Source organism: Papilio machaon, chromosome 15, assembly GCF_912999745.1.
Source record: "Papilio machaon chromosome 15, ilPapMach1.1, whole genome shotgun sequence".
NCBI classification, from domain to species: domain Eukaryota; kingdom Metazoa; phylum Arthropoda; class Insecta; order Lepidoptera; family Papilionidae; genus Papilio; species Papilio machaon.
Genome location: NC_060000.1, coordinates 3317078 through 3461256, shown reverse-complemented (window position 1 = coordinate 3461256; position 144179 = coordinate 3317078). Strand labels below are relative to the sequence as shown.

At 32.8% G+C, this 144179-nt stretch overlaps 2 protein-coding genes and 3 long non-coding RNA genes across 5 annotated transcripts; 3 read left to right on the top strand and 2 right to left on the bottom strand.

The window, feature by feature from the left end:
* The first annotated feature begins 1756 nt into the window (after positions 1-1756).
* Positions 1757-2697, top strand: LOC123721724. Its single transcript, XR_006756297.1, has 3 exons — positions 1757-1774; positions 2174-2248; positions 2655-2697. It is a non-coding gene; the product is annotated as an uncharacterized LOC123721724 (long non-coding RNA).
* Positions 2698-25998: 23301 nt separating this feature from the next.
* Positions 25999-94669, bottom strand: LOC106720971 (transcription factor hamlet). Its single transcript, XM_014515779.2, has 3 exons — positions 94632-94669; positions 68236-68308; positions 25999-28111 (listed from the first exon to the last, which is right to left on the bottom strand). Exon 3 carries the CDS (start codon positions 28089-28091, stop codon positions 27306-27308), a length of 786 nt encoding a protein of 261 aa, XP_014371265.2. The 5' UTR covers positions 28092-28111; positions 68236-68308; positions 94632-94669; the 3' UTR covers positions 25999-27305.
* Positions 94670-112827: 18158 nt separating this feature from the next.
* On the bottom strand, positions 112828-113298 carry LOC123721735 (histone-lysine N-methyltransferase SETMAR-like). The gene has a single exon (XM_045681366.1). The coding sequence runs from the start codon at positions 113296-113298 to the stop codon at positions 112828-112830; it is 471 nt and encodes a 156-aa protein (XP_045537322.1).
* Positions 113299-117731: 4433 nt separating this feature from the next.
* LOC106715373 lies at positions 117732-118164 on the top strand. Its single transcript, XR_001357207.2, has 3 exons — positions 117732-117774; positions 117855-117929; positions 118060-118164. It is a non-coding gene; the product is annotated as an uncharacterized LOC106715373 (long non-coding RNA).
* A 164-nt stretch (positions 118165-118328) lies between these two features.
* On the top strand, positions 118329-119227 carry LOC123721708. The gene is made up of 4 exons (XR_006756288.1): positions 118329-118357; positions 118460-118540; positions 119019-119069; positions 119156-119227. It is a non-coding gene; the product is annotated as an uncharacterized LOC123721708 (long non-coding RNA).
* Positions 119228-144179: the final 24952 nt, after the last annotated feature.

Sequence of the window (144179 nt, the reverse complement as noted above, 5' to 3'; positions counted from 1 at the left end):
CTCCGCGCAAAAACTCAATGTTCTATTCCGTAGAGCAAATGAGTACCTCTCTTGTCTCTGTTTCGGATAAATCATACAATTTTATTACGGCAATAGTCTATAAACCTTTTTGTCCGCTTTTACAGATTCACATTCTCCGTACCTCGAGAATATGCGGCTTTAAATCAATTGAATATTTTCATTGTCATCATTCTTGCTTTCTAAAAACCAACCTTATGGTTGTCTGTTTTTAAGGCATAAATGGTTTACAACAATAGCTAACTGATCGTGTTTGTCGATAGTTCTAAGTACTATAATAGAAAACTATTCTTAGTTTATTAAAATGATTTCAAATGATCAACAAATATTATTTCTAAAGTACTAAAGAAGCAACTATTGATTTTTCGTAACATTGCAAGAGATTTAAAATTAGAAAGCGAAGATATCTGAATAGAGTTACGATGTGTTAAATAAATATTCGTTTTAATTTAAGGTGTACAACTGTTATTAACTGCACAAACATGGATATTGTAATTAAGTTCTTGGCTCCAGTAGCATTGGATATGTGGTGTGGCGTGTGTGAGTTGGTATAAAGCATCGTGACTGCTCGATGCCGGGCGCCGTGACCCGCCAGACAAATCGAGATGAATTGGCGCACAATTCTTTCCTACCTCACTCCCGGCTTCATCGTTGTGTCGCGATGTGACGGCAAAGGCATGACAATATTTCATAGCTGCACGGTGCACGCCCCACGGCAAATGCATCCATTTCAGTTATAAGCTTTGGCATACGTTAATACACTGACTTTAGTTTAGAATTCCATTTTTCTTGTTTTGCAGTTAAGCCAGGGTTCGCCAACTTCGAACGAAAAACAAGAAACTTCACACAGAGACAATTTTGTTGTTGTGTTAACTGGGTTCCATAATATGAACGAGATAGAGCATATATCTATGCCGTTTTCGCTCGCGATAGTCCAAGCTATACTTGCCATATAAAAAAAATATTTCATCCTTTTATTATTATAATAAAGTATTTATAATTAAAAATAAGAAAACATGATTTAAAAAAAATCCTATTATTAATTGTCTTATTTCTTACATTTGTATTTATAAATCAAGATATACGATCACTTGTTATCTTATATCTACATCGCAAAAAAATGTAGTAATGGCAATTTTAAATCATAACCGTTAAAAAAATAAGTTTTCAAATTTGTTTCAAAACGTGTTCTCGTATGGTTCCGAAATCTTTGATATTGCATTGTATTTTTGAACTAATAACGCGAGTGTTTAAGTTTTGAGATATTGACTCTGATAAGTGAAATATTGACCTCATTATTATTTTAAGTTTTAACATGTCTGATCAGTACAGAAAATGTGTCAAGTGTGGAGTGACCTTAGCAAAAGATCATACTTTAACTTTTCACCGATTTCCTAAGATTGGGAATGGAAACCCTGAAACAGTTTTAAGGTAAATATTTTTAAAAAATCCATCCACATTTTGCTTCGAAGTAATAATCTGATATAACAAGATTTCTTTTATTCGGTCTCTGATAATCTGTTATTATTACAGATCCCGCATTTGGGCCGAATTCTGTTTCCCTGAAGAAAACTGTACTGATGTAGATTTTTAAAAAAAATTACATACCAGCCACAAAATGCTATGCAGTAAACATTTTACAGAAGAATCTTTTATTAACATATCTAAAACACGTTTAAACAAGTTTTCCATACCTATTGGTTCTGAGCCCATATTGGAAAAACTGAGAAACATGAAACCAGGTTCTTCTAGTCAGGTATGTTGATCAGTCAGGTATGATTGTGAATAATATTTATGTATTTTTAATTATTGTATTTAAATGCTCACCTTAAATGTTTTGAAGGATTGAGTATGTTTAAAAATTTTTCTAGCTGACTGCCAAAGAAGGGTTGTGTTTCTCAAGTTTATGTCTAACTTTTCGGCACATTTCTTCAGTTGTGGGAGTGACCTAAGATATAATATGTAATTAGGTTTTATTTGTTTCATAGAATAAATAATTGATAATAAAAAAAATAGCCAGATCTTCCACTTATTCAATGTACTGTGATTAGGAGAAGAGGTCAGAATCATAAAAAAATACATTATGTCATATAAATCAAGCCATCTTATAAAAGTTTACTATACTATATATTTTAACACATTAACAAAATTTCAGGTTTCACCTACACCAGGACCTTCACATGAGCATATACAGAAGAAACAACAAGTGGAAATGGACCAAAATGCCTTTGTATGTATTTCACTTCTTTTAATAGTATTATTGTTGTTATTATTTTACTATATTTAATTACTTGCAAGAACAGTTTTTCAATAACTGACTAAACATCTTAAAATTCAGATTGCCATAATGTTTTAATATTTAATATAATAATTGTAATAATTTAATTTTGTTCATTTTTTAAAGTTGAGCGACTGACAAATGCTTATAACTTCAATATAATTTTTTTAAAGATTTGTATGTCTTAACTAAAATCTAGGAATCCCTGTATTCCTAAACTTTAAGTTTACTGAATTACTAGTGTGGCATAAAATAATGTTTTTAAATAAACTAATATAATGTATACAAATTGAAATATACCTTTACTGGGTTAATTAAATACTTTTGTAAATGGAGTTATAATAAATATGTTTTCCAGGTTACTTCACCATCAAATTTGCCTCACAATAATGAGCTGCATTATAATGAAAATTGTGATTTCATAATAAAATCAATAATTTTTATATATTTAAAGCGATTCTTAATTAAAAAAAATCGGGAACTAAATTTAATTAAATAAATGATGTTAAATTACTCTGTTTCATTTCATTATTCCTTTAACTAATTTAAGTTAATAACTTTTACTAACACAATATATTGGAAATAATGATTATTTCATTTTAAAATTATTCTTTCTTTAAAAAAATCTTACATTTGCCAAATTATCAAAATAATCATAATTTCCAATATAAATTTTTAACTATAAATAAATTAAAATACTAAACGTATATTCAAAATTCCCGCGTTTTATTTTTTCATATGGGCGACCATTATGGCGCTAGTAGTATAAACGTATAGACCAAAGTTATAATACTATAGTATGTAACATGTCATTCTTCTCTCTATAGAGAGTATTATATTCTTTGAGTTAAGCATTATTCGATTTATGAATAAGCCTGTCAAATGTTAGCCAAAACGACGTAAATTGTGTTTCTAGACTGACTGACAGGTAATGCGAATGTTTAAAAGCTGTGTAATCTTTTCGGCGAAGAAAAGAAAAAACCTTCGGTTGTTAATCCTGCTGTTCATTTAATACCAATATTAAGTTTTATTATAAAGCTGGTTTTCACGTGCACAAAAAATTAATATCACGTCTGTCCAGTTATCGCAAACATGATCGTGCGTATTCCCGCCGTTCATGCTTGTCGGCCTTAATCCTCCCGCGCTCCGAATTTGAGATATTGACAGAGATGGCTTCCTACGTCGAGATTAAAGCGAGTGGAAAGCGAATTAAACAAGTGTAACGTTTCACCAGTATCAATCAAAATCGCATTCGATCTTATATATGAATGCCGATGGACGTTTTGCCTTAATTAAGGACGTTGGCGTTCGAGAGTTGTTTAACATTGCATGTGAGCAGATTTAATGCAGCATTAACGGTTGCGCAAGCGCTGACCCGTGCTGCGCTCCTTTTTTAATTTTATTATCGTCACATGCTCACATCCATTTGACGGGTTAAGTGACGAATTTAGAAGGTGATCGAGTTATCACAACTGTTTCACGTGTGACGACAAATTATCATCATAAATCACATTCCAATTATGTTATTTACCAAATTCGAAATGGAAAAAAATAATAAATTTGAATTAATGTATTGTTTGTTATTTCTTTCAATATAAAAAACATTGCAGGTGATGAGATAGAACTGCGGGATAAGTATTTCTTTTTCAGACGTTAGTTATCAAATGACTGAAGTCATGATTTCTTAGTTGTCGCTTAGTGGTGTGAAAACTGTTTCCTACGACACTATTTTTTTATTTTATGGATACTTTTTTCCTTGCATGTAATAAAGGTAATAAAATTGAGTTTTCAAGCTACATAAATGAAATCAGGATGGTGGACATTGGTAGTTTTATGTCCATCCGGGTAATGACCAGTAAAAATTGTTTTATTATTTTACATAACCCAGCCCCAGTTTAGTTCCGTCGTGTTTACAAGAGCTGTAACATGCACTCGACAGTTAAATTATCGATGTTTAATTTTCGTAAAATTTCGGCTATTTTGCGCAACGGTTTGCGAACTGGTTATATTGCATTTTAAAGAGTTGTATATCACGTCTAAAGCTGTGAAATTTATTCGTGCTTCAGAGAACTTTATTATCCACGCTGACGTGGTTATTAATGAGCGATGCTTAGCGGCGATAAGATGACATATTTTGTGTGAGTAAAAATGATGTTGTAAGGTGTCACTTAATATTAAGTTTCAAGGGCGTTGTGTGGTCAAACTGGTTAATCAATAGGCCTCATGAACAATCACGCTGCATTATTACATGCTGTACAATATGAATATATGATAAGACTAGCTGTAGCCCGCGATTCCATCCGCGTGGAATAAAAAAAATATTAAGTAGCCTTTTCTACATCTGTACCAAATTTCATCACGATCCGTTGTGTCGTTACGGAGATACCTTCAAACAATCATCATTACATCCATACATCCATTTAAACATTCGCATTTATAAAACATATTAGTAAGATAGAGCTTTAAACAATTTAAATAAAGCCTTCTTAACAACAGCTGTCTAGAACTATGCCTGGTTTGGATAACCTTATGTAGCAATAATAGTTAAAAGCTAAACATTGTTGCTGTATTTTGTGACCTGTATTTTCCAAAGAGAGTGGGAGCGATAACATTATGTTTTGTACATGATTTTCGGCAGTGAAAACTCACAGTAATGCACTTATCAAATGCTTGATATTATCAACCACAACTACTAATGTCATCCTTTTTGGAATCCGTTAGTCGAAATTCTTATCTCAATGTTTAAATTCTTATTACGCTCGTACTGTTAAATAATGTTCATGTGTTATTCAGAGTTTTCTTACTATGGCATTGTATTAACATTGTATATTTTATTTTGGTGGTGTTATAAGTGCAGTGACAGTGCAGTCGAGGCTACAAGGAGCAGCTAATTAGGTGAAACATGAGTCCGAGGAAGGCCCGTAACGTGGGAGCTTGAAAAGGATGCATGTTATCATAAAATGGATATGTTATTGCATTATTTTGTATCGCTATAAAAATATAATAACATCTTTAAATTTTAATACTTTAGTATACTATTAAATGGTAAATTAAAAATTAATATTACGTACCTAATAACATGCAATTGTCATATTTAAATAAAAAGGCAGATTTTGAACGTGTTCATATTTTTACTTCCTAAAATGTGTTCTTTTTCATATACTATTTGAAAAGTATTTTATATAAAATAATAGGTCGTTCGGAAAGTCATTTCGTTTTTGCTCGACTTAGGATTCGTGTATTTTCGACGAAGATGCACAACGTCCTGGAAGGTCAGTTGAAACTGATAAAGGCATTATTAAACATAGAATTAAAAACGAAATGACTTTCCGAAGAACCCGATAGTACTCGTATTCAAAATATTATATTTGTGCTTATTCTACACTACTAATTATATTGTATAAATTCAGTTCGTCCAAAATATTATGTTTTATCAAAGGATTCACCTTTGTGCGTCAATAAAATAAAAAATACAAGTGCCATTTGTCCTTTGTCATGACGGTTGTAGTCCAGATTGTTTTCCTCAAGTGTGAATGTCATATCTGCTGTGTATATCAGTTATTTTATGAGGTTAACCTTATAAAATAGGTTATATCTGAAAGTCAAACAGATGAGTTAACAAATTGTAGGGCAAAATGCAAAAATAATATCTTATACTTACATAAGGAATGAAATGAGTTGGATATATCGGACATTTTTCATTTTAAACATGCTCTGTGGTACTGTCTCTAAAAAACTGAGTTAATTCCGTGTATTTTATATTTAATATCAAAATAACCGAATTAAAAGATAAGAAGGAAGTTAAATAATTTCATTTCCGGGTAACGCGGCATAAAATTTGCGAACACTAGATATAAAAAATACACCTTTATCATGATATAACCATGATAAAGTAAAGAGTAAATTATAGGTACATAAAGTAAATAAAATATAGTAAATTAACATTGATCCTAATTAAATAAGAATCAAATAAAAATATAATTTGATGTATTTATTGTACCTATTCCATATTATTCTTTCGTAAAGTAACAATGATTTATACTGTACCTCTGTATATTGTCGAGTTCTTTTGAATTAAACAAATAAAAGAATTTGGTCGTCCGTTTGTCCGGGACACCGGTGTACGCCCTATTTGTTGAACGAGTACGTGTTATTCAACTTCGTGTCAATTATACATTTAAAGGTACATACAAACATTTCCGCCGTTCCTTTGAACATTTTATCGATCCTTATTTCAATCGTTTATTATCGATTATCGTTACCTGATCTCGATATGTTGTAAATAAATTTTAATTGATGAAATTTGTATGCAATTAAAATTTTGTGTTAATAAAAAACAAGCTTTCGCGATGTTATCAATGTGTTATTTATGGTTTGAAATCAGTAATTATTGATTGGTAACCCCTGCTGAGAAGCCGTTTAGTTAGGTACTGCGGTACATGCTCTATTTCAACGTTATGTTTTGAAGGACAGTGGTAGAGCTTGCCAATATTTGTCGGGTGTACGGCTCGGCTCGCCTGGGCAATACCACGAACACACAGAAGACAAACGTGAAGTGGAAGCAATTCCACGTTTCGACTGAAAATTGTACGTGCCGGAGGCCTGGTCACCCTTTTCTTATAAGGACATGATGGGAAGAGGAAGTGAAATTGGTAGAGGATTGGTACAAAGGAAGAGGAAAAATCCTCTTTCCGTGTGTCTCCTACGTCTACGTACGTGTCTACCTACATTGATTGGTAGGCAACGCATATACGGTTGCACATGTCTATGGGAATCGATCTCCCTTTGATAAATATAATCTTTAGAAAAGTGGGAAATCGTAAAAAAATGACATAAAATGGATAAGAAATTCTTTTTTCAATGCGCTCACAAATAAATAAAACGAAGGTTTTTTTAACACCGCCTAAAAGAAGGGCGTCGACGCAAAACCTTGGAGAAAGGTGGACTCTTTTAATAAAGCCGATCGATCGGACTTATTTAAAGTCGCAATAAAAGGAATTTCTTAATGATACTGGACGCCGATATTAATATTGGCCAGAGCGGTTCGACTCTTCGCTTAAATGTAGTTATAAATTACATTTTTGGTGGTGGTTTGAACTTTGTGAGCGCGTTCTCGCCGCGACTGACCATTCCGGTCGTACGGAGTCCTTGCCTTACCCGCTGGTAATGTACATTTCAATCAAAGAATGCATAACATGTTAATAATTTTTGATTAATACCCTTCAAGTATTGTGTAAAGATTCATTAAAATTCTGTTGTAATTAGCACAATGTTGATAAAAATGTGCATAAATGTTTATATAGTGTATCGATAAAAACTTCAGTCGCATTTTACAATTGGTATGTAGGTTAAAAATCTTAGAGATTAATTTTCAATCAATGAAGATTGAGCATTGCTCTGGTTCAGAATCACTTTAGTAGCAAAGTTTTATGTACAGAATACGTCCTACATATTCAGAAATCATTGATTCTACGTAAGATGATATAAATATTTACATTTGTTCCACTGATAAGAGTGTAATGTCTTGATTGAAGAATAAGAGTGTGATGTTTTGAGTGTGAATGTGTGATGAGTCATCAATTTGTTTTACCGTCAATTTGTCATTTTCTATTAATTATGTATATCTTGAATAAGTTCTTTAGCATTATGTCTGTCTGTACGACCTTGATGTATATTAACTTCGATGCTAACGGTTACAATCTAACCTCACATTGTGTTTGATATCTAAGGTTAATCGCTAATTGTACAGGAGTACAGTCTATTTGATTGGAAAAAGGCGAGAGGAAAGGAAGTGCCCGGTCGACCTTACACACTTGTTACCAATACCATATCAATTTAATGTAAGGAACAGGTTCGTTTCCTGTCATTATTGCATTGCGAGTGAATCGAGCATCTAGTCTCATTCGAGTTGCTGTATACTAAAACGATAAATATAATAACGAACTAAATTTTGTTACTACATACTTAGAAATATTTTTTTTTCCATTTAAATGTAATTGCAATTTACCACTAAATTTGTTAAATTAGTACAATTACCGTATGTGATATTGTAAATAACTTGAAGAAATTCTCCGCAGTCCGGATTGCCATTTATCATATAGAGGTATAAACAGGATAACATTATGCTGTTGTGGATTGTTATGGTTTAAAAATGTTAATAAAAATGTTTTGCATCGGAAAATTGCACTTGACTTAATTGTGTTTTAACTTACGTAATATTTTAATATTCTGATTGCATTACGACAATGATTAGAAATTGTTTCGAGACGATCAAGATAAGGTTTGATATTGTTTAGTGAGTTGCGCATTGGACACTATCAGTAGCCTCAGAATGGCACACCCAGGTCATTAAAGCACCATTCAATGTTTAAAATGTACTCCGTGTAACAATAGATCGGGCTTAATAGCCGAAGGGTACGACTCGAGAATAGGCTTCGTTCATTTTGCAATACTGAGTGGCGGCGGTAATTAGAACTGCGTCCGGGCTCTTACAGCATCCTGATTCTAACGCCAACTTACTGCGGATACTTAAAACGTAATATGAAACATATTTTGTTAAACTAATTTAGACCTAAAAGCTCATTCTTAATAGTATAATTTGAAAAAATCTTAAGTTGCCACTTGATTCGTTTGGATATTATAATCTTTGTTATAAGTATCAGAGACTGAATGGCGAATATGTAATTGGAGTACATGGTATACTATTCTTAAAATTGTTGTGTTTAAGGATTATTATTGTTTGCGCTGTATTTTTTATGTGTCGTTTTGTATAGTGTTAGAGATTGATATGGTCCCTAAGAAGCTGGACGAGTTTCGTAAGGGACCGCCGCGCTATCGTATCGAATTGATATCTTCTAATTATAAGGTACGATAGTAAAGCAAGCCGCGTGTATCGGAATCAATTGCTAGCCTACGTTTATGTATTCCTTTTTTAAATAAAATTTTAATAATGTCATTAGCAGATTTATTTACTTAACAAAACAGTTAGTAATCTATAAACTTATAAAATATTCATTGTAGCGTTTGCCCGCGACTTCATCCTATGAGTTCTTTCAGATAATGTTCAACATCTAAGCCAAATTTCAGCGAGATCCGTTGGGCCATTCTGGAAATACATACGAACACACATCCATCCATCCATCCAAACTTTCGCATTTATGATTCCAAAATTACTTTGAAATGCTCTAAAATGATTCAATCAATAGCGTGTCTATATAGGGGGCAAAAGTAATTTCGTCTGTAGCTCTGACTGTAGGTCATCGCGAGGCCGTCCCTCTCGTTCGATCCTCAACATTCGAGAGTAATAAAAAATATATATTTTTATGAACACGTGAGGACGTTGTGAATTATGAATAAGACTCCTTTATGGAGCTTTTATTGTAACGTCATTATTTTTATAATGCCAAAGAAACTTTGAGTGGAATAATATGGTGAGTCGTTTATGTCTTATGTTCTGCGCTGCAAACAAGCGACATTATTTTTGGGTTTCGACTATCGAAGTACATGTGTAAAATAACACTTTCATCTTTGTCATTCTCTTAGTAAAATAAGAGACAACAATATCAGTCAATACAAGTGTCACTTCAGTGGTATGTCATGGTTACATCGTGTCGAATTTTTATATTTTAACGAGAGACTACATTTTATTCAGTCGTCGAGGTGATGTTAATGCGTTGGGGTGTAGGCAGTGAGATGTCAGGTTGTGAGACGACAGTAACGAACCGAGAGCTCCGTGTAAGGATGTTATTCTGCCTTTTGACATCATTAAGGTAGACGTTGAGCCGCGTAGGGCGATCCTTGACGTTACGGAAGCAAACTGGTCGTTTGGACCAATGACGAGAAAAAAATGTAACCGAAATTAATTCTTGGAACACAAGACGGAGAGAATTGTTGTCATATACTTGAAATTATTATACAAGTTAAAAAAAAATACTTTAAAAATGAAAAATGAAAAATTATTTATTGACATCCAAAAATACAGTGAATTATCCAGGATCCTCGCACTAGGCGCAGCCTGTATCGCGAGGACCCAGCTCAGTGATTTAACAAGAAACATCGTTAGATGGCAACACATGGACATTAAACAATATTAGAATAGTTAGGAGTTAAGTAAACTACAAAAGAAAACAAAAACATACTCATTACAACTCAATCCATTAATAATCACTTAATTGTTCTTATTTATTGTACTATTTTAATGATTTTCTCAGTTTCCGCATATGATAGTTTCCATAACCACGACTTCAATTTTAATTTAGCTTTGTAAAGTGAGTCTTGTTTAATGTCGCATTTAGTTAAAATATTATTATACATATATGGCCCTAAGAAATGTGAGAATCTTTGTGCAAATGTGGAGCTAACTGTTGGAAGTGGGATTTTAAAAAGTCTTTTACCTTGAGAGTTCTTATAAATATTGTTTTTCATGACGGCTTTGTGCTGTATTAGAACCGTTTTTTATATATAAATTTGTCTCACAGTCAGGACCCCAGACTGTGAGTATAATGTTTGTGTCGAGAATCTTTTCTTTTTGCCGAATAGCACCTTAAGAACAGTTCTCTAAGCACGTTCTAATTCAAGCATGTTGGTTACGGAAGATCTTACTTTGTTTTAATAGTTTGCCAACACTTAAGAGAAATCTAAGATAACATACATTGTAGCTTTTTAATTTAAGATTGATGAGATGAAATTGCCGCTTGACAGGTGTATGGTAATCGTGTCTACGATATTATACTATGATGATACATCTTTTAAAGATTTACATAGTAATCATGAGTAATACTGCTCTCTGTCAACAAAAAAGTTATATTTACTTAGAAGTTGTTGATGCGCTTCTATTTGTTTTAATACTGATGATAGAAAATGCTTTCTAACAACAAGTATTTTTAGTTTTTCAAATATGTATTCTCGAAAGAGTACGTTTTACGAACAGCGTGACAAATTTTTCGTAAATTATTAATACGGACTCAAAGACTAAGATTGCATTTCCAATAATGATTGATTGTAATTATCGTGCAAGTCAATAAACGGTGAAATTATATAAGAGAAATATTATTAAAACAGATTAAAGTTAGTTTAGTTTTATCTGAGCTTAGATTAAATGCATCACGAGTTAATTAAAACAACTGCCGGATAAATTGTTTATTGAATAATTGTTAAGCGAAACTAACAAACTTTATAGCGATCATCTCGAGTAGATAGTGTGGGCGTGTGCAAATTATCTGTCTCGGAATTTAGGTTAATTAAAGATTTAAGAGACGTTTACTTATTAGAATGTACAAAGTGTATTAATCACCACATATTATAAGAGGTGACCTTTAAAACTTAATCGGATTTTTATAAGTTTTCACACAAAGCCACTGTTATAAATAACATTTGCTCTGCCAGCTGTTCAAAGCTCGGACTGTCTACTTACGTCTTTAAAAATACGATGTCTTTTTACTTCTAAATTAATGTTCACATAACCACATTATTCAGAAAATTCGGAATGTACCTTTATTAAAAAATAAAGCAAAAAAGCAGTTTACATAGTGTAAAACTGCAAATAATTGAATTATTTACCATAAGAAAATGTTACATTTTTTTGTGTGCTAATAGATATTTAAACATGATTTCATTCAGTTAACAAACAACAAAGAACTAAATTAAATTTAAATTGATTAAGTATTTGAAAATATTTTTTTTGTAAGATATTAGCTATATAACCAGGAACTGAATTTGCATTATTTTTTACTTAAAGAAGAAGAAAAAAAAAAAAACTATATTTACAATCATAATTTAAAAAATAAAACTGTTATTACTAAAAACAACTGTTTGTCTGTTTGTCTTAAGCTGCATATCATAAAATATTTTAGCATTGTTTTTGATTTACGTGCGACAAAAATAACGTTTTTCATACGCACTTGTTTATTGTTTCTTAAATAGACTAACGCTTCAATTTAAGCGGACTGATGTTAACATTTCTATTGGGACGAAGATAGGGCTTGATTAATTAATAAAAATTGTAAATACAAATTATCTAATAACTGACCTACAATGTGATTAATCTTGTTTATGCAATTATTCGCTTGTAAGAGCCTTAAAAATCAATTTATCATGCAATTGAATATCAATTAATAACTAGATGACTGTGTTACCTCCAATGTCAGTGTACTGCGACTTTACTGACTCATTTTATAATGCAATTTTATTTTATTGCGGAATTTTTCTAACAAAACAATTGTTGTTTTGTGTAACTTTGATTTTCAAGGTTACAATAAATTATCTCACTTCACTACCAGTGCAAAATACTTTATCAGCTGGACGGACAATCCTTTGTCATTTTGAGAATCTTTATTCTAAATCGGACAACGAGTAATAAAGCCAGACGGTAGACGTAGATTTCTGTCCAATATTGGGCACATAGTTAGGTTGTTAATAACTTCTCTCCAAGGATACGCACATAGTTTAGTTGGGTCCTTGGGTCGTTTACAATGTTGTATAAATTATTATCAATTATACAAGTATAAATGTACAATTTTTTATTTAAATTATTAAGCTCAACTTCCTTCTTACTATCCACGAGTTCTCATATACATGGGCGTCGCCAGGAGGGTAGAGTCAACCCTTCTCCCCTAAACCTAGCCTAGATCATCAGCTGGCGACGCCCATGGCCATACACGTGCTTGTAAAAAACTGGGCAGTTAATATTTCAAATATGAGCTTAAATACGACGCACAATAATTATCAATTTAGTTGATACTAATGCTGCGAGCACGCAAAGCTAATTGCTGTAGAAAAATGAGAATCTCGCGTTGTTCGTATCGCAGCTTGTCCCCGCCCGAGGGCGCTGTTGACGCGATGATTGCGTTTAATTGAAACTTGACGTTCGCTACAAAGCTAGACCTGTATTTCATTTGTGGTACAATAATTATACTGTTGACCGCTTACTAATACAACAAACATTCTTAAACAAATTGTCGTATATTCACTTCTAATGGCGTTGAATTAATACTGTTACTTATAATACCTATGATAATGAAAATGGGAGCCATTTTGTGATATAGTTTATAAGTCTTTCATACATAAAATAAATAGATGAGAAAAGTGAAAAATAAAAGACGTTTCTGGTGAATAAAGTAATATTAATAGACCTGGTGATTTGCCCATTTAATCTTTAATCTTATCTTATTTATTTCCATCAATGCTTTCATAGTAATTATCACTGATATTGTTGAATATCTGTTCTGTGTCTATCTCCGTTAAGGATTCCTTTAAAGTGATATGTTCAATATATGCAGAAAGGTATTTAATTACCGCATAAGATAAGGCTCGTTTTCTATAGCGAGTGTGTAAAGTTATGTCGTTGTGGAATGTGGACCGAACGCGTGCTCCGCTCGTGCCAATTTGTGAATAGCGCCGGACGTTCTGCTTTCTTTCCTCTATTGCTAAACAAGTTAGGTGAATATCACTGTTTTGTTTTATAGAAACAACTTTATCGACATCGATAACGAAATAAAAAACTGTTTTAAGCGTCTTGTTGCGGACACGTCGGCGATATAGAAATTATTATAGGTATTTTACAATTTGTAGCACAGATTACCACAAAATTACAATTAGGTTTTTATGTTATAGATGTTCATAAATATATGTGATGCAATGTTTTTTTCGTAAGAATCTTCGTATGGAACGTAATCTTCCAATTTATAAAGCAAACGTAATCGATTGAGCATCGATATAGATGAACTGCATTTCGTGTACATCACTAAAACGTCATATGAGGAGATCACGCCGGCGGCGGCCGGTACTCCCGTCCCAGCCTACCGGCGTTGTTCATTAGAATGATTGATGCCGTGTTTGAATACATAAATATGTGCCTACCGAGCACATTACTCCAGTCACGAGCCCGAGCCGCGCGTGTAATGCAATATCACGTATGACTACCATCCGCCACGGGTCATGAGCTTTGATTAATCAAAAATGTGTACTGTTAGGATTTTACATAGTTATTAAAAATTTTGAAGTCATTAAAGATATTGCATGTTCGAGGTTAACATTAAGGTTCGTGGAAGAAATTTTATAAGTGGGTTAGAACTGTATTTTTTCTCTCATAGGTAGAGGCTCTAATGTTTTTTACCTATGATCATGTTATTTTTATTAGCTTTAACTACCTCTTCAACTGGTCTTGTCGACAAAAAGTATTACTTATGTACGTATAACGTAAGATGCGGTATAAAAAAATCTGAAAATGTGTCGTTATTTGTCGTAAACACTTTACGCAATTACTGTAGATTGTTTACGATAACAAATAAATTAAAATGCGACTTTCACGTGGCCTCGCGAATTTACCTCACCATGTGACATGAACTGTCTCTTTTTCCTCGTCAATCTATGTTGATTACTCTCTGAAATAACCTTTTTACATGAATAACATACTATAATTTATATCGCCTCGTATCAACTGAAGATATTATGTCTATATATTTATTATTTCGTTTGTTATTTACATAACTCTTCATATCATCTCACTAGCCTTATCTCACACATGAGGGGTCGGCGCACAAGTTTTTATGAACTGTAAAGTTTTAGCTTAATTTTCGTAAACAGTGATTACCAATTTTGTTAATCAGTATTTACTGATTCAGCAATGAAATATTGAAAGATGCTATATATAAGATTTTGTTATATTAGTACGAATATAGTTATGGTAGTATACATTTTTATGACACTTACTGCTACGAATAAGTGAGCAGGGAGCAGCCAACAGGCTCGGCTTGCGACATCAAACCGTAACTGGTTGAATGAATAAAACATTCTTATGATTTAGTATCGGTTTTCTGTTGCACAAAGCACAACTAGAGTTGAGCTACTAGTTACTGGATAGAAAACAAAATCTGATTTATTCCTAAATTGTATGTATTGGGATGTATTTCATTTGTACATAATACAGTACTTTGTATAGTTATTGAAGTCCAATTTCGAAGTGAGCTAAACTAGAGTATTTTAAATAAATTACAGACTTTTGTCGTGTCTTTAAAAGACTTTCTTACAAAGTTGTCGTGAATTGCTTCTAAAGTTAGATATTATAGGTAGAGCTAAGTATTCTGATAAGATTAACGATAAACTTTATCTATGCTCTGATTAAATGTGGTCGGGTTATAGGCCTTTTAGGAATCACTTTCCCATTTCACGACACAGCAGAGCGGAGTGGTAGGCGATGGTATTGCGCGTCCAATCGATGCGGTTGCACGGATCGCTTCCCTTGTAACCGCAACTCGGTCACAAATCACGCCGCCCCTGCTTCTTGTGTGTTTAGAAGTTTCACCTAAGTCTGCACGCGGTTAGGGAGAAATTGAATGAATATGAACGCTTGCACTGAGAGAGATGTGTACTTATCACCGATGGGCTTGAGTCTACCTTACCAACTACAACATGACCATTTATTTGAAAAATTGTCTACACATTATTAATTTTTAGTACTTATCTTTTTGGTGGTAAAACCGTCGGTGGCTCAGGGGATAAGCACTTGACATGTATCTGTAGGTCTTGGATTCGAATCTCGCCATTACCAATGTTTTTGAGTTTCGATTTACATATGTACGTTTCGACGTTCTTACAGTGAAGGAAAACATCGTGATTCTAACGTCACATATCTGCAAAGAAATTCAAAGATATATGTGAAGTCAACAAACCTGCACTGGGCCAGCGTGGTTGACTGTGGCCTAGCCACCCCTAACAGGGTAGACTTCAAACCCGAGTACGTATAGTGAGCTGATGATGATGATCTTGTGGTGAATGAATAACAATTTCAATAACTGCAGTTCCCATAAGATTATAGAAGTATATGAATATGTTTCTCAAGTAACAATTTATTGGTATAAACGGAATTAACGACACGTCATGCGGCCTATTTATTAAGAAAACAGCTGACTGTAATGTTGTTTAAGTTTCATCATTTAAATTAACATAAGAAACTTTAAGACATGAGCGCACTACGTGCTAGACGTTTGAATATTCTGTTTATTTATTCTAACAGCTTAAACAGCTTAAGAATGCTTTCCACGTTTGTAATACAGATTACGGAGCGCATTCTTGTCCGAGAAGCGTTCGCTGAGATATAACAAATTTTCTCTATCCGAGCTCTTGTTCAATCAGGAAGCGAATAAAGTAATTTATTGCAATGAATCCTGGATTCACCTCTATTACTGACTGTAATTATTCTGTTATATTTTGTAGATCATACTTTTTAAATCTGCAATATACACTTTGATTTTATTGGTAAGTAAGTAAACTACATCCTAATGCTCATCTAGAATCTAAGATAAAATAAATTATGAAAGATTATACGTAATGATAAAGATTGATGGGTCAAATGAATCTGTCTGCCGTCATCTCTATTGTCACCCCCTTCTTGATCATGTCATCTTTCACGCAATCCATCCACCTCTTCCTAGGCCTACCTCTACCGGTGTACCTCTCCACACTCATACTTAACGTTCTCTTTGCCACATGCGATTCTTCCCTCCCCCATAACATGCCCCTACAATGGGACTATATGTTTTTGGAAAAAGTAATATAAATATATGAAGTGGTAAGAATGTGTCAACTTTCAAAACGTCACACATAAGTATAAATTGTAAGAAAAAGTTAATAGTACCGACATTAGTAAGATTTGTGCTACAGAATTCCATTATTGATATTTCAAAATCAGTTTCTAAAGTCCGATGCAATTACAGGCGTATAATGTAAACAGTCCCCGCGGGACTTGAATATCTTCCACGTCGGACTGAAAATTATATAGCGAAGAGATTTAATGTAATACCGATGGAAATAAATGTAATACATTGAAAACCAGATATTTATATAACATGGACACAATATGTTTAAAAAATTGAAACCGAAAAATGGGTAATTAAATTCGTGTAAAATTCCACATTATATACATAAATACAGTGGAAACTCTAAAAACAGAACCCTGTTAATATGAAATTCTCAGTAAGTAGAAACAAATGCCATTCCCTTCAGCTGATCCCTTAAACAATGGGTTTTCCCTGCGTAGACATTTTAGTAGGTACACATTTATTCTTAGTAACACGTATTTCAAAAATCAGACTATTTACATAAGTCAGTTAGAAAAATTTTATGACATCTTACGAATTCCCCGTCAAATACTTCTTATCTTGAACTTCTTGTAAGTCGAAGACTCAATAAGTTTCATTTTTGTATTATCTTTGAAATTCAAGGTATCGAGATTCTACTGTATATAATATATATTTTATAAAATAAGGGGGCAAACGAGCGACGTGAACAACGAGCCCATGTATATCCGCAAATGCAGATGCATTACAACCTTTTATACATTTCAAATACTACATCTAAACAAATTTTACAGCAAGATTTTCCAACAATTTAGTGTTGCATATTATTAGCAAAATTAACTACAGTATCATAAAATCCTATAAAATCTTTATTGAACTTGAAGATTTCTAATTTTGACCACGATAAGTGAAATCAGACGCTTTGCGATGCTTCGGTCAAAAGAAAAACTGTATCAGTGTAGAAAATCAACGCTAGATAGCATAGAGAGTGAAAACGAAATGCCATCGGCGTTACAAGAGCCAATTTAGTTTGACTCGCTGTTGTAGTGAATGTGAAACAACATTAGAAGTTTATTACGGTTCTTGTTAGCTGGTTTGTTCTCGCCTATGATTACACGGAATAAAACAACATAGTTTAATCTATTATTGAGATATGCACAACAGCGAGAGTGTGCCCGGAGCTATAGAAGACTGCCGCTTGGGTCTCGGGGCCGCGGTTTTATTTCTTAAATTGGGACGCTTGATACACAATCGCTTTAGTTTCGTTAGAGTATAATAATGGACAGGTTTCATTACGCATACCAAATTACATCTTGTTATGCTGTATTTGATAGGTTGCGACTAATGTATGTCCATACATAAAGCAATACAACTTGTTATAAAGTTACCTACGAGTAAGTGGTGCATGCTTAATTGATTTGTTACATTTAACTTAAAATATTCATATTTATGAATAAATATAAAATAACATGTATATATTATGCATCAATGTACGTATAAATACAATATATGCACATAATAATTACAATTAAAGAAATATATCGTCTTTTATCATCATATTTCTTCTATTGTAAGACCCAAATGTTCTTAGTTACATAAAAAAATTAAGTGTATTGGGTTACATAATATTTTTGAGAGATAAATGTCCTCGGAATTCTTGTTTTGGCCAGCGAATAATATTCAATTTTCATTAATATTGTGTTAAAAAATAGACAACAGGTAAAATAGGAAAAAAATATATAAATATAGTTATAAAATACATTGAAGTATACAGTACTTACAACTTAGTTATCATTAATTAAACAATTATTGTATACATTAAGATATTTTTGGTAATCATTTGTCAGGTGCATCGTTATTTGTTACTTCCATTTACGGGAACTGTTTTTGTTTTTTTTTTAATGAGTAAGGCCAAAGTCCGCAAGTGCGCATTACGGGCATAAGTTTCGTGGCTAATTAGCGCAATCTCGCCGGCAGGGCCTCGCCGGACCTTACCAAATATTCGTGTCTTCCGCGCGGCTTGTTATTTGGGAATTCGCTCTTATTTTACTGAATATATTTTAGGGTTCCACTTACAAAGTGAACCAATATAATTGCATTATTTATAACTTACAACTACTAATATGTATGTATGAAAAACTTTTAATTAAAGTCAGCGAAAGATAACATTTCGAATTGCTTTTAATGTAAGGTTCTGGACTGAGAAATTATAGATTTTACTATTATCTTCATGAAGAAAATATCATAAATGTATAGAAAGATACTATACGTTACATGTCTATGAAAAACATTACAATCAACTGGTTGACATTACTGTAAATCGGGAAAATCGAGAAAACTTTTATTATTACGGAACACTGCTCGTTAAGAAAATGTCGATGTGAGATTCTTTAATTTCTTCTTTTTTGCAACGTGTCACGGAGGAGACGCAGTGGCAGACTTTTTTGTATGGACCACTTATTTTGGCGTACACAAGTGTATCAATTATTTAGCTAACTGTATCGTGAAACGGAAATAGTATTCACTCAACGAAATTATTACTTACATAAAAACGGAAAATTAACTTGAAGCAGAGTAAAGCGTTATTAACCACATAATGTGTTATTACAAAAAACTCCATTAAAGTTTAAGTTAAGTGGATTCCACTAGAAACCATTAAGTGTTATATTTTTGCCCTTTTTTACGAAATGTTGGAAAAACATTCCAAAGTATCTCGTAGGTAGATTACGAAAAAAAGTAAACAAGAAAATCTTTAAAATCCTTAAAGTTATAAGTTAAAACGCACATATAATACTTAACAGACAAATTTAAAAGTTTTAAAGATTCTTTTTAAGGGAAACGAAGAACTAAAAAACGTTCAATGAGTAAATAAAATTTAAAACTATTTATTGAAATGTAACAACGTATATTAAACAAATTGAAATATTAATAAATACATAATTTAAGAATTAATAAATCTTGATTTTAAAAGTAAATCGAGATGCGTTCCATTAAGCTTTATAACTTTGTACAACCGAAGCTCGCGGAACAAAACGGAAGAAACCTGTCGCCCGCGCTGAATTTATAATATGACTGGTGACGACTCGACCTGTCAGAGAATCTAGATTGTACCACGAGGGTTCTGTACGATTAACGAGTACCTACATATACATTCTGAATATATTAAATTCAATACATGTTCCATTTTGTTAGTTCTTGATTTATAACAGGCGTAATTTAACTATGACCAAATACAGTATTTTTGACTGTCAGAAATTTAAGAAATAAATTTTACTTTGTCTTTTCAACATATGTAGACAGAGATGTTCTTCGTAGGTTAGGAAGTCAGAGATGGTAAGTTAATCGTTGACATTTACACAACAACAATAAAATCAGATAATAAAAAGTTCAACGTTTTGACTGGTTTATTTATAAAACAAGAAGATGTTATCTATATTAATTATAACCTTAACATTCTTTTACTTTAAGAAAATTGAAGTGCAGCACTCATATATTAGACAAAACAATAATGCTTAAATACTCTATCCAGCTCGTGTTCTGTAAACTCCGGACAAGTAAATCCATTCAACCAATATTTGTTGCTGATGATTTGTAGCTTTCGTTGTAAATTAGTACGCCGTTCTAGGTAGTATAAGCCTTATATATCATTTAACGTTAAAATTGATTCGATATTAGAACGTGACGTTAATGTTTAAATTGGTTTTAACCTAATTGAGAGGAACTCCGGGCGGGACCGGTCGCCGCGTTGGCCGGCGTTCTGCAGTTGCATCGAGCGCTATATAATTTAGTAATACTGGACGACATTATGCACAATAGTGTCGACGCTTATCGTCACAGCTACCGTGTAATTATTGATGGCCGGTACACTTATTATCGATGCACGGCCAATTTATCGAGCGCTATCGCAAGTTTCTCGATTTGTAGTAACTGCATTAAAATGAGGCATAACCACATCCATCGCTGTCCAAAGTGAGGTGATAATCGAATTTGTTCAATTTTACGTCTATAATTATAGTGGCTGTGGCCTCCTGAGTTATAATTTGTTATTTACTTGGTGCAATATATTCGTGTACTTTTAAGCGACGTACATTCGTGGTCCGTTTATTATATGTAATATTGCTTCGAGATCATTGAATAAATCAGCTTTCAAAGTTTTCATATTGCAAACATGAAATAAGTTTAATATTAGCATTGACACCTTATTTCTTCATTGACTAATATTACATTTTGAAGTGCCAATAGCTATGAGTTTTTTAACCATAATTTAGTGCACATTTAAAGTTAAATTGGATTAGTTAAATTTAGAACATTATAGTTACAGGTTTGAAATAAAGAGTGTTGTAATAAGTTATTCTGATTTTAATCGCTATGAAATTGTATATAAAAAATGTAACACGTACAACCAGGTTATCTCAAAATCGTTTAAATTGTTTTTTCTGTAATTAAGTTCAACTTGAATCCATAAAGCAGTAATTAAAGGTGCAGAAGCGAAAAGACACGTGACTTAAAGCGTCATTACCCAAGCTCTATCTAGAGGTCGATATCGATAAGCGAGTTTGCCAGTTTATTAGCGTTCACTCGGACCACTATATAATTAATTTATCTGCTCCTCATCAAAATATCTCGGCAAGGCATGACCAAACCAGGGCCCGACCTCATCTGGATTCGACACTTGACTTCGCCCGCTATGATATGGAGTTGCGGATATGTTATATATAAATCCGGTGCGCATTTTTCTTTAATTGTATCTCGTACACTTTATTTCACGGCAATTTTCAAATATTTGTTATATGTTGTGCTACAAAAGTGTGTTTAGATAAACAAAATATTATATTTAATATGGGTGTTGGTAAGAGATAGATTTTTTGCGTTAGAAAAGTTTGCGTAAGACACTGGGTTTGTGAGACACCAGAGTTGCTGTAGGCCCATTTCGTCAGCCGACCTTGCTTTCCATTAATTAAACACGTCACTGAGCACAGGTGATGGATCGGTCACCTGTTCGAGGACACCGAATAAAATGTTACTGGAATAGGCTTGTTTTTTTGTTTTCATTTAGAGAACTTCGGAACCGAGAACTATTTTTATTGTCTTAGGACATACAAATTACTTCATTTTCAATAATCCATACATGTTTTAAATTTTAATCCATAAAAAAACTAATCTGAAGAAAAAAGCCAAAGAACTGATACCGACTCAATAATAAAATATTTCGTGACAAGTTGTTTGTATCATAAGAAATAATTGAATTGGAATAGCTTTGTTTTTTTTTTTTTTCAGAAAATGGCCGTTTTATAACTTATATCGCTTGCTGTCTTTATTTTCCAAGATAAAGAAAATCATTTAGTAATACAGTGAAAGTGACACTTCTAGAGTTCTTTACATCGTCGACTCTTGTCACCACAAGTGCGCTCCCAAAATCATGCAACTGACCACAGGCTTGCTTGTCTCGTTGGATATATTTCACGTCTAAGCACCTTGCTTAAGATTTTATTAATAATAAGCTCTTAAATTTGCGTAGTAGTTGTTTTTATATTATTCGCAACTAAGCTTTTTTTAAATTCTAAAACGAAAGTTCACATCTTTCATAATAATACCAAAAGAATAAATAATCAAAATTATGTCATACTAAAAGCAAATTTTCATAATAACGAAAGATTTGTTTTAACATTCTAACTTTTTTTCCGTACACAAACTGTCTCTGGCTTAGAATTAATGGAAACGTTAAGGAATTAGGTTTATCAGACTAAGAAGTAATCTAAACTTTTCTGCACTGTACATTGATTGTAACAACGGTTTATGTATCCATGCGGTCGGTTACCTTTCGATTCCATGAATCTGTGAAAGCCCTAAGGCCTCAGGCTATCAGCAATAAAAATACCAATAGATATACTGCAATATTACTTGGTAATATGAAGAGAATATAATTTTCTACCCTCGTATTTGTGGTGTATATTTGATGGCTGTTAGCCAAGGACAAGATCCATCTCGATATTATATAAATTCTATATTACAAAAAGGAAATCATCTTTTAAATTGAGAAGTAAATAGATGTCGCACAGAAAGGATCTCGTTATTGTGGCCGATATGCATTAAATGTATTCACTAATTTGTCTGTGTTCAAACTACCGAGGGTATACCTTAATTTTTTTATCAATTTAGGTTAAAATATTAAGCTCATTTATCATTTTCATCTAAATGTGTTTTTCGTGAGAAAAAACCTGCTACAACGATTATTTCAACAGCCACTTTCATTTTTTTGTTTCCATCTCCCATTTCTTATCAGGATATAGACATATTGCATTTATGTTTTGTGTAACAATAATTTGCCATTAGATTGCCACATAACTTTTACGACGTTGCAAAAATTGGTACTTAAAAAAAGTTAGCAACAGTGCAGACCACAAAAGTTCTAATTTTGCGCGGGCGACCGTCAGTTTTTCAATAAGCAATAAATAATGTAACGCAACGCGGCGGCTGCGCACGCGCCGCTAACAAGGTGCCCGCGCCCCTCCCGCGCACGGCCCGCGCCTGCGCCGTGTCATCGTTGTGCAACCGGCCCCACCCTGCTGCTACTTCTGACGTCGCAAGCTATAAGCTTTTCGTGCCTAACATTAACTTTCGCTTTGAGGATTGCGGTGATACAGATACTGAACACGACGTATTGCAGTTATGTAATATTTGCATTTTGAACAGTATACGGGGATACACCAGTCTTATGACAATGTAATGAATGAATTTGAAGATTAATACCGATTTAATCTTTGTTCGATACCCAAATATTACATCCATACATTTCCTTACAGATTATAAACCCATTTTTAGAGGTTTAAAAGTGTTAATCATATTTTAACCTTGTGTAAGTCCATTGTCCATGGATTTAATTAATTGAAACTATATTTGGATCATCGTAGTAAAAGATACCCTGACAGCAGTTAGATTTTCCTTTTTATTATACACGTCATATAATGGATTCAAAAGTCCGGAAAAAAAACTTAATTATCTTATATTTTTTCGTTAAATAATGTATTGAATGATCGGTAATGCTCAGCGCTTGTGACTTGGCCCACTCCGCAAACAGTGATTCCGTTAAAGTCGCATTCGGAATGATAGCCATAGTTACATTGCGCTGGACCTAGATCTATACTAGATTATTTGCGTAGGAATTTATTGACTCGAAGTTTTTATTGCTACTGTTATCGAGAAATAATTCATATATAGATATTATTCTTCTGTGTAATGGTCGCAGGAGCTTTTTCTAGTCGTTAACAGAATCTTATTGTAAACCAAATGTGGATAGATAGAGATAGATATCGCAGTTCTTGAAACTTATCGTCTCATTTGTCTCAATGTAGTTAGCATCATAATCTGAAATCACAGCACCTCTTTTACCAAGCTTTTTGGATATTAAATTTAATGTTGTGTAAAAAGCCGTAATCGTAACCGAATAAACTGACAGTAATGTCAGCTGTAATGTCATAGTAATAGGATGATCACAATAGGTAATTTATTTCATTCTTACTGGTTTTGGTCTATTGTTAAATTAAAAAAAAAGTTACAAATTAAGTGGCGAATTACATAGTTCCTAGTTTTTACTAGGTACAACGGTCAATTAGTTTAATAATTTTGTGTTTCTCCAATATGGCCGTCTCGATGTTTCTGGGCGGTTTCGTTTGTCGCAAATTAATGGCAATAAAGTATAATCGTATCGTAAACGTTCACGAGGCTGCGCAACAACGCACGTCCCCGCCCCCGCCCCGGCCTGTCCCCGGCGCCCTTCGATTCCAAAATGGCGTACCATTTGAATACCATTTGAATTAGACCTCATTCGTGTTTATATCAATAAGCGTTGCGTTTATGGTATCGTGAGTTGTTACATATTGTGTTTTATCTTTTATCTATCTTATTATCGTTGTTATGCCTTTGAATTTATGTGCAGCTAACCATTCTATGTATTATGGTTCCAACACCTGTGTTATGAATGACAAGATGGCGTATAGTTTATGTGTTTTGTAATACACCTGGTGCGAACAAAAAATGTTTGATTTATATTGACAATTCAATCCACTTTTTAATGCCTGTTTTATGACCTCTGTTGTGTGTAAACATTTTTGCTTCTATCTTTTCGATTGAGGAAAAAGAGATATGAAAATAATAAACGAGTAAACATTTTATTGCTCAAGGAAAACGTTATTTATTGGTCTTAATATAGTAAAACTGGTTAAATTTTCGTGTGACTTTATTATGACTAGATAAAAAAGACTTCAAGTCCATCGGGGGCTCCACTTCAGGATGTACTCACTACTGTACCAGTGAGAGTAGGGCCTCATAGGCGGAATAACTCATTACCATTCACCCTGAGGAAGAGCCCCCGATGGGTTCGAAACTAGTCGGTACCGTCACCGGTTAAAGTATACGTGAGCGCAGGCGTTTTTATCTAGTTGTTATTGTAGTTATTCATATTAATGCTAAAGAAAACGGGCAAAAGAAAGACATAAGAAATTTCATAATATTTAATTTATTTTGACAAGGTAATCGGTGACCTTTGAACAACTAATAGGTATCAAAAGTACAAAACGACAAGGTAATAATAATCTCTATCTTCATTTAAATCTAGTGATAAGTTAAATAGCATCTCTTAATCATTTCATAGTATTATTTGGTACGAGTATATAACAGATAAAGTCATGGACAAGTCATTGCTAGTTTTATTCTTTTTATGTTCCTTATTTTACTTGATTACTTTTAGTAGGTTTTATATATAAAAGCGGATAAGATAGTGTGATATCAAATGATTAATGAATAATTTATGTAAATTGACTTTATTGAAACACAAATATAAAATATGTTATAGTGTAAATTAAATTATTTATTAGATTATCTTTTTCTCAGTAGTACCAAATAAGGTGATCCGTGGTTAAGATGATTTGAGTCCATAATTTACTATTATACTCGTAGCAACAGTACCAGAGATCTATCTATTCCTAAAGGAACGTTTAGAATAGTTCTTTGTAAGATTTTTAGGCTTAATAGATTGTTATGGATTTATATTGCAGCCAAGTAATAAATAAAATCACAGATATTATGTAACTTAATTTAGAGCTTCAATTTTAACATCTTTTTTTCGAACTTGCTGTTCATACATTTTCATATAAAATCTAATTTAAAATCTCAAACTTGTATATACATATTTGTTTTGCGTAATATTTGGAAACTTAACAATTGCGAGTTAGACAGAGTCCCTCGCATTCTCTTCTGCGTAATGAAGCAATAAAACTAAATAATTTACGAAACACACTCTATAATAATCTTTAAAGATATCCAATCATTTTTAAACAAATTGTCTAACATTTCATTAAAATATATTCATAATATCATCAATAAGCAACAAATTAAAAATATTTATTGGTAACCGGCGATTCCTTTCAGACTACATTACTAAATATTTTACATCGAAAAAGCAAATTTTATACAAAAAATAGTACAAGAAGTCAACTTACATTCATACAATACATAAAAAATTGTAAATCTAAAGTAGCGAACACTCTCGGAACACTAAAGGCCCTTTATACACAAGGTTATGCAAATATCCGATACTCGGCAATTTTAGTCTCTAAGCGACTTACGCAATACAATCTCATAGAGGTCCGTACTAAGGCACGCGTCGCTAACATTTTGCTCTTTCGTCGCCGAAGCCAGAAGCTCGCTAACTGCAGGCTTATCACGAATATTCGTGAGAACGTTTTCGTAACGTCATCGACAAAATTTGTAATTTGAATTTGTGCAGCGCCCCTATCGGACATAAAGTATACCAACTAATCTCATACAAATATTTCGAACCGAACTAGGTTCGACGATTCAATGTTGTGTAAAAGGACAGCGCGTTATGAGATATTGCGACGAAAGGATCGAACAACAGTATCCGAAATTTGCGTAGCCTTGTGTTAAATTGGCCTTAGCATGGTTTGACACGCATGTCAACGATGCATAAGGAATATATTATCCGTTATTCTAATATAACTTATATCGGTAGAGGAAAATTCGGTACGGAACTAAACTATTTTGCACAATCTTATATTTACATTACGTACGCGACACGTTATCACTTCGTTAATACATCAATCAAGCTACCGTACGACACGGTGGCGAGTAGCCCCTATAACTAGATTTCGCCAAGAACTAGAGGTAAATCTAGTGGACTCGGTAACAATAAAGACGTATGTATATACATATGTTTTTATTAAAATACAGAACAGGTTCATTCATTTAATAATAGTAAGGTAGAGGTATAACTAGATAGCATAATAGTTTCATTGGCGCTTCATACCGATCGAAAATGTCATACATAGTACAAGGTACAGTTATATTTATACATGAAAGTCATTTGGATGCTTCGACCAGATAATTGCAACGGCGAATTAGCTTAACGTCGGCCACTATCAGGTGTGGTCGAGACCGGTGGCAGCTGCCGCTGCTGCGCGGCGCGCCGGGGCCACGCGCCCCATGAACGATCTAATTTCCTCGAAGTACGTCTCCTCCGGCGATCTTCGACGGCCGTCATCTCCATTTTCCGCCTCGTGTTTCTTCAGGTGCCTATCTAGGTTAGTCTGCTGCCCGAAGCAACGGTCGCAGTGACGACATCTGAACGGTCGCTCTTTATTATGAATATTTCTCACGTGTCTCTGGAGATTCGACGAAATGGAGAAGGAACGTTCACAGTATTTACAGCGGTAGGGCTGTTCGCCCGTGTGCGTCCGTAAATGTCTGGTTAGGTTTGCACTGCGCGGGAACGCTTTGCCACAGTATGAGCACGTGTACCGATCACGAGCTCTGTTGACTCCGGGGTTCGGCGGTACTGGCGGAGGCCGCGGTGCTCCGGGGGCCAGGAGGGTTGCCGCGGCGGCCGGGAGGAAAGGATAGCGGCCGAAGGAGGCCGGTAAAGCTAGCGGCAGTCGTCGACAGAACTGTAGCAGTGCCGGGTGCGCGGGGTGGGCCGGATGCGTCGGGTGCGTCGGGTGCGGCGGCGGCGAGGGCACTATTAGGTTGCAGTTCTCATCCTCGAGCCGTTGCGGCCGCTTGTGGGTGACTCTCAGGTCGAGCGGCTCGTCGGCGCGCGGGGAGCCGAGGGGGCTGGGGTGCGTGTCGTGCGGCGAAGAGGGCGGGGATGCGAGGCGGCGCGGCGCCGCGTGTTTTTCGCGCATGGCGGCCGCCGCGCACGCGCTCATCGGGCTCGTGCGCCACCGACCTGCAACAAAAAAAAGATTACATGATCGATATTTTATTTTTCACACATAATGAAATTGCATACATAATTAATGAAATTGCTTACATCTATGTACATTGAATAATAAAGACAGCCAATTAGTTTTATTAAGAAATTCGAGCTGTCATCTGTTTTGGGTTATTCGATATCGATCGTCGGTACGCTAAAAGTTATACAGTAATTGCGAAATAAGGCGAGCAGTGGCAGGGTGACCATCGTGATCGATGCCAGCTCCTACGCGCCGCACACGCCCACTGGCTTGCGACATCGCAATCTGGACCGCTTGGTACCGAATCCACGACGTTTTTTCAATTAATTATTGACATAATTTTATTGGCTGCTTTATTATTCCGTAAATACATATTACGCGTGAACAAGTTTCCTTACAGACGCTGTGCATTATCTGTAGTGACAGCTTTAATCTCTTGTAGAGCGGTCCCGTACTTAATTCGAAGTCGATTTTGTCATGTTTCAAAATTATCGACACGAAATTCTTTCATATGATCATATTAAGTTCAAATCAAAAGTTCTCTTTACTGACTAGTTCAAGATAGCTCATGTTTAAGAAGACTTTCTTGTCAAGTTACTTATAAACGTAACAAAAATTCGGTAATAGGTACTAATGTTTTATTTTATAAAGTCATACAATTAAAAATTTCTTTGAAGATCGAAATACAAATTATAGCTTCTCTTTCACGTTATCAGGTTACGACACTTGAGGGTATTACAAAAAATATTAAGAAGAGGTACGATAGTACGGTTGCTACGCTCGATTGGACAACTCCATTTGGTATGATTGATCGCTGCGTGCATCACCCACGTATCTCCACGCACATTTCGGCCGCCAGTGCTGTCTGTCCATTCAAGATTTCGTCGACGATAACGCCAAGTATGAATTTGTATTGTCTTACAATATCATTATAGCACAATAATTTTGACAGATCGATACGACTACGTCTCGTGATTAATACTGGTAGCAAATAATGTTTGTTCAGAAAAGAAAGAAATGTTTTTTTGTTGTTTTTTTCATCTATAGACGAGTTAAATCAAATATTGTAAGTAATATGTGATACCATGAACCGGATACAATGGATAATTGACGACATTTTGGTGCCTTAAATCATACGAAAAGAGTGTGAAATTAATTCTAACGTTTTTTACATTTCATAATTTCCAATTTATATACAAGTAGAAGTTAAAAAGAAAAACATTGGTATAGGAGTGCTGTTACAAATTAGTTTGGTCACGCCTACAACTTGACACTCGGTTAATTTGCGCCAAAAGCAGCCGACATAAATCCTTTGTAAAACCGAACATCGACATCCTAAGTACCTTATTTGGTGAGCTCGTGAGCCCCGAGCAGTTTGTTTATGATTTGTTACTAAAGCCAGACGCCAGTATCCGGCACTGCTAGAAATTCGTGCTTAGTAATGATACATTACTAAGAACTAATTTGTGATTGCTGTGAATAAATGGATTGATGAAGGGCGAGCCTGTTATTGGAAAACAGTCGACAACTTGTTCTACCTTTCCTTAGTAAGTCAAGTTTTTATGTAATAAAGTAATACGTTTGAAAATCTAAATATTCTATAAACATTCTATGGCTATCTGGAGATTTTAGACAATTTGGCTTATTTTACGAAAAATTTAAAAAATCCGAAATCTGTAGCAAGTTCAAAGGTTAACTGTGTAAATGTAAATGATGTAATATCAACATAAAATCTTATGGAATCATAAAACAAAATTGAAGATTTTTCTGTGATGTAAAAATTTCTTTTAACTACACATCAATCTTTTTGCAATTAATGTTTTGAGTTTTATATCTATTTAGACTTTCTATGTGCGTTGAGGTGTAATTTATATCGATTCTTAAGTGGTTATCGATTTGAATTCTTGTGTTATCGATGCAGTTAATTGAATCCATAGAGCGTACACATAAGGTTGCGTTATGTTCATCGAGTGGTTATTGCATATTTGTGAGTCCATCACGACTCGAGTCACGATCCGCTAATTACTGGTAATTAACGTTCGGAAGCGGCGTGACGTGCAGTGGTGGGCGGGGCGACCAATGTTATGTATGTTAATGGAATAGCGTAGCCAATGAGCGGCATCACGCCACGCCGCCTTGTGATATATTAGCATTTGAATCGCTTATTCGTTCACAGCCCCTACCACGGACACCACTCGAATCGTATGTCTTGTAAACTTTTGTCGACTTTTATGCATTTCGAATAAGCGCTTCGACTCGTTCTGCAGGTTTGTTATGTAAACTCGATGGTAATAAATTACCGTAATTCACCGTAGCGGACATAGCTTATCGTTATAAGTCAATGCATGATAAAGTGTTGGAGATTCGTTGTCGTATTTGACATCAAATAATGTGCAATATATATGATATTAGCGGTGAGGTGTTTAAAGCCAGCGATATTGTAAGGTAATTTGTCTTTGAAGAATATATATTTCAATAACTTTACGACTTATGTTAAATAATAGATAGGTTAACAAGTATTGTTGGTTTCTGAGACCGAAATCCCTGTATAAAACATATTATTATCACTGTTTTGTTAAAATAATAAGAGGGATGAGATATTTTATATGAGGATTTTGGTCTCAGAAACCTACGATTTGTAATGTATATATAGGTATATAAAGATAGCATTGTTTACGCTCGTGGGCCACACTAATTCAGCATGCGGCCAATGCAGTGTGTGCCGCTTGGTTACCAATGCGTAACATATGGGAGGTGCTTTGCGCTGCAATTTGCAACGCTACCAAAGGTACACAACAACCATTACAGTGACTTTCCATTACCGGGACACAAGTACAAGAATATTGCTTTCGGCGACTAGTTAAGCCATGTACTAAACCTACATATCGTAAATCTCGTTTAATAAACGCACTCAGTAGACCTACAAATAAGAAAGAATAATAATACATTAAGAGTGAATTTGGAAAAAAATTGTCGAAAATTTTTTTGTGTTTAAATAAATATTTAATGTTGTTAATGAACGATCTTGACGATATAAAAAGCTTAAAGTGTGATGGTCGATACTTGATCGATAACAGTTAATTACAGCAAAATAATATAGCTGTTAACGGCACCAAGTTATATTAAATTAATAGCGCTCATAAATTATTTATGAATTTTCAAATTGTTAACATTCATGAAAAAGTTATATGGAAAGTTAGTTATCAAGGTAAAAGAAACAATCACGAATCTGTGTTAATACGAGTACCTACTTAGTAAACGTCGTCTGGTATTCGTCTGAGGATTATTAAATGAAAAGCTACCGATAATCACACCACTACCGTAACTTTAATAATATTGGGATAAGAGTTTCTATATTTTTAAAATTATGTTACTACAAGTGAGTGGCAGTCGTCAGTTATGAAGGCATTACAGAAGCCTAACTAAATATCAGCCGGGCCTCATATGTCATATGTGTAAATAACTGACATACCGTATATTCTCTCATAAGATCACAACCGGAGCAGATTCACACGCGCCATTTTTTTTAAACCGCAGCATATCGACATCGACGATCTTTGATTTATTTCACAACACTATTTTAGGTAACATGTCGCGCCGATCGCCTTATGACGAGATATGAAATTACTCTACGATGTATGAACTCTAGATATATGGAGTTGTGCTTTAGATATATCGATGACGTTATTCGATGTTTTATGCCGACTCCAACGATCGATTGCCGTAAAAAAGAACCTCGATAAAAGGCTCTAAACGATCTCACGATCAATGCTAAATTATTACGGTAAAGTAAGTAATGTAATTATATAAAAACTACATTGATAAATCCTTCAAAACATGGTCGAAGTTTTTACTTAAATAGCATGTTATAGTTAAGATGTAATAAAGAGAAAATTGTATGACGCAAAAAAGGCAATACTAAATACGAAAAGTTAATTTCAAATCTTACTAATATTACAAATGCAAAGGTTTTGATATATGGATGGATGTTGGTTAGATGGTATCTCCAGAGCGGCTCAACGGATCTTGATAAAATTTGTCTTGGATATAGAACAAAATCTGAAAGAACACAGGCTACTAATAAATATACAAATAAATATATACATTTTTTAATTCGGCACGGATGAAGTCGCGACAGATAATACAAAATATGTTTATCCATATATGTATCTAAAATATATCGAAGATATGTTGTATAGTGAAGGAACTTCAAGTTGTGTGATGTGAGTACATATTACTCTGGAATCTGTGCCACATATGAACGTGACAGTAATACAGAGCGGCCGAGATCTGTCGAGCGTTAAGAGGAATCTTTAATCTCACGTGATCGTGCCTTGATTTTACTTTATAATAATTAAAAAATTATCGCAGTTTAATATTTGCAACAGATGGATTAATTGGTCGATCAGATTCCCTACAATTAATTGTAAATTAATTTTTTTATTCCATATTATCGACCTTTATTTTACAAGCTAGAAGTTTAAATGTTGTAATATTTTCTTAGTGTAAGCTGAGTTTTAATACCATCAAATACGGTCCAAAGAGTGCAGTTTTGTAATTGCCGTGCAGGAAAACTAATTAATTTAATTTTTAATTTATTAATAATGATAACATAGACCACATATCCAAACCACATATTTAAGATCTGTTTTAAGAATTGTAACTTTTTAAAGGATATTGCAGTACATTTAAAAATATTTATTTAGATAATAGAAAAATATATATAATCTTAACGTTATGAGAGAGTTCCTTTATGGGCTAATATCTACAGAATCCGAAGTATTCAAGTATGAACATTTTAAGATACATTGCGATAGATTCCAACCAATCGCTGTCAGATTTGCGACGCATGCGCGCCGACTGCGACAAAGTTGAAAATAAAAAGTAATCGTATGTGGGAACCGGGGCGACGCCTTGTGGGAAACGCCGGAAATTTGCGCTTTTTTTATTAAACCAGATCATTTTGCAATACGTTAAGTGTACCAAGTGATTTAATTGAACGGTTATTGGTACATTTGGTTACGTATGAGTCGCGTATCTTTGATGTTGACCCAATTTTTTGATAACGAGATCGTTTTAGCGTAATTATTGTCTTATATCCAGCTCTTTGAATGTCGTAAACAAAATAATTATGTTAAACTTATCGAATCCTTTAAACATAAGTTTCCATAAATCGTTTAATGGCCGTTAAAAAGCAGTAGGTAACTTCCCTTGAGATTAAAAGCATGACTAAATACTTTAGGTATTGTCTTTTCACCCGGTTTATTCAAAAAATCTATATCAAATTATTATACTGTCCTTAGCATGCGTCACATATGTATTTCATATCGAATTTATTGGCCAAATATAATCTTTTACGAAACTATAGTTATTTTTATCACACGCACCATATTAGGACCGAACCAATCTGATGTTATTATTAAAATCTTAATTATATTGTCCCTGTAATAAAGATTAACGATTCAAATTATTACAAAACCAATATAATGCTATTCGATTATGCATACAGCATATAATCTCCACGAAATTGTGTATCGTAGCGCAGGTAGATAACAAAATTCTACGTCTTATAATTTATAGTTCGCCATTAGAGCGAACTCTGCAAACTCGCTTCGTTTCATTTGCATTGGTGATTCGGATTTGCGGTGACATGGCCAGTATTAAAATGATGCATGGGGCTCTGATTGCGGCGGACGTTGCGGGACAAGCCGCGCAGGGTGACGACCGTAGCTGCATTGAGATATGATAGCCTAGTACAAATAGCTAGAAGTAGAGCGCCTGATAAGTGACCAAATTTTTTGGAAAATTTAACGTATTCCTTTTATGAATCTTAATCAAACAAATTTGACGAAAAGTGTCACTAAAGTTAATTATATTGCATAAAATTTGTTAATTCATAATTTTGTGAGAATTATTTCGCAGTGTTAAAGTTACGCATTTGTGAAAAATTAACTAAATTTCGATGGCAAAGTTTACTTCTATCAACCTTTTATTTTATCTAGTCTACCTATATTATTTTACGCGCAGTGCATTGTAAAATGAGTATTAAGCACCTTACTAACATTTCGATAGTATTTTACGTAGGGACAGGTTGTTTGTAAGGCGATATCCTAGCTGCGGCGGCATACCAGCGCCATAATAATCTTGACTAGTGAAATCCCGACACGATTCCCGCCAACGCACGAGCCTTACGTAGGTGGCCATGCCTTTATCACAGCCACAATACCACAAGCGAACGCCCTCTCGGGTTTTATTTGACATTCCCTTAATAAATAATGGATATGTCGCGGACAACGTTAGTTTTGCAAAGACATCATCCGTTGCAAATGTTATGCTACAAAAGCCAGCGACTTGAAGGCTTTCTGAAGGTATGTTATGTAAGATATTAAACGTTAAGCTTTAACAGATGGCTCATAAGATATGTTTTGAATTTAAATATTGAAGCTTATAAACTAGTAAAAGTACTTTATGTTTTGCACTGTGCACATTAATGTTTTTATTTGTCAAGTCATTAGTATTCAATGAAGTATTTTATAGCGTTAGAAGTAAAGTGTAGTGTACGTACATATGTGTAGAATGTAACCACATTGCAGTAATACGCATGTAATCTATAAAGTGGAACTGTCAAAGGCGTCAAGATCATGCCTCAGGACATCACCTTGCGGCGTGGCGTGGGACCGGATACTTTGAGTGTCGCACGTCGCAACAACCGTGTACATCATTGCGCAATAAAATAGCACAGTTAATTGCAATTAAATATTCTTGATGGGTGAAAGTGAGACATGTCTGTCACATCAACTTTTCCTCGCGCTTATTGAGTAGTGTCTGTATGTAACATTGTTGAATAATATTAAAATTAATAAAACTAGCCCGGAATGCTGTCAGACTAAAGTGACTTGGGCGCAATATTTGGCTGAACATCGAAGTACAAATGCGATATGCTGAGTACTTGTTTAAACAAGTATCAGTTTAGTTCATATCAGTTAAGAAAAGTGAGCTATTTTTTGTCGTATACTAGATTTATATGTAGTAATGTATAGACAATTAAATGGCATTTCTCACGGTCGAGTTGAGGAGTGGTCAAGGCGGGTAAATTATATTTATTGATAAACTGTATGATTGTAATAAATATCAGGATAATCATTGTCTCATTGTATCGCTGTCGATTATCTTATGAGTATTAAATGAATAAAGCTTCATATTAATAGTAAGCTTTTAAGTTCATATTAGTACAAAATTTAATTCACAGTTTATAATAATGAAAAGTTGTAGATGTTTTAAACAACTTTAACTTAATTTTACATCGATTTTGTAGAGGAAGGAAAGGCACGAGGAATCTAGAATAATTTGGAAAAGAACAAAAATAAAAATAAAAATAATTGAATAAAAAGTCGAAAAGAAACGATTAGCACTCACTCTAAGGATATGTTCCTTGTTATTTAGAACTGATACATTTTTGCATAAAAGAGAAGAAAAATATAAAAAGGTTCTAAATACAGTCAAAATCTGTTATAACGACATCGAAGGGACTACTCATATTGAGTCGTAAAAACCGATAGTTGTAACAACCGGTGACAGGTATTAATAGGAAAGATATGTAATAACATTCAGCCAGGACCTTTGATTTTGGTCAATTTAACCGGTATGTTGTTCTAAACGATGTCGCTATAAACGGTTTTGACTGTATTATAAAAATATAAAATTATGAACTAAAATTTAAGTATATACAAAAAGCTCCGTTTGTATCGGTAACAAATTTCAATAATTGTTTTTTTAATTAAAACATTATTTACATGATACATCTTCTGAGTTTTTTTTGTAGCATACTGTTACATTTTTCTTACTAAAGCTTCAATCGATTAAATCGATAATTGTATGTATCTATATTTTTTCATTCAATAGCGATTTATAGTATGCGATATGACCTTCCATTTGTTCCACTTATACCATCAGTATTATGTTAATAGAGTAGTTAACATTGTTACAGAGGAGTCGGTATGGCTGTGACCCCGCAACACTACGTACTCGTATGTAAACTATATCGCACGTGTATACTGAATACATGATTGTACATAATAGACCTACGTTTATTTTATAATTTATTGCCTTTATCTATAGAACATAGTCTTTAAGAACACATAGGCTACTAATGACGTTTTTTTTTAATTCCGGGGCACTAAAAGAAATAATTTGTATGATATTTTACTATTAAATTTCCTTAAAAAATATTGTTTTATCAGTGTGTTTATATAGGACGAGTACAATTAAGATGTATTCATTTACTACAATTTATCAGTATAACATATATTTTTAATTATTTATTACTGCTTTATTGATTGAATGTGGATGAGTATAAAGGTAGAGGAAGACCAAAAAAGTATGGATAGATTGTGTGAAAGAGGATTTGCGTAAGAGGGGGGTGAATTCAAATATGACAGCTGGTAGAGATGTTCGGAGGAGTACATATTGTGCCTACCTTCGATAGGGATAAGGGCAGGTTGATGATTTATTACCGCTATAGGAATATAATCTGTCCCTGTTAAATATTAATTGCAAGTACGTCGACAAGGTTGTCTGTCTTCTCTTCTATAGATATTGCGTCATTGATAAATATAACATTGCTATATCGTTACAGACAATAAAGTATCGTATTTAAATGGCTTTTACAAATTATTCTGACTCAACTATACTTTAATGCATTGATAAAGCATTGCTATACTCGTCGTAATAACTTCAATTATTTAGATAAGAATACCTACGTCAGTATTGATTTAAACTTAATCAACATCCGCAAACTCATTTCAAAATAGTATTATTAAATATGTAATTTATGAGCGGTGTTATCTTAAAAAAAATTGTAAATAAAGAGTGAATTAATAATAGACTTAATGTCCCGTTACTTTAGGTCTCTTTTTTATCTATCCATTCATATAGATTGTTAAAGCTTCTGTGAATGTGTGAGTGTAATGGGAGGTAATTAATATTTTTATATAATTTGCTTGGCATCTAACATCACAAGAAAAATATTGTTCAGATCTTGGTGAATATAGTAAGATCAGAAATCAGTAAAATTAATAAATTGTTGATACAATTTAATTAAATTGTAAAATACTTATAGTTATTTCTTCTTGGTGTTTATATCATTTGCAGAACTGTACACAAAAATTTCATAACAGTGTAATACTTTACTTGTTTTAAAATAAAAGTCTTGTTTATATCAATCTCGATCGTAAGTCGTAAACGCGTATGTAAATTACACAATAGTCCGCGTATCGGCGCGCTGGCCGTTGTGACCGTCATAATTGTATACCATTAGTGGATCCGCACCTTTAACGAGACCAATATGTATTCACTTGATGTTACACATGCATATTTAATATCTCTTGGTTTATGCAGCTCGAAAAACGCCACAATATATATGCCCGTGTACAAGAAGCTTTACAGTCGAGGACTTATATTTCCTACCCATTTCAGTGTAGTCATTTGACGATCACAAATTATGTTGAAAACACGTCAAAGTAGAATACGTACGTGTTAAATTTAAGCTACTATAGTGATAGTTTCTTGTACAATATTCGATTATATAATATTTGGGAAGCAAATTTAAATCTTTGACTGTACACACTGATGCAATACATGAATCCGCAATTTGTATTACGTATCGATCTCTCGAAAACAAATTCAAATTGACAAGATCCAATGTAAAGTTATTATACTTTTCGATTTACATTTCACAATAAACTTACACAATTGAAGTTTGATATCATTTGCGGTGGTTTTGTTGGTTATTGTAATATTACGTACGATGGGATTACATCTGTTCATTGATTTAGTCAAATTCCTTTCTCGTTATGGCTGCATCTTCAAGTAGCGGTTGCTTGATACAATCTTTTTTGTTCATTCAATCATCTTGTATTTCTATATAATAATTTATTAAATTTAATAATTTGTCGAAGTATTAACTGAAAGAATAATATAGTAAAGATTATGACGAGAGCTTTTAAACATATCTCCAAGTTAATTATCAAGTATAAATGTGCAACCCACTTTTTAACTAAATCCTGCACTCTACAAACATCTGACACAAGGGTCGTCTCACCGATTATTCAAAGCTCGGTCAGAATCATTAATGTAATAGCAAAGAATAAGGTCATACACAACTGCACAATTAAGCTCCAAGAACATAACAATCCACCTGCTAATCGAGCGTATTACCTGTAATCGACCTTCCACAAAGATAGTACAGATCTAGTACAACACTAGTGGGCTGTCATTAAGCCCTATCGAAGCGCTTCAATGAGGGCGGAACGTAATAGCTGCGTTTATAATAGTGAGCTTACGGGACATAATGCGGGTCATGGGATATAATGAATTACGCACGCTTACGCCAAATTATGTTGCAGTTTTTAACTTATATCGTACTTCTTAATTTTGTAAATTATTTGAACATAGTACTCGTATTATACTTAAATAATTTCCTAGACTAAAGATATATGTTTACAAATAAATATTCCAGACGTAGGTTTTTTTTTTTTATAAGAGAAGGGGGCAAACGAGCAGCGGGAACACCAAGGTGTATATTTTTTCTTTATTTTTTTTGTTATTGTATATTAATAAAATTACATTCTGATACATTGGTACAGTAGAAAACTTTAGTAATTTAATTCTGGAGAATAAATAAAATGTTTAAAAAGGATATTTAAGTTAGGTTAGGAGCCATGAGTTTCGTGACGCTAAATTTTAAATATAGGCACTTTTATTATCGCAACGATTTTAAGAGAAGCACTGTAATTACAAATTAAAACGCATTTCAAATCATACGTTTGGCATATGGGATCACTAATAAAGATTTACATAGTTCCTGCCCACATTGTTTGTGGTACAGACCTTGGCATTTAGTCAAAACGTCTGGCAGATGCCAGAGGATGATACGGACGCGAATGAACTGTTAATGTCTTTATAGGCGACATTCGATAAGCTTGAGATATGTTTCTTCTTCGTATTTTATATTGCTATAAAAATAAACCAAGGTGATACGAATTTTTTCCCTTTATAAAGAAAAGTGTGATGCGTTAAGTGCATTCAAGTTTATAGGTTATAGTGCATAATTCGATGAAGATAATTTAATCACACATATTAAAACTCTAAACGGATTTCTCCATGTCTAAAGTGAGTTGATTTTCTGATTAAAAAGGTTATTGCAGCCCTGAATAAAAACTCTGCGTTTAAAAAAGAGTAATTTTGTTTACTCATTACCGCATGAGTAAATTATGCACTGTAGGCTCTCTGACATTATACTCCGATGTTTCAATCTCTTTGTTATTGAAGTATCATTATTGTTTTTAATTGCGCTTTTAAGAGTTCTTTTCAAAATAAAAACTCGTGACATTTATATTAGCAAAAGATCTACGATTCACAGTTTACAGTTTTATAATTAAATCCTTATTAAAAAGTTTAGTTTAAGAATTATTAATTCTTGTTCCGGGTAAATTTTTGTCGAAAGATAAAAAAATACGATGTAAACTATAACAAAAGCTTTATGTCAAAATTATTGTTCTTTACGTCAGTTCTGACACTGCTGGATAAAAAACTTGTTTGTTTTTAACCACAAAGGTTAGTTATATAATAAGGGCTGTACGTTCACTTTTAACATTAATTGAATTATATAAGATGTTCCAATAAAAGATTATACCATTTGCTCAAACAACTGATTAATTAGTGTGATAAAAGATTGAGTAATGGGCAGCTTAGTTATAAATTCAATAGCTATAAGCGTTAACATGATGTGTGTCTTGTTTTCCATACTGATTTTTACATCATTAGTCAAAAACTTCTGTCTTCAACCGTGAAATATGCCGTGAATCTTTTATAAAAACATATCTGTTTCTACTTTTTTAAAGTTACTGTGAGGGATATGTTTCATACAAGTGTGTTGACAATGGAAACCCACCTTAAGAGTTGATTTGTATTGATCAAATTACGCGATCAATGTACCAAACGTCGGAGTTATAAAAGTAAGAACATCAATGCAAATTCTGGAACAGATATTGACTCCTTGTATGGGCTTCATTAAGGGAATACAAAAACATTAAGGGGCTCGCCTCGCACCAGACTTTTAAATAGGAATGTTTTTTTTCTTTTAATTAATAACTGATCGCTGTTCCGGGGCCATTGTTACTCACTTGTCTGTATCGAGTACCGTGATGGATGGTTACTCTTTCGACATCCACCTCCAAATAATCAGCTTCACTTTATTTTCGTTTTATTCTGTAATTTGTGTTTGGACGTTGAGATAATTATAAAAATAATACAAAGTACATCATCAATTTAATTGGTTAAAAATAACGTTGGTGATAGCTACTTAACTCTTTAAATTGATGTACGGTAGAATAATTGTATCGTCATGCTATAGAAGTGATTGCACGTAACAAGTACATGTAGAGAAATGCGTATGAATGAATGGCCGTAACCACCATATTCAGATTTTCATCACCATCATCAGATGATATTCAAACATGAAAATTTTAATTTCCCATAAAAACCTAAATTTATTTTAATTTTGGTGTTTATAATATTATAGGAGAAAAGTAGAAGACATCATTAAAAATGTTGTTTACCCCAGTTTGTAAAGAAAATCTACATAATAATATGACAAAGGTTATCCAATTAATAGTTGTATTACATGAATAGTGCAAGCTTTTATATGTACGAGTAGTTTGATTTGCTGCTAATTGCTGAGAAGCGGGATCGTATAAATACGCATTGGTGGCGTGCTTGTGGCGTGCAACATGAATTTAATAACCTATCTCTCCAGGCAGCTCGTTACACGGTAGCTTACTACTGCTTAATGGCTACTCTCTGTGTCGAATCTTAACATTACTATTAATTCATTTTCATACAAAAGTACTTGGATACTTATCTCATAGTGGAAAATAATCTTTTCCAAAAGTAATAAATAAGAATTTGTATGTATATTTGACAGAATTAATGTAAATCTTAATCAATTTTAGCTTGTAGGAATTTAATTAATTTTAAAAGTATCGATATCGATGATTTGTCAATTTACGAAATGCAGAATTTTCTAATTTGTGTGAAAAGTGAATTAGCGTTGTAGTAAAACAAGTTGTTCTTTTAATAGGCGGTAAGAAATAAGTGATGTACTTTCTCTAGATAGCAAAGGAAACCCTCCTGGAAAGCCCGGGGCGACGGCATTACGCTCGCGGCCCGCACCTGCTTTACATACTGATCTTGCCCATCCCTAGAGAGTGCTCTTATTCCGAGTGATGTAAATAGATCGTTGTTTCTTAATATCGATAGCCTGAAACATGGTAATTTTAAGTACATAGAAATGCTGAGTGAATAAAAGGCTATAAGCTGCAGTCTGAATAAATATTGTTGTTTTGGATTTTCGTAATACACATGTTTTTAGGTACATTTATGTACTATAACGGTTTTATACTATAAAATTTTATATAATTAAAAACTTAAAGCGTATAAAATAGAGCGTGTGACTCTTCATATAAGTACAAGGAAAAGAACTATAAAATGTTAACTAAGGAACATATTCAGAACATTATGACAACATCACTTCATTTTATGTCACAATTTTCACAAAATAATTAAAAAATCACAATGGTCGCCATGTATAAAATTGGACGTACAGTTGTTTACTTAATTTAGGATTTCAATCGATGTCGATGTCGACGTCACACATTACATCACTATGTATCGATACAATTAACTATATCGATATTGAAAAAACAATATCACCATATGGTAATAAGCATTCAGTATAATTGGACCATCATTCTCAATGTTTTTGCTTAGTTAATTAAAGTTGTCGGTGAAAACTAGATCGTTTAAATGCAAATACGTTGTAATTGTTCGCTTGAAGTAATTGTGATCGTGGAATTGAAAACGAAAATTTCTTGATGCGGTCATGTACAAAGACCACACGCGGTTAACCACCAGTTAATGATGAGCTCCGCTTTCATATCATCTTTTAAATTGTGATATGAATTATAAAAATGTGATCCGAATAAAGGGATCAAGGTAAAATGGTATTTAACTTATTTCAGAGGGTGGGTACAATTCTCCGTTATAAACATTTATTCGCAGCAGGTAGGTAATTGGTTCGTATGTTGCCATCTTTGGTGATAAATTTAAGGCAAAAAATTAGCATTTTATAAAACGCAAAAATTGGAAACAGTTGATTCATTAAATAAGGAATATAGTTTAATATTTCTAACAGGGAATTAAGACAGTGATTGCAAAAACAGGTCTTTATTAAACAATATTTATTAACAAACGATTTTGAGTTGTCAATCGCGTTATAAACTTTCATAAATTTGTATCAATAAGCTACAAATTTGAATGATAGTAGTCGATCGATTTGTCGACATAATTCGATTTCACAAACGGGTATCGTTAATTACGATTGGCGAAGATCGATGCTGCATTGCGGACTGGTTATTGCGGTGAAACCGGCCAGAGGTTGACAACCATTTGGAGCAATTACTTGTATTTTCTTTTAGACACATACCTTCTGACATCACGGTAATAATTTTTACTTTATGGTTATTTTTTATCCTTGCTTAAATATAATATTGAAATTATAGTGTAACAATAAAGATTCCATAATATTCCTTTTTTGCTAAGGATCAGATGTTTTAAACCTGTGCTTATTTAGTTTATTAAGTTTTTTCGTTTGAATTTGAAATTCCTTGTGTGGCATTAATTTGTATCGTAAAGTAGTCCACTGTGTGATTTAAACGATAAGAGTAGGGAAATATAATAAACATATTAAAACTAATTGTAATCTTATTGATCTAAAGCCGATAGACAAACAGACCAACATACATCTCCTAATGATTACGTGCTTGATAAATGAGCGAGGAAGGTTGAGTACAACGATATGATTTCTCTGGCGGTATGTCGCAGCGGAATTTAGATACCGCTCGGACACTCGTTCTTGTTAGGGACGTCTGCGCGTGCCTCTGACATGCGTTTTCACTCACCGACGTACGCTCTTTATGTAATACATGAACATGTATTATCTCCGTAACAATCTTATGAATATGCGAGATATATATCTTATTTAATTATAGAAAGTTGTGTCGGGTGATGGTCATTTTTTTTTGCAAGACTTTTTACGTTTAACCACATTAAAATTCTCACACTCAATGTAAATTACAAACAAAGTTATAGTGTTACTAATTATAAGAACAGCATTACCGTCTATTTCCAAAATACCTGTTAAAACATATTTTTACAAAGAGAAGATTGATGTTTCTGTGCAGGCGGGCGGTGGAGACACATTATTAGATCGAATATGCGAAACAAAAATTTACAAGTCAATCAACATTAAAACTCATACTTCAAGTATTATGTGATAAATACTTAAAATTGGGATAAATACTCATATTGGTAACCCTAATTGGGAATAAATTTATAGAGATTTGTGCAATGTAAGTGTTGTCAATGTGTATTCTGCATTGAATAAATTTACACGTAATAAATGAGATACAACAAGGTAATTGCTGCGACGCCGCGAATCTGTTTAGATATTTTATATTAGCCGTTAATGCGCTATGAATTGGCCCGTTAAGTGTATTGCTTTATAGCGGTTAAGACCTATGAAAACTTGTCACATCACGTAGTTTAAATTGCGCGTGTAACTTTACTTAGTCATAATTGAGCTACGAATAAAATCGGAACATATCAATATTAAGTGTTACTTTTTATAGAACTTAGCCTACTTATTTTTTTATGTTGTACATAATTATTATTGATAATTTAATGTTTATTTAAACATCAGAGATATACCAATTAAGATGGAATATTACTTTTTTAACGAAATATTAATGCATCGGAAAATTTTGCGACAGATATCATTGATAATGTATGTAATAAATAAAAATAACCGTGGGAAAATTAAATTTAAATTTAGTGTAAGGTAACGGTGACATTGACTTCGGAAAGTCAGACAAGTTGAATGTTTCAATAAAATAGTTATAATTAAAACTGTATTAAAATTTTTCCACACTTCCAACTGAGCGATGTAAGTTACTTTGAACTTGAGATAAACTGACCTTAATGTAGGTAAACTTGATTTAATATTAACTTATCGTCGTTGGCTTGACCCTTAATATTTATATTGGATTTAATCATTGGAACAAAAGCTTATGTGCAAAGTGATAGACGGATCAAGTTACCTAAGACTTTTAACTACAAGAAAAATAAGTTTGTTCTGTTCTGTTTTAACAAAACAGAACAAGATTTCGTAAATTAAAATTCAGGCTATATGTCAAATTAAAACTTAAACTAAACATGTTACGGAATTAACTAACTTTTCGATATGTAATAATTTAGTATTAATATTGTTTAAGAGCGACATTCTTCGATATAACTTTTACGTCTTTATATTTTGAATGCGGACAGTTTATGAAACAGATCAATTAAGTAGCAGTGACCACCCATTGTCTGCGAATCACTTGTCTCGTTAAATTGGCGTACGGTAGCAAGAAAAACAGGCTTCTGTCAAATTTATGTGTACCATTAACCACTTGGACGAAACAGTATGCGATTTCAACGAGCGGCATTTTAACGAAACTTTAATTTGAACTAAAATGTAATCGTTGTTACTGAAAACTGCTGGCAAATGACTGACTGAGTCTCGCCAATTGCCTCATTACGAGACATTTCAGGTCTAAATTTAATTGGTCACATAAATATCAGCACTTTCTTTGCTCTTTTGTGACGTGTTATCGATTGAGCGGGCGAATGTGATTTACAGGCCAATTATGTCCACCTACATAATGTAGTGCAATTAAAACTGAAGGCGATGCGGAGGTGAAATTTGCAGAGTGCGGAATCGCGACCAACTAGTCCCATCAATACTTCGAGGTTAACATCCGGCGACAATCTATCGGACGTTGAAATAAGCAAACGAAATGGATAATGTACCATAATTTGGTCAATTTAGTACCAATTTAGGTAACATGTGACCGGTTTGTGTTCCACTATAATTTAAACATTACTTTTCCACTAAGCGACAAGTTGCAACTGCAATAGAAATAATGATAAAATCGGTATATTTGAAATAATAATTCCTCAACAAATCGAATGAAGCTTTGTCATAATAGTTATAATTTTAATAATATTTTTAATAATAGAAAACAATTGTATTCATGAAACATCCGGCCGTTACATAAATAATAAATAACGATTATTTATTTTATTGATATAATTGAATAATAAAATCATCGCCTTGGAGGCTGGCGGAACGGAAACGTCGTTAGATTTCTATTAAAGTGAGCAATAAATCAAACCCTGATGTAAATTCGTATGATTGACATATTCAACGAATTTGCAGACGAGTTCTACTACTCGTAAAGTTTTTTTATTTTTTAAATTAAATATCATAATAGTTAATAATAATAAAGTGATGTTCATTTGATGCAGAATATTGCGTTGTGTACTTATTTGCAAACATTTATGTATTATTTGTAACATTTATACAGAAAAATATATTAATTAGTTGTAACCATAATGTTTATCGAAAACTAGCCTGAAAATACTAAAAAAAAAGATTCATCAGCCTATAAGTGAATTGTCAGTGACTAATAAGAAAGTATTTACTTTCCATAAACATTTAATACAATTTAAAAAAAAAACAAGGTCTTTATATAATAAATAATCTTCCGCAATCTGATATCCTTAGTGTTATTGTCGTCGTCTTGCAAAGCAATTTATTTTGTAAATTCACTTAATTTGTTGTCTGTGACGGGATGAGTAATTTATAGTGACATATTCCTGATAATTGAGGATTTATTTATTTTAAAACACTTTAGTGAAGCGTGGTAATATTAATTTGATTTGCTTTATGGAAAGAAAAATATATCTATAGTTTTTTTTGTCCATAAAGCTGTACAGGTAGTCTGTTCTGTCAGTTAAACTGTCTAGTTCTATGTATTGCTTATACACGTTACTTTTCCGCTTCAAGTCCGATTGTTCAGTTAAAACGGTGCATCTTAAACTGAAGGTGTACAGCCGGGTTAGAATTTAATTTCACAAACAACTGTTGTTTATACCTGTGCAAATGTCAGCACCACAGGTAAAGTAAAACAAATACATAGCATCTCGGTATATATATAATGAAAGTAAAGTATGCCTTGTTAATGTGAAAAGATTGTAACAATCGCGATAAGAATGTAAAGGTATAATTAAATACCTGCCTGTCACCAACTAATTTTATCAATCGAATTTTAACAGCCGCTATATTCATGAAATTTTATGCGGATCTCGAACAAAAATGTTGATCAATAAAATGTTAAAAGAATCCCGGTGCTTTTACTGAATCTATATTGACAATTTGTAATACAATATTGTTTTTTTGATATTTTTATATTGGATTTAATACCAAATATAAATGAAAGAGCCAATAAAACAATTTGAGTTGTTGAAGATGGCTCAAGTGAAACATTTGAGAAGCGATATTTGTTGAAGAGTTACAATCTCATATTAGTTAGTAGACCATACTCTACAGCTTAATCTAGAATTTATCTTAACTGGATTAGATAATGGAAACTCTTAAAATTTATTAGTTCTATTATGACTAGCCATAATCATATTGTCTATTTTAGTACTGAGTATTGAAATTTTTGGACTTTTTACTGACAATGGATGCAGTTAATTTGGTCAAAGCCGTGGTGTTTATGATATGAATCTGGTCTGTGTGTCGCCGAACTGCCGCTCTCGAGGTGTTCGCATTGCAGGAGTCGGCAACAGTTTAATCACATCATAAAGTTTCGAGAGCCAACTCGTTGAAGGAAAGTGACTTTAAAAAGTGAATCGCGTTTAAAGTTGGCGTTTTATAGGGTGGTCGAGAAATTATTTTGGAACTTTAGTGTTATGTTGAAATGCTCCGTTTGCGAGTGTCGTTACGCAACACGGTCTGTCCACTCTCTGACAGATTACATCGCTTTTGCATGAAACTTTTACAATTCAGCAATAATGAAATATCAAATAATTGCATCACTCCACCAGGACCGCGTTACGAGTGAAACCTGATAATTAGTGGCGAAATGTAACATCGTAAATGTAAAATGATATAATTCTTATTGGAGCGGCTTTCGAAAGTTGTTAAATAAACTTATTGAACATTTAATTGTTTTACGTTAACAATAAATATCGGTGAGTTAATTTCACATTTAAATAAAGCTACGATAAAGATAAATCTTGAATATTTACATTTTAAGTGTATGTCTTTGAGTGCTTTAACCATCATATCAAACCTATTTTATAGATTATTACAACAACGTATAAAGTTATAAAACACGGTTAAAATATGTCATATCTTCAACTCATTACAATATTTGTTTATTATATCGTTTCTAAACTATCTGTGAATTATCTGACAGAACCACGCGAGCATATTCCTTTGTTCTATTTGCCTCTGTAACTAAATTACTCTGTGGACGTGTAATAAGACTTGAAATAAAGATAGCCCGTAGGCATTTGTTCAGGCACTTCCTACGATCCGTGCTGGTTAACGATGTCGACTGGTTTATACTGTTGGTTCGTCTAACCGTAAGATTCCGCTGTTGTTTCCTAAAATACTGTACAAATATTAATCTACTAAGCTCCTTAGTCGTAATTTTTTGTTTGGTATCTAGAGGTCACAATGTTAGGATAAAATTAATATTAAACTGTAAACCTAATTAAACGGGTTACAAGTTAAGTATATCATGACATTTAAATACTGTTTCAATGATGTAATTTAATAAAAGTAAGTGATTTATTTTATTTCCGTGCGGTTTAGCAACTGGAGCATGTAACTGGCATTGTCTGAACGAAACAATATCGATGTATCGGGAAGCGAGCGGTGAAAGTATGCAAGCGGGCCACTCGGGACACTGCTGCCCTCTGTCCACTACACTTATTAGAGATAGCTTGATAGTACTAGACTACTTCCTTGTTGTACGGCCCTCCATTGTTTTGCGAAATGATATCACATTCGCAAAATGGTATCGGATTCAAATCTTCTTTAAACGACTTACTTGGCAAATATCTTATTTAAGTTAGTATATAATGTTATTAATGAGTTAAAGTCTCGTTTACATGCACAAAAAATATAATTTTATAAATATTTTTTTATAATAAAAATTTGTAAACACTACAGTTGTATAACGGAATTGATTTTATAAACATATTAAATGTTGTAAATTGATCGTAAAGTAGTGAGTTTATCAAATATCATTAAGCGGTTAGGAAGGCGGCGTGAAGCGCGGCGACCTTTCACTCAGTCAATATTAAATGCACGATAAATCACTAGATTACTATGTGAGATGACACATGAAATGGTAGCGAATCGTTTAAAACCTCATTGTTTATCGTTTATGAATAGAAATGAGATCGTTATTTTAATGTTGCTGTAGCACTGTTTAATTTATTACTGGAAACCGATGCTTATTTGTTTATCGTTTTGAATTTTAATGATGATATTTTTTGTTAATGATATCTTTGTCATTAATTTATGTTGGATTATTATACTTAACATTTATGAGAATGATATATTGTTTTATTTAACATAAATTATATTAAATTGATGTATAATAATGAAATGTGACAAATTTGTGTCTTAAAAATTTGTACATATTTGTATATACATGTTTATCTCAAGTATGTCCATTGGTTTGAGTAATAATTTCATTAATATTTATTTATTATTCAAGCTATTGAAGGACTCAGATTATGAAAGTATCTGAACTGGTTATGTAACATCCATGAATGCACACTTATTTATGTACATTGTACATAATTGTACTTTGTTGACATATAATGAACGATGCGCTTTATATACTTTAGGCAATCTTGATAATTACAACAGTTGAATTAATAAATTTAATTAAAAATAAAATAAATTTTTCCTCTCAATCGCAGACTTTCATTTCCATTTTCTAACTTCACTCTTAAACTTAACTATAAATGTAAAGTACAGACCACCGTTACAGTTAGCTAGGAGACATGGGGTCCACATTTACTCGTTCGTTGCGAGCATTAGTTGTAATTCGATATGCTTCGTTGCGAGGCAATGCGATGTTTATAGTGTACAGCCGCACGCGAATTAACGAGCCGGCGTGCTAATGAAGTGGACGTAGACGCGATCCTGCTATAAACAGAGAGTAATGTTTACATTAGAACACTTAAATGCACCATTGTAATCACAGAACACCTTTTAATTAAATTCTATAACTTTATTCCTATCTAATGTATCCATAAGTTAATGTCAGTGTGAGGAAAGCTACATTTGCTAGATACATAGATTTGTTATGCACAAATTGCACCTTATTTGAAGATGATTACAATGTATTAGTGTTCCATTTGTAGTCAATAGTGTAATAATTTTTTAATTCAACCTAATGCAAAAATACTAAAAGTATTTAATATCAACTATGCATTATCATGTTATTAATTTATTGTTAAGAAAATGTGATAAATTATAATAATAACTGGGCTACGATAAAGTTAATATAATTAAAGTCGAGCACGGTTCAATAGAAAGTTGGGCCAGCTCAACCTGATTACGGATCATGCTTTAAAAAAGTAAACATTTACGAAAGGTCATACACGTTACCATACTATACCATACCATATTTAAACGTTCAAGTTTTTAATAAATATCGAATTCACATTTACAACTGCATATCAGTTTCAGAAGAGAACTCAGCACTGTTTAAACTCATTAAAACCTCTTCGCTCTGCGCCAATTTCAGATTATTAAGGAAATGTTTAAATACATCGAAATAAAATCTGCTACTTATTATTTCTCAATTTCTCATGTGTCGATAAAGCGCGAATGCTTTTCTCGACGCCGTGCCGTGTGTATTGATCGGAATGATAAATGTATCCAGGGCGGATGCAAAGGGACGGTATTAAGAGGTTTTATGCGCAAAGAATTTGATTTATTACTTCATCGGGAAGTCTTCTTTGATTATATTTTTGGGGTCATCGTGGACACGCCCACTCACGTTCGGCCTGAAGCCACTCAATGAAGTCATCGTATTCAATGTGTACATAAATCATTCGTTCGACACGAGAAAAGTTCTGTCTAGTTGATGTATCGTAAGGTGAAAAATAATAAAGAATATTGTACAGTTTACTTTCATGAATACTAATAACTTATTATTGGAATTGTGAATAAAATAATTCAATGAAAATGTTTTACAATGTCGGCTATCAAAGGGGATTTTTATATTCGAATATGACAGACACGAAGAAACAAACGAATTCGAAACCAACAGGTAAGTAGTTTTATCATTATTTTTCAAGACTATGAAAACATCGTCCACCTTCCAGATACACTTTGTAACTCTGCGGTTATCTTTATAAATGTTCTAACCAATTGAAATAAATCTTACGCTAGTTATTGTGGTTTTAAAACGTGAAGCACATAATTGTTATCCTCATTGAATTTTTTGATAGTCTTCATTTCCACACTCGTCTTACACGATCTTAATTCATTACCTTTGAGTATTGGGTTAGCTAATCCGTAAATTTAAATGTTTATTTAAAAGAAACTTATTTTTTATCTGTGGTATGATTGTACAAACATATACATAAATATGGTTTTAATAGCCACAGATTGAAGACACTTGTCCTGTCGGCGACGCTCACGGCCATGTGCCGTATGATAATGTCAAGGAAGCACAATGTGACGCCTCTTTTTTCTTACACATGATTTATTATATTCTTTAAGTTGCATTTAAAATAGATCAGATATATTTTGTAATAAATCAACAACTTGCCATAAATGCTAACCAGAACTATAAAAATATTTTTATTTTAATAAGCAATTACATATTCACGGATAATTTTATTTTCTAGGCGTGAGTTATACGTTTACAAAAACATACAATACTTTGTTCAGAATTCATATTGATATTTGTCATTCCAGCTTTTAAAGGATTTCTAGTATTGTAATTTAATTTAATTTTATACAATTTCCATTGCTTATATGATTATGAAATCTATTATTTTAACCACAATTATGTGTGATGTTTTGATAATTTTCACAATCTACGTATTTTAGCAGTTTAAATTTTATAAAACAATTTCACCCAAATGGAAACTATATTAGATGTTATATTGAAAGTTATCAAACAATGTAAACATAATTTACAGAATTCAAATAGAATGTAAGTAATTGTTCCTGGTATTTAGTTGTTTATTGACCGCTTTAATTTGTCAATAATGACCTTTGCGAGAGGCCGTCGCCGCCGCCGCCCACCGAGATGAAAGGCTCGGCACGAGCGGCCGCGCGAAACTGTTCCAATTTGATATCGATCTGTCCTGCTACGTAATAAGTATTTTGTTACACAGCTTACACGATAAACTGTCTATTGCATACATTTATTTACAAGTAACAACTAAATACAGGAATAAGCAACAACGACACTAACCAGTATCAATCGACAGAAGTTAAAGGTTTTTTAGCGTTTGAAAATACTTTATTTTGGAGTCAACTGCTTACGTTTAGAATTGAAAACAATAGTATAATCTTTCAAAATGATATTTCCAAGTAGTTTTTGATTCTTTATAATAAACACTAGCTAAGATTACATGAGATCTTACAAGTATTTGTAGCGGGTAAGGCTGAGTAACGAGACTTGGCAGTTTTTTTTTATATTATGTTTTTATTGGTTGTATTAAGTTTAAAAGAATCATTGATGTTCACTTTTTTATTATAGTCCCCAAATGTAAAACTAAGCTCATTGAATTTAACTTAACCTGCTTTAACAGTATTTACACTGCTATTACAATGTTATCCAACGCCCTCAAATCATTGCGTTCAGACATTACCGCGCCCAGCGATGTCATACATCACAATCAGTGAAATAATGCAGTCTCTTTAAACTCGTCATAGTCAATTTTATTGGTGCATATTAAGAGAGTAAGCGATTTTTAATTTCATACTTTAAAATTTAATATGCTTGCATCTTTAGTTAAGTAGCACTTTCACTTACGCATCATATTTGCATTTTCTAAGATTGATTTTATTTGCAAAGAAAAGTTTTGCTCTAGATTGGTACAGTAACTTAGTTAAAATTGCTAATATTTTTAAATATACAATTCATAATGTTTTTTCTCTTCTTTATATTACCTCATATTTACATAGAATTTATAAATACTTGGACAGTAATGTTGTGTTAAAATGAATAAGACTAATGTTCGTAATAATTTTCCTTCAAGCTTCCTTATGGCTCTGGTCAACATTAAAGTAAACAATTTATGAAAACTGTAGAACGTGAACAATACATATTTTATTTTATATTAAATATTATTTTAGAAAAGTTTCTTATAAAGCAATTAGTGTAACATTAATATAAAATACATAATTTCATGTAGTATTTTTTTTAGTGTTGAATTTATATTTTAAATCAAAAATAAACTAGCTTTTGCCCGCGAATTCATCCGCGCGGAATCAAAAACTGGATTAATAATAGTACTATGTGTTATTTGACACAATGTCTTATATCTGTGCCAAATTTAAGTAAGATATGTCGAACCGTTGCGGAGTTACCGAGTAAATATTTGAATGAAACGTATCCCACGGGAACCGTATACAATTCCTGAATCATGGTAGCCTATGTGTTCTTCCGGACTGTGTTCTACATCTTTACCAAATTACATCGAAATCCATTAAGCCATTCACATCTATAATATTAGTAAGATTTCCTTAATAGGCACTGCAAAAAGCAAAGAAAATAAATAAATATTACTTTCGACTATAAATAAATTCTAGTTGAATACGCGAAAATTAAATGACAATATTTTTTGATTAATTTAGACTATCGTTATAAAGGAATCAATATCAAATAATATATACTAAAAATAATAGTTTTTTCAAGTAAAAAAATAAATGATGTTCATAGTTATTGTTATAAAAGTTATTTACATAAAAAGCTTGATATTATATACTTAAATTTAGTATTACAATAATTTTATATATGTATAAATTATGTAAAAACTGAGATAAATATAAATTCAGCAAAGTTATTGCGGTATCTTATCTTAAAGCCATTACAATTCAACATGTGCCCGCTTATCGCCTATCGCGCGCGCCTGTTCACTCTAAAGTGCGTTCAAATCGGGCCGCCTAGCTTACAGACCAGTAAATCTTGGTTGCGGTCTAAGCTGAAACTGATGCGGCACTACATCAATGCGGTAAACGTCTTAGTGTCCACCGGAACGCTCATTTTATTATCGTCTTGCATTTCATTGCGTGCCTTTACTGTTAGGTATGATCGTGCGCGATCTTACGAACCTTGTCTGATAGGGATCAATTGCAATTTTTATTTAAGTTGTTATCAGAAAAAATTTAAGTTGTGTAATTAATTAAAAATTTTGTAATTACAAAAACTGTAATCATTTGTTCAAAATGTAGTGTTGTTTGTATTACTTCAACTTAAATTTTTAATCGTCATCGTCATCATCAGCTCATTATATATCCCCACTGAGGGGTTCCTAGCCTACTCTAAGTTAGGGGTGACTATGCCTTACAACATACATCAACCACGCTGGCTCAGAGTGGGTTGGTTGACTTCAGACATATCTTTGAATTTCTTCTCAGATATGTGCGGGTTGCATCACGATGTTTTCCTTCACCGTAAGAACGACGGATAAATGTACATATGTAAATCTAAAACACATTGGTACATGGCGGGATTCGTACTGCAGATTGCAATTCAAGTGCTTAATCGCTGAGCCACCGACGCTCGAAATTTTTAATTTATTAAATCAGTTTTTAATTGTTTAAATATTTGAAATTATATTATTTGAAATGCTTACATATTTATTGTAATTATTTGATACACAGACAGAATGTCACCTTCCGTTTATTAATTCAATTACTGTAAAATATTACGACAATTTAATAATGCTTTCCAGTATTCGCTTGCCACTTAACTTGAGTGTTGTAAGTGTAATACTGACTGACACCGGTTCTGATGTTTTACATACCTAATTCATTACACAAACACTCGAAAGCCGTAAGCAAAGTTAAAAGCTAAATTACACATTACCTCATATATCACTTCACCGACCGTCAGCGCAAGCGGATGCCTCCAGGCTAAATTTTTAATTACTCGGCTTCTTCAGTGTACATTAGTAAAATTTATTAGTACGTTTCGGCCGCAATCAATGCAAGATTGAAATCTATATCTCCGCAAATCAGTCGTTGCGCACTTTTTCAATTTATAGCTTTAATTGTACGCGATTTCATTTGATTTACACCCTTGCATATTAATTAGAAGTATTGAAACATATATTTAAATTTATAAACCGTAGTATTAATTTGCTTAATATACAATCAATATAATTTAAATAATCGTAATATATCACTGGAGATTTACAATTGAGATATTATTTTTATTATAGCAAAACGATCGATCTATGAATATTCATTTCTTAATAAAAATAAACTTAAACAGATTTTCGTGAATAGATAACAAATGAATTGAATGACAGATGAATAAGCGTGTTACGTTAAAAGTCATTAAAGATAACGGGTTATTCTGCAAACGCAATCTTACATAATATTCATAATTCAACTTCTTTAGACGTTCTTTTAAGCTTTATGCATGAAAATGATATGATATTAGATAAAACGAATAACCTTGTTAATGTTGCCAAATTATATACACATTTTATAAATAATTTCGTATATTATAAAAATTTTAAATTACCTGAAAAAGTTATAAGTTCTTGTTTCTAAGCCTATATTTGTTGGCGTAAGTAAAATACAGTAAAAATGCGAATATTAGTGGTAAATTTATTTGGTTAAAAATTAAATTATATTCAAATAGCAGAATAGACCGGCAGATTATTAGCGGCGCGTGCGGTGCGCGTGCGCCGATGCGCTATTATATTTGAAACAGTTCCCGTTAATATAACTAGTTACATAACGTTTCTTATGCTGCTTAAATACTTGGACGTTATTGATATTTGTTAAGTACAGTTTGCTTAATTTTTTTAAATCCGGTATAGAAAAACGTAAAGCATTGATGTTTGCAGCCTGTCTTACTACGTACATTTGTAGTGAATGCGAAAAAAATGTTCAAAGTGTTATATATTTTTGTGGCAAAAAAAAAATGAAAAATATCATTGTGTTATATTAATTTTATAGCACAGCAATATATTTTTTACATCTATTTGTACTTTTGTTGAATGCAATTTTAGATGAGCAAAGAACAAACAATACAAACAATTCTAATCTCTGTTAAATTATTACTATTATTATTTCGAGTTGATGATAATATAAACCTGATAATAACGTAACGTGATAACAGATGATCTGCGGCTCACATCTAACTGAGCTAAAATTATCCAATCACAATTGACACGGCCGTGTAATTTAGCCAGTATTTTCAGCGAACGCGTCCGATCCGCCCACGCGTCGTACAATCATCAATCACTCAGTGGGCCATTCCTCAACACATGACATTCTAATGCCTCTAATGTTGCACAATAAAGGGTAACATTTGACCGTCTGGACGCATTGTCTTTGATTATCTTTCGAATGAGGTCATGATCGGTATTCTTTTGTTTTATATCTTTATGTTAACGTGTTCTTAAAGTTTGTTTATGAGTTAATCGAAACGAATTGATTAAAGATCGATAAGAAAGAATGTACTTGAAAGCAGGTCAATGATTAAAATCCACCTGATGATACATTTTGATCATGTGGTTAGAGATTATTGACATGATGTCAAGGTACAATAAATAACACGTAATCACTAATATTACTGCAGTCTGAAGGTAAATATTATCAAGTTAATTCTGCTTGCTCTTCTCTTTATATAATGCAAAATTATTGTTTTGTGTATATAATTTTCTGATTAAATGTTTTTGAGTACAGCAGGATTTGTTCACAAGGTAATAAATAATTCTCGCAACAATAAAACAATGCTGGGATATCGATAGTTGAGTGTGGTGTATGTCGGGATTGTATCTATATGTAAATTGAGGTGAATTTTCGTAACATACCCGGTTCAGGCGCGGCGCCGGAGACCGATTCATCATAGAAATGTGGACGGATCTGCCCACGCGCCGGTTTAATGCACAACTTTAACGTGTTATGTTGTACTTTGATATTTGTGTATTTTAAGACGACGATAAATAATGAAAATTATATTTCGCTTGTGATATTTCTTTTACTAAAATTTTCAAAAAAAAAATAATGTGTTATAAATTATTCAAAATAATCTTTTTTTTTTTTTAGCAAAAATGTCTCGCACCTACAACAATATTACTATACGAGTAATTAGTAAATTTAGTTTAATTTAAATATTTTAATAGAAATGTTTCTAGCGCTATACGCGAAATACATCTGCTTAATTTATTGCATATTACGTTCAGATTTAAAATAGCGCATGTAAAATATTAGTTGGTATAAAATATTTGTAAACGCGTAGTTTGTATAATTGAATACAAGTTTCTGGCGCAGTATTTCCTGTATTCAGCTCATATCGAATATCAAGACTGTAAACCATTTGACAGCAATTTAAGATTGACTGTTAGAATCGGTTTGCTATATTTAGTGGTGTTTAAACTACACTATGGTAATATTTATACGTCTATTCAGCGATAAATACGTCAAGTTGGGCTATAATTATTTTGTATATTACGAACTGAAGGCACCATAATTTTCGTCTGTATTTCTTATGTTTTCTTATATGGTCTTTGTGAATCAACAAATAATTATCAATATAATTTAAATATTAAACGATTGACTGCAATAAATGTATTCTTAATTATCAAATAACTTGAAGTTTTAAATAATGATAAATATTATTTTTTATTTTAGTATCATTTAAAACTAATTTACTTTTATTAGTTTCCTAGAAGGGGTAATTTGTTACGGAGGTTATAAATAAACAGAATACTATTTTTTAATACTAATAATAAATGAATCAAAACGCTACAGTTATTAAAGTTAATATTTGTAACTTTGCAATAAGACTTAAATTCTTAGTAAACTGAAAATATGAAATGTTTTGTTTTTATATTGTGAAATACTGTCGAGCCAAAGAGTCGAGAAACTAATGTTAAACCGTGAAATGACGTCCAATTGCTGAAGGCGCTTCGCGGCTTCGCTTTGTGCAAATACTATCTCACAGTCCACGCCCATAGGCAATTCGGTTTATGGCTGATACGTAACGGAATTGAAGCCAGTTTTTGTGCTGATAAATGCACGCTTTTAGTCACACCATAATGCATTTAAAGTACGACATTAATCAGGATGTTAAAGGTTGTTGAAATACTTAATTTATTCATTAAAACAAATTTTTATAATACGAAATATAAAGGACATTATACTGTAGGAACTATTACAGCCAGGTTTTAAAGATTTTTTTAAATTAGTCTTTGTTAAAGGAGTTACAAATTCTTTAAGTAAATATAAGAAATCGTAATAAAAATATATTTGTATGAAACAGTTTTCACTGTAAGTTTAATTACATGATCGATATAGAAAACATATCATCTCTGTCTTATTATAAAACCCGTAGCTCCAGGTGCGTATCAAACGTTCAGTGAAAACTTACAAACAACCGCCCATTAAGAGCCTCCGGCGGTGCGGGCGCAATAGCCAGCAATTTCACCCTGATTCCTATCATCAGACCGTCGATGCCCCACGAGAAAATGTGGGAAAATTTTCACTATCCAACAAGACCTAGTAATTTGATAAGAATCATCGTCCCGGTTGTCCGAAAGAAAACGACAGTAACCATTGAGTGATGCGACCACTCTCTAAGAGAACTCGATCTATAGGGAAAAGCTGACTAGTACGCAGTAATCGAACCGACTTCCCCCTTTTTATAATTCCAAGTTCAATCGTATTCCTATTTACGTCGTGTCATGTTTAGACTGACCGGTAATGATATGCAAATCGCTTTGAAATATCTTAATATCGGTCTGTGGCGGAGTGTTTGAAGGCATGTCAAGAATCCAGTAACATTGTGTCTGCAAATAATATGGAAACCTTTTCTGTGTTAAGTGACCGTATCAATGGTAATAAAATAAATCACACGAGTAATTTAAATAATAATTAGCAATAGTAAATTATATATAGTAATTTAAATCAATTATTCAATTCTGCAACACATAGGCTAATAAAAGTTTATTTTAATTCCGCGCAGACGGAGTCGCGGGCGACAGCTAGTAGTTAATATTAATAATTTTTGTTAGTCCTGAGTTTTCAATATATTAGACATCAACGACATTCTTCAAAAAGTCGTTACATTTACTATTAACATTTTTAAATCCTTAAAATAAAATATTTTTCTGTTAGCTTATTTCGTCAACTATTATGATGATTTAATTTTTTGTTATTGTTTTATTATATCACCACTGTACGTTTCCGTGATCTTTGTATGTGTTCATGGCTTAGCTCGGCAAAAACTGTTGCAATTATACTCGTCCGAAAATTATGAAAAACAGTTTTTATGCTTGACCTGCTAACTAGGTCGAAAGCGTACACTGTTGTTAATGTCATGCGGACGTAACTGCACATACTTCGTACGTAACATGAACGTCGAATACAAAAATGAAGTGTCACTTTAATTAGTCTAGAACGTTTTGAAGTGGCTATTTTGTGAGGCCGAGTCAAAGGTTGGAGTCCGGTCTTTCTCACGCGAATGCTTCTAAGAAGCGTCGGATTTAAGTCATCACTGCCCAGCGCGTTTATATCACGTCCAAAAGTGTCACTTGTGTTAACTGTTTTGCCATCCATTCGACAATAAAAAATATTATTACTACTTACGAGTCTCACTAAAAATAACAGTTAATTTACCAATCTTGTTATATTTTAAATTATCAATACTCTCATATAATCTCACACTTACGATATAAGATTATTGCTTAATTAAGTTTTAATGAAATTCGAATTCTCGTTTTTATATCAGTGAAAATAATATATCTAGTTATGCAAAACGAGACTTACAACAAATTGTAACTTTTATAGCTATAATTTACAACGTTGACTGAAGATGAAATCGTAAAAGAGAACAGTCGCTCGAAGCGAAACGTTTTATGCGAAATACGATATCGGGAGCGTCAATGACCTTATTCGGTCGTTATCGGAAGTTGTTGCGGCTTCTTTGAGTGTACATTTAATTTCTTAATCCTAATTGATTTTGTTTGTTCCAAGTGCGACCGCGATAACGCAACACGGGGCCCGAGGCTGTGCGATGTTCAATTGTTTAAAGACTACCTTAACTGACTGTGTTAGTAACGAAGGTTAACTCCGTAACCAATTAAATAAGTTTGTTGTTTTGGAGATAAAAAAGAACCGTAGATCAAGTGACATTTACGTATTGTTCTTTTGAATTCTTCATTACCCACTGATTATATATCTTTGATCTTTATTATCTCCACTTGTGAATTTTCAGTTAATATATGCACAGGATAGGGGATTTCTTTTTTGAAATAGTAATTTAAAAAAATATATCTTAATTAAAAAAATGCATTTTGAAATGATATTAGACATTCTATCCAATATTTATACTAACTAGGAATTAAATTGAAGTTTTAACGTTTCAAACTCGACCATCATTGATAAGTGGGACATATGGCCCTCAAAATTGTATCTCATTTATTTCTTACTTTAAAGTAAAAGGATGTTTTTTTTTCAAGTAAACATTTAAATATGTTATTGTTTTTATAACTGTTGTTTAATAATAATTATTACAACATAACTGCTTTCAAAATTATCGAAGTGTGTTATCGTAATGGATTCAACGGCTTTATGAAAACGATTTGCTAAATGTATCACTGAAATCACCGCTTTTTTATCGTGTATAATATTTATAACTTAATATAATATCTGAATCGAAGATTTGCCTTATTACAATAATCTTACTAATGTTATAAATGCGGATGTGTGAGTGTATGTATAATGTATATGTATACATTATTATGTATTATGTATATGTATAATGATACCTTTACTTTAATAATAATGCAATAATGTAGTCATTAATTAAAGTTTATGTTTACGAACTCTATTTAAAAGCAATAATTAATAATTGCATTGTGATACAATTTCCCGGTATCTGGTGCGATCGCAAGGATCAAAAGTGTCGTCATCGCCGCGACGCGAAAGCGAATCGATCGGTTCTTTTATCAATACTATGCGTGACCGAGGCCATTGTTAGGAAAGCGAAAATAGGACAAGCTGACGTTATAAAAATAGAATAATAACGCCGGCAACGCGCTTCGCTGGAGCCTCTACCTTCTTTTCTTTGTCCGCGGTCGCGTGCCGCTGTAAGCCGCGCAGTCACGACTATCCATCGCACGGCCACCCCATTTCGTAAATACAACCGTCCGTTTGCTCTTTTACTTTGTAATTGGATGAAACGAGCGGACCGTTTCGCGGGCGCTAAAAGCATTAGATTAGAGGTAAATTGCAGTGCAAACGTGTGCACCTAATGGCGGGAATCCGTCAGGCACACTCTGAAGTAGAGACGAGTTCGAACTTTTAACCTTTGATATATTTCAGTTTGGCGTGAGTTGTGACTAGTTGTCGGAATGGTAGCGTGTGGTGGCGAGTTTTATTTATATTGGTAGTAGTAGTGCAGAAGCGATCACGACCCGGTAATTGATGCTCTGAGCAGCGCGTGCCGTGCGCCGAGCGGCGTGGTGCGGTGCGGCTCTCGGCACACTCGGCCCGTTATAAGTGCTCTAACACACTGAGTAAGCACGCGCCACCATTAAACCACTAACATTCTATCGTATTATGTTTATGTTACTTCTTTTTTGTTACTCAGTGACACAGTTTTTTATTTGATTGATTTTTCATATATGTAACGATTTATTGTTTTTTATTGCCTTGAGGCAACGTAGATGATGGTTAATTTATAATAATGTAGTTCTGAAAATGTTTTATTTTACACTATTTGTTTTTTGAATTATGTAGAATTACAATTTTTTTTAGGCTCGTAAGACTGCTCTTTTTTATTATTATTATTATTTTGTCGTTGCTTTAAAACAAAAAAGTGGAAGATTTTATATTTATGAGAGTAACAATGTCTTTCTAAGAACTTATCGTTTATTTAAAAAATACGTAGTTAAATTTAATCTGTTCTGAAACAATAAAAAAAAACATTTTAAATTCATCCAAAAAAAGCTTTGATGTTTACTTAATTGGATATTTCATGAGAATCTTGAAAAGCTTTAAGTAAGAGTTGAATATTGATGATAAAAAGCTTAATAAAAATGGCCACTTATGTAAAAACAGATGCGAATTGGTACAATTTACATTAAATTGATGAAAGTAAACGCGTTTGGAATCGCCGCCAATCACTTTAAGAGCTTAAAGACGCCGTATCTGAGGAGACATTTCTTCGGCTTTCGAGTAAATGGAAGTAAAAGTGTTGCTCTATTTTAGTGAATTATGTTAAGCAAATCAATAAAAACAAAAATCGATAGTGCTTTTTGCAAGCACTTTACGCGTGAGTGCTCCGTGATTCGTAGCATCACAATTTTTGTAGCATTCCTTTTTATTCGGCGTTCATTGGCTTTGATAATACTGGATCGTATTAAGGTTGTTAATTTTATATTTAGAATGATTTTGCTTTATTAATAAAATATCTTATAAATATAATAATGTCATAGACAGTGATATAACAAATGATATGACATATTCAATGGTACGAGCATCAAATTCCAAAAGTTTATATTTTAATTTTCGAACAGTTTAGTCGTTTCATCGTTGTTTTCTGAGACTAAAATGTATGTATTAAATTAAACATATTGTATCTTTGTTTCGTCAATGTTTTATATAGGGATTTTGCTGTTAGAAACCAACGATTAGTCGTTTTAATTTATAAAAAGTACCTTCCCGAATTGTGTCACATAACAAATTAGGTAATGTTGTTAAATTAATCATATTTTTTGTATTCTTTATGTATTACGTTTAATAATATGAAATAAAAAAATCGTTTCGTGAAAACCAGGAAGTTTTTTATTATTTGTATATTTTTGCATTACACGTTTATTATTTCGAAGTAGTATTATTTCACTGCAAACAGTTATATTTCCTTTATATAATTGAAAAAGCATCCGCTGAGTTTATATTATCGCATAAAAGCACTTTCAGATCATAAATATCTCACAGAATTGACTAACTCTTGCTTTATAATCTACTTGTTAACTATGCATAAGATAATAACAGGGAAATTTCAAAACAACTCTTGAGATGCACTAAATAACGGATCAATTCAATAAATTCTGCTTTAGAAATCTATGATTTAAGATGGATAGACTCGCGAAATACGTTCACAAGGAATTAAATTCAATACCCACTTAGGTTTGAATGTCGTACAACAAATTGTCACCGTAACACCGATAATTTAGCACGTATATTGATATGACATATTTTTTACCTAATTGCAGGGTTAGCGTCAAATTAAATTTCACAATAAAAGTCCTCTACTGTATCATATCTATCCTGTACTACAATGTATTTTTGGTGGTATTAGAAAGATACTGCACCCAGCAGAGAACCTCATTTGTTTCATGACCACGCAAATGATCAATAAATCTGTTAGTTATTAATATCTTAATACTAAATATATGCTGTCAAATCTCTTCTCTTAGTTTTAACATTACTGTTGCGAATATGAAGAATCTATAAGTGAAAAATGAAATAAAATCCCTAATAATGATAATAAATTTCTTTATAATAAACAGACTAAGAAGTATTAAAAAAAGAAACAACACTTAAGTTTAAGTTAGGTACAATGGGATACTTGGTAAATATATTCGAGAACTTAATCACTGTTCAGCGTCTACACAATTATAATACAGACATTATGTTCACTAGCTGCAGTAAATAAGCCTTTCGAGGAAGGCCGAGCCTATATTCAAAGCAAATAACTTCACTTGCAAAGTGAAATTTTAGAGATTGTACATCAACTTGTATTTTATGAATTTACTGTAAATGTATTCAAACAATACAGTGATTTTGTAAACTAGCTGTTCTCTCCCTGCGTTGCTTATGTAAATAATTCTAATTGTATTCTATATTTTATTGAAAATATTTTCACCATCATCGTTATCATCACATTTATATTAGTATACTGCTGTAGAAAAGGTCCTCCACAGTTTGTGGTTCTCCGCATAAAATATTACATACTGTAGCTTTCGAATAATAAAAGAATGCGTCAAGTTACTTTTTATTTTTTGTCTTACATAATTAAGTACATATATACATGAGTGCAATAACGTAATGCAAATTATTAACATACTAAAAGTGTAAATAAATAAGTGTAATTTCAAATAAGATAGATAAAAGCGGATCATAAGATGGTTAACGTAACGACGCTGCGATCGGCGCGCGCTGAGAGCATTATAAACTTGTTTAATAACGCGGTAGCCACTTTTAACTGTATCATTGCCAGTTTTATTGAAAATATCCTAATCAAGACGCTCGAATATATATGTAGATATTTTATGACTCGTTTCTAAATATTTAGCCTACATTTTATACCGTCTTTACGCCGTTTTATGAGGTGTTTATGAATCCAATCATGAGTCTGTGAGCAATAAATAAAAAATGTATGTTTTTTGCTTGCTTTATGCAATCAAATTAGCTCCTATAGTTTATGTTTTCTAACAAGGACTGTTCATTTTAGTTATGTAATACATTTATGTTCATTTGATTTGAATAAGTTTAGTGAACTTTATATTTGGTGAAGATTCTTTATGCACTGTAAATTACCACATCATCTAAGTAGTTAAGTTAAAAAATACTTGCCTATGTGTACATATTTAACTTTAAAAAGTAAAAGACTGTGAATTGTGGAAGATACTACGTTTATATCGATCCTTGAACTGATAACAATTATGATGACGTCATAATATCAACTGGAAATATACTCCTCCGAAACGGCTTGACCGATTCTCATGAAATTTTGTGAGCATATTCAGTAGGTCTGAGAATCGACCAACATCTATTTTTCATACCCCTATTAAGTTTTTTTTTAACTGCTCGCGGACGGAGTCGCGGGCGACAGCTAGTTGTATTCTGAAAATGATTATATCAAATATTTTAATTCAAAACATTTTCATAACAAACGGTTCTTTGTAATGTAAGCGTATGAAATTACAAGTGCATTGAGGTATTCGCTAATAGTATGATGAAAGTACACATATAAGATATGCGGTTTGCCCGAGATCAAGGATGGTGCTACTACGAATCAATAACACACTCGAATCTCACATGACTTATATTCATAGTAACAATTCGAGAACACTAGGCTAAATTTTTTTCAGACTGACAATGTTATTAAAACCTTTCATTTTTGAACGTACGTAAAAACACATTTAGGTCCTTTTTTGATATTTTGTAATCTTATTAATAGCTTTTACCTAAGAACGTTTTAATATTGCACATATAACACAAAAATTATCTAAAAATTTGAAACAACCTACAATTTCTTTACACTTTGCACAAAATACCATAGCAATTTTCTCTTTAACATTTTAATAGAGAAATTGAAAAGAGCGGATTTTATGGTAGGAGCCGTGGCAAACCGCGCGGTATTCAATTGTAGGAAACCGCAAATACCTTAGATCCGTTGCTTTCGATATATCGACATCGGGCCGCAACGCTAAGAAAGTGGGCTAGTGATTCACTATACTGTCTGATAACACCGCTCGTCCTGTCTACACCTCGGATACTTTACACGTTTATCAAGTAAAAGGGAATTTTATGCCAAAATATGTTTATTTCTTGTATTATAAAAATATCATTTTTAAGCATTTTCTAGAATATGGCGATTTTATTGTATGAGGAATATAGGTACATATGAAAGGGTACCGTTTGATGGGTATAGAGAAGGTTATACTCGTATATTATTGAATTAGTAAAAAAACTGGAATATAAATCCCATGAAGACTTAACTATGTATTTATAATAGGTAAAGCAAGTAAAATATAATTACCGATCTCGTTTATTAATACCTGTTAATAAAAGTAATGGCTACCGAACAATAAACAGTATCTACATTAAAAAAAACGAAATTGTCTTAGCTGTTGACTGTTAAATAACACAACTACTGTTTATTTCGCTACCGTTTATTAATTTATCAAAAAGAGAAATGTTGATAGATGTAAATTATAGTTTACAGTAAAACGTTTCATTGAGACGATCGTACAAAGTGAAACCTCCAACGATTTCACTGTCAAGCGTTCAATGCAAACGACGAGGTAATATTATGTAGCATCAGAAAATAATACATTACATCTAAGTTACACGATTAAGTTAATACTAACTAAAGTGTTTAACGTAATATTGAAACCAGTTCATACGTAGATAGATAGATAGATAATCATCTGAATATAAATATCAGATAAATTTGAAGACAATATGGCGCAGTATTGCCCCTGCCGCAACGATACAAACCTTCAACTACCCGAAGGCTTATAAGTAAGACTTATTAGAAATTATTTCATAATGTGGTCCAATAAAAGACAAAACAGTAATTCTAAAAGGAATAGTATCTTAATAAACTTAGAAAGGGCAAAGTTCAATGCCCTTTTTAATATAGGTTTCGATAATAATACACTGCGGTGTATTGTTAAAATAATGTAATAATTGAGACAAATAAACAAATGATTGTCGGTCGTCAGAAAACAAGTACACTACGTACTACGTCAATCTAATTATTTTGTAATTATATAGTTACCAAAATTATGGGTATAAAGATGATTACGTCCATCGTGAGGCATTTTTTTCGTTAACCTTGATGTAGTGATTTTCAATAAAGTTGATTAAAAATTGAATCATGATAATTTTATGAGTGCTTATTATTGGTTTAATAGATACGATGTAATTTAAAATAAATAATTTTTAATTAGACGTTAACAACTTCATGGGATCGGTTTTTAGTAAATGATAGTTTCAAAGCTATGTGCTATTGATAGCATTTTTTAATTTTTTATCATCACCATAGTAATTTTTTCAGTGAACTTAATTCTTTATAGCATGTTATAAATTAGGTTTCCTTTATTGTGAATGAATTTAAGTAGATATAAATATTTTGTAAATATTATTTTTTATTGATACCTGTATTTTCAGTGAACACATGGACTTGGAATTGTTCAAGGGAAAATGTGGACTTAGATTTGTTCAAGTGAATTTGTCTTCGTATGATGTCTTAATCTATTTAATTTTACAATTATCGTTTCAACAACATTGAATGTACACAATTCAACACTTACGATGTCATACAATTCAATTAGTATATTTCTTTTAATTCGGAGTTTATAAATGGTATAACTATCTCTTACTATACAAAACCACTTACAATGTTATTGTTACATACAGGAGAATTTTTAAATAATAAATGAGAAAGTACAAAAATATTAATATGACAAATTAATTAAAGAAGGATCGTTGTATTTATTGTTCTTGAAAATCGTAACTTGAGTATTGCCATACGTTGAGAAAGAGTTCATAAAATTTTTTAGGGCACAGTAAAATTTAATTCATACCTTTGTGAAATCTACAATATTGTGAATTACGTGCATAAACCGATGTCGCAGTGGCAGTAAAAAGGAGCGTTGTTAACGTAAATAACACGAATTAATTGCTGCAAATAAATAAAAATGAAACAGATACTAATATCCGCTTATTATAACAGTATTCAATTATTTCATAAGTTTAAAAACTTTTTTTATTATGTTATAAACGTTTACATTTTTTAACGATTATTTCAAATGTCGTAAAAATTATATGGAGTATCTCTTTGTACCCAGATGGCATTACCATCGTAATTTGACTCACAGTTCGCGTGACTGATGTTGATTACGTGACGCGTGTTCATATATGTATTATTTTGAGATTAATGTGATGAGGTTTTTGTGAATTGTCCAAAATTATTTTACATTTTTTATACTATACTATTATATTACACATAGTGTATTATATATGTGTGTTTTTTATTACAATTAATATCGGGATAAGGAAAACAAACCTGAATATTACTACAGAATAGAGATATAGGCGAAGTTTTTCCTTCCACGTTTACACTCTAAAACTATAAATTATAAAGCGTCTCAATTTCTGTAATATATATAAGTGCTACTAGTCATCTTATTAAGGTGTAGCAATCACCGTTTAACTTTTTATCTAGCGCTCTTATTTTACTTATCTTTGCTTCTGAATTAAGAAGATTTAATCTCCAAGTAAGATCGACCATTTACCGCTGGTCGAACTTATGTAGGAACGTCATCGCTTCATTTAAAACGCCCGCCAATACACAGAAATTTAGTGCCGTTTCCGAGAATTAGAACGGCGACGTTTGGTTTGGCCATGTTTTCCTAAAAAGTATGCAACATCATCCAATTTCGGAAAGCTTCATACCTTTTAAAGTATGGATATAAAGTATTGCTGTATAAATTATTTAAATTTGCATGGATTTAAGGTGGAAAATGGTCGGTGGGTCCGAGGAAATTTCACTGCAACGGTCATTTGCTGCGCGGTAAATTAGCGCAATATATTTCAAGTTCTTCAATAGACCATAAATGTAAGTTATAGTATATAGCAGAAATATATAATAATGATCAACTTGAGACATAGTTTTTCATTGTATACTTTGTTATTCATTACTTACCATGCATATTCGCAAGCTATTAATTTGTCTAAATTTTTGATCAACGAGATGTAAAAACAATTGCAAAAATTAATTTAAATTTCGAATTACTTCTTAGTGTGGAAAATCGTGAACTAGTTGTATTTTAATGCCTCAGTATAGAGGACATAGTATTAAACTAAGATAGCTTTAGCTGTAGTAGCCGCCTAATCGCAGCCCCAGGGTCAAACCGTGTAGGAGCCCGTCGTCCCACCACGTTTATTATAATAAGCTTTTGTAGCCATTATAAGATATATCCATCGCCCTTTATGCCTTAGTTTAAATAAAATGGGAAAAATAATTATTCATATTTAAATTTATATTACGTAATTTTTTTTTGACATTCCTGTTTGTTGTGTACTGTACTTTTTTTAATAAAATGTTTTAACAAAGTATAATAAAATGAACCAGTGACTTACCTATTAGCGCTTGGTCGTGGTAATTGGGAATAATCTCATTTGCGGTAGACAGTTTGGCGGCGGTTTTTGTACGCTGAAACAAAAGAGTAGAATTCATTTTAAACAGGTCTCGGAAACATTTTAACGAGCTTAAATAAGTCACAAGTGGCGAATATAAAAATATCTGTATGAATGGACTTGTTTGGACTTGTAACTGTGTGATTGACGAAAGCCGTAATAACGGTTGTTAACAAATAATAAGTTAACGTTGCGAGATGTTAATTTCATCTGAGGTTGCACAATCAGTTGCTCCAGACGTCCCCAAATGTTTTTGTGTTTCGATAGTTGCGCATTTTCAAAGGGGCAATTATTTTATAATAAAATTTCACAATCGTCTTAAATAAGTCGCATCGTGACAGTTGTGCGGGTACATTTCTAGATATCGACCATTGAAATTAATTATGTGATCTTTGAACTGTTGCCAAATGTTGCCGATCTATTGTCGCTGCTCAAAGACGCATTGTTAACTTCGTTATTGAATCATTGATTAATGTCGACAAGGGCTTGTAAATTATATTTTGTAATAGTATTTTTATTAAACTAGTAATTAGTAATGAAGTTAGTGAAACAAGAATATTTATTATTTTTTTAAATGAAGTACTTGAGACCGTAATAAGAAAAAGTACCCTTTTTAATACGAACTAACATACATGGATAGGATATTTAATTATTTTAACAACAAGAATAGAGACACCTTTTACCTATTTAAACAAAATTTGAATCATATTTGAATTACAATAAAACAATAGTAAATTTTGTAAAATAAATAACTAAAAAAAAAATTACATAGGTCGACCTTTAAGAAATTCGATGTAAACTAAAGTTGCTAAAAAAATGATATATGTTGTGTACAGATTAGTTCGGTGCCTTGTGATGTCTGTGTTTTATAACAAATGATGATACTGCCGTTGCTTAACAAGATTGATATTTTCATGGTACGTGAATGAGCATCTGTCTCGGATTCCGAAACAAAGGTCCGGACAATTTGTTGGCTCGATTAGACGTCTGGTTATTGAAAAAAATATCCATTATAACGTATTATACAAGATTATACGGTTATATACTGAAAGTATGTTTGTATAACATCGTCAAAATGTATTTTATTGGTAAGACAGTCTAAAACAAAGTCTTAAAGAATTATTGGAAAGGGTCAACAAATATCAAACCCATTTCTGTGTTCTTAAGTAAGTACTTAAGTGAGTTCTGTTTACTCGCACTGTTGTTTGGGGTAAATTACTACATAATGACTATTTTAAACCTTCTTTTTTATTTTTTCTTTGATTTTACAGATTTCGGTGATATGAAAGTAAATAGGGAACTTAGTCATTAAAATATTATATTTTACAAAATTGTTTGAATTTTTTTTTTATGAATTTGCGCTCTTCAATCTTTATGACCGTGTGTATGAAGCGTTACATATCGCGGACAATAGGCGATGATTCCAATACGAAACTATGGGAGCCTCCTTGATTGTTAGCCGCTGGAGATTGATGTGACATTGTGTAACACCTTGATATAGGTTAAGGTTGCAGTATGCATCAAGACAATTGATACAATATAAAGCATTAATAACTATTGTAAAGAATATCGAAGTACCCACATTATATAACGCTTCTGAGGAAGCTTTTGAATTAATAAATTAAGTAGATATTAAATGCTTAGACTAATTGCTGCAGACGTTATATAATCACTTAATTTGTCTTTACGTAAATTTCTCATATTTAAAATAGATGGCAGTAAATAAAATTAGAAGCTATAAATAAAAAAACTTAAGGCATATTTCTTTAACATGAAGCGTTTCCTATGTCAGTGATTCAGATTACTCCAGTGACGCATACTTAAGACAGGCGCTTTTACACTGAGGTAGTGTGATAAAAACTCACATGTGTTATTATCAAGTTAGAGATGCGATATATATTCGTCGACTTCTAGACTTGAACAACATTTGGTATATCCGTCTTTAGTTCATTAAAAAACATTTTTTTTACTTTGTATTAAAAGTACATGCGAAAAAAGTTGTATCAATTTATTTGCTTCAAGAAGGAAAATGCCTATATGTTTAATCTGGTTCTACATGCGGTCTCATTAACCGGTCTCGATAAAACTTTCACTGATAACTGGCCGCTATGATTACTCTCGTCTAAATATAGTTTGATTCCATTAAACACTTGGAGTCGATCAAATCAGTCACTCGTTATATTTCATTGAACTAATATGAGGTTTATTTCAAATTTAAAACCATAAAAATACGTACTTAGAGGTTTCGATGTGACTAAAGGTCATACAGACCAGAGCAGATTTGTCTCGCAAAAAAATTGAGTTTTCTATTACTGAAGCAAGGTTTAATTTTACCAGTCACCTCTTTTTCGCGCTTCCTCTTGATAAAAATACGTGCTAAGTAAAATTATACCTTGTTTCAATGTTTTAAAAGGTTAATTTTATTTGCGAAAAATAATCTGTCTGAACGGACCCTAATGGCCAGACCATTTCACATTTACCACATATTTTTTAGTTCTTATCATGTTTGTTTATAAGACCCATAGTAACGATTACTTTGACTTTATTAAATTGAGGGTGACTTTGATTTATTTATTATTTATTAATTAAGTCTTATTGCTATTATAAATTATACAGAAAAATTACTTAAAACTAATTTACATAGCAAGGGCAGCCTTATCGCTATAAGCGATCTACGTAAGTACTTACTACTAAAAACTTTGCAGCCGTTTAACAGAATCCTACAGAGTAAATCAAGTGGAAAAAATTATTGATATACTGAAATTTAATCTTGATGAAAACATGTTCGCAAAATTAAGTAATATATTAAAATCCGTAAGCAAGGCCATTGGAAACGAGTGGCTCGTTTAAACATAATATTATAGTGGTCAGATTATAGACGATAGGGGGCGCAATTACAGCGCTCCGTACAGTGGTCGAGACGAAATAACAATAATTAAGTCATTGCCGTCTTGTCCGCCTCAAATACCGATCCAAACGCGCTTTATTTTGTTTACGATTGCGGTTTTTATTAATAATACAATAATGCTCTTGTGAAAAATATGTGAAATTTGATAAGTGATAAAAGTTAAAAGTTTTTTTTTTTGTAAAATATATTCATCTCTGCTTGATTGTTTAAAGTCATAAGATTTTATTTTTTATTCGACATCAACATCTATTTACAACAACATAAATGTCACGCATTACGTAACAAGCGAAAATCACTTTCGAATGTAATAAAAAATATTACGGCCTGCAATTTGAGAATAAGGACCCTTCGTTCGAACTCGTTCGTTGTAAATGCGGCGCCCATCCGGCCATAACTACGCCTGATGTATTATTTGTTTCACTATTTGAAACTTTTACCAAAGGTTTTAAATTCCATTTTAAATGTAAAAATTTATATTTAAAACTTCTTAATTTTTCCTATTAGCATAAACATTTCGATTTAAGATATATAATTTGACCAAATCAAAAACTGATCTTGTATTGCAAAGAACAGGTTTTTTTCTATTGTATAATTAAATTCATACTTATTCACGAGTCACCCTTATAATAGTTAAGTATTCGTATATACTAATAAATACATTAATTTGTGTAAACATGGTAAACGCGCGAGCCTTTGCCTACTTCACTGGACTTGTTAGGTAGTTTGGTATTTGACAGCTTTTTACTAAATATGTGTTTGATTGATGTATCGCACGAAAATACTAATGAGTGTTAATTGAAAACTACATGATTTTTAAAACAACTTCCAAACGTGGCAACCTTTTTAAGTAGTCCTTAGTATGTAACTGCATGTATTTCTCAACATTTTTTAAATTGTTAATAGCCGAAATCGTAGTGTAGAAATAAAATTATCTTAGCATAAAATAGAATTTAAGAATTTTTCCTAGCTTCTAACGATGGCAAGATTTCTACGGTGTCCTCTATTTTTAGTATAACTTTGCCTCCTTTCCCCAGGCAGGGTTACGTGAGACTGTGGAATTCGCAGACCTGTGGAGCGCTCTGGTCAGTCGCCCAATTTCATACTATCCTAACGCCGGCCCTGCTTATTACGGACGAATATTATTATTAACAATTGACCTAGTACGAATATTAATGAAATTTGTGTAGCACTCCTATCGGCCGTAAGTCACACCAAGAATTTCGTAATTATTTTGACATAATTGACGATGAAAAATCTTTAAAAATAAGAACACTGTAAAATTCATATTGTTACGAGTTCGAGTTTAAATAATTACAGTATAAATTGTGGCTATTTGCATGTGTATGATTATGTATGAGAATGAGGTACAGAAATAAATGTAACTGGTGTGGGAAAAAACAGGTTATTCAATAAAAACTCTATTCTACCAGTCTGCTTTGACATTAATAACAAACAAAACAGACTAATACAGATTTAATAAGAGCAGTGATACAATAATTTACTTAGAGAAAGTATAATACGCCTTGACGTATTATTACCGTGAAAATATTTAAATAATCGAGTCCTATGAATGTCAATTTTATGATTATTACTTTTTTGGTATTGAATTTTGAGCACTGGGCGATTGAAAGACGAGTGATTTTAAATATACATCGCTTGAAAGTCTCTACCGTCGAATTTTAACGCGGCGTAAAAAAAAGCGCTGGTGCGAATGCGGCTTAATTCGTCAGAAAAAGTCCCGCACGTCACATTTCATGGAAACTGCATTAGTCAGACCAATTAAAACGCTTTTCCGTATGCGTTGGGCATAAGGAAGTGTTAAAATGCGTCTTGTGAACGTCGTTACTGGTGTCAACAACATTTTTCATTTTAAATGTACCATTTTTAAGACTGAATCGCTTTTAATTTATATCTAGATCTTCGTTAAATAACGCAGCAATAACAGCAAGGCTAGCGAGAAATTCTATGTAAATTTTGTTGTTAAAATTATGACGTATTTTAACAAATCATGCTTGCATAATCTTGAAGAATTATAATAGTCTTTTTTGTGCCACAGAAAAAAGAACAGTACGAAGTTGACATTTGCGGGTACCAGCTGGTACGTAAATACGTGATTATTATACAGTAGCATTAAGCGACGATGTAAAAAAGTAGTTCGTCGTCTGTCCGGTGTAATTTTTGTTCTCGTTGCCCGTGTGACAAATTTAATGGGCATCATATAACGTGACTCGGTCGAAGTAATTCCTGAGATCTTTGCATACACTGTACGCGTTCAAAGGGTTAACTGTTGACCCCATTTCATACAAAAATTATTAACATCACAATAAAAGCATGATATTCTGCGCTTTGTATGTTGACGGGAACAAAAGAATGTGTTTAACCTTCATTCTTTTTTTTGTGAAAAGAATCTGTGAAATGTGCAAATATTTCGATTACTATGAGTCATTATTATTGTTCACGATGGTTTAGTATTGATGAAGAAAGGACACGTACAGTTTACTTTATGAAAAATTGTCAAACAGTTTTACCGGTCCTTAGAGTCTATATCTGAAGTCTGAAGAATGGTGGTTGATAATTGCAATTTATTAAATTTTTTAGCAATTAATAAAATACGAGTATAAGTGCATTAAAGAGCTACGCGGACGAAGTCAATTGCTAGTAAAATATATATACCTATATATACTAGACTTTCGCGATTTTATTATACATTTTTTATTTGTCATGTTATCGAACATCCATATATTCTTGAATTAGCTTCATTATGTTTTCTTAATTTTGGTCTTGATCATAATACTGGGAACATTTTATATTTGTTTCAACACCTTAACCCGAAAAGGAAAAATCAATCGCGATATTAAACCAGGAAATCTAAAATATTATAAATACGATAACTGTTTAAGAAATGCATGGGTCCTACTCACGATCCTTGCCTCTTTATTATGCGCATGAATAATTTGTTGCTATTAGTGATTTATTTATCATAAAGTATCCATGTGGATTCCATGATGGCACATGTTTAGCGAAACATAGTTACTTGTATAGTGATGTCTTTGTTTTCTATTGAATTGTGCATAAATTAAGAAAAAAATAAATCGATCGATACAGAATTGATTTATACGAAGTTTAATTACTGATATTTCTTTGATTTACGTCTAATTAATTAAGGATCAATTTGTTCTATAATTATTATTATATTGACATTCAATGCAAATAATAATTTTGTGTTTTTGGTTCTATCTCAACTTTAGGTATTTATTGCTTTCATATCGATGGTTGTGCTATACGGTTTTTATGTGTTGTCCTTTCATTCTGAAGTGTGTTATCTAGTTATTATTATGCTATAATGGCTTATTTAAATTATCATGTAACTACTTATGCATACATGTTTAAATATACTAGTCATGTCCTTTTGTTATCTTAATATGAAATTGGAATAAAAAATAGTATTTAGAGTCAGTTTAAAGGTAAAATATTGACCTCAGGAGGCACTTAAGTGCAGGAGTGCATTAAAGTCGTCCTTGCACTTTACACCATCATTTTGTACAATTTAAAGCGTGCACGCATCGGCCGGCACCTCTCCGCATTACTCACAAACAGGTCTCACTTCCTACGAGCGCAGGATGTTGCTCCATATTCACCATTCATTTACTTATTGGCGAAGCACCGGCACCGTTCCGTTGCAAAATGTACATCTCCATAGGAAATACGAGAAAAATACGACGACCCCATCCAAACGTAATAAAATTAATGTGAGAAACATCGTAACATCTCTAAAACTAGTTTATAATTAAAATTCTGCGCTCATTAAGAACATGTTAATAAATTAAATAATATTTAATTTAACATGATTTAACCGCAATCAAAAATTTTTAATAGCTATTTGTTTTATGAATAATAAAATACTAATTTTACCAACTGGACACGGCTGTTTAACATACTAATCTCTGATTGTTAACATGAGAAGCTTCAAAGGTGTGCCGATTTTTTTTTATAAATGAGATTCGAATTCCAACTTTAAATCGGTAGCATAAAATATAAATTTAATTAAGATGAATTAAAGAATCGTGCTTACGGTAGCCGAAATCTAGGGTCATCGAGATCAAGCGTGATTGAAAACTGATATAGAAGATTGTAACGAGAGTGACGCATGCGTGAATGAGATATTAGCGTGCCGTCAGATGGGGCCGAATGTTGAAACCAGATGTACCTCTACATACCGACTGCATTAGTCGACTATCATTTTTAAACAACTTTCCTCATCGAATGTACCAAGAGGTCTTATAACCAGTAACGATTTGAGCGATATTTGATCAAAATTTTACGCTATTTTAGAGTTGAATGATACGAGATTAATAATGAATCTCTCTTTTACACTTATTTTCATTAACATGAGGTCTATGATAAAAAATGTAGCGAATTCATCATATCTTTGGCCTTATCCCACTTACCTGGGTCGGCGCACAGGGATTTATGTTTTGGCTTAATTTTTACGACAACTCAAATTCAACAACGAGATTTCAAATTCTCCCGAGTTTCAATTTTTTAAAATATTAGGTGAGGAATGTCATTGAACTAATTCGTAATGTCATTTAAGTAATGAAAATAAAGCCCAGACGTCAAGTCTAATCTGGTCTGTAGTGAGGTAGAGACCGCACAATAAATTAAGCCGGCACTTTGATGTGCCGCCTCGTTTTAAATTAAGGCTCCGGTCATTTGGGAGGCCAATTAAGCGCGAAAAATATCGCGGTCTTCGCAAACTTCACTTTAGTAAAGGGCTCATCAAAATTGTTCACTCATTATTCGCCTGTTTTTCCTTAGCCGTGATATGATCGTGGTTATTTTTTCCACCTTAATAAATATTTGTTTCACGTCACTTATTTTATAATAACATTACATTACGGAAACCTCATTGTTTTGTAATACAAATACAAAATTAAATTTTTCTTATCGATTTACGTATGCTTTATTAAATTTAGCAGAATTGTAATTGATAATTTATAATTGGGATTGAGTGTTAATACAGCGACGGGTTTACTTCCTTTGTGCGTGCTAATTATGTACATAACAAGCCTTTTATATTTGTATTTTTTCTTGACCCTTAGCTCCTCGTATTCAGTTAATATTTATCCGTTGAGATTCAAGCTCAGGTCATTCAAATTGACATTTTGTTACGTTCACTACTGAAAACTTATTGAACATTAAAGTAAATTCCGAGATAATAAAGGACAAACACATAAACATATTGTAATGCTCGTGGGTGGTAATATGCTTACTGGAAATATTGCGCAAGTAATAAAATTTTATATCGTAAGTGTTAAACGTATTATTGTTACATTTGCAGTAAATCTCCGATGAATAGCATGACTTCTATATACGATATTAATATATCCATATCCATAAGCTAATAGTATTTAACGTCTGTTTTAACATTATCTTTATTTAAGACTGTACCTTCTGCTATCTATCTGTATTACCATTGAAATAAATGTTATGTTTTGACACAAAATGTTATTTTATAAACTTTATTTTTACGATGACTTTAAAGAGCTGTTCCTGATGTTGGTAAAGTGGAATTAACTTTGAGTTTAATATTTAAGTATCGTTTTACTATGATAGTGATATTTAAAGTAAAAAATATTTACAAAACAATTTTTATTATGCAATAAAAATAATTTTTCACATCCATTTGCAGTAAAGTAGCGCCATCTAGTTACGTCCGTCAGGACTGGATGTTGACTCTCGCTTTTAGAAAATTCTCCAGGATAACCAGTTCTCGCTTATCCTGGTTCGACTGTACATCAAAGCAATATTGGGATACATTGGAAATTACATAACTTTAGTTATTAAAATAACTGTAAAGGCATCTTATTCCCGTGAACAATTCAATGACCAGACGACGTATCTGGCGACATTCAAGATCACACTACTTAAGTTCTCGACAGAAGTGACAGCTGATCCGATCAAATTGAGATAATTTATAGTAAATCCTCGCAGTATTAGTATCATGTCAACTGAAATATCAATTATAAATACATGTAGTTAAAGTTGAAATTTGAATAACAATTTTATATAATTAGAATAATAACTGGTCTCATCACTGTCGTAAGCATCTTAATTGCGTGATTCGTGAGAATTAATTTGGAGGTACATTGACCTTCATACAATCTGCGAGATCGATGCGACAAAATGCGACACATTTGTGTCAGCCGGACCTTAATATGATTGAATTTATTATTAAGAAGAACGACTTCGACAAATTGAGACGTTTTTTAATTTATTTATTTTAATCTTCTTTAGCGTATAATAACAATACTAGCAAGCAGCTGCGGGCAATGCCTTTAACTAAAATAATTTTATAAAACTTTAGTTGTCCACTCAAAATTGCTTGCTGGTAAATTTAAGTGACTCTTGCGGTACCATTATTTATTATCACTAATTTTAAAACATTAATTATAATAATCTAAATTTGTCTCCTTGGTACACAAGGTAACTTAAATCTTGCATTTGCGTGCGCTCCGTACACAAAGTTGAATCGTCCACGCGAGTCGTCTATTCGGTCAGTACTAATACAGCGCCCGGATTTGCTCGGCCACCTTGAAAACTCCAGTGTTTATTCTCACGGCGATCTTGATAAACAGATTGCGAGCGACTGGTTTTGGCGACAAAAGAACAAAATGTCAGTGATGCGCGCTGCGTGCGAACTTCTATAACATTGTATTGCATAAGTCGCTTAGCGACTAAAATCGCCAGGTATCGATTTTTTTTTGTGACTGAGTAGTCACTGTTTGCCTTGAAGAGGCATTTAAAGTTTCACCGGGCTTGAGGTGGCCGGGCGCAGATGGCGCTTAGCCTAAACCTCGTTTAAGAGTAACTAGGCTCGAAGGCTTCCCTCAGGAGCCTCGGCTCGGGCTGTTACTTCGTTATTATTACCGGATTGGGAGGTCACCGAGCTCTTGTATACGAAGGACCTTATATGTTTTATCGTTCGATACTAATATCTAAAATGTGAGCAAAAAGTCAATTACTAGAAAATGGCGATGGTAACTGGATACGTCGGAGGTAAGAAATGGCGCCCGGGTGGTCGTATGCGGACGATTTCGACAATCCTTTAAAAATTAACGAGTTCACTGACTACGTTACGTATGTGGTTAGATTTCATCATAAATATAACTTTAGTTAGATTAACAATGCGATAAAGATTCCCATTAGTTTGTAGTTCGTTGCTTTCGTGGTTTTTATTATAGGTTACTTTGATCTTTCTTGCGGCTAATTGCTTTGCTTAAAAAATGTAATAATCGAAGGTTCGCAAAGTATTTCTTAATATTATTTTTCGTAATTAATGATTTTATTTTTTTTGCAACTTACACGGATTTGTAATATATGTTTTGATAAAGGAAAGAAGTAATAATCTATTAGTCTTTAATCAGATCATATAGAAAGTTAGTTTTTTAAACGACCCAATAAATATATAGATCATTTTCAGATGTAGCCACAACTCTATAATATAAGAAAGTTGAACAGTCACGGCCTATTATGGTACCTCTCTATACGCTATTATTAAAACAAAAACACGTACATAAGCCAGTCCGCTTTTCACTGACACGCCTTTTAAAGTACTTAAGTCCAATAGAAATGTTGTATTGATGGGAAATCCTTTTTAAGTTGTAGAAATACTAAAATAATTGTAACATTTTTTGCAACTACTGTAATATCAGCCGTAGATATAAATGAAAGACAGCATGTAATAAATACTGACACTCTTTCTACGAAGACAGAAAACTTGACAGTAAGACTATTGCATAATAGTAAAAATTTAAATTGGTTCCTTTGAGTTACATTAATTGTTTTATTAATAAAGTCTACTATTGGATCCAAAATCATCAGTTAAACATTTATATAGTAAATCTGAATCATCAACCTCAAGTTCTTTGTTCCCGTGTCGCCGAATATATACATAGATTTAAATGTAACAAGGATGATAATTGATGTTCCGTTGCTGACGACAAGTCGGCGTACTCATGTCGTAAGATTGATGATTTAAACGTCTGCGAGGCATCCAAACGATCAACAAATCGTAGCCATACTACACTATCTTATTGTTTTGCGAACCTTGTTATCTATATTTGATAAATGAACTATCTCGTATCTTGTATTAATGCGGCTTTTTATTACAAATGTTTCTTCATTACTTTAGTTCTGTCAAATCTTAACAGCGACATTGTTTATTATTTTTTATTTAAATCTTGTTTTTATTTTATTTTTTGTAAGTGAATGTAAAATGATTTTAAAAACATTGCAATCAAATTGGCCGTCGTGAAGTTTCTTTTATCTAATGAAATTTTTAGAGTCATTGATTTATCGGTGAGTCAGATAATAAAGAAATCGATTACAACAAGGCCACCCGCACAAAGAATTTTTGATCGGTCGAGATGCGTGCCTTGCGGAGCTCAGAATTACGAAACGTTACGATCAGATATCGGGTAGCAGATGTCTGTCCGCAAGCGGCTCCCAGTGCCGACATTACGTCGCGGCACCCGCGCCTTAGACCGTTGGCTAACATCATATAAAGCAATAATTAGCGAGCGTCTTGCAAGCCCCAAGGCGTCAGTATCAAAGCTGAACAATACCTCAGATCGATGTCTATGACTCATCAAGTCTTTCAGTTAATCCGACTATCCCTTTACCGCTCCCAGTAACCTTGCTTTCCGCTCACTCGATCGAAAGATTGCTCTCGAAGAACGCACCGCTTTACAAAAACCAATTAAAATTGATGACATATTTCCTCAACTGTCTCCGAGGTCTTTCAAGATTTTGCTGATCTCATTTATAATTAAGACTCGTCATCTGGACACCGACAAATTGAAATACTCACAGCTGGTATTGTACACGGTAATGAACGAAACATACCAACGAAGATTTAATTCGTAATGAAACAACCTCGTTCCTTTTAAGCGTTACTTGTCAAAATTGACACAATCGAAGACGCGATCGATACGTACGACTGAGTACCGAATCGAAAGTAACAAATGATTTTATCATTTGTCGTTCGAAGGTCAATAAAGTCCTTTAGGGATCGAGGTTAATGGTTGTCCTTGATATGCATGATGATGATCGATGGTGATTATATCGATCCATTAGGAAGATTTATCCCATCACTCGGAACGGGCGATCCATCTACGTCATTAGTGAAATTAGTAATAATGGAAGATGCTCCGGTACGTACGGTGATCCCGATAACAATCATACAGATATTTCGTTCCGAGTATCTATTCGTAAAGCTTAAACAAAAAAAGAGTGGCCTAGTGAGCAGTGCGCGGTTGGCTTGCGCACGCGTAGCCTCCGATGGTATCGTGAGCGCTCGAGGGGCGTTACGAAAACCACTTACCTATCGGATGCCATCACTGAAGCGTACTTATTATTTTGGCTACTACGTATTCAAATTATGAGTGTAATTCTATATTTCATTTTTAATGTATTCCGATACTACTCCTCAGTTACAGTTTGTAGAATAAAAAGTTGATCTATCAATCTGACGTTCACATTGTCTTTTTAATGCATATCCATTATGCTATGTCCGATAACATCTCTAGTAATCTTTGCACAAAAATAAATTATTCCAAAGCGACTGTACAATTCAAAGAAGCTATAAATTATAACAAATAACAGTGCGGGATATTTAGCGTCAATAACGTTTTAGCTAAAAGAGCTGTTCTTTTTAGTGATTGACGTAAGACTGACTGTAACACACTGCAACTAATTTATAGGAAATTATTCATGTTCGCATAAATTATTATTTGTATAACACGGTATAAGAATTATGAGCGTATGCCAGCTATTGTGTAGCATTCCGATATAATAATTTCATAGCTAATTTAGTTCATTATTTACCTTAACGCTAATAAACCATATAATCTCAACTACTTAATTTATTTGGATATTATTATTTTGAAATAATACCAATTTAAAATTTGATTCATATTATAACTTTAATGGAAAGTACTATTGTTTAAATATGCCTTGTTTGTTTTATGTTCGCTCGTAAAAAAAAATCTACCCACATTTTCTGTGAAAATGATATCATACCATTCAGTATCATATCGTAAGTAAACATCGGCAAGGTTTGAACAACTTGTTCATTTAAATATTAATGCAACAAACATTTTTTTTGTGATAGAGTGAGAAGAAACTGTGTTTTGTTGTTATTTTACTAGATGGATGGAGTTATTAGATCGATGTAAGTTTGTTTGTTTGTTGAAATTTGGCATAGCCACCGGACACACGCACAAAGATTTTTTTAAAGGCTACGCTGGCGAAGTAGTAAGTGTAATGATAAAAAACCGTAATAACAAAAGAAGCCACAATTTTCCTTTATTAAAAAATTATTTACGTGCGCAATATTTTAACTGGAAAATGAATCATTGTATTGTTTACTTCTGTTATGTGATGAACTAATTGTATTCATGTTTTATTCCACGGTAAAATTAATTTGTTTTAAGAATTTTTTGCAAACCTGTGAGTTTTTTAACACCTTTTAAAATAACGATCAATATAACAAAGTATAACTTATGATGTTTTGCACCAAAAATCATAAACAAGCCGGAATCTCGTCTTAATAATTGCGCATATCGTAAAAAAAATCTTGCCAGTAAAGAGCAAGGTATATTATTTGATCTATGCATTGCCCAATTCAATGTTATTGCATCTAACTGCACCCACAATTATGATTGGCCACGTTATTTGGTGCAGAAGACACACCCAGACTCGTTAGCGACTAATCTTGTGCTGCGTTTAGATTACTTGCGTTTGTAACAGTCCAGTAATAAAAAAGCTCTGCCTGCTCAATCAGTAGAACACATTAATTTTACGAAGAAGGCTTCATAAACTCATTTAAATCTATTTCAACGTTAAAGTTAACTCTGCAGGTTATTTTGTCTTTGGTATTATAGAAATAAGAGTCATTTTTCTAACACTATTTCTTTAAGTTTCGTTAAGTACTGGCGTGAGTACTGTCTGTGACTTGAACACATTCGATGTTTGTATCTAACACTGTCCAAAGTTGACATTGCGCCAGAGTGCAGACTTATTGTATGTTAAACGAGCACTTCATCTTTCACGCTAGAGTTTGCACCATTGCCGATTTATTAGCGGACGCGCCCCCTTGTGACAACGCCGTGCAACATATCGCCGGGTTATATGGTTCATTGAAAAGCCTATGACAATTGGTATTGTTTATTCATAAAGCATATGGTACTATCATATTGTAGAACCAGAGTGAATTTTACATTCAAGAACTAGAACTATGATCAATTGTTATGTTAACGGAACTCTATAATTCAGTCACGTAAGAAATACCAAATTAAGAAATAATAATTTTCCGTGATTATCATTGTAATACTAACCAAAATTTTTTGGTCAAATGTAATCTTTAATCTCTACCGACCTCATCGCTTACTCATTTGACCGATTTTAATAAGGTTTTTCTTATTTAAATCGCACAAATGACTTTTCATTTAAAATAAAATTTTGTTATTGAAACTATTAATAATAAAGTAACAGACAAAAATTATACAACAATTTATTACCGGTGTTAGAAAAGAAGTCTTTCACTAGTTTGTTATAACAATAGAACGTGGGCCGTGTGTCAGGCCCGAGGCGCAAGACACCTCTGACCCGCGCACTCAACACGTGCTGCCCCTGATTGTCCGATCTAAAGCGAACTCATCGTTTTGTAATACGCTGCTTTAGGAGCCGGCTTCCAAGCTAAACACAGCCGCATTGTTCCATCGACGCTGGAATGTCGAGCTCGAGCCTTAACTACACCTCTTTAGTTCAATGTTCTTTGGTTTGCGAGTGGTAAATTGGTGTGATTTAGTGTCTCTATAACATGATGTATGTTAAAATGTTACAGAAACTTATGTAACACATTTTTTATTTAACGTGAAGGATCAATGAATAGAATAAGGTATTGGAGAAAGAAGAGATAAGGAAAGCTTTTTCTATCAAAATTTCATCAAAATTACTTCGCAAATAATACAGCTGGTTACAAAACGTCAAAATAATGTCGTAATTTTAATATCATTAAATGAAATATTTGAAATGAGTACATAATTCAATAGTATATTATATAAATAATTAATCGATATAAATATAAAAAAAATGTAGGAAGCAATTTAGAAAAAATTTCTAAATAATTGTCGGTTCCACGGCTGAGTCAGATGAAAAAAATTGCGTTCTAATTTTTATGAACACTTAATTCTCGGAAGCTATTTCATAGATGAAGGAAGGGTATTGCGGTTTGTATAAATGCGTAGTTCAACCTTCTGTGTTCAATACATTTGAATGATTTAAGTAGTGGTATTAGAATATACATTATGTTTGTTGTTGCGTGACCGTTTAAAGTTTAATATCGAAGGAAATGCGATCACGTACGGCCTTCGACCACACCAAGACCAGAACTGAGCCACTCGCATTGTTCTGTGACATTTTAGCCCCGCTAATGACAAGTAATTTCGATTACGTAACAAACCTACGTAAGATGAATTCATGTGTCTTAAATAGTCGATTAAAGTGAACAAATTATATTATCCAAGGAAATCTCATCCATATATTCAACAATACGATGTATACTTTATTGTAATTCGAAAACATTTGCGTTTATACGCAGTTGACGCATACGGTTTTCCTCATCTCCGCTTTTATTTAAAAGAAAACGTACACGGAAAATTTAATCACAACCGGAACGTTGTCTTTGTGACCGCTTACTCATAATAATAGAACAAAAATATGTCCTTCTAAATACGTCACATTATCTGATACATGGTGACACATTAAAAAAGTCTTTAAATAAATTTTCACTTGATTTTTGTTCGTATTGTGATACTTATTTTTATGTTCTTCCAAAACGGTTTCAGTACTAAAACAGTATTTAATGTATCTTAAATAATACATTTATTTTCATATTATAATTACAATCAAGTACTATCTCGAAATTAAATGTCAGTATGATAATATAATTTTCAATATCAATTCGATCTAATACGTCGAATGAATGAACCAACAAGTTTAAGATTTGATTTATTAGACCTCACTAAACATCTTCCACCGGTTTATCCATTCATGTTTTGTAATAAATCTTTTTAAGGTTATTAAATCGCTCAATAACCACATCTACAATGATACGTGAAGTCAATAAATTTATTAAGCTATAATTTTTCATTTATATGTATCTATATTATAAAAAATGGAATGTTTTTAAGGAAGCGATAAATGCCCTCGATTATGGTTAGTGATCTAATTAACTCTTCAGTCGTTAACCGCATCTCAATCGAAACCATTAAAGCAAAGGAAGTATCTAATGGAGAGCGTTCGGTAGCCATATTCAGAAGATGGTGTTAAGAATTAATTACCATCGGTCACGCCTCCCCTGATTGCTTTTCGTAAGAGATAATAAATCTTACTTTGATACAAGTTCGCTTTGCACGTGTATCTTGTTGAAAATAAGGCGATGGGCGTAGTTGCTCAATGCGGACACATTTTAGAATTCAAATGGCTTGCGAATATGATGATTGTTAATAAGTTGATTACTGACTACAAATTAATTCCAATGAATTAAGGAGCTGCTATGTGTTATCTGATATAATTAGGCTGTAGATGCCGAATGCAATTTAAATGGCTGTATACATTTCAAATGCCACTTGTCTTTCCTTCGATTATGAAGCATGAACATCCTCGATAAAGTAATCGATAATCGACAGGAACGAGCGCCGGCAAAATATCTCTTCTATAACTTGAGTGTTTGCGAAATTAGGTGGATGTCGCGTCGGAAGCACGGACCGGTGTCCGCTCCGATTGCAATAAATTACCGCGCGTGTGAAACGTCTTAAAATTCAGTTTCGATACGGTGCCGGGATGAATCACGTCACTATAATCCTGTCGGATGCGGCAATCTCTTGTAATCGTAAATCGCTGTTTATTTGACTCGCCGAGTATCTTGAGTAGTATCGCCGTGACGTGGGAGCCATTCACACGGTCAACTGAGAATGTTTGAAGAACAAAAAGGAATGTCAAGATGTATGTTGTGTAACGTTGTTATACTGCTATTTCGCTCCGCTATGACATTCGGTCATTTTGCATTGAACGTGTGTTATTGAGGAATTTGTGCGCGTAATTAAATTTCCGTTCCTCTCATTGTTCTGCGTGCGCGAAATATATCGATTTTTCTCATTGAATGGCATCAATATTAAAAAGCTTATATAAATCCAGTTAAAAGCTAATAGTTACACATATTGTAAAGTAACAGCCATAGTCCGCCTAAGTTCACGAAATTTACGTGGTTGTAATATTTGTACATGTTTTCAGTTGAATTGCATCCCGCGCTGGTGCTTCAATCCAGGCTAACATGAATTTAGTGTGCATTTCTTTTCGTATGTATACCAAAAGCCTTTATATAACAGTTGTGACTTTGATACAAACGTATTAATTGAACGTGTAATTAGTACAACTGAATTTCGAGAATACACGACTCTAAGTCCTGAGCCCTCTGTTCATTACCGACATGTTTCCGTAACATTAATGTAACCGCTTTAGATTATAATTAAGATATAATGTTTGTATTATTTATCTACATTCCTGTCAAGTAGACGTAACGTGTAAACGATATCCATAATAAGCGATTAATTGAAGTTTTAATTACTCCGATACTTTAGCAGTAATGTAACCCTGAGGCGCGAGGAATCAAATTCGAGTAATAGGAAATACTGTAATATTTATGTTACCTTGGTTAACTTAATAACGATGTCTTCTAGTTGCTATCTAAATATTTAGATTATTTTTTTTAAATATTTGGACTTTTAAAGTCATGCAAAAAATGTTTATTTTTAAACAAATGGGTATAAACAAATATTGTAGATTGTAATGTTGTTATATTTCAATCGACAGTAATAAAACAAGTAACTATCGACGTACCATATTTAAATTAAAAAAAATACATGGCATTGGCACGTGTCGATAACAAAATCTGTTTGAGATTACACTAATTTGTCCGTCAGCCGTCCCTCGTCATCTTGACAATGGTCGGTCCATTCATAGCACCCGTGTGTGGGAAACGTTATGAAATTGAAAATGATCGTATTTCTTATAAAAGACACTAGACTATTGCACAAAGATTCACCTAGTTTTCGTCGTTAGCTATTCATTATGTGCCGTGGGATATTTTTTTGTAGTATGCATTGTTGTGGCGCTGATAGAAGCATTCCTCTGGACTTGGCGGTCGAACTATTCGATATGTTTCGATTGAGCAATATATATATATATATATATATATATATATATATATATATATATATATATATATATATATATATATATATATATATAGACATTATTTAATCTACGATTTAGTGAAATCAGGTGAAACAAAAGTGATGAGCTCATCATAAAAATTAAAAGACGAATTATCCACATTTATTTTTTAAGAATTAATGAATTAATTTTATTATTAATATAAACAGGATTTATATATTTTTGAATTCATAAGAGTTTTTTTTTAAATATGAAATTCATTAGATAACTAAAGGAAACTTGTAAAACAACCTGTCATGTAAAGATGATTACAAAAAATAAGTCGCCAACGGAGCTGTCACCTGTCATCATATTTGATATACAGAACGGACACATGAAACGTTGTTTATATTGCTCCAGTTTCGTGTGAAGGCTGTATGCAAATTTTTTTTGGACATCAACGCACTCTCGTGGCCATTTACCGAAACTAGATTCTCGAATTTAAATTCCTTTAGTCTATTATGCATATGATTTTGCTGTTGATGTTAATTTTTTTATGGCATCAACTTGATAATTATATACTACATCAAGTGCTTATTAATGAGAATGTATTAGCACTTTAAAATTTGCGCTTTACTTGCGCTAACATTTAAATGAGAGTAATAAATCTTACTAGTATTATAAATTCGAATTTTTAAATGGATGGATATTTGTTACAAGGTATCTACAGAACTGCTAAACGGATCTCATTGAAACTTTGCATATATTTAGAGCATAGCCTGGAAGAACACGTAGGATACTAAATAAGGTTTTTTTTTTAATTCTGCGCGGACGGAGTTGGTGGCAACAGTTAGTATTAAATAAAGTGATATTCAGTAAATACCACGTTATTTATTTCTTAATTACTCATTAATTATGATTTTAAGATTTAAATTAAAATAAATAAAATAAAATAACCTTTTAAATATAGATTTAGTCAACTCAAAGCTAAATGTATAGTAAATTATTAATCTAGTATTCGTTTTATTTATTTTAGTTTATTATCAACGGTTCGCTATCTAAAAAGGTTTTAAAAATGATCTATAGGGATTGTTGTATGTCGAATAAAATGAACACAAAGCTCTCCAATGACCTACATTAACTCGAAATGGATCGAATTCAATAATAACGGACGTATAATAAAATACGCAAACGACATTCCTACCAATTAAAAGGCTGCATTAAATCCGCACTTGATTTACACTAAGCTGTTTTCATTGCTTACGGTTCTTACAATGTAGTACGAAGAATTTTTTTATTGTCTGTAGCATTTAATATGGTATGAGGACTGATTTAATTGTTTAATTTTTATTGAAGATTATTTTTACAAAGAATGTATAACGTAGTTCGAAGCTTACCTATAAGTTTTAAAATTTTTAAAAAGCCGTAATATTTACAGTAAAGTGAATATCTAACAAATAAGCATTTAACCGCCGACAACTAACGGCGTGTCTAATGCCACACAGGTATCTTCCAGCTGATGATCTAGTTCGTGGTAGTCTCTGGTGCTATAGTTTTTCCAATAAAACTACATTTTTAACGATTGTAAAAATGTAAATTAAAAATATAAAAAAAACTTGAGAGGTGTCAAGGGACACCCGGATGGAACGAAGTTCCTTTCTATTAATTAGTGTAGGAACCAATGTTTATTCTATGAATAAAAAACTTAAGTCTTCACAAGAAGTACATTTTATTTCTATGAATTTTCGTTATATATTGTCACGTCGTTGCCATGGTGAAGTAGCGCTCATTCGTCGTTAACATACTAACTATAGCAAAAAGTGTCGTGACAACTTTTCGTAAGAATTTTTTCCGTCTAGCCCTCTTTCACAACGCGCGATAAGGAACTTCGTTCCAAAAAATCTATATCAAAATAAGTAAAAGTTATTTGTGATAAAATGATTGTATCAGTTTATAAATAGACGTAATATTTTTTTTTACTTTAAGAATGTGATCAAACATGACCCATTAAATTATTTTTTTTGACGCGGTTAATTAAATTTACTTAAGCACCAATTAATTAAATCTAACGGTTTTTACATCCGAAATGAAAATTAAGTGGTTACGGCTGTATGTAAAACATATTACGTCACGAGCCTAGACGATATCCTCGTTGACATTAATATCTCCGACATTGATACCGCAGAAAAATATAGTTGTTCAAACAAATAAAGGTCTCAATATGTGGATTTCTCTATCTGTTAAACAAGTGTATGGTTTATTTAAAAGTTTTGATGACTAAATAAATATTTAAAAGAGCAATTCAAACCTAATTTTAAACCTTAAAGATAAGAAGAAAATTAATAAATATGCGAGATAGAAATAACAGGGACTTCTAATGATTGGATTTAAAGTCGGTATCTATAAATATATTATACTACTAGCTGACGCCCGCGACTTCGTCAGCGCGGTATTAAAAGAAAAAACAAAATAGTAGCCTATGTGTTGTTCTAGACTATGTTCTACATCTATGCCAAATTCCGACATGTCAACATTTTCGGATGAGCCGTTACGGAGATACCTTCTAACGAACATCCATCCATCCATCTAAACTTTCGCATTTATAATATTAGTAAGATACATCTCAGTGGTGCAATAAGTTACAGTAAAAAATGCATTTTTAACTATTCTAAATGTAACAAAGCTATTTCTTGTAATTGATTGGTTCAAAATAGTTGGTTACGCCAATTAGACGATTGTTTATTATGCAATAGTAATTTTTCGCGATTTCGTACGGCGACGGTGGGAGACCTGAATTTTATTGTCCGATATCACGGCAAAGACGGTCGATTTCATATAAATGAAAGCGCAAGTGATGTTTCTTTTTAATCAAGGTTCTTTATTGAGATTACTCTTACGTATCGTTTTCCATAAATTTCCGCTTGAACGGTTTTGTTATGTAAAATTTATGCGTTTAATGAAAAAGGATCTATATAACAAGGACTATTTGGTTGAATTTCCTTTATCGATGATTTGTAAGTTTAACAATATTTCACTTAATAAAACTTAATATTCTCGTGTTCGTGTAAAGTGAACTTTATATAAATTGTCAGATTTTTACACACACACATACGCTTAAAGGGTTGCTTCTAGCGTTTTAAATTATATGAAACTAGCTATTTCTAGCTCCGAAATCTACGGTAGTTTTGGTGAAACAGACGCAGCTGTTATACTCATCTAGGGAATACCCTAACTGTACATGACTCTACTAATTTGTATTTGTGTTTTTAAGTCGACTGTACCTTATTTAATATAAAGGTTATGGATATCGGTACTACAAAATTCTATCTCCTTTCTATTAGGGCAGTATACCATGTTCACTTCGATTAATGTTTGACCGAGCTAATTATGTTTGACTAACGATTGATTCGCCGATCAGTGACAACGCAGCATTAAATTGGCTCGATCATTTTGTATATCAACCTCGTTCCCTTTTCCTAGTGCATCGAATTAGCTGCAATCGAAAGGCTCACAACAATATAGGCGCAAACGTTGGCATTCATGTGTGTGAACGAGTTTTGTGTGAATAACAATCGACTTCCCATGCACTCGATTGCCATCTCGGCGGTAAACTTAAGTTACTTACGCAACTGCCCTCCGTGGAAGACATATATTGAGATAATGAAAGCCATATTTTTTAAGCAGTTAAAACACGTGTGAGCGAACTATATGAGTTCTAGTAAACTAGGTCTCTGGGTAATACAGCTTTGATCAGATATGCAGCAGCCGGTGATTTTTGTAGCGGACGATGACGTCACATACGTAGTTAATATGATTTAAGATTCATCCAGCATTACGGATAAACATCTCAACTCAACTGTTAACTTAATCGAGGCTTTACTAGGCCGTTTTTTAGGAATTCTTACGACGTTCTCACGAGTTTAATGCGTATTATGATTGAGTGATAACGCAATGTGAGCGTTTAGTAAGTTATAAATTTAAAGTATTCGCTTTTCTTTTTGTGACTAGAATTTGTCGCTTTCAAATTATATTTGTGAACTGCCACTAGTTTTGCTACATTCAAATTAACTCATTTTGATGAGAATTTTTTTTTGGGTAAATAAACTATCTAACTCTTACGTCTTAGCGTTTTACGAATAATTTGTAATTTAAAAAAAATATAAATAGAAATTCGTAGTAGAATATTCGAAAGTGATCGCTTATCGTTTAATCTACTGTTTCCGGAGAGGATGTACTGCGTTCGTTATTATAATCTGATCTAAATATCTACATCAGCTTAAAGCGAACACAGATTTATCATTTAAAATACTAGAGACGTTTTAATCGACGAGAAGATTGATACTGGCGCGATGTCAGACGACCTGCCTCAACGCAATGTTACTAACATTATTTTACGGTATTTTGATTTGGCAACTTTGAGAACAGTTTCTATATGATCTAAATGTTCGAACATATGTGAAGGTTTTTTAAACGCTGGTAATGTGATTATTTTTACGAAGTTACATTTATAATAGTGAGATTAAATATCTCCTAGATGTAGTTAATATTGAAGTAATTATATAAATTATAAAGTGTAATAATTGAAGTGCATTTGCAAAGTACATTTACTTTATTTATTTATTAGATTTGCGGAATTATCTGTGATTGTTAACAGCAGAGGTGTGCTGCGACGTAATACTGATTTGATTTAGGTATATTGTTATTTCCGATGTTGACCTCAACAAAGCGACTGCACATTATGAAAATGAATCTAAAAATTATGCGACACCGTCTACATCGCCGTCTGTGCATTTTTTTACAATCTGAATTTCATCAGTGATGTACTTGAATGCAGACTATTTCAAATTTCCTTGAATTTTTATTAGCGATCTCAGTCTCTGTCTCAAATGCTGTTTGATAACTATTGCTTTGTCTATTGAACGTGCAGGCGATTTCAGTCGATTTTGTGATCTAATATGTTATATATTTAGATTGAAAATCGCTTGGATTTAGTTGCGGAATTGTAAATACACCCCTTGTAGTGTCGAATTTATTTATTGCATCGCAATATGTGTTTGATGCAGCAGACGAAATACATTTATAACGGTCTCTTAGCGACAGACGGTTTAGACTTTTTACGAAGTGTTTTGTTATTTTGTATTACTACTCACGTTGCAGCTGTGATGCATTAACTAGTGCTTAATATATTTTGCAGGATGATTTAATATGAAACAGTAAACACTAACTTGAGCGGCGGTGGCAGAGGGGTTAAGCACTTCTAATCTATAGATCCTGGGTTTGAATCCCGCCATATACCAATGTGGTTTATGATTTTCGATTTACATCGTGATGCGATCTGCACATGTTTGCGAAGAAATTCAAAGATATGTGTAAAGTCAACCAACCTGCACAGCGTGGCCAGCGTGGTTAACTATGACCTACTTACCCCTAACTTAGGGTATGCTCCTCAATGTGGACGTATAGTGAGTTGATGATGATAAAACACTAACTTATTTACATGTATATCCTTTGCTGTTTGTAATTATTATAAATTGAAATATGTAGATGCAGATTAAGGTAGCACGAATCGATCGATTAAAATATTAGTGTAATGAAATTTTAAAAAATGGTTGAAAAGAATAATTGTCGAAAACGCAAAAATTAATGTGTATATTACAAAAAAAAAACACTTTAAATAATAATAATAATAAAAAAAACATCGCGTTAAAATGATTTCCCATTTGTATATGAATACCTAAGTAATAGATCTGTTTTAACAGGTAGATTGTAAAAACAGCATTTTATTAGCATGTCACCAGATCTAGAAAAGCAATAAAACGGCTGCATCGTAAGGGCCCTCGTAGGTAATTAGTAGTGAACTGCAATTATATGTTAATTTGACGCATGCCAAGTGAGCTCGTTTTGCAAGCATCCATTTGTCGTCACACCTACCCTCGATAATTTTGTCATACCCACATATAGTTAGCATGTGTCTGTATAATAATAATATAAGATTGTTTCATAGCTTCTTGAATTTTGTTTTATTTCAAAGAAATAACTTTGAATGGAGAGCAACACTTAAGAGTAATTTTTAAAATTTGTAGCTTAAGAACAAAAAAAAGAGAACACCCAGCCATTTAAAATTTACGGGACATTAGTGAAATATTGTATTTAATTTTTATTTTTTAATGAATTTTCAAATCTCAATGTTATCCAAAAAGTTTTTATTCAATGCAGCGACATTAAGAGATCAATTAATATGTAATACTGTATTGACATAAAATTAATGCACATTTTTAATTACTGCATTACATTACTATTTTATGATTATTAATTAATAGCTCTTTTAGAAAAATAAACAAAAAATCCTAGACGTAACTTAAGTACAATAAACGAAGTAAGAAACCGGAATGTCTCTTGGCACCTGATCGATATAAGAACAGACAAATCTGTCAGTTACCTAACTCTACGCACCTATTCTGCAATAGCAGTGAAAGCGAAATGTCTAATTATTTTTTTTATTTTATAATAACAGAGATGACATAGCAGTTCGGAGTAGGGATACTTTTTTTTTCCTTTCGAATACGCAATCTTCATCTGCGGTCTATGAAATGGAGTCTGTAACAAGAAAACGAACGTGATTGACTTCTGACGGCGAACAACGATCGCAATCTATGCGTTGCTACCAAATCAAAATCGTAAGTGTCGGTAACAGTATAAAAAAACGTTCGCCAGATTTTAATTGACTTCTATTTCAGATCTCTGATAAACGTACTCTTATTAGAATGGTAATTATTTGAATTACATGTGTCGCGGTTGGGTCATAAAATTTTGGTGATAAACTTTCTAATACTATATTGTTTCCATTGGATTTTTAAATTTTATACATACCTCTATCAAAATGATAAAGAAATAAATGCGGTTTAAACGGCAACCGCTCGCTTTAATTTTTATTTGTCTGCGATATTACCATTGCCATATATGGAGTTGATACATGTGGGAAACACGGACCACGTTATAATGACGTTGATCCACTTCTTGCGTATTTTTCTTTTTGAAGAATTTTAATTTGCAAATTTATTTGTTTACCAGTTGAGTAATCACGGAGTATAATTATTTATTTCTTTTTTATAACTTTCAAATAAATCTTACGATTTTAAGCTATAAAAAATATTGTCCAATAAAAACGGTTAATCTTTCCTAAAATATGAATCTCAACAGTCCAATTATTGAAAATGTATAATCTTTATGGGTTGGATATATACAGACTGGATGGTTCGTAGTGAGCTAGAGCACAATGGATAAAAGTCGAGCAAAAAAGGTTTATCCGACGGCCGGCGGATAGCGGCGTGCGGTGCGGCGTGCGGTGCGGCGTGCAGCAGGCACGGGCGACACAGCGTAACTCACTTTCTGGTTTACTAGGTCGAATAATCTTGTTTATTTTATTTTTTATTTATTCGATTGTTACAGCAAGTGAAAATTGCGGTGAAACTGTACCCTTCACTTTTATTTTTTGGCTTTCATGGAACTTTAATAAAGGTTAATCGGAAAATTAAAGAAAATCCGTTTTATCATTTAAATTAATTTTATATATTGTAATAATCGAGCTTCAAAAAAATTATGCATATTATTATTAAAATCAACACAATTTGTAACTATGATTTATTCTATTATTCTAATTTTTATTTATATGTCTGTAACATGTTACGATTTTTAAGTGGCAAGTGGTTTAAACCATGAAACTAATGAAACGCGGGAAAGCACATTTAAATGTTCTTTTTAATTTTATCATACGTCTTTTGCATTATTTTAAGTGATTAGAAAATTCGTCACTTGGAATATTTTGTAATAATATAAATTAGAGATCGATTTCAAAACATTTCCAAATTGCAGTCAAGGTATAATAACAGTTAAAGTAAATTTAGTTACCGTCTTTAACAAGATTAATTAATTGCGAGCGAATATAGTTCGTAATGAAAAGTTCGAGATATTCAAACAAATTTAGAAAAATTTCGTAGTTAATTCAGGTTCTAAGTTGTCATTTCTTTTTAAAATCAATTCTGGTATGAATGGTAATTGTATTCTGGTTAAGTGTAAAGTGATTTATGAAACTAAAAAGGAACCAATTTGTTAAAATTTTAATTCGCAATCAAACAAGATAATAGACACCTACCTGTTTTTATCAAAAATTAACATACAACCACCGATTATATTTTTCAGTTTTCGTTTGTTACACTTTAATTAAAAAGTCTGAGTAAATTATCCCTTTACAATATTTTTTCGCACTGAATAAATTTCACTTTCTTTCGTACACTATGTTCATTTCCGAATATCGTATGCACAGTACTTTTTATTCAAAGTTTTTTTTCAGTGAGCACTATCACTTGTAAATCCATTCCAACACTAGGGGTGGTACCGGTGAGGGCGCGGGAGCTTAAAGCTGCGGAGCGACGTGTGGTGCGCGTGCGCAGGTCGCCGTGGCATCGCGTTATCACCGCGAGCTGTGCGCCGCGCGACAACAACACAACTTGAGACTCGATCTCAATAATAACAAGAAAAGAAAACGGTCCAGTTTCAGAGGCTTCCGGATGGCTCGCGGACGGGGCGCGGGCCTTTGGTCGTCCCTTTTTAATACATGCCTCCGTTTCGCTCTCTCTGTCTAACGGTACAGGCTACGACTTGAACGATAGCGCTAGTCGCAAAAGCGACGCCGCCCCGTACGCTTGTCCGCACACAGAGGTTACTACGCCAATTTTTATTTTTCCCGCCGTTTTGCGTCTTTTACATCGTAATCACTTTGCGAACGGTGATCGGGTTTTACTCCATATCTACTATGATTTTAGTTATATCATACATTTTATTTTAGTTGCAATGTTTTGGAGTATTTTTTTCGAAAAAAGCATCAATACTTAATTTGTAGACTAATCGCACTCCCGTTGAAGTCTAATATAAGGGAAATTATTTATGTGACATTTTAAAGTTTTTAAATATTAAATTATAAATTTATTATTCATTTAAAAATGAATACAGGAAACATAGAGTACATATCGCTGTCGCTGTATAATCTCGGAATATTAAAACACTTAGATGCTTGGTTTGAATACCGCATTCATAGTATAGCACAATTTTAATTCGGAATACTATGAAATCATTTAAATTACCTTGGAAGTTTCTGTTCAGGGTTAACACTGCACAATATTAATGGATTATCTAAATACTGTGCTGGCCGTAAAATGGGATACACGGCAAATTGTTGTTAGTATTATCAAAGTAGGTTTTGTTACTTAGTTGTTTTATACTTATATTAAGTTCAAGATCGATGGTTTGACTATATTAATTAGAAATAGACTCAAGCCGTACCACTTTTAACTATAATTTTGGTTAATATTTCATACAATTTTAAGTTTAATTTTTCACTTTGAACACAAATGTGTTATTTTTCCGGTCCTCTTTTGAATTTAATTATTTACTTTGACATGAACTTAAAAGTAATAAAACTGTATATCTCAAATGAAAATAAGGTTTTATAACTTTATTAAGTTAACGAAATATTTGTTCTTGTGTGGGCGTGTAATTTATCATACAGTTCTTTTCGTGCCCCTGCTTGACGGAGATAGAACTCGAAACACATAATTCCAGAAAAAAGCGTGATCGAGTCTCGACTTGAGTGCAGATCACGTAATAAGTGCGTATCATAAAATATAAGGTGCCGTTGTGAAATTACTGAGCTCATTATGTTAAAATCAACACTGTCGTAACTCTTCTTTATTGCGGTGACCGCGAAAACTCGTCGAAAAAAATTCACCGAGAAAATAATATCGTTTTGATCTTTGAGCCGTTTCGAGTTCGTATCGAGTTTATTATTAAATCGATCGAGTTTAAGTGGTAGGAGCGCATGTATAATACGGTAAGTGTAAAATTTGCTCGTATAATTTCAATGATTTACAGAAAAACTTTAAAAAGTGTATCAGGGACACTATACCTACGTGAAGTAGTTTGAGGTTTCGAAAATTTTGAGAGTGGCGGTTTCTTTTAATTACAGCAACATATAGATATCGAGTTATGTGAAAAAGAGAGAAAATGTATATAATTTTAATTTTTGAATTTAACAGTAAAAAGAAATTACAATAGATCGATCTAAACCATTTTTAGTCTTATAAGACTGTAATCACAGACTTATTAAAAACAGACATGTTTGTATCATCAACTTAAACACGGAAAGATTCCAAAATAAGTATATACACATTAAATGATATTGCCAACCAGTGACATGTGAAAATATAATCACAAGTGAAAAGATAAATAAAAATTACCCTAAATCTATTTTAAATTGAATAAAACAAAACGAAATCAAACAACAAATATATTTTATTATTAATTTTACATGTCATATTAATAGACTCCCTTGACCTGGTTACTTCTTAAATGAAGATATATTTATTTATTTATAAATATTTAATTAAAAATAAAAATTGTGAAACTTAAAAAAAGAACGAAAATACAATTTTATAAAATGATGAGGATTTGTGTGGGTTAAAAATAAATATTGTGCAACTTACATGTACGTCGTATGACACCTTCCTAAAATAAAATTAATAATAAGATTAATTTGTTTTTACTCTGTCAGATATGAATCGAACATTATATGCTAAAACTATACTATTTTAAATATAACCTTTATGATCATAATGTACATTTTACTTTATTACTAGTTTTACACTAACTTTTAACAATCTTAACTATCAGATGCACCATGAATATTCCCCTAAAAAATATTGCTTAATTATCTAACGACGTAGTTTTAGTTACATTTTGCTTGGTTTTGGGTCTGCGAATACTTTATCCAATATATCAGGGGTAGCCAACTGGGCGTTCGGAAACGACCGGTCAGTGAGTATTATTAGTATTCCAGTCGATAATGACAAGGCAAAAATATAAATACGTATAACATAGCGGAAGCTGTTCAGACGCAATGCTCACACTATTAAAAAGTTTATAATTGGAAGATTACACAGTTTCTAGTAGATCACGTAAATCTATAGTCTAATCAAGTTGATCACCCATGCCATATACCGTACTACCGTACCTCTATATTCACTACTCTACTACCATACCTCTATATCCACTTAGATCCATATCGGTTATAGGTAGCCTGTATTTAATTTTTTTTCATAAATATTTAGTGAGTATAATTGATATAGTCTTAAGATTTTTTTGTTCAAATCTCTATTAAATTGTCACAATATTTTTCTGAGAATTGTACGAGTATTATAATTTCATATCTTGTAGATAGAGTATTAATTATACCTATACATCTCGAAACAATTTCTGTTATAAATTCTTGTAGATGATTGTTTGTGGTTTTACTGAGAAAAGCTGTAAATTGTGATTTATTTAAATACTATTTAAATTCTAGTCAAGTGACTTATCGTATACTCGTATAACTAAAATGCTTCCATTTTCCTTAGGTATTTGTGCGAGAACAGGAAGGAACGAAGAAAGTAATTTTTTTACGAAGTTTGATAACATTATGTAAGAAATACGATTAAGATATGATATAAAAGATATGATTTAAGGAAAAACAAAGTCTAATTTTCTAAGCCTAAGTTGTAAAATCGTATAATTTAAAGGCAGTCTTAGGTAATTTTGTACACGTATTATTCTCAATACATAACTTGTGTGTTCTAACAAGTCTTCCACTAACTACTTCCACATCTAACACTAACATTACTTCCAACAGAAGTAATTTTTGATATGAATATCATGTTAATTTTTTAAGTATTTTCAACATGGAAACGAGTGTTATTTCATTTTTTTTTTACTATGTACAAAATTGGGTTACTTCCATGACATTGGCGGTTGCGATCTTAAATTTCCTGTATAATAAAAGTTGAATATTTGTACATTTTCTTTGAAATAAATTAAAAGGCCTTGTATGTTTCGTGGTTTACGTACACACGTCCGCGTTTGTGAATAGCCTGTTAAAGCGTGAGGTGAAACGATCTTAATTTGGATAACTTAACGTCTTTTAGTCAGTCGATTGTGGCTTCGATTTATGACATAATGGTGTATTTTTAATCTTGTTGCATTTCAGTATTTAAAGTTTTTAAAATAAAAGGCTTTCGGCAATTTGACTTAGCTCGAAATTATAGTGAAACATAAGTTCTGTTTCATAGTACAAAAAATGATATTAATGAATATTTTTTTCTTAAACAATTAAGGCGATTAAACAAAGAAAAATTTAAACAGTAGTTAGCATTGAATAGTAATAGAAAAGTTTTTTTTTATTAGTCGTATTCGTATGTATTACAGTAACGCATCGAAATCATTAAAACCCGTCAATCAAGTCCACCCGAGGCGATATCTGGCTCACATCTCCGCAAAGTTACGAAGCGTTTAAAATTGGATATGACATTTTCGACTGCAAATTATATTTGATATTAACTTATATGGCGTTGGACACATCTTTAAAGATATTTCACTCATATCAATTTTTGATCACATTGTTAACAATTTATTTTATAAATTAAACGTTTGTAAAGGCAATTATTATTTGTAAATCGATAAAGTTTATCAGTTAACACCACAAAATGTTATTGCAAAAAACTAACAAAAACTTCGTAATTCTGTGATGCTATAAAAAGAAAATTGGTCCAAACAAAATTGCACGCAACAAATATTTTCCTACCAGCATTAATTTGATACATATGTCATACATATTTCATACTCGTTACAAATATTTTTCTACCTCTAATGGGAAAAGGTATACCAGATGTTATTACAATATGTTCATAATCTTTCCTTTTTCATTCACCATCGTTTTTACGAAATAATCGTTTATTGAGAATGTTGCTATATGAAATAAAAAGTGGTCGCGCTATATTTAGAGCTAGCGTTCGATATTCGCAGATTAGTAGCTCCAAATGAACGGCTTCGAATGCGCAGTAGCGTGTATTATAGTCTAGTTGTAGGCATTGCAACCATTTTAGCTAGGCGTGGTCGCCAAAGACCTTAGAGAACGGATGTAACAGCCTCGTTTTCCCCGCCGACACTGCCACCATTCCAGATCGACGTTTGATGATAACCGACTCTGAAATAAAATAAAATAACGTTTGAGTGAAAAGGTCAGCCGGCCGCCGCTGCGCCGAAATTAAACTTGAAAAATAATAATCATTACCGTCACAAAGAGCCCAACGGGTCCGAGGCTCAGTATTTTGACAGCTCGAATGTCGATTCACGACTCACCATGCCTCGCGCCCCTTTCGACGGTTTTTCTTCTGCAACAAATAAATATAATATTATAAATTATGTTCAGTGGACCTTAAGTTTTTTGGTGAGATCGTATCGTTAACTTTTACGGCTTAATTTTTATACGGCGAACCGAAATGTATCGCCACCGTCCGCAAAAATTATGGTTATTTTATACTAATTGTTTGTTGAAGTGGTGAAGATGAAAAAGATTCCGCTTGTTTTTGTTAGGGCAGAACAAATTTGGGAAAGCTGATGTCGTACCTCTGGCGAAGATTTATGGTGTAATTAAGGTCATGTGTTGTCTTTAAAGGCGATGTATAATAACCACCATAAAAGTTATGAAGAGTTATTGTTCGCCAAATAATTGTTTACAATTTCGTTTTGTTTTTTTTTTTTAATATTCCATCGTCCTTCTTCACAGTTTAGTAATAACCGTATATTAATTAGTGAATTAATTAATTTTAATAAGTATCCGCTTTGGTCAGCCGGAAAGGTATCTATCGTTGTGATCGAGCACAAAACAGATCCGTAATGATCAGAATGTGATCTGATTTAATAATTAATGTGTAAATTACTGCGAAACAATTGCGGATATCTGCTTGTCTCTGAGTGATTCGTTATCCGTTTATCATTTACTCATTTATTTATGATCTATTAAAAATTCCAAGTGATACAATTGATTGGCATTTATCTTTCACACATGATTAGTTTTTAGAATTTTAAATTACAAATTAAAATTGTGTAATACATATATTGGAACAAGCTTCTGCTTTGAGGAGTGTATGATTAGCGGACGAGTGATGCTATTAAATACAGCATTTATGACCGATAATGGCATAGCAAAAGCAGGATATAGAGCGAATAACAATTGAGTGTATCGATGTGTTTGTGCAGCCGGCATGGCGTGCGCGGGCGGGGGCGAGGGGCGCGGGCGGGGGGCGGGCGTGGCCGGCGCCGGCCGCTCTCCTTGACTCCAGCTTCAAGCATCGCATGATCTCTGCTTGTGTAGCTTACTGAATCTTTCTTAATACTTTTGTTAATTTTCATTTCAAGTGTTTGTTAATTCAATAATTAATTTGATATCGAATGTGTGTTTTGCTATTGGAATTATTTTATGGAATAATCGTAACAATAACTTAATAAACTAAATTTAAAATTTAAAAGTTAAATCCATCCGAAAAAACTTAAGTCTAAGCTGAAATAAATTAATTTCTACATATCTCATAAACCGTTGACTAAGTTTAAATTACTTATTGTAACTATTTGCTGTTGTGTGATTCTTGATTTCGGTTTATTTATTCTTAAGTTTGTATGTTTCTCTCTGCATCTTTAACAAAGGCGCGTTTTATACAATTAATGTTACTATGCCATTAACTTTTCTTAAGTTACTTTTTAAATTCATTATATGAGGGTTATAAAATTGTCTATGAAACCAATTTGATTAAACAACTAACTAAAATCCCGTCTTAAAAATATGGCACATTTATTAACAACGGGCCAAGTACTAAGAGGTGGTGGTGAGACTACATTCGGAGTGAATGTGGCGACTGCGCGGTGGACGCGGGCGCGGTGATAAGCCTCGCCGTTATCACACCGGCTAATGCCGCCGCCCGAACCTTCGTGCAACCGGCCCTTTGTCCGCGCACTGCTGCATTTACTGTGCCACTTTGCCACTTTTGTAATCACATCATGACACTTAACATGACTTGACGTTTTTTGCGCTAATGGATTTTGATTCCTTCCATATTCAAATAATATAAACAGTTTTGATTAATTTCGTTCAATGTTAAATACACTAACTACCAAACTCACGCATTTAAGAGTTAACAGTGTAGAGTTAAGAGAGAGAAAATTGTTGAGGACTTAAGATATTTCTCGCAACTTAATACATTCGTTGTACACACATTCGGGTTTAAACAAATCGGCGCATTTCTAATTACATGGGCCGTGGTGACTTTTTGATTTGTTTCCATTGTTTTGAAAACTTTCTTAGGACAGTTATCGTGAGGGTACCCAATGTATGAAATATTAAACTATAATGTTACTAATACGCTATTTCTTAGAAAAACAATAATTTTAATTAGTAAAGATTACCAATTTAATTCAATAACACCTTGAATGTTTGATAAAGTTGAAAGTAATGAATTTCGCATCACATAAGTTCGCTTTGAAGAAGATATTTTCTCATAAACACAGCTAATAGACACTATCTGCACCGGATGTAAAACAGTGTCGTAAGCGTCCGCAACTCCAGATGTACTGCCTCATTTCACCTTCCTCCATCCGTTACAATGATTGATACATAACATCACTACATCCGTTTGATTCGCGTAATTCGAAAAGAAGTTTTACAGCTGACTTTGAATCCTAGTCGTCGTTGCCGCTTACTCTCCTATCCTTATGAATATTTTCATATTATTATCCTTCACCGCAAAAACGTCTGAATCCGAGGTTTTTTTTTAAATAGATAGCCAGGACAAAGAAGGTTCTCAATAAAAAATGCGGCTAATGAGATTAGTAGATAAAATGAAAAAAAATAATTAAAGTGTGATGATTAAGGATTTAAGCTTAAGCTAGGACTCCATTTCTTTAATTTTCTCATCGAGTTACCTAAATTATATGATAAAATTAAATTGTATACATTGCAGTGTTACAAATGTGAATATCTCTCACGCCCTTGACCCAGAGGGGTAGGATGTAATAGCGGATTTCCATTTCGCACTGTTATGGCATACATCTATCGCAATTATGCAGTTTATATTACACATGTCGGATACGACTAAATTGAAAGCCAACAAAATAAGTATAATTTCTAAGATCAATTTTAAAATCACAGAAATATTACTGACTCATTAATTATACAAATGTCAAGACGATTTTAATGTATATTTATAATAACAACTTTAAGCTGCGTCTAAAAAATTCATGTACTTACAAACTAATTTAGTTTTTAGATTGAATTTTTTTTTCTAAATCAATGTACAAACAAAAGTAATCTTTTAGAAAAAAAAAATAAGTATGTCCGAGGATCTTTGATTAAAAATATGCAGAGCAACATTATTGATTGTCATTCGATTTGTTGATTTAATTATTTATACAGCTCGGTGTCTCGTGTAGGTAGGTAGTTACATCTGATGTCATACTGCGCCGATATCAAGCTTCCGCGATTGCCATTAGATAGACCAATTACGTGTATCATATTGATTAGGCGTGGTCCATACTATAACGTAATTACAAGGGACGACACCGAGAACTTGTTTTACATACTAGGAAGGTATTTGCATTTTATAGTGACATGTTATTTGATCAAAACAAAAATAATTATATTATGTGGAAATTTTATTATTAAAAACTTTGATCTTTGCGTATCAGAGTGTTGTTCATTTATTACGTTTAAGTAAAAACATAGTTATACAATTAGTTTAGCTGACAAAGCCGACAGTATCATGTGTAGGCAGTAAATTTTGATGTATTTCCTATGAAAGATTAGCTGGTATTGATCAGGTGGCTCTACTACTAAGTATAGATTTCCCATTCTGATCAATCTTTTAGTCACCGCTTTACTACTAGATGTCAGTATCCTAAATGTTTTGGGTTAAAATTCTATAGTGTTTCAAGACTACTCACACATATTTCTGAAGAATGTTAAAACCTGATACGCATGAGACGCGTATTCCGTAAGCGCGATTCCAAGGCCCCGTGCAGTATCGTCGCCGTCGACGTGCGACAGGCGATCCGCGGTATCGGGTGTCGATAGACGATGCGATCGACTTACCCATCGACCGATCACGAGCCAAGAATGTCAACGCACTTCCACACACCTAATTAGTTGCACACTAATCAGATCTAGATTAAGTTATTAATGCAGTTAATTAGTGCGAAGTAATCCGAAATTCACACAAGATCAACTTTAAGATCGGACAAGTTTCGTTAGACTATTCTGCGCATCTAAATATTTAGTATTTGAAGGAATACAGAATGAATATGTTTGTTTTCCACAATCTATGTAAGGTGTTGCCAGTAATAACTATAGTTATTGTACAACGTAAGAAAATCAAAGGTTATGGCGCAAGCAACAGAAGGACTGTAGTATCAACAAATACTGCTGATTGAAGAACTGACCAAAGATAATAATTAGATAAAACAATGCTTTTATTTATTCTGTTAAAAGGCAAACGTAGTATCGATATATTACGGCTTATCTTTATTTAAGTCATAGTGTCTATTTGAAATCTCGTATCGTGTGAACTATCTGCAACACTATATGGAGCAGATCGAGAAAAATCATCGTTTAGAAATAAATTGCGACAAGAATATTCGCATGACGGCGAGCATTCAACGAAAAAAGGTGTTTTTTTTACGAAGCGTGTAGAAATCCGCATTGTAGCGGGCTTACAAGGTTTAATGCGATGCCGATACGTCGAACGATTGCACATTGCACGGTACAGCATAGGCACGGGGCACGGACCGTGGGCGTCAACACGCAACAACAGTTCGGCGCGCCATGCAAATGATCTGCACTATACAGCTATGCTCGTTGAGCTGGATATCCTGTTTGATTTGTGTATATATTGTTCAGTTTTACTATCCAATATACTGTTTAATTCTTCTTTTAGACACTCGTCACGTCAAAAACGCTGAAGTGTGTTGTTTATCTAATTTTAAATAAAAAACTAACCAAAACAATCGAAGAGTCTCATTCTATTCTTGATTAAAGGCTCTTTTTATTGCATTTACTCCTCATTTCACAAGTTTTTTTCTGTATTATTAAAACTCATTAAATGGTTAACATATTTTTTATGTTAACCATCTTACTGCACTTAAAAGGCATTTTAATTAAAAAAAAGTCTTATATTAGGGGTAAAGGAAAATGGTTAAGAAAATGAAACGGACGTTGATTCGAATACATTGAAACCGTTAGATATGAACCACTAAACCTATTCGCTCAAGAAGCGATAAACTTTGGCATCGATAACGGCGTTAGTGCGATATCAATATATTCCCGGTGAACAGCGTGGACAATTGAGAAAGCTCATTCGTAGGTATCGTGGCACTGACGTAACGGCGCTGGGCGCTAGGCTCTGGGCGCTGGGCAATGATAATTAAGCCGACGTAAATGTCCGCGCGCCGTCGTATCTTCTCGCTCGAGGCTGCGCTAATGCCCACACCGGGGTTAAATCGCTCGCTCCCAATCGCATGGCTGTTCCTAAATGGAACTACTATTTTATTTTACATGTAAATCATTATTTACACATACTAAATTTATAAGGCCAGTTACACTGTCATTTCATTTTTCAAGAATAATGACAAAGATGGTAAGTTATGCTTTTGTACCATTTTAAATCCACGTAGAAAAAATCACACTAGGTTGGAATGGTATCAATGGAAAAATACTTTAACTAGAACCTAATCTTGTGACGCCCCAAGTCATGTTTGACATTAGGTTGAAATAAACATTGACGGTTCTCCGTGTCCATGTTTATACCACAAACGGCCCATCGAAGCTTTCCACGGTTTAATTTATCGCAGCCGCTACGCTAACATTTTGTAAGCCAGTGTATCCTCAAACAGTTACAGGACAAGTGAAAATTGTCTTTTACTTTGGTGATGAAACTACACTTTAGCATTTAACCTAGAACATAGAGTTGTCTGAAATCAAGTAAAGTGTATCAATCGAAGTATGTAATTTCAATAAAAAACATAAGCTATAATTAGTTTATGATCTTGTTGTTAACTATATTCACCTAACAGATATAATAATTTTTCACTACGTGCTCTTTATATACAAAAAACAACTGCTATAAACGAAAGATGTAAATACAAAAAAATCGATTGATTTCAAGTTGTAATACTTGTTAGACATCATAAATTCAAACAATTCCGATTCAGTTTTAGTATAGCGACATAAAAACCTTCGTAATTCATATTTTTATGACATTCTTCCTTCACAACTGACACATGACTTACGGAAGTTTGCCGCTAACGCCTTGATGAGAGCCCCGGAGGTCCAATTACGTATACCGATGGAAACTGACATAAAAATGACGTTTATGACAAGCTATCCGCAGGTAACTGATGACAATTATACTTCGCTCCATTATTACAGATGGAAAAGCAATTGCTATCTTATCAATTGCCATAAAGAATGGGTAGGCAACTCGGTAAAAAGTTGTACCAAATCAATCACACTAAAGAACACATAGTTCTGTTGTAATAAACAGCATACATATATATATAATAAGCTCGGCAAGACTTTATGATAATGGATAGCGAGCATTATTGTTCTCAGCTATTGATTATGATTTTTTAAACATCTGGAATAAAAACTAAATTAGAAATAGATCTAAACGACGACTAATCTTTGATTCTTAACACGAATGAAGCTATTTTATTCTATAATCAATTCTACGTTGCGAATTGCAATATTCATACTAATTTTGATCGTTATAAACAATCCCGACGTATTGCGATGCTATTTACTTTCTCCGGAGCAGCTTTAACATCAACTATTACAGGAAACACAGTTTACGAAGAAGTATTGACAGTGTGGTCCGTTAACGGGAGCGCAACGTCTATCGGCAGGTGCGGTACAACCCCATACAAAAGGAAAATTCTTATCATTTTATATTTCCACTTTATTAATGATACAATATTGATTGTCCAGGGAATTATGCTTTTGTTTTTATCCACTACATATCCAGAAATATCTAACCAAATAGGTTACCTAAAATTTGCATTTTTAATTAAAAATTGTAATATCGACACGAAATGAATCGTGGTTTAGGAAATTCATATCGACATTCCTTGGTCTATATAACTTATTATACTTCGATGTTATTAACTGAACGATTTAAGATAATAAGATGAAAATTAATGTAATGTAATTTAAAGTTAAAGCATTTCGAGCACGCCTGTACTGTCTCTGCGGACGTATTTAATGGCGGGAAATGGAGCATAAATTAAAATAGATTTGCTTTAAAGTGCCTGATGCCTCCGCTTCGTTTGTCTAGCTTAATCACAGTACAAGTTACGTTAACTATTTGAAATATAATCTATCTAAAACATATTTTTTTTATATTCTCCGTTACTATATGTACCTACGTACTTGTTTAAATGTAGATTTTAATTCAATTGATACACTTGTTATCTAATTATTTTTAAATAATAGTTTTAAATAAATAAAATAAAGTGATTTGTACGCTACATGAATATGATTTAGCCTTCATTCACATGAGCGCTTTTTTAACGCTGCGTTAAAACTTGGCGTTGGGGGCTGTCGAGCGACGAACGCTTTAAAATCACTTGAAATTCCATTCGCTGTCGTTTTAAAGCATTGCCGTATGAACAGTACATGGACAACATGTACATGGAAGTGTATTTGTTCTTTATGAACACTTTTTAATGCGCAATACAAAAGCTTATAACGGGGGCTTAATCCACGAGATCCAGGGACTGTGATAGACTTTTATTAAATATTTGATATGTTTAGTATAACATAATATTTTTACTTTATTCTATTCTTTATCAGATGCATGAAATATTAATATCTAAAAATATAGAAACTAATCTGCTTTGACGAAGGTGCGAGGGACTTATTACGTTACAGCGTACCTGCCATTACAGTATTAATAACTTCATTTGTTCATAACTTCATCATGTGTTGTGTTTAATGCTGATATTGGAAATGTGGACTTATCTCTATTATCTTCATGTAACAACAAAAAACTGCGAAGACCATGAAATACATTTTCACATTAGTAAAAATGTAAAAAAACAAAACGAAACAATTATTATTGGCATTGACAGTCGATTCACCAAATTAAGGAACTGTTAAATAATTTTATATGATTTCATTTTTATCTACAAAGTCGATCAAATTCCTGCAAATTGTAGAGTAACGTAATTATAATCTCGATTATTTCGCAAGGTCGTTCTTGTTGCCGATTAGTGCGCTTGTGTAATTCAATGAAACAGCTTCTTTTGAAGCCGGTTCAATTAGAGATAGCAACTTGTTTTAAGACCTGTATCCGCAATCAAATGTATCAATAAAACACATTATTGGTACCTCCGTTTTCTAATTAAAGCGCGGAAAAGCAATACTTAAGTTTTATACTTTGGTATGCCAGGGTTGACGTTCATTTATTATCTAATGCGTCGTTATTTTGTGAAGAATAAATATGCATGTTAAACTTTAAATTCTTTAGAAATACCAAACTTTTTGCAATTACACTTTAATTTAGACAAATGGTGAAAACGAAATCTCTATTTCTGTTTTAATTTACTTTATGTAATTTGTCACATTCTTTGTATTCGACAGTAAACAAGTGCTCGTTAACCTTTTCGCATTGGGAAAAAAATAGGTTCCGAAAAAAATATTTTTACACATTTTCATGTGGTATTTCGTTAGTTATATCAATTTTAATGTACTAAACTGAGGTTATTTAAGAACATCCTATCTAGATGACGCCAAAGATCAAAGGTATAATCTTATCAGATATGCTCAGACGAATTAAGAGCTTAGTACTAGCAAATTACATTAAGTTAATGGTTATACATATGTATGTTAAAGTGGAACTATAAAATTAAGAGATTTGCTTCACTAGGGTGTACTAAAAGGATTAAGAGCGTGTTTTAATAATTGCCTTAGCTCGTGCGACTGGTGAGCAAAAATTACTTCACTGACGCCTCGTCGAAATGCTAATTGGAGGAGAGAGGTAGAATACGTGATCTAGGCGTAGCGCTGCGCACGAAAGCTGCGACTCAACTGTTCCGAGACATCTTTAATTTGTTGAATAATAGACACGTGCTTCTACATGAAAGCTTCAAGTCGACGTTTGTAATTTTCAAATTATGAACACATTTTAATATAACACAGTACTTATAAGTAAATTACCTTTTGCACAATTTTTCATGTGCTATTCTTGTGCATGACATAGATTTATGGAACACAGTATTAAAAGAGTATTACGTAGCAGCTACGCCAATTCTAATACTTTAAAAATATGTCCAGTTGGTGCACATACGGTTACATAGTTTTTCGTACCGTGTGTTTTCACTGTCACAACATGTCTAAAAATATATTACAAAGTAACTTTATAAAAAAAAAATGAAAAGACAAATTCTTTAAAAACTTGTGATAATACAACAGTAAAATATTTTTTTAAATCGGTTCAGTAGTTTCTGAGCTTATTTAATGCAGTCAAACAAACAATCAAGTTTTTCCTCTTCATAATGTTAGTAAAGATCTCTTCGACATTTAAATAAATGTTTTGTGACCCAGCACGTAACAATCTGCAGAGCTCCAACCTATTAAGTGATAACAGACTAATGTGATTCAAACATCCTACCAATGATCAGCTTTGCATAGTATTTTATTATACTTTACTGCGATAGGTATAATAAAACTAAAGGTCGCTTTGTGCATCTGTATATTACTGGTTACTATTCTATCATATTACTTTACTATTTTTTTTAAATCTATAGCCCGAATTTAAAGTAATATCTCTATAGACTCGTATTAAAATAAAGACTATAAGAAAAACTGTTTTAATAACTGAAAAGTCAAATAAGTTTTGTAAAATTAATTAATCGACAAATGAAAAGGAAAAGTCAATTATTAACTGTGGTTGTAAAAGTAAAGTAATTATATAGTTTTTATGTGAATTAAGTCCTCATAATAAAGACAAAGCTCCCATATACAGTTTGTTGTTAATGGTGTTTAAATTTCATTGTATCTAAAAAAGGCTTTAGTGACAAAATGAACGATTCAATCTACCAAAATAAGCAAGAAAAGATGATCAAAAATCGATTTTTTATAACATGTTGTTGTGAATAAAAAGTGACTTCATCGATCGATGTTTTTCGTATGTAACGTGCAGTTAAAAACGCATTAACGGACTCTGCTTTAAGACGGTGTTTCGGCCAAAATCAACATGTGCGCACCGCGTAATATATGACATTACCTACGCACTACAAAGATGCTCTTCCGTACTACTGATCCGCAATTATGCATTTACGATAAATTATGCGTTTGGTACGCTTTCATACATAATAAAATAACTTATCTTCCTTCATCTTTATAGAATCTTAGACTTTGGTGCTTACAGAATTAGATTGACTTTTGATCGTTCAAAGTAGAAACAAAAGCTTTTCAATAACAGTTTGCTCCCGTTTTGAGATCATTCCAAAAGATAGGTAGTGGCCGCATGCAAAATACTTCCCGTTGAGATATGAGGATCGTCCAGAGCTCGTATATTATTTAAAGTATTGTAAGCCACACACGACGCTATCGTACTAGCACCGTACGGTATCGAGCTAAACATTTCTAGTTTTTTATAAAGTGAATTCGACTTTAACATCTCAGTATAGAATCAGAACCATACCTTTTTCTTTATCTGGCGAATAGCTCTTTGACTTTTTGTTAAACATTTACGTAAACTTAGCCTCTATTCGTCGCACTTTATTACCGATGTCTTTAAAAGTAGAATCCGAAATTGGTTAGATGAACAAAAAGTCGCAATGAGTGAGGCGAGTTAGTTACATATGTACTGTTTTTAGAAAAAGTCAGTAGCGTACCAAAATTGGGGATGGAGACCACCCGTGACCTCGGAAGCGGAACCGTCCACACCCACAATACGTCACGAGTTCACAATCGAGGGATCTTAATTATAAACGTGTCGATTATCATCTTAAATTTTCTACCTTAAAAGGTCTATAAAGAGTCGCTAAGTGTACGCAATTTATTCGAGATTACGGCCGCCCGCAGTCCTTATGTCACGACTCGCTTACGAGACGCGCGGACACTTCTGTTCACTATACCGGGATTACCAGCACGCGCCGGGGACCTTACGTAAACGCAATTTGTGCTTCTATATAACCATTTCATAATACGCAAAAGGTTTAGTAAACAATGATAAATCATTACGCGGAATATACGCATTTTGTTTATATTTAGTTTGTCACAGAACTTAATCACAGAATTTAATAGCTTAAAATTTTGTTTTCCTTGAAAATTCCACCTAAGCCAGTCTTAAATTTCTACGGGAACATCTAAGTATAAAAGATAAGCAATACAGACATTGGACATACTACATACTTACTTATTACGAGATGCTTCATCGTTACATAGTGGTAATGAAATGCAATGCATCGTGACTAGGCTAGCAGATAAGATTGAGGATCGTCGGGTAGGGTTTGGTGCGCGTCTAGGCATCGAGCGTGCGGCGATGGTCCCCCGCTATGGTCACATCACGCGCCGGCTATCACTGTTATAACGCAGTTACCCGCGGGTGCGCCGCTCCTACCGACACCGCTGATACTGCTCTATACGCCGACCGTAACAACTTCATACTTAAAAAATATTTTCAACGAGATGTACACGGGATACACTGCAACGTCAAGTAAAAAGTCTTATTTGCTGTCTATAAATAACGATAAACAATTTATAAAGCAGTAGATTTTATTAGCCACATATCATCGAAAGCGACCATAAACACTGTACGTAAATTTCACAACAATGTGCCTAACACGTATAAAAGACTAAAATGTTTTGAACATGTCCCACGTCAAATGTTTTTCTAATAAATAGGATATTTATATGAAATATGATTTAGATTCGATTATAAAGTATCAAAGATTAAAAGGCGCTCTATTCACTAGGAGCGAGTGTGATTGCGGCTTACTACAGATAAGGTAAATAGCTCATACAATTGTTAGAATGGGATACTCGGAGCCTCTTTTGTTAAGGAAGTAGTGTCTAATGGGGCGAGTGTAGCCACTGGCTAGACTTACATGGTGTCGATTGCTATGCACCGTTGGTACCAAAACGGACAGCCTATTGCCTACTTAATACCCGACCGTTCGTCGCCTCAGTGCTTATTTGTTCTATCTACCAACGGTTACTTTTTCCAGTAGACACGTTTTTATCTCCATTTAAAAAAAAAGCATTTGTTTTTAGATTCGAAAGTCTTTCTTAGTAAAATAGTTACCAATCAATAGATTTTTATAATTCTCATGTAGGGATGGTTATGAATTATACCTTATTTCACAGTTTATATTTGGAGATAGAACAAACATGCACAAATGTTATTACGAATATGGAGTTAGAACATTATCACATAAGAGATAGGCCAAAGTTATTGTTCCATTTTTGCGTGCTTGTTTGTTCTATGTGCCAAAAGTATATATAGGATGTTTATTTTTTTTAGCTGTCAAACTAACATTCAATATCATAACTCTCTCTCTTACTATAACAATACGTTTATTAATTGTTTTTATGAGTATAATAGTATTAAGGGATTTCGTGCACTAGTTTACTACGACTTTGCCGTAGTGACCGCAGCGATCAGACTTTTATAGGAATGTCTCGCACTGTGCAGCAAAGATCTGCCTCTAGTTTGTGGTCGCTGCGGCCACTAGTTTGAATTATAGTTGCGAAATGCGCGAAATCCCTAAACCGACACCATTTTAAGGTTTTCAAAAGAAAAAAAAATTTTTTGAGGGATTTTTTTAATGATAAATGAATATTGTACTTATGACCTGCCTAATACCTTTAAAATTATAAAATCACTTTTGAGTTCTATCTTTGAAATCAAAGATAGGGATGTCAAAGATAAAACTCAAAAGTGCTATTACAATAATTAAAGGTATTGATGATCTCAGATGGGCACTTATTGTATTAGACAAGCGCCTCTGATTTACAATTTAATCATACACTGTTTAGGTTTATTTGAAAATCGAAAAAGAACTTATAATAGGTTGGGGAAAAAGTTTTTTCGCATTTTATATGAAAATTCAAAACATTTTTAACTTTTTGCCATCTTATAGGTAGGGACATGACTCCATTGCTATAGAAATTTTGGGGCTTCTGATCAAAAAACTGCGTCAAATAGTTTTGGCAGTCCTCTCGTGATGTTAACCTGACACTGCCTAAAGAATTCTGAAGAGACCGAAACAGGTGGAAATCTGAAGGTGCCAGGTCAGGACTATACGGCGGATGCATTAACACCTCCCAGCCAAACTCTCTTAATTTTTGCTGAGTGGTTAAATATGTGTGAGGTCTAGCGTTATCATGATGAAAAACCACACCCCTTCTATTGATTAATTCCGGCCGCTTTCTCTCAACTTCTTGCTTTAATCTTATCAGTTGTTCGCAGTAGTTCTGAATCGATGGTCCTGTCTGGTGGTAACAGCTCATAATGAATAATGCCCTTCCAATCCCACCACACACACAGCATCACCTTGTTGCGAGTTAACCCGGGTTTCGCCACAGTCTGTGAAGCCTGACCGGCCTTGGACCATGAACTTTTTCGCACGTTCTTGTCGTACGTGATCCACTTTTCATCACCGGTTATCAATTTCTTCAAAAATGGTTCGGTCTCATTACGTCGTAATAAAGAATCACAAATGAGTACACGGTTCATTAGGTTTCTTTCAGAGAGCTCGTGAGGTACCCAAATATCGAGCTTTTTTGTGTACCCATTTTCTTTCAAATGCGCCAAAACTGTTTTGTGTTCAATTCCCAGTTCTTCAGCTACGTCGTAACTACTGATATGCCAATCTTGCTCCACTTTTTCAAAAATAGCATCCATTTTATCCGTAACAGGGCGACCAGAGCGACGTGCATCTTTCGGACCCTCCCTCTCCCTTTGAGGGATGGGTAAAAGTGTACAAGTTAGCAGAAATGGTTCTCAGTTATTAAAAACAACACCCTGTATCCAATTCATAACGGGATTGAGAGAAGGTTAAAAAGTACTCACTGCTCAGTTCGGAGCTGCATCTTCTTATATTTATTTTTGCGACTAGTTGCAGACATTGTTTATCACTTCTTTGAAACAATTCTGGCACAAACACACAACGATTGATATGTTTTTTTTTATTTTTTCCGGGAGCGACTAAGTGGTCTCAGTGATGACTTCGGAAACAATGACAATCAAACAAAATGGCGGACATGGCGTCGTGGGCTGTGATTGGTCAATTCATTGGACATAGAACACACAAGCACTGAATTTTTATAACGATGTAGGATATAAAACAAACACTGGACTTAGAACAAATAAGCACAAAAAATTCATTGCAGTGTCGTGTCATACGTAAAATTTAAATGTTTTTTTGTAGTTTTAGAAACAAAAACTTCCTAATCTTCCTTTACCAACAAGACTGAAATTTAAATCTTTACGATACTACATTTAAAGTCCATTTTCGGTCAATTTGGTCGATAGAACAAAAAAGCACTGAGGCGACGCGTTGGCTCCGAAGGACCAATTTGAATTTCGTATAAAAGGCTAACTACTATTCTATAGATCGCTTTGAATATTCTCGAAGTCTAAGTGAGTATTAAAGATGTGTTTACGTCTTTATATCTAGGTGTTATCTGATGTCACATAATACGTGTTGACGGGTAGCGATTTAACGCGGAAAATTTAGTGTTCCAGTATAATTTTCTCATAAAAACATTACAGTACGGCTTAGATACATATAATTAGGCCCCGAGATTGTTGATCGTGCTCTCCATTTGCGTATATAAACGCGCTCGACATGACTTTGTTGACATTATTTCTATTAAAAACGAAACTAACACATTTATGTAGATATGTATAATAATAATGTAGATAACAAATAATAAGAAAACTATTATTTTCGATTTTATTGATAGCAAAATTTCGAGTCAAAGTTATTCAAGAGTTACTCGTGTATTAAAAAACATATGTCCATATGTCCATTCAGAAAGTTCGGAAACCTGTGACGTACGAGTAAGTGTAGTTATGGTAATAATTCTAAGCCTACAACGTCTTACTAAAAATAGTTAACCATTGAACTCCAACCACACCTTGAAATTTGGCAACCTTATTACATAGACCGATGACCTTGTCAAGGTTGCGGGAGTGCACTGGATGCTGGCGGCACATGACCAGGCATTGTGGCATTCGATGGGGGAGGCTTACGTTCAGCAGTGGACGAACCCTGCCTAATTATGATGATAAAATTAATTTACAAATTTACTGGCTACTGTAATGCCATTAATACCCAACTAAAAACAAGAAAAATGTTCGAGTAATGAATGTGTCTTATCTTGGGTTTCTGAGATCAAGATTCCCTTTTAAAACATTGTTATCTCTGTTTTGTCAAAGATGACAGTGTTGACGATATATTTTATACAGAAGTTGTAGTCTCCGAAACTAACTGAATATCGTATATTTCGCGTATCAGTTCATTTTAACATTAATAGCGCACTTCGTTAGTGGTCCTGAACGTACCGTAACTGGTGACATTAAATTTGCATAGAAATCTAACTTAATTAGTTCACGACGATGCGTTGAATTTCAATAGTTGTTTAAGAAATAAAGTTTTTCTAAGATAAAATTGCATTACCTGTTTTTGTATGATATAATTATTGTTATGAAAATTACGAAACCTTCTAATACAATATCAGAATAACAAAATGTTACCAGATATGTAGTTGAAACCAATTATTTTAAACATCACAAAGCTAATAGCTATATAAAAAAATAATATGGTCCTAAATTATTAATTTTAACCAACACCTGATTTCGAAGACATTTTCGAATGCAATGAGATATCAGGAGAATTTTATCATATAACTGGTCTAAATTAATACAAATTAGCTCTGAATGGTTTGCACATGGTGGCACTTTCACGATTGTCCCCCGTATGCGACGATAAGAACAATATTAGGTACGTTTTGTACTAAGAACAACTATCGCGATTCACGAGAACTATAATTTCTGTTCCGCAATAAAGTTTATCGATCCCCTTGTTAAATTTAATATTACGTAGCACACGACCTCGCTCTTGACACATTTCGATGTAAAGATGATTTAATGATGAGTGATAGGAAAGTTAGAGCAGGACTAAGCTTAATTGAGTTTTTTATATTACAAGGTGGCAAACGAGCAAGCGGCCACATGAATTCGCCGAAATGGCGAAGCGACCGCTGCCCATAGACATTCGCAATTGCAGATGCGTTGCCTACCCTCAATCTACGAAGGAAGAGACGCACAAAAAGAGAATATTTAACCTTTCTATGCATCTCCTTCTCCATCCAATCCACCTCCCCTTTCCATCCTTTTTGGTTTTGGGTGGGAAGGGAAAGAGGACTAAGATTAGGCCTCTGACACCACACTCATCAGGCGAAACGCTGAATTACTTCCACTTCACGCCTGTCTTCTGTGTGGTCGTGGTATTTTACCGGGCGAGCCGGCCAATCCGTGCAACAGATGTTGCTGTTACTGACGTCTACCATTGTTAAAATGTATACTAGAAATGCTAATATTTTATTTAAAACGTTGTTCCGCGCCTCATTATGGCAACCATTATCATCCTTTTCCATATATTTCAAAATTATTTGTTGTGTAAAGCCTTACTCAGTGAAATTTTACAGCAATTTAATTTTTAGAAAGGATACACATTTGACAGAGTCTATACTGCCATAAAAGCGATAGCCAATACATCGGACTGCGTGTAGCGGTTTCTGTCTTATATTTATGTAAGCAGATGATATTAAATTATACAGGGAGATAGAACTAACGCTAGCTTGTCGATTCTGGTTACACATTAACAATTGCTTGTAATGCTATCCCGTAGGCGTCTAAGAATAGAGTTCAAAATATGTTCCCATGTTCTGTTATCTTAAGCATTAAAAGGTTATCGATTTACATTAGACTGTAGGCGATCTACAACGTACAGATAATCAAGGTGACATCAGCGCCATCATCTTTCCGAGGTCAAGCCTCGTGAATATCTAACAATCGTATTCTACATCTCGGTATTGTTATCAGATATTTAAGCCTCTGTTTAAAGTACTGTTGCAGAATTGCTTCCATTTCCCTTCAAGTTAAAACATTTTTGTACCAACAATATTATTTATATACTTAATAACAGCATTATCATTGACTAAGAAACATAATTTGGGGGCTCTCAAAGAGTTATCAAAAATTGATCTTCTGCTGCCAACTTTCGGTGCACTCCTGCAAACTAAACTAAGTCTAATATTTTAAGTTGGCAATACTAAACATAACAGAATACTTTTTTTCGTATTGAAACTGTCTAATATACTTATGACCTTATGGGACCTTCAAGAAAAGAGCGTATACCTTCCTCAAAGTCCGGCAACGCATTTGCGATTCCATTGGCGTTGCGGATGTCCATGGGCGTCGGATCAAATAACTTTCGGTCCGTTGCTCGTTTGCCCCCTTCTCCTATAAAAAAATGTAATACGGTAATTAAGTAGAATTTCAATACGCGTAGTAAAATATTTAACAACAAAAATATTGAGTATCAATAGGCTTCAACCACATTTTACAATCTATAACATTGTATCAACAAGTCATAAAATATTATTACTTTATCAGTAATATTTCGTAGTTAATTACAATTTAGATGATTAACAAAATACCTTAAATGGAATGACTGTGATTAGATTCTCTCTAATGAAGTGATTTGTGTTTTATTGCTCTCCGCGTAACTATTCGATCAGTCTTGCTATTACGTAAAACCGGATCAGATCTCATTTAATTCATCTAGTAGTTATTTGGAAACGTTAACAGTTTATAGCATCTATAATTCTAATGGCTGATTAATTAGTAATTAGGTTTTAAATTTAGTTTATAGAAGCAAAATTGACTCCTTTAATTATAGCAACTTAACAGTGTAAAGCAATTTTCACACTTAAAACAATCAATCTTATGTGTTTCGAAATAAAGTAGAAAACAAGAACATTATTTACGTATTTTTGGCGTTGTGTTTACGTAAGTGCCTTATAAAATCTTGGTACCATGCTTAAGAAATAATAATAACATAATTCTAAGCCAATATTTCCTTATACACAAAAATATAAAAGAAACATTTCACTCGCAAAAACATTATTTTTATCAAGATTTATTGCAAACCATTTTAGAATCTAATCATTGAGACTGCTTTATTTTATATTTGTTTTATATAACAAAATGTAGAAAAATAGTAGTTCGTACACTGCCATAAAAATATGCCTATTTGCTACGTTATTTTCTTAGTAATCTGTTCTTGCAAAGCACACAATTACTTTAATGGTAATTTATAATACTGCAGATGCACTCAACGAAAAGGATTTGACAATAATTAAAAACTTACTTTCATGTTTGTTACACAGGTGATAAAGTATTCAATAGACAGAAACTAGAAAGTGTACTTCAAAAATACATGAAACCAATTAAAAAACTATCAGGTAACTTTACTTCTACTAATAGTCCATTAAAACTATCTAAAAATCCATTAAACCGATGTCTTGCTCATTAGCCACCTTACAATATTAAAAAAAAATATTACTTACGACAGCAAATGAAAATTTGTTCTAGAACAGTTTCCAAATCGCGAGATCGAACTGCAATTTGAAATAGATGGCAACAAAGGTCAGATTGTAGCGTCGCCTAAGACAAAATATGTTCGAGTACCTGCTGCTTTAATTCGTAAGTTTTTTTTTAAACCATAACATTCACGCCTAAGATCCAGGGGGGGTAGGCAGATATTAAATGTTTCTATTTGACGGCGTCTAGCGTTACTAATATCTTCATTAAGTTACTAAGAATTTCTTAGTAAATATGCTTATACCTTAGTTAACTGTTTTATTTACAGCGCAGTTAAACCCAGTATCTGGTAATTTTAAGCCTTTTTTATTTAAGTGCATCCATGTAAGAAAGCATAATACTACTTTGATATGTTATTTGTTAAAATTAAATTACTTTAATATTTATACAGATGTAAGTACGCCAAACGTCATGGCATTAACTCCGTCTAGGCTAACAACGAACTCAGTTGCCAGTATGACAACAATAAAAGGTATTTTTAATATACACTCTAATAACTAACTTAAAATATATGAAATTTCTGAACTTCCTTTTGACTCAATCACTACAGGCTTAAGATCAAAAACATAAATTAAGAAGTTATCAGTGTTTTTCAAAATAGGCATCAACCATCGATTCTAATAAACTAAAAAATAATTTTATTTTACCTTCAACCTGAAATATCTTACTTCTTACTAATATTATAAATGCGAATGTTTGGATGGACGGCTTAACGGATCTTAATGAAATTTGGCACATATGTAGAACATAGTCTGGAAGAACACATAGGCTACTTATGACCTTTTTCTAAATTCCGCGCGGACGGAGTCGCAGGCGACAGCTATGTTTATAAAACTAAGTAAGTGAACGATTAATAACTATTTAATAACTGATAAAAAAGTGCATTGTTTTTCAGTAAATATATTAATAAATTCACAGCAAAAATAAGTCAATATCGATTTTACTTCCAGATATTAACTACAAAGTCGGGAATAGTTTCATTAATAATAATAACTTTGGGGGTGAGTATAGTATCAGTAGATATATTTTACAAAGCAGCGCCATCTAGGATTCAAAGAGCACAAACTAAATATTATTTAAAACATAGCTGCAGATCCAGATCAAACGCTAATTTCTTTGGGTGAACTGAAAAAAATATTAGAAGAATATGACAAAGAAGGTAAGTTTAGCTAGAGGTAGGGTAAAAATACTTTTTCAATATTCGTATATTATTTATGTGTCGCTTATATTTTTAACAGTCAAAAGAGATGGCGAGGACAGGCACCCATCTCTTAAGAAAGATCTTTGTTTAGCATTAGGTAATTATTTTATTTTAAACTTAAATTAGTTAAAATTAGTATTCCAAAGAGTTAACGCTTACCTAATTTTAATTTTAAGACTTAAGACTACAAAATTTTAAAAGCTAGTTAGTTTTCAAATTATAATTTAAAATGAATTAATTTATTTGTGTTAGTTTCTTAATGATAATAGTAACAGTGTGAATTACTTATCGATAACAGGAATGAAATATGGTCTCAGTAAGTGCGAACAATTATTTATAATCAATTAAAATTGATATTGAATTGTAAATATCCAACAGTTCGTGATAAATAGATAAATATATTTTTATTTAGAATGCGACGACAGCGCCACAGAAAATACAGGTGATTTAAGATCAGTTACTTCAGCAAAAAGTGGTAACTTTCATAAGATTTTGCAAATTTTAAATGAGGGTATGTAATTATATTTGTATTCACACTTTTGTCTTTAGACTCTGTTAGATTTATACTTACGAACTTGTTATTTTTAGGAGAAGTGGTGGAACGCAATACTTTTAGTGGGAACAGTAAAGAAAATTTATATTGGTTTAAAATAAAATTCCCAAAGTAATGAAGAAACGGTTCTAATTCTTTCTTATCTTTTTATTTCAAATTCAATGAAATACTTCACATTAATTTCCTTTTGATAAAAATAAAGATGTATATAGTTCGTTTCAATTGACGCTCAAGGACATCCTACGTATACGTACTACGGCTACATCCTTCTCCCGCATCCCGCTATACCATAAAGTGCTCTCTTGTGACTCGCGCGAAGTTTCGAGCAGTCAAAATATCTGAAAATTACCATACTATGCAGTGTTACTTATAACTGTAGGCTGCCACTGGTGACACACATGTACAAGGCATACTGCCACCTCTTTCATTCTATTTAAAAATAATAGAGATAGTAATATACTACAGGTATGTCGGTAATGGAAAATCACATTAAGCCAACCCGTAAACAAATATGTACGGTCATTTAATTTAAGAGAGTAACATTTAACACATATTAAACAAGTGAAGGCCGCACTATGACACATCGTCTGTCGAAACAATGTCAGAGAGCTCACTAAATCAAACAAAGAACAAATTAAACCGATCAATTACTTGTACAAGAACTATTATTTAAACCATTTGACCTCTGGCTCGTCGAGTCAACTTTTAAAAATTAACTTGAATGCTGTTTTGACGCTTAGATTCTGATCATTTTGCTTCAACTAACATCTGTTCAAAAATCAACCTTGATTTTTTTCTATTGTATTAAATAATTATGGTACTTATTAAAAGATTAACAGGGTTGATAAAATATATGTTATGTTGTATTTTTCTATTGATAAATCAGAGAAGGTTAATGTATTCAAGCTTACAATATACCATCTCGTATATGAACATTGCAATGTTACAATAAAATTATTTATTATTTTAATATTAATTTGTGTATTATATCCACAGATAATACAATACTATATACAGATTATTATGCGTTTAATAACAAGCTTAAAAAAGTTTTTGTAACTTCTCATTCAAACGTTCTACGGCAAAAATTTATGTTCAGTCATCATTTCCTTGACCTTGTCCCACCTACGTAGGTTCGGTGCACCAGGTTTCCGTACTCCAAATGAATCTATCTGCCGTCATCTCCATTGTCACCCCCTTCTTGATCATGAAAATTGAAAATGTATGTTCAGTATACGGCAATATTTTGGTCATGTGCCTAGTTAATGTAAATCATAGATTGTCTAGGATTAAGATATATGATATAACCTAGTAAGCCTACACGGTTAAAAAATGTCCTGTAATTTAATATTAACATAATTTTTTTTTTTAATAAATAACAGCTAAATTAGATTTTTTCAAAGTTACGGGTATGATTTAACAACTCTCTTTTAACAGTTTTTACAGAATATGTTGTTGTAAATATAGGTCAACTTACGCAAGCCAGATGAATACTTTAGTAAAACGTGAAACACTTAAATGACCTCCTGAGCGCAGATACTTATCTAATCTGTTCCTAGACAGAATAGCGTACTTTGCAATTAAACTATTAGGACTTAAACTATAGGCAATAGGTACAGTGTTCTTTGTTTCAAGACTATTGATACAATAGGTATGCATTCTTTTAAGAACTGGCTATAAAATGTTTACCTCTAAAAAGATGGTATTTGAATTAATTTTCATATAAATCGAAATAGCTGGGTCTTTCCTGCTGGGCAGATAGGTCTTCCGAAAAATCGGCCCAATAGAAACAAATTGCTTCGCAAAGTTGACAAATTTTGACACATTTTCTTAGAATCTTACTTGGTAAATATTATATTATGTTTTATACAATTTATAACGTTGTGGCTGTTTTATTTAAATTGGCTGTAAAAGTGTTAAAAATAAAAAAAATATCCCCAAAATCATAAGAAACTTTAGATATTTTTTAATAATAAACAAACTTTTTCCATTGTTGTAGAACAGCTTTATGATGAAAAATTCCACAAAAGCTTTTAATTACTATTGCGATTGGTGTTTCCTTTTATCAGTTGTTGTAATTTGTATTAAGTAAGCCTTCCATTTAATAACTCTAAGATTACTATTTGTATTTAAAAGCAAATAATAATTATATCAATTAAAATCAAATTTGTACAAAGGTATCTTTAAACCGTGTGATAGAATCAATCATCACGTACACAGCGACAAAAAATCCCATTTTAATTGACCTCCCAGCTTGTGGTCTCGTTATTTTATTCTCGTTTATAGTTAACGACTTTGCCGTAATAATAGTGTTACCGACACGCCAATTTATTCTGACCCTTTGAACCTATCACATTTGAATAGCCGATGTCAGTTAGACAGAGAATTTGAAATTTTATAGAGCGCCATATAAACTGGTCGTTGTAGTCACTCGTACAAAGATGAATGAAAGTTTAGCTGCTTACTGAATTGCTCATTGCTAATAATAATGGCGCATAGCCTTGGCATTCGGGGTTGTAAAGGTCTTTGTAATTAAAAATGTTACTTAAATTTAATGCATAGGATGTTGCTCTTGTGTAATAAAAAAGCAATAAATCAATGAAATGTTAGCTGCAATGTTTTTTCCTGATTTTAGTGTATAGTCTAAAATGTTATTTTGGTATACGATTTCGGTAGGTACGGCTATCATATTTTATGACGTGACAAGAGTAATGACTGTTCAAATGCAAAGATTAACATTTCCAAAAAGGTAATCGTGCTATATAGAGTAGGCGAGACATCGCAAATAGAGTGGTGTGCGTAAATCAGGTTGTCTGAACACTGCATCATTTTGTACGGTCTGTATTGCAATATATCAATATCTTTTGAATTGAATGTCAATTATATACGGTAAATGAACATAAATACGTGATAATCCCATCTAAATTGCTTAAATTTTAATTTTGTATTTTAGTAGATTATCGCATTGCCTTGGTAATAATTTGCAATAATTCCTTCTCACGGTCAGTTCGTGCATGCGGAATTTTTCTCGATGTCCGTTCTTTTTGTTCATTTATATAGCAAATAGTTGTTTTTTGTCGGAAATTATTAATTTTGTCAATTTATGGTGCAATTAATGTTTATTAATTTACAAATACTGGCTTCTCTTTCGACAGTAAACGACTTATTAATATGCTATAAATATTATATATTGCGTTACGCATAATTTAAAGGATTTAATTTTTTAAAGTAATTTTATTGGTAATATTAGAATTGGTAGAATGTTTAAATCGTACCGATAAAATGGTACTTACCTATTAAATTTAATTTATTAAAAAAAGATTTTAACTAAAATAATTTTTTAAACATGTACTCAACAGCTTGCAACTTGAAGTCTTTTAGACATATCAAATTTAATTACTAAGTCTAATAACGTTTGAAGTCTTCATATTTTACGTACAGTGTCCCAAAATGGTCATCGAAACAGATGGCCATGCTTACTTCAAAGTTATAATACAATTCGATTGTGAGTGAAATATTAACAAACCGCACCAAATGAATTTGCCGTAATAGGAGTGCTACTACACCGGCCAGCGGCCCGCAGCGCCCCACCGCGGCCACACCATAACACGAAGTTAATATCGGGAGCCGAACTGAACTCTGACATTTCCATATAGAGCTATGATGGTCTAGACTTTCACCATAAACGACCAATTTACAGACCTCTGCTGACTGGCCAGTGTTTTAAACTGAACTATCTCAATTAGCGTCTCGATAGGTGACCCCGCCATTTCGTCAGATAACACCGGGAAGATTGCTGCTGTCGATATCGGGTTAAGTGTATCGAAGCTTTCACGTTACTGTTATGGCGATGGAACGAAATAAGCATTGAGTATATATACTATAAAATAATCAAAGTATAAAAAAAATCATAGTTATCGTCCACACCTGCGTTGAAGTTAAAATGGCCTATTACTTTTTTCAGACATAATCTGCCAAGTTCCAAATTTCATTCAGTTCCGTTCATGTGCTGTGGAGTATGTGGCAACCATCTACAAATTTATTCAAATTTTCGCAATCGTCCATTTAGAAATTAGATTAATGAAAAAAAAGCCTTTGCTATTTGAGTATAGAAACATATTTCTATGTTTGTATGGCTTTACCCGACCGACAATGTTATGTGTCGTGTCGCCTGTCATCACAAAATACAGACAAGAATAGAGGAACAGGAGTTTAGAGCACGGGTCTAGCTTCGTACAAGATCTGCTCTAGTTACCTTGTGAACCTTTTTATATTCTTTTTATGCGTTTTTGTTTTTATGACGTGGCTATCGAAGTGTCTGTTGTAATATTAACATATCGATTGTTGGTGAGTGTTGTTAATGGCTATGTTAGAATATTTCAATACATGTCTTAGTATTTCCGTCGTATGTAACTTTAAATTGATTCGTAATAAAGTAAGTTTCCTTGTAATAAAATATTAATGAACAGGATGTTTATGTCTCATTCATTTTTATTTCAAATTAATAATCTATGCATTGTATCCGTGTGTTCAAATATGACATATCTTAATCTACAACACTAAAAAAATTGACAGCCAGTTGTAAATGACACTTGTACTGCATTAGGATTATTGGACAGTATTTAAAAATCTGAAAAAAATATTTCAAGTATCAAGACGGTTTAAGCGAAATACAGTCGGCAAATAACAGAGCGAGCGTGCCGGGCGCGGCCGCGCCTTCCGAGCGCACGCGTGCTGACGCTACAGACCGACCTATTTTTTTTTATTTCTTAATAGGTTAAATCGCAACTTGAAAGATAAACTCTGATAAGGAGTTAGCAAAATTGATTACGAGCAACGGTCTCAAGGTTCTTTGTGTTTTCGTTTCCATATTTGTCGTTTGCATATTATGATAGATGCCCTTGTTCAAGTTAAGTTCGTGTCCGTTTTTTATTTTTATTTTTTTATTTACATGATGAATTACTTGTTTTACAACTTAGTAGCCTGTGATATGAGTATCGTAAACTTTTTTATTGTGACATTTTAACTGGGAAAAACCAGTCCATGAAGAATAAAAGAACATATTAATTTTTTTTTGCTTATACGGTTCGATTTCTGATTAAGTGTTTGTTTTATGAAGAATGTCCTTACTAAGGGTAAACAAGCAGCCAAGGGGATTAGAATTAGGCCTCCGACACCCCACTTGTCGCAAATATTGGAAAACAATTCTACCTCACGACTGCCTTCTGTGAGGTAACACGTCATTTAACCGAAGAAATAAAGACATATTGAAAAGATAAAGCTTAGTTAGAGATTCATTTCATTATTTACTAAATTTTATAAGTAAGATCTCACTTAGCCTAGGATATGAATAGTATATAGGTCTTTTGATTTTCGATAAACAGGATTACAAAAGTTACAAATTTAAAATTCAAAGTATCAAAATCAGAATATTAAATGACAGATAAATTTAATCAAAATAAACCACAATCGCACCTACAATCATTTTTGAATAGATTTAGTAGAACAATATCCGTTTGTAATAATAAGCTTTATCAATGAAAAATCACGCTCAGTTATCGAGAGTAGACAATGAGCCGGATTCGAGCTAATAAATACCAGTATCTGACTACAAATTAACTATTACACAAGATGTAATCTGTCTTAATTTTAATTAGAACTTCGATAAATATAGTCGTATACAAATAAATAAAAATATCGACCAAACTGCAATTATTGTTATACATGGTTGTGTAAAACGAGATCAAGTCTACTTTCAGTTATTTGCATAATGTTATAACAGGTTATATTAGTCCGTAAATTCTTGTGTTTTTTATTTAATACCTTTCTCTTACATTTTTTGGAACACTATTGACCTAGGAAAGACCTTTATAATTTCACTGAAAAACTTTTCTTGAGGTCCAATTAAGGTGAGATTATTTATATTTGTTGTTATTAAAATATTAAATAATAATCAAAATTTTTTACACGATTCACAAAAAGTAGTCTATCTATATACCTATATATATAAAAGAAAGTCGTGTTAGTTACACTATTTATAACTCAAGAATGGCTGAATCGATTTGACTGAAAATTGGTGGGCAAGTAGCTTAGAACCAGGAAACGGACATAGGATAATTTTTACCCCGTTTTCTATTTTTTATTCCGCGCGGACGGAGTCGCGGGTAAAAGCTAGTACAATAATAAAGTATAACAGTTATAAAATGAATTTATCAAGTATTAATAAAACAGCGATAAAGCGGTGCCGGGTTGACTGAGATGGTTCTCTCGGGTTTTTCTCGGCGATAATGTACTTTTTGCCGTTGTTATATCAAACCATATAATATCGGTGTAACTATAATTAAGATGTTTTCAGTTGACAGAAGCATAATGAGGCTAATCTATATAATAAGTTTATATCTAAAACAAATCAAACGTTTAATCTTAGGAAATCGGAATTGTTTAATGGTATATTTGAATTCGTCACCAAGTCGATAATATTTTAAGTGTCAACTTCTTTCTTTCTACAATGATATTACGAATGTACAGTTGCACCATCAAGTTTTTGATATATCGTAATCGATTGCCTTACACCTACAAGTAATCGATTTTTTAAAGAATTTGTATATTTCGAGTGAAAGATCACTTCGAGACAGAGGTCGAGCCATTCTCTGTACAAAATGTTTATTATTCTTGTTTTTCTTGCATGTCTGTAACGATTTGCTCCCGTTTTAATACAACCTTGCACACAATTATAAATGTTAAAAAGTCAACTTGCTGCCAAATAATTCTCAAGCTTCGTGTTCGGTCACATTTTTTTTAAGTTGTCACCTGTGCAATTAAATGTGCAATGTCGCGGAGGCGTACCACCCTTTAACTCTGTCTACTGGTTTTTCTTTATTACGATTTTAGGAAGGCCGAAAATCATCTGATTTCAGTATAACTCCTGAACATGGGCATCGCAGTGATATAATTTATGTGTTATCAATTTTGATTTAATTGTATTGGATTTTTTTATCTTTATTGTACACTAGCTGTCGCCCGCGACTCTGTCTGCGCGGCATTAAAAAAAAATTAAGTAGTCTGTGTTCTTCCAGACTTTGTTTTACTTCTGTGCCAAATTTCATCAAGATCCGTTGAGCTGTTCTGGAGATACCTTCAAACAAACATTCATCTATCTAAACATTCTCATTTATTAGTCTTCATTCATCTAGATTTCACACACCTGTTTCATTATAATCTTGGCTCCTTTACTAGGTTACCCTGTATTAGAGGAGCCAATAACTTCCCTTACATGTTAAAAGTAAGTGCATTTATTATGAGTTAGATGAACATTTTAAAACCCAAAAGAGAAAAATAGTAATCAAGAAAGCAAAACGTACACCATTTGTAAATATTAGTAAAAGTTTTATAAGTGTAGCAATGTGCATGTATGTGTGAGTGAATGTGGATGTGAAGAGTGTGTGAATAAGTAGTAGTGTTAATCATTGCATATCAATGATTCATAATCGTTCTAATCCATATTTTCTAACCATTTCTTAGTTACTACCTTCATATGAAATGATTTCAAACCTCTTACATGTTTAGATAAACAGTCTCAATCCTAAAACAACAGTGTTCTAAATTAGTGACTATGTCGGCGCTAGTACGCAATTTCAAACGGATACATCAGTTGTATGCGATTGCTACACATCTCGCCCGGAAAGTGAAAGCACAGGACAACAAATCCGACTTACCGAAGTAGCTCACTTCATATACCTTACTTTAGCTGTCCAACAAATTGTTAATTTCATTAAAATACTGAAGCATTAATAAGGAAATATGTACCTCGAAATATAACTACAGAATATATTATGGAACAAGGGGGTGGTGGAGGAAAATAAGCGGTTCTTCGGAAGTCTGATAAGGGTTTGCCAAATATTCGGGGAGTCAAGATATTCTGTCAAATATATGTTAAAAAATTAAAACGGTTTCTAATCTATTCGAATGTATATTGACAGAAGTTCTGATCAAGAATATACAGTTTATGAATGTTGTATGAGCAAAATTATAGCATCATTGAGGCTGAAGTTAAAAAATAAGTTATAATTCGTGTCCTACGTGTAAATTGACAGCTAACTCGGTCGTACTGGAGGTCGTTTGAAGGCAGGAAATTTATAAACCTCTGGGACCTTACCTTCAACTGTAATTATTACAAAAATTCCTTTTATTTTATACAATCACTATGCACAGTGCTTCCTACATGTACATGTCAAAATTACATTTATACTTGTAAGATTTTTATTCTTATAAGTTTAACAAAGTCAATGGTCGATGTTAAATTTAAGCTATTTGAGTTTTATAAATATCTAATAGACATTACTAATTTTGTATACGTTCTTTCTTGTATACCACAAAACTTCCAAACTTGGAAATCTTCCAAAGGTTAAATACCTGTGACAAAATTCTGCACTATAAAATGTTTTAATTAAAACATTTAAACAAGTTTAGTGTCTTTAAAATCAGTTCAGGGTCCTTTGATATCCATCTGTGTAGCCTGCAGATTGTTTTATGTTGACACTTTAAGCTGAGAATTATTTCCAGAAATCTGCTTCCTAATAGTAAGGCAAGTAAAACCACTAATTTGTTCATAATATGTATGTCTCTATTAAGACATCAAAAGCAAATTTAAACATGTTGAAAAGAAAACATAACCTTTAATTTAAAATACACATTGTCATTAAAAGTCTAGGCAATTAATAAAGAAATATTGATGCTTCTTTTTCTGTAGAAAGTGTTCATTTTTGCGGTACTCTGAATGGGACCTAATGGATTGATATGTACATCTTTAGCGTACAAAAAACATTTTATTTATTTTCGTTTTAATTTTTAAAAATATTAAATAACATTTGACATTTTACTAAACTTATCGCCAAATTCTCTTGCTCGAGGTCTTCGAAGAAAATGTTTAAAGCAGTCAAAATGAAAATCCAATTATTGCGATGATATATATTTCGTACTTAAAAAAACAAACTAAGGTCAAATTTGAATACATATTGAGAAAGAGAAACTTTGCGTGATCAAACGGCATTGTACAGAGGAACGAATTACTTTGTTCAAATGTCTGAAATTATCTCAATCAGAATCAATGCAATTTGGCATCGGCCGGCACGTGCTTGTTGACTGTTGACTCAACACAGACGCGACCTTCAAATGCCCATTTGATTCACTCGCATTTCAATATTTGAAAGATGCTGGCTGTAAATGGACAATGCCTTTGACTTAGAGACGACTGAATTTGATTTGAAGATATCTTATCATTTACAAATTAAATAAAAGATCTACAGAATGCTATAAAAAACTTTGTCTACACGCCAGGAATTATACTGTTTCTTAAGCGCAAACAAAGCTAAATCAATGTAATTCCAAATGCACTACATTTGCAATTTTTTATACAATTATTAGGAGAAAAAAGCAAGTCTTGAAGTATCCTTTTCCAGCTACGATGTAGATCCCAAGTTGCTCAAAAAACTGATATCCAAACTTGTCTAAAACATCAAATTCTTGACTTTAAGGGGACCTATTTACTTTGGTTTTTGCACATTGAAATAGCTTCCAGCTTAGAACATGTACGAGTGTACCAATGTCTATCAATACAATATTGTAACATGGTCGTTTGATTATCAATTTGATCATTTTTTTAATTTAAATAGTACAATGAAGCTATTCAGTGAAGTAGGTGGAGTTCGATAGCTAGATTGTTTATCTGCCACTCGTTTTCTCTGCTCGTGAACGGCCGACATCTTAAGGTCATAGCAAAATTAAAAGTGTTTTAGTATCTGATTACGGAGGCTTATTATGTTTTGAATTTAATGTCTGCACATGGCTTCCTGTCACTTGACGCTACAAAAATAATATACAAAGCTTCTTCGACGCAACATTAGTTATATATTTTTTCAATAGGCGTATTTCTTTCTTTTAGTATATAAGGTTGATAGATTTCTATGGGCGGCGGTCGCTTCGCTGTATCGGCGAATTCAGGTGGTGGTTTGCTCCTTTGCCACCTTTTGATATAAAAAAAATCTGAAGATATTTCCTCCAGGAAGCAAACCTGATGCGCCGACTTCACATAGAGTGGAATAAGAACGGGGCGATATAATGAGGGGTCCCTTACTAGATGTAATGTGGCTATCAACAATTCATCGATGTTTTTCTTTTTAAATCTTGTACTTTCCGCCAGTGACGTATAGTTATTACATCTCGAGATACTCACTTATGTTATTCGAATGAAATATATTGATTCTATCTCAGTTTAGAGTCCAAGACGAGAACTCGATTCAATATTCGCTCACGTTGTGGGACAGGTGCGCTGCACTTACTCGTAGATAAGAGGAGGAAAGTAGGCTGCGGTAACTTGTCGATTATTTATTTAGATTGACATTTATGTTATGGTCTACAATTGTATGTATGTATAGAGATTACACAATTTTATTAGATCTACTTTGTTTCTATTGCGAAATATTTAGTACTTTAAAATCTGACGAAATTCTTATGATAACTGATGATACGTTACTTATGAATAAGTAAAATAGTTAAAGGGATTTTACATAAAATTGCATTTATCTTGCATTAAAAAATGAGTTAGAAAATAATGTAACAGTATCTAATAGCTAAATATTTATGTCCAGATACAGCACACCTTGTATCAAGGAATTATGAAAGTGTATTTCGTGAAATCAATGATGTGTGGATCACACAATGTACTGACAGCAGTGACTAATTTTGTGCTATAAGAAGACTTTGTCTACGTTTTTATAAAATTAGTAATTATGTAACCTTAAACGGAATAATGACTGATAAATGATACTGTCTAATTAATCAGTCATTGATACTACGATCAGGAAAAATTAAAGGGCTTTAGCTCACTAACAATATCTCGAATTCGGTAATTATATCCGTGGATCAATTTTCGGAACTGGTATCACCAGTTCCGATATTATTTGCTCTGTTTTTATCTATTGTTGTTAATTCAAAATGCAAAAAAAAAAAAAAAAACAAAGATAGTAAAATATTTTTGTCCAGATGTTTCAGCAGTGTAAAACCACAGTAACGTTTCTTCTTTCGTTGAAATTAAAACGTTAACATCGTCTCACACTTGACGGATTAAAAGAAGTTTCAAAATGCAAGTTTTGGGCAATTCCGTGAGTTTTGTGTGCGTTGGGTGCGGTGCATCGTGACGTCACGCGAGGGCCGCGCACTCCGATGCAGATCTAACGCCGCACAATTTGTGTGGCTCGTGCGCCCGCTCGCAGATAACGTTTGAATAATACATTCGCTCTCATTGTGCTCCACTTTATTGTATAACAGCATGTTCCACTTGAACGTTAATTTAGGTATGGTATCTTCTAGTTGGCATTTCTAGATTGTCTGTACTGCCATGAATGACTGCCCACACCTGGACGTACTTTAGGGAAGATAATTGAGTTCAGGAGAGGTGACCTTTGGTGCTATCCTATCTGTAAATAAATTTCACCATGTGTTCCTGTAAGTTTGAGGTAAATGCGTCTATTTCTGATTTACTACGATTCCCTTGCTTTTATTGCCTTATATCAGATCGGCTCGGTTCCATATAATTGTTTAAAGGGCTAAAGAATTGTGAGCTGTTCTGATCAATTTCTAACTTAAAAAATGTTATTTGGCGCTTATATTATTCCTGAAATTGTATATGTATCGACATTAATGTTATGCGAGTAACTAGATGGAACCTTTTTTGACCCATGGAAAACAAGAATCAAGGTGATTTTATGGAAAATAAAATATCTCGATATCATCTTAGGAGATAAGTGTAAATCACGAGAACCTCTTTTATCAATTATGCTGGTACGTTGAAAATTCAGTATATCCTTTTAACTTCTAATGATTATATCTAATTGTATAATAATGTTCATTGTTTGTTCCTTGCAAACGCGTTTACCCTTTAATTATGATGTCAGGTGACCTTGAGCCGTGTTCCCATTTGCAGCCGGAATCAAATTTTATGTTGTTTTAATAAATATTATGTAGAATGCTATGGAGAGTTAAAACAATGTTATAATTTATTATATGAATGTAACCCACGTTTAACTCTACTTTCCACTTAAGACGGGGATGCATCTAACGAAACGCAGTTATAATCTTTATTTAAAATTGCGTGATTTTTCTCCTTTGGACTGGATTATTTATGCAACAATTGATGCTAAGTGGATCTACAAATAATGAATTTTAAAGCAGTAATTTTTATTAAAAAAAAAACAGACATGCTAGTGGTTTTTTTCTACGCGCTGTAATAAACGTTTAAAATAATAAACAAGCATCGCTTATTTATCCGGTTAAACCCGTAAACTTGTTTGCCTCTACAGTTAATAAAAACTGACGGGTTTTGTTATGCAAATCTTTGTTTTATATCTTTTTAATTTTGGTAGCAACATTACTTAATTCCTGTAATTGACATAATTGACGTTTCGTTTATTTCACTACCGTAGTTGCGAGGTTCAACAGTACAAATACTTGGTTTTGTTAAATAGGTGAAAAAATCTATATTTTTTTTATTTTACATTAAACTTTATTTGAATTCAGTATCTTGAAAGTCCCATTATTTCGGCTTTAGGCACATATCTATGTATGTATTTTTTATTTCCCAGGAACTTAAAAATAATTTTCACTATCCAAATTATTACTGTACATTTACTAGAAATTAAATTATAGAACTATAACTACGTACTATTTTACGATGTTTAAATTAATTTTCATACCAACGTATCTAAAAAAAACTTTAAATATTTCATCAGCCTAAAAAACTTATAGATTTTTTCTACATTTTTTTTCTTAGAACACGACATCAGTTGCACAATAGTTACGTGCAAAAGTGTAATTACGACGGCCGATTGCCTTCCGTATGACAGTAACAATGAAACCGAGTATCGAATCGAAAACGTTCGAACTAGATTTCGGTCATTCATTATTCCGTCACGCATTTTTTGAACGCTTTTAAAACATCCAAGTCGATTGTTATATTTGAACTCGATCAGATATAAGTAAAATCTTCATGCTAAGTCTCATTTCATTGACTAAAGTTACTATATTTATCCGTTTAAAATACTTTATCTTAAATTTATTTGAACACTAACCAAGTATATAAAATCCTGGCCTGGGGGCAATTTGCTTTGATCGAATTTTTTACTTCACATTTCTCATACATCACTTTCTAATGTGCTCAAAAAAAATCATATTTTTTCGCAATATGGGGGTTTTTTATATTTCTGGTCGGGCTAAGCCAATAATATTCCCGAGTGCTTCATTGTTCGGCTTGTGGACAAACTGAAAGAAATAAAAAATGGATTTTAAGATATCGGTAAAAAATTGTATTAACGTACACGAAATATCATTTTTTTTTTCAATGTTACATTTTTCGATGAATTTGAATTGTCGAATTTCAACCATTGGGTGAAAAATCTATATAAAATTTTAATGAATTATTAAACAAATATAGCAAACAAGTTTTTGTGTGTAAGAATGTTAAAAGAGATTCAGCTGCACAGCATCCTATATAAAAATTATTTCTTATTCGAATGAATCATAAGGTCGATATTTATTGGCCATGTTATTGACATATTTGTAACAAATTGCACGCAGCTTGTTCAAGGTACTTTAATTTTGCAATAAGTAATATAACGAGCTCGGGTCGCTCGTACATCGAATTTATAATACCTGTTATTATCATACGATTTTTGTTCTGAATAATTTTCTAATGTAAATCCGTTAATAAAAAAGGAGTGTCTGTATGTAATTTGAAAAAAAAAAAAACATATTTCGTACATGTGATGTGAATAGGTTCCTAATAACAAGAAACCTAAATTTAAAATGTTTGTTTGCCGGTCCGTCCGTCTGTCTATCTTTTTTGTTTTTATGTCTATCCATCTGTCCGTATATCCTTGTTTAGTCCGTAAATCTCTGAAACGTCTAAAATTATTTAGACAGCACTTTCAATGGAAAACAGCTTATGTATACGGGAGTAACTAATATAAGCCCTGTTTTTTAAACTCTACACTGACAAACATGCAGACAACAGCTATATACATATAATAACACGTACGGTTTACGGTCAGAAATTGCTACGAACACAATTTGCAGGCCACTCTCGCTTGTCATATACGTTACGTCTCAAATATATCGGACTTAACCGAAATCAACACGATGAGACAATATGTTATTGGAGCATGTAACTCCATTTTAAGATTATAGTGCGACCAAATGATCTGGTCCGGTGATAGTGGCACTTATCTCGTTTAGTTCAAATGAGTACAAAAAATAATCTCAAACAAAATGCATTAAAAGTAACATAAAAACAATCTCAAACAAAATGCACTAAAAAGTAACAAAATAATGCCATGAAAACCCTTTAAACTCTAAAGAAAGTTCTCTTCTTTCTTGTAACATGTCTATATTGTATATTCATTGTTATTTCGCAGTCGGTGTCGGCCGAAGTAAATAGGTGAAATTTTATATTTGAGATGTATTAGACATACTTACGTTTATGTCCCTACTTAGGCTAACGACGAGCCATAGACGAGCTTCGACCAACATCTTAAAAAGCCCTTGCTAAACAGTTGGATTCAGGCAGGATACAAAACGCAGTTATTTTAAAAACTGTGCACATAGTGAGGAGATTTCACAGCCGATGGTGCGCTATTGCGATATTTTAGTGCAGTTTTACGTTTGCATGGGTCAGATCAGTTTGTCGGGCTATAGCCATTGAGTTTACTTGAAGCATGACATATTAGCATGAGTGTAAATGTCATAGTTCAGGCTTGTCTTGCTCGGGCTGGGCTGGACGCGTGTTTCGATCGAGTTATCAGTTGCACAATTTATATGTTAATAATTACAATAGATGGCCATTGTTCGTAGTGGCCGACCGGGCCTCAGCTTCGGCCGACCTTCAGGCGACTCAAGCGCACGATTTTTGACCATTGCTCGTAATTTTATAGAGTAATTAGACCTTTATTTCTCTTAACATTATTTCTTAGATTTCACTTCATTTTTAACCTATCAGGATTATCACGTATCAATGTAAACTAAGGTATACTCATGACAAATATTTTATTGTTTGCTTACTTTCTTAATGGTTTAAGTAATAGATAAAAATATTGTTTATTAGCGAAAGCCTAAATTCGTTTTATTAGCATATAAATATTATATTACTATCTGTTCCCGTGTGACTTCATATGCATGAAATTCCATTCATGTTCAAATGACAACGAAGGCCTTTGCCATTGGCTGAAAAAAAACCGTTACCATGGCAACTATTCAGCTTTTTATTACAAAAAGAATTATTCAAATATATGCCGTGTTTTCTATGATCCTGTGTTATAAAGATGTGTGTGTTTACGCTTTATTATATTAGTATAGATTACCACATAATTGAATGCTTTTGATTTTGCTTAGTTTCCAAAGAAAAAATTGTTGGGGCGTTCAGCTCTATGTTATATCAACACGATTAGACCGAGAATGATTCGTTTAATATTGACACTCATTAGTCTATTTATTACCTCTGTAGATTGGTTATCTCAAACAACATTACCTACTGTTAATAACATACTATTTTCTTGTTGGGTGGCGATTTTTTATGTAATGCTATCAAAAAGATTGTCCTAACAACTGTTAATTATTTGTACCGAATCGCATTATGTTCAATAAAACACGTCTTACCACATATATTACCAACAAAACAGAAATATGACGGAATGATCGATCATGTAACTATTAATAATTCATCAACTCGTCTCACCATAGGTATTTCCAGATTCAATAATTATATATACCTTAAGAGGGATTAAAATCAACTTATTGTCTGACATAATTGTAAAATAAATATTTTCTTGTAATTATTGTATAATTAAGAAATAAATTAATAAATTAATGTTTCTATTATAATTTTCTATTAAAAAAACTTTGCTGATGCTGCTGTTTCATCATCAGCCTGGTATATTTTCCCACTGAGTTGTTCGGAGCCTACCCTAAGTTAGGGGTGACTAGGCAATATTCAACCACGCTGGCTCAGTGCGGGCTGATTGACTTCACATATATCTTTGAAATTCAGTGTAGGATATATATACACATGTAAATCGAAAAACACATTGTTACATGGCAAAATTTGAATCTACAGATTACAAGTCAAGTGCTTAACTCCTGAGCCACCGACGCTCTGCTGAGTCACCGACGCTTCTGTTTGGCTGCCAAGAATTTGTTTAAAATTTGTGATGTTTTTATTTAATGTACTATTTTACGTCCAGACTTTACAAATAAAATATACATAGTTTGCAAAGCAAGGAAAACTCTTTTGCTCATAAATTAATCGTTCTTAATTACATTTCTCACAGAATAAAAATAACCAAAGTCATCCGTGTTAACTCGAGTATAGTTTAAAACTTTTTTTTTCAATGAAATATCTAAAGCGGTTAATGAAATCATTTGCAATTGATCCGGCATTAGCGTTAGATTTAATTAAAAAAAACTTGTAACGGCCTTTGATGTGATGACAGATTGTAATTAAAACTATTCCATATAAGAAAAATTAATTAATACTTAATAGGGTATACTACTTATGTAATAATATTTATTAGAAAACTGTAGCATTTGTTTCATCATAGGTTATAAAATAAATTTACTACTAAGTTCTGATACGATTTTCATTTGACTAAAACGCAACATTTACTAGTATCAACACTAAAAATACAGTACAATTTTTAAATGTAGTCACTAGTACAGGAAATTAAGGACTAGACCATCAAATTCCACTGCCATGAAACGTGTATTAAAATACTTTGTTACATATATGTCGACGCCCCCATCGAATAATTCTGTAATGCACTCTTACCGGGTTCTTGCTTTTTCCGTCGAATTCGGCATCTAAAGGTCCTATTACACGGTGTGAATTTATTTTTATATTTTCTTTATGTTAATTACGGAGATTAAAAATCGTTATTGAGAAATGTTTTATTTTTATTTCCGGTATTATCATTTTGCCTTTATAGCACAGAATACGCCCGGAATACATGAATACATGATGAATGAAAATTAAATACAATGTAGCTCTAAAAATTTGATTTGTTTTGTTCTATAAAAGATTATTGTACAATAATTATTGATGAAGTTATTAAAGAAATAAGGTTTTTTGCTTCTCCTGAAAAATTAGATTTTTCCTATTACGGGGTTATTCCGTGGGGGTTTCGATTTCATTCAAGGAAAATGAGAGAGATATCAATATGTTTTTTACAGATATTTCGACGGTGAAAATCCCTAATTACATTGACATTTGTATAGAAACATAAATCTTATTAATGACCCTGATATAACAAAACCAGAAAAATATCAGCGATATAAAGCAACTCAAGAAATAATAAAAACAAATAAGTATTTTAATTAGCTTAATCTCAATGAAGATCTCGTCTCTTTGATTACAGAAAGATCAGATTAAATAATCTGACCTAGAAATCCAGTACAAGACTCATTTGCAGTGTGATAAATACTGGCACAAAGAGTTATAACGTAACAACTTTTTAATTGATAAAAAAAATGTAATGCAGAATGGAATATAAGATCTTATTAAATTCACTGCAAACAGTTACGAACTTTAAACATTAAAGAAAAGGGTCTGTTTTCGTATGTTCATGATAAAGTAATCGTTTAGCATTGTCTTTAGCGATATGAATTACAAACTGTCCATAACGAAAATATAATAACATATCTTCAAAGGTGCGTGCACATTATGTTGGGAGTTCTTACTCAAGAAAGAAAAGTCCGTCAGTAGCAGCCTCGCTCCCAATCGCTCAAATAATTTGGCGACCTTGTGGTGGCCTAAGTACTGCCCCCGTTAATTATTATAATAAAGGCGTGTATTGAGTTGACATCTCAGCGTCAAAGAATCGATCGACAAATCAAGGTTGATCGTGTTCATATTATCTAAATAATACGTAAAATAACATGGGAGCGTCAGCGGCGCAGTAATTAAGCACTTGTCTTGTAATCTACAGGTTCAGGTTTGATCCCATGTGCTAATGTGTTTTTCCATTTTCGAATTTCATGTTTCTTTATCCGATATTCCTAAGGTGAAGGAAAGAAAGATGTCTGAAATCAAACCAATACCTAATAAGCCACCGTGGTGACTAAAGTCTAGTCACCCCGAACATGGGCAAGGCTTAATGATCGAGCTCCTGGTTGGGGACAGGTACTACTCGTATTGCCTAACGACAATCAAAGACACCATCTATATAGTGACTAACAGATTCGTAATTAAATCAACCATGAATTATACTATGCTTTACGAGAATTTCATATAATTTTTAAGTATCCATAGTATTTTCTGTTATTTTTGTACTAATACTCGTACTTTTTTATTGACTTAGAAAAACTATTTGATTGAAGGTTCTCCGTTATTAGTTTTATTAATATTAGTTGAATCAATAACTAGCAACTTTGGTACTTCGAAGGCAGATTGAATTTCGTCTGAACATACAAGTTAAACCTGTAGACCTTAAAAGGGAAAGCAGGCCAATTTAAAAAAAATATAATAAAAAAATTAACCCTTGAATAAAATTCAAAATCAGTAATTATTCATAACTCCTTTGTCCCGTAGAAAGCAGTATGTGGACAAATAACTGACACGACTGGAGCAAGGTCTTCTGTTGACATTTAAAATTTGTAAATTTTCATTTACAACCGTTTTAATGAGAGGTTAGCCAAAAGTAAGCAATCAATTTTGATTTCAGAAAATAAAGATAGTTAACACTTATGCAGTCACGTAAATTCTTATTAATCTGTATTTAGTAACAGTGTTATTAATTGGCTCCGCACCATGTCACATTAAAATCTCGTAACCGTTTATCAAATTGTGAATTCATATGAAATTCAGTCATTACGATGCATACTTGGAAAACCGTCTGTGTTGTCGTGCAATCCGTATGACTTGTTTACGAAATACATTTCTTATTACATCTATAGCTTTAAGTTTTATCTTCTCGGAACTTTGTGGCTTGTCCTTGCGCGTTCTAGGTATTTCTTCCCGTTCGATTTGATGCTAAGTTTGACAGTAGGAATGCCGCACAAGGGCGTCGGTCGTGGCCGGTCGCGACATGGCGCGTGACTTCGACCCACCCGTGTGGCCACTCGAACGTGAACTGTCAAATACTTTAAACCCGCTCCATTCTTCTCAGGCGATTACGAACAAAGGGGGACATGGGAGGTCGGAGAAAATTGGTCGATATAATACTCTCAGCTGTCGTCTCAATGCCATCTCAAACACGAAGATCTTAATTCTTTTTGCGCCTACTTAATAATTATTAATTGTTCTTGGTAGACATTTGAATGTGTCCGTCCATGTGTATTAATGTCGTTAGGATGGCGATTATAGATAAAATTTGACAACTTGAAATGCAACTGACAATGTGTCTTCTAACCTATTATTATTATTTGTACATACTTTTTAAAAATTAAACCTCATAAAAATTAAACCTGTATAGACTAATCATTGTAACATATGCATATGTAAAATATAACCAAAATCAAGCATTTTTAATTAATCATTCTTCAAATCTAGATCATCTAAGTTGACCTAGTTGTTTAATCGTAAGGATAAATATCTACACGGTTTTTTTATTAGCGACGCGTTTAATAAACTTGGCAACAATACGCCTCACTTATACACGGAGAATATGCAAATAGCAATGATTGATGAGCGTTGATGCCTAGAGGTAAATAAGAACAAATACGATGTGGGTGAGTTTAAATGTCCTTGACAAAAATAAATGTTGTTGGTCAAATTGCAAAGGTCATACGGTTAGCAAGTGATAGAAATGTTTAACACGTTCAGTGCCACCGACTCGCATCGCAAGTTCACTTTAATAAGAACGTGAAAATTATATCGCCATTCAACGTGTTAGAACGCACTTTATTTTAATTTGACAAAGTTTAAATATGTTTTGTAACTTCTGTTAGTATACTCGTAAATACAATTTAAATTGGCGTACAAAATTCCTTCCATATATAAAAAAAAATTGCGTTGCAATATTGGAAATTTGACTTACGTCAAGGGAATACCAAAATCCATTTTTATTTTATTGAATGCGTAAAGAAGTGCAACTGGACGTCCTTGGGCTAAAGCTATTAATTTTAAATGTTTTGATTGTGTTGTTTTGAACAAGGATGTGGTTAAGGATACGTAGGAATTTCTAGGAACTATATATCACCATAGACCCTTATCTCGACCTTGTGGAGAAAACAATTTGTGCCTTTAGGATTATTAGCGGGCTGCGGTTTTTCCAAATCATTATGCAAAATGCAGTCGACCCTTTCACTTTTTACCCCGTACTTGACCTTACGTACTTTACTTGTTTATTAAACTTAAAAATTATACTTGGAAACCATTGCACAATAAATAACCGAGAAAAACATAATAATAACCTTCATTATACGCGTAAAAATGTGGTTAAAAAAACTTCATTAACTCGAGCTGGTAAAGTGGTTATAGAATCTGCGTAATATTACGAATGTAAATAATATAATTAAAATATATGTTTTTAACCATATTTTTTCATGACCCCAGATATCGAATGTCGAAAGCCCATCTATATATATTAAAGAAAGTCGTGTTAGTTACACTATTTATAACTCAAGATCGGTCGAACTGATGTAGCTGAAAATTGATGGGGAGGTAGCTTAGACCTAGGAGACGGACATAGGAACTTTTTTATCTTGTGTGAATTTTTTTATTCCGTGCGGACGGAGTCGCGGGTAAAAGCTAGTTTTTCATAAATTACTGAAACTTAATACTAGAACTACTTTGTATGCGTTTTCAATAACAACATTTTTATCATTAGGGTTTAGCTGCCAGTAATATTTTGAATATGTTATAATTGTTTTCATTGATCGCATAATGAACTAAATATTATATCAAAGACACCGCCTACATTCCTTACTGTATCTAAACATTTTCACTAATATTATCTGTGGCACGTAACTTGCTTAGATGACAGGGAAGATATTTCCTCAGTTTGTCACGTCCGTGCATTATGTTTCACTTTCCATGTAATTTACAAAGAACAACAAATATGGGCATGTCCTTGTATTTAGCAATCTTATTTCTTAACTATCTAGACCAAAAAACTCTAAGAATATAATCTAACTGACTGTCTTTTTTTAGCACTGTTAAGGCTATATTGTTCTTGGTATACTATATTTTACTTAGGCATAATTCCTGCCGCCGAGTTCGTCACCAGACAGACCGCCAGGTATGATCTACAACACCTGGATAGTTAGAATTCATCAACGATGCATTTCTCGAGGAATTTACTGCCACGCACGGTTGCGTTGTGGAACGGTCTGTTCTGAGCGGTGTTTCCAAACCAGTACGAATTAGGGTCCCTCAAAAAGCGAGCGTATCTCTATCTAAAAGACCGGCAACATTTCTGCAGTTCCTCTGATTCCGTGAGCGTCGATGATCACCATTGTGTTCCTGACGCTGGTTTTCCCTCTTCTCTTATAAAAAAGAGTACATTTGATTTACTGGTTATTTTCCCAAGATTTTAGTTCATTAAAAGAATACTGAATTAAAACAATTTTCTACAAGTAGCAACAGCTAGCGTTTATTTCACCAATTCCAACTTTAGCGTTTAGCTGTCTCTAATACTACAAAGTATAACTTACAGCATTTTTAAAGGCACAAAGTCTTTGCCGTTTTAATATTCAGCAATAAAAACTCAAACTTCTTTATATAGAACGATAAATGATCTCGTACGGAACAATGTAACCCCGCTTCGAATAATATGGTTATGTAAGTCCATGTTAGAAGATGGCGTTAATCTTATCGATGAAACGTACACGATGTGGTGCAAGACAGATTTATGAGCAGGATAATGTCAAAGCGACATCTCTCGAGTGCGCCGGCGCCGTGGGCGTACGCTTTGACAATTCAACTATCTGGATGCAAGAGGAGGTGAAACCTACAGGGCTGAACAGGTTCCACTAACGGACCGAGCTTTCTATTATCTTAACGTGTTAGCAATATGGCGAATAACATCTTACAATGACCACATAGAGTAACTACGTCAAATGAACACTTCGGATACTTTTTTGTTAAAACGCATACAAATGACTGACAATATTTTTCGTCTTAGTTTTCAGCGCCATCTTGTTATTTGCGATGCGAGCCTTCAGGGTATCATTAAAAAGTGGTGTATCATTTTAACTGACCATAATTTAAATTATTCACTTACTTTTTGAGATAAGAATCCATTTACTATCGTAAATGACCTACCTAAAGTGAACACGTTCTATATTTTTCCTAGGGATGTTAACATTTAGTGGAAAAAACGATTATTCGAAAATCTATTTTTACAGTTTATGATAGAAATCGATTAGTCAAACTATTAAACTTATTTAGGAATTTTTTTCCCTAAATATGTTTAATTGTTGTGACATTGTACTTCGGTAAATCTATGCATAATCTGTAGAACACAAAAGTTTTATTCGATATTAAAGCTCAATTGAAATATCGAGAACTCTGTGTCGTAATTATCTTTCATAAAAATAAAGGAAGTTTGAAAGTATCACGAAGCCGTGTTATCTGTATTACACAAATCAATAGCTAACTATAATGATCTGATATTGAATGATTGATTCTGATACATCTCAAGTTAACAGGGAGACTGCCGCGGGCGGCTACCGCTGACATTTGACCTTACTTCATATAAATATTAGTCTGTAAGAATAAAGGTATGAATAAATATACAGTGCTGCTACTTAAACTCTCTCAAGTTTTTATACGTTTGATTAGATTGACAAATATTTATTGTAATAATTACTTTTATATGTGCTAATTATATTTATTATGTATTTGTTTTTTTCATGATCGTACTATCTGTTCTTCCAATATTTTAATACAATCTTAGTTTTTTTTTTTTCATAACAAAAGGTAGCAAACGAGCGAGCTGCCACCTGAATTGGCCGAAATAGCGCAGCGACCGTTCCTCATAGACGCGTTGCCTACCTCTAATTGACGGAGGAGAAATGCACGGAAAAATAATCTTTACCCTTCTTATGCATTACCCATCCGTCAAATCCACTTCCCCTTTTTTTTCCTTATAAGAAAAGGGTGGAAAGGGAAAGAGGACTAAAATTAGATCTCCGAATAATAATTTTAAATAAGAGACCAATGGTTCAAATTACTTCATTGTTAAACTCACAATAATATTGACTTATAATTTAAATACAGTCGTACCTGGACAAACGACAGTCCAAGGGACTACGATATTTTTATCGCTTATAGAGTTTTCTCTCTTATCCAGATTCGTCTTTATTTCAACTAATCTTTTGTAAGACTACGCACATACAATAAAAGTTATATAAAGCTTATTAGAGCGTTGTACTTATTTAAACGGATTTAACCAATTATAATTGGTATAAAGATTTATCGCCTTGATCTATTTAATGAAACTACCCACTTTGTGCATTCGAATAAAGAATTATATCTAATCGTAATAAGATATATAGATTGGAAATCCGGTTCAATATTTATTATAACATCTATACGAATGTCAGATGAATGTTAAATTGCAAACGCGTGTATGTTAATGGTAATGGGTTAAAACCTTCGGATACCGATCTTATCTACAAATTGAACTTAAGAGAGATGTTTAATTTTTTTTCTATTAAATGTTGAATTGATTTCAAAAGCCCGCCGGAAATCAGTAATTATTTATAGCTGTATGTCTGAAGAATTACATCGCTGAAATTTTTAAGAGTCTGCTTATTATGCTTTGATGTAAATTATGTAGTCACTTCTTATCTGTGACTATGCAAACTGCGTCATACTTGTATAAATAAGCTTTGGAAATATACATAATAAAATATGTACTGTCATATTGTAACTATTATGCTTCATTTATGTATAACAGAATTTAAAGGCAAGTGACTTTTAGTAATTAGTTTCATAAAAATATCAACCATATAATTTGTAATCACACAATTGTTATAGTAACAGAGAAATTGAGAAGCAAAAGTTTATCGTGGTAAGAACATTATGTGTAGATGATCACCTAAATTAGAAAGTAATAAGATTGAATGTGTATGGCTACAAAGGTAGAGGAATACCGAAGAAAGTATTGATGGATTGTGTGAAAGAGGATATGCGTAAGAAGGGAGTGAATTCAAATGTGACGGCTGATAGAGACGTATGGAAGAGTAATACAGACTGTGCCGACCCTCCGTAGGGATGAGGGCAAGTTGATGATTAGTTAGTATATTAATATTCCTTCAAGTACTTCAGTAATTCAACAGATGGTATCTGAATCACAGATTATACATAAAATA

Bases quoted from the DNA above. Each gene is read 5' to 3' on its own strand.
- LOC106720971 (XM_014515779.2), bottom strand. From the start codon at position 28,091: ATGAGCGCGTGCGCGGCGGCCGCCATGCGCGAAAAACACGCGGCGCCG.
- LOC123721735 (XM_045681366.1), bottom strand. From the start codon at position 113,298: ATGGATGCTATTTTTGAAAAAGTGGAGCAAGATTGGCATATCAGTAGT.